We start from the raw sequence: 144,179 nt of genomic DNA on the forward strand, positions 1-144,179 counted from the left end.
CCTTGAGCCTCGGCCTCTCCCGAACCCTCTTCTGGCTACACATGATATTACCCAGTACTGCGCGTACCATCAACAAACTAGCCATACTACAAACGCCTGCTTCCGTCTTCGTCATGAAGTACAGGATCTATTTGACAATGGAATCATCCCGCACCAAGTCCTGCAAAGTGTATCGGCACTTGATCAGTGAACTTGTAGGGGATAATGTGATGTGATCGAGGGATGAACCACCTGCGGGCGGCGTTCAGTTTATTTCAGATATGGTGTATGGCACGCACTGTTTTGAGCATTTGTGAATGTTGGTTTTTGTACTGTCTGACTTCGGTGTTGGGTCAGTCTTGTTGTTTTGTACAGAGTCAGTCTTTTCTTACTGAGTCAGTAGGGTCTGTCTTGTTGTATCGAGTCAGTCCTGTTGTACAGAAGTCGGATGATTCTGGGGGTGTTACCTCGGATATCATTATTTTGCTTTGCGTCTGTCTTTTCGCTTCCTTGTGAGTCTGTTTCTGCCTTGGAGCCAGTTGTACCAACAGATTTGAATGAAACAGCAGTGGTTTTTCATGCTTTGTGCTTGCTTCTGCTTTGTGCCAATTGTGCCAGAAAGTTTGAATGAAACAGCAGTACTTTTCGCCTACTCTTCTGCACCCCAAAATCATTCCATTGACCTAAGTTTTTCAAAGTTTTTGAACACTGCGGTGAAAACGAAGAGGAAGGGATTCCTCGGGTTTTGCAAAATTTTAATCAATTGAGAGAAAGAGAGGCATGCTAAGCCCTTAATGATTGAGATCATGCTTGTTAGCGTAAGTACTGGGAAGGATCCTGGCTTGATCCAGATTGGTTCTAGACTATCTTTAGCGCGAGCGATTTGTCGCTTTCTTAAAAATTTTCAAAAACAAAATGTTTTGCACGGTCCTGCGAAGACTTGTGTGGAATCGCTCTTGAGATTGTGCAGCTTGGGATCGCTCTCAGCCTCGAGACTTGAGTCCTTGCTTTCAAACCTTGGGCCCATTCAGAACGTTCAACGATCAACTACAATGTGAGGCCTGTGTGGCCAGATTCAAGGCAGCCCTCGAACAAGAGGCAAGGAAGTCGGGTCAAGAAGATCAGATCTCATCAGAAGAAGCTTACGAAGTTAGAACAGCAGCCATTCTCCTGGATTCAGATGACTTCGGGATCTCAAAACCATTTGGCATGGACTTGTTATACTTTTACCCTTGAGAGGCTCGCTGGGCCGAAAACCCGGAAGGGCGACCCAGGCAAAAGTTAGAGCAAGAGAAAAATACAAAAAAAAGAAGAAGCAAAAAATGCAAAAAGCAAAAAAGAGAACAAAAAAGAAAGATGCAAAGAAAAGAACGAAAAAAATCAAAAAAGGAAAAAGAAATGGAAAGAATTGAAAAGAAAAGAAGAACAAAGCTCGCAAGGTCGAAAACCCGCGACGGGCGCCTTGGCAAAAGTTAGAGCCTAAAAAGGAGAGGTTAATACCCGAGTGTACCTTAACCCCGAACTACGTGAGGCTTGATTCCCATCTTTGGGATACGTAGGCAACTTCATTCTGAAGTCCAGCCGTAAAACACTTCAAACTCAATCATGTCCATGTAATGGTTCTGATAATCTTTGCCTTCTCTATATCTGAGAGTCTGGTTGCGTTCGTCGCTCTGAGGACTGACTACAATACACTACGGTGCCATTCAGACAAGGGGCAACTTTCCGTTGCCATTCAATGCACCGCGGTGTCATTCAAACAAGGGGCAACTTTCCGTTGCCATTCAATGCGCTGCGGTGCTATCCAAACAAGGGGCAACTTTCCGTTGTCATTCAGAACGCCGCGGTGCCATTTCAAACAAGGGGCAACATTCCGTTGCCATGCAGTGTCCTTCAGACAAGGGGCAATTTTCCATTGCCATGGATCTGAGGTCGCGCATCTCAAGAGTAGGTCCCATACTCGTTGAGCAGTGGTCGTTTGCAAAAATAGTTTTTGAGAATTTTTACTGAGGTTGACTAATCTTCTCGAAAAGTATTCCATTTTCAAAACCGGACCATTTCTTGGACCCAAAAAAGGAAAACTCTCAGTGCTCACTGCCTAACTTGCATGATTTTAAATCAGAAAATTGAACAAGCATGTTAATCTAACTCTCATTTTGGTCAAATTTTTTTTAGGAGAAAACTAAAACAAAAAAATGGTCAAAATGATGAACTACGGGCACAGTTGGGTCAGGCTTCCTGTCTTTTCCCCATTGCCAACATACTTGCCAGAAAGGCCACTCTACCCGCCAAAAAAAAAAGGGGGGGATGACCGAAGTTAACAACAAAGGGCTGAAAGCTCTCTCATCCTCCAAGCAGCGAGGTATCAAGCCGAGTGCGAAGCACGAATTGGAATGGATCAAGATGCCCCATTCCCTCATCCGGCGCATCGACAGATGTTATCGAAGGAAATAGCCGCGAGCTGATTATGTTGGGCGTGAGCCCGCAACTTCCTGTTCATCCATCAACCACCCAGGGGAGGGATGAAAAACGAGAGATTGAAGAATAGAGAGATGTACGATGAGAGAAAAAGTGAGAAAGGGGCTTTTTCAGAAAAAACAGAGCTTGAGGGCCGAGTGATGTGAGAACCACAAATAAGAAAGGGTGGGAAACACTACCCGGTGAAACAGGCTCCCTGTGCACATTTGAGTGTCGTGTCTTTTTGTTTTATCTCGATTCTTGTTTTGAGTCGTTTCGAGTGTTACCCGATGTGTCTAGGTTGTGTGCCTTTTATTTCCGTGTTGAGTTGTCTTGCTGTGTTCAGTCGTAGGCTCGATACCCGGTCAAAAGCTCATTTACCAATTCCAAAATAAAATCGTTTTGCGCTCAGAGCGCCGTGCCGTTCTCCACATCTGTGCAAAACGAGATTCATTCTTTCATAAAACTGCAGGGTTCAACCCAGGTTATGTCAGAACAGCAAAACCAGGACCTATTTGAAGCTATATAAGTTCCGGACTACGAAGCAAAAGAAAATAGGGAAAATTTTGAGCATCTGAGTGTGTTTCACCTTCAGAAAATTCTGCAATTACATTCCATATGTACCTCTTCAGGCCTTGCCAGTGCCCTGAAAAATGAGTGTGCCTCTGCTCCAAGCTTAAGCATGCTTCAAGTCAGAATGGCAATTAAAGCAGCAGCAGCAGATGTTACCTCTCGCCAATATGAACACGGTGTGCCCCTTTTGAGCTGAGTGTGTTGCAAAGTCCTCTAAGAGGTAAATCAGAGGCACCAGAGTACATATTTGATGCTCCTCTACTACATAGAATGTGCACTTTCATATACACTTCTGTGACATGCGTGCCGCACATCATTATGATTCATGCATAGAATATGCTTGCTTTCGATTCTGCATAGAATTTGCTTTCAATATTGCATAGAATATGCTCCTGTTTCTTGCATAGAAAATGCTCATATCTTTTGCATAGAAAATGCACTCTTCCATACTTGCATAGAAAATGCACCTCATTTGCATAGAACATGCATTCACTTGCACTATCTTGTGCACTTACACTTTGTATCTCACTAGCACTGTCTTGTACATCTTGTGGTTGTATCTCACTCGCACTATTTTGTGCATTGCATTTCAATCGCGCTGTTTAGCGTATCGCGCTGTTTAGTGCATTTCAATCGCGCTGTTTAGCGTATCGCACTGTCTAGTGCATTTCATATTCAATCGCGCTGTTTAGCGTATCGCACTGTTTAGTACATTTCAATCGCGCTGTTTAGCGTATCGCACTGTCCTGTGCATTTCAAATCACTCGCGCTTTCTTGCGCATTGCACTGTTTTGTGCACCTTACTTGCATTTTGCATGCTTTCCATCGCGCTATCTTGCGCATCTCACCTGTACTTGTTAGTGCATTGTATCGCGCTATCTTGCGCACCTTATTGGTATCGCACTGTTTTGTGCATTCACCTTGCTCGTACTGTTTTGTACACCTTTAGCATCACACTATTTTGTGCATCTGTTTAGCACTGTTTTGTGCATTCACTCTGCATCGCACTGTCTTGTGCACTCCCCGGTCTAGGAGACCTTAAATCCTCCGGTCTGCGGAGACCTTAAATCCTGCATCTTTATTCGCACTATCTTGTGCATTCCTGGTCTGGGAGACCTTAAATCCTCTAAAGGTGTAATTCCTTTGGTGTTTGTCGTGCCCGAACGACTTCCGGTGATCCGGTATAGCCACCTGCCTGTGTTTGCAGTGAGTTCCTAGGAGACCAACTGCGACGGTGGAAACTAGAGTTCGAATGGTTGATGCCTAGAACGTAAAGGTTCGGGATTTCCGTGACTAAAGTCTGGTTTAAATACCCAGAGGCGTGTCCTCGGCTTGAAATCTGTATGGAAGCCCCATAGGTTGAGATAGCGTGTATGCACCTCAATTCTGGATACTGAACCAACCTAGTCTGTCACCCCGTTGGAGAATAGGGAAAGCTGCGACCATGGTCAGGGAGAAAAGTTGTACCTGCAGTTCAACCAAAAAGAAGCGGAAGATCCCCAGTAGCATGAGGTAAGTCATTGCCAATTGCCCCTGTAAGGTACCTTTACCTCTTAGCTATTACATTGCATTTTAGCCACTACGTTACAGTGCATTGCATGAATCTCCAACTTTCAAATCGGCTTCGCGTAGCGTATAAGTCCAACTTTCAAAAACCGGCTTCGCGTAGCGTATAAGTCCAATCTTCAAAATCTTCTCGCATATCATTTTGCATCTTGCCCCCCCTGCCTGCGGGCATGCCTGCGAGCACATCCCTTTTTATCTTGTATGTTTGTCTAAGTCTTCGGCCTTGTCAAAAATGGGTCGTCTCTAGGCTTTGACATTCACTCCCGTCACTTGTGACTTCCGAGTTCTGTCAAAGAGGGGCAACTGTAGACACCCCATTTTTGACCGACCTTCAGACTCAGACATCACCAGTTGAGCACTTGGTGATATTGCATAATGTGCTCGTTCAGAAGTTTCAGAGTCTTGGCTGCGAGCCCCGCCTCCGGATTTCCGAACCCTCTTCTGTGCCTTGTCTCGGTTTGCGAACCAGACTCGGTTTTCTCTGTTTCTTTTCCTGAGGGAAGGGAGAGGTCCTGTAGACTATCTCTCAGTGCCCGTGGGCTACATTTGGTGGCCGTAGGCCATTTTTCCCATTTCGGAGCCCGGTTTCCGGTTTTCGGAGCCGTCAGGCAGTGTGCCTCGGTTCGGGACCGCCTAACCATCTCCGTTTGCTCTGATTTTTGGCATACATCTTATTTGCTCCCTGTTGAGGGACACTGGGGTCTGACAAACCCACTTCGTGGCCGAATGCCACTTTCGGTGCTTAACAGCCCATTTTCGGGACCCCGAACTGCGTGTTTTGGCCCCGGAACATTCGTTTTGCAACGGTTTTCGTTCATTTTTGGCAGGTACCTCTGTTTTATCACTAGGAAGGTCACTGAATGGTGGGAGGCCAGCAATTGTTGCAGCAACCAGTTATCTCTCCTCCGGAGCCTCCCGGCGCCCGTTTTTCCAACTTCCGGGCTAATGTTAAACACCTTAGGGTTAGTGTTGCCAACTTTCAACCACATATCTGTGATCTACACACCTGAGAGGCCACTAAAAGTTGGTGGCCGGCCATTAAGGTTACCTGACCCTTTTGACCCCTTTCTTCCGGGCTAATGTTGAACCCCTTGGACCTTTTTTCTCCAACTTTCAACCACATATCTGTGATCTACACACATGAGAGGCCCCTAAAAGTTCATGGCCGGCCAGTAATTCAAATTAACCCTTTTGAACCCCTCTTTTCGAGCTAATGTTGAACCCCTTGGACCCACTTTCTTGGAATTCTAACCACATGGTTGTGTTGTACACACATAGGAGTACCTCCCCAGTAGCTGGCCGGCCAGAAAATCTCATTGAACCTTTTGACCCCTAGCCGGCCGGCTAGGTGGTGTGGCCGGCCGGCCACCTCCAGCAAAAGTGATAGGCCGGCCGTGTTCCTCGCACTGTGCACTTTACAGCTGTGGGGCAATATCCCCCAGACAAGATATTTATCTTGGGGATATTTTGTGGGGGAATTTTGCTCTCCTTTTCCCCCACCTTTACACCCCCTTTTGAACCCTTATAACCAGCTGGTGGCCTCCTTTGTTAGAGTTAGAAAAACTCTCCTTCAAGCTTCCATACTCAACTCCATCTCCATCCTTCTCAATTCTTCAAAAAACCCTAAGTCCCTAACCATCATTCCTTCTACACCACCAAGCTCTACCACCACCATCTCATTTCCAGCAACAAGGAAGGTTTCTAAAAGGCTAAAGAAGCTGCAAATTCATCCAAGAAGCAACAAAAGTTTGAGTCTTCAAGGGTAAGTAATACTTTTACCCTTTTGACCCTTTTTCTTGATCTATTTCTAAGCCCCACTTGATTTTTGTTTCAAGCTCCGGCCCTAACTGAAAAGGGCCATCTTTTAAGCTCATCTTCACTTTTCATTAAGGGCTCAACCCTGTTTGAGCCCTCCATGACATACTTGCTTCATTGATCTTCTTATATGTCATGATTTTGCATGCTATTTTTGGCCCATGAGAAATCTGTTTTTGAGCATGTTGTAAACTGATATAAGGCTTATTTTGAGCCTCTCTTCAACATTGGAGAAGGGATCAACATTGTTTGGTGTCTCCATGTGTCACTTGTAGTTATATCCCTTATTTGGCCCCATTTTTGCATAAATTGGCAGCCCTCTTTGCTTCTGTTTTTGGACCTTGGTCCGAACTGAAAGTGGCCTTATTTTGGCCTATACTTCATGTTTAATTAACACTTTTTTTCTGTTTGATGATTATTTTGTATACTTCATGTTATAGCCATTTTTTGAGCCTTGTTTTGCATCACATTTTTAGCATATTTGTATACTGATTTTGAGGTTTCCATATACTGTAAATGTTCATATTGTTGGTCCATCTTCAGTGTTGTAGAAGGAATTTTTTCAGTTTGAGTTTTTCTTATATCACTTGCTTCATTACCCCTCTTTTGGGCCCTATTCTTGCATGCTATTTTTGCCATACCTATGCTTGCTGTTTGGGCATGTTTATAACTGTGAAAGTGCATTTTTTGGGACTGTCTAGCTTCTGTCTTTGCATTGCATGTCCATATTGTGCATGTTTAGCATAGCTATAGGCCATTTCGGGTGCCTAAATTCGCATTTCGGGACATTTCCTTGCATTTCATGTCATTTCGCCTCATTTCGGGACTGTTTTCCCCCATATTTTACTGTTGAAATTCCATTAGAATGATTGCTATCATTTCCATGTCATTTCATCATATTTTGTCATCGCCTCGGTTTGCGTGCCCGTGTGCACGCATTTCGAGGCACTCCATTTTTACCCGCCGGCATCCTATGTGAGTGTGGCTGAGGCTCACTCATGTTGGTATAAGCCCATTTGTCATTTTCATGTCATTTCATCATATTTTGTCATCGCCTCGGTTTGCGTGCCCGTGTGCACGCATTTCGAGGCACTCCATTTTTACCCGCCGGCATCCTATGTGAGTGTGGCCGAGGCTCACTCATGTTGGTATAAGCCCATTTGTCATTTCCATGTCATTTCATCACATTCCGCCATCGCCTCAGTTTGCGTGCCCGTGTGCACGCACTTCGAGGCATCTCATTTTCATGTCATTCGCATTGTTTCTGCTATCGCCTCGGTTTGCGTGCCTGTGTGCACGCATTTCGAGGCATCTCATTTTCATAACATTTTGCCATTGCCTCGGTTTGCGTGCCCGTGTGCACGCATTTCGAGACACATATCATCGCCTCGGTTTACGTGCCCGCGCGCACGCATTTTGAGACACATATCATTTTCTCGGTTTGCGTGCCCGTGTGCACGCATTTCGAGACACATATCATCGCCTCGATTTACGTGCCCGCGTGCACGCATTTCGAGACACATATTATTTCCTCGGTTTACGTGCCTGTGTGCACGTATTTCGAGGCATCTCATTTTTCACAGCATAGTGCATACTAGGTTGTATCTTAGATTGCATTCTGCCATTTTCTCGGTTTACGTGCCCGTGTGCACGTATTTCGAGGCATCTCATTTTTCACAGCATAGTGCATACTAGGTTGTATCTTAGATTGCATTCTGCCATTTTCTCGGTTTACGTGCCCGTGTGCACGCATTTCGAGGCATCTCATTTTCCATAGCATTGTGTATGTTAGGATTGCATCTTAGTTGCATTTCATGCATATCATGCATATTGCATCGTGTCCGGAATAAGAGTTAGCCCGGGCACGGGAAACGAGGTACATTTCGTACTCTGAGTGACGGAATGTGTCTCAATTCCCCAGTCACCGACACTCCGGATTATCCATGATGGAGTTAGGTTTTAGCTGTAGTTTCATGTGCATTCATCCTATATTGAGTTGTGCATTTCGACTCCTCGGCCATCATGCCTCGGTATGCGTGATTGGTGGCACGAGGTTCGAGACATGCATATATCTGTGCAAATACATTGCTATGCCCCTTTCCTGCTCTCTGTTGCAGCAAAACGCAGAATCAGCAACTTTTTGGGACTTGGCACGCATTTCAAGAACCAGTATAAACAGAGGCTAATTGGGGCATTCCGGTGGATTTCCGCGCAAGACAATCCGGACATGCATCATCCATCAGAAGCAAGGCAGTCCCTGGCTTGCATGCCAGTTTTATTTGCTTTCTTAGTTAATTCTTTAATTAATTAGGATTTTGTAATATTTTGGACTGTAATATTCTTTTATTTGGGACTGTAATATTTGGACTGTATATTTATTCGGACCCTCCGAGTGAGGGCACAACTGTAATAAGTGTGTGTGAGTGTGATGTATGTCTTCCAACCCCACGTCTTTCTCCCTTTTATTTATCCGCTTTTGATGGTTAGATTAGGGCATGTTTAAATTAGCATACAGTATGACAGCATGTTTTGCATTCATTCATCTGTATTGCATGCACCGGGCTCGGCGCACCATACTAACTGCATCGTACTTTCAATTCCAAGTTGAATACATGGTAGTTGTAGCATTTCATATACCATCTTAGAATAGCCGAGCCTGTTATAGTTGCATTTTGCATGTGTTGCATTAAGCATTTTTGTATACTTAGGATCATGCATGATTTCTAATATAATTTCTATTTTGGCTTGGAGTACTCGGTAAGTTTTTATGCTTTAGCATCCTTGCATGCGTGTGAGTGTTGCCATGAATAGCATGCTTACCATGAGGCAATATGCTTATGTGATATAACTGCCTGAATGCCTGTGGGTGAAGGTCGGGTTGTTTAAATTGGAACAAATCATTGACTGTGAGTTTTAAGCCCACTAGATAGTGGCAAAAACATATTTTTCTAAGCCCACCTGAGGGTGGCAAATCCACGTCTTAGCCTACTTGCGGGTAGCACCATCAAACCACTTTCAAATAAACAAACATGAAATATTTTGTTCCAATTCGGGCGACCCGGTCTATACTTATACGCTGTGTGCATCACATAGTAACCTAGGCTAATAACCGGATTAAGGACACACAAAGTTTTCAAAAATTGATATCATGGTTAGTAGAGGCCGGTCTATGACCGGGCGAGCGGGGGTGCTCACGAAGTGACCTTCCCCAATCGTACCCAAGTTCCCGAGCCGAGGCAACTTTGGTGATGACGGACACGTGGCCTTTCGGCACCGAGTCAGGGTTTCCTAAATTTCCCAAAATAAAATATTTAGGTGGCGACTCTGTATTTGGCAAAGCAGTCCATGTTTGGCACTTCTTTCAAAAATCTGTTTTCTCAAAATGATTTGCCGGATTTGGACTCTTTGGTTCAGACTTAGAACCGTGACTACGAAAGTCGAGTCCGAGCTGTAGCGAGGTCCCCCGCGGGCTTGTTACAGTTTCTGGTGACTCTGCTGGGGATTTAGAGAGCTTGACTCGAACTCATGATATCTGTTTTTGGCTACACTTGTGTGTTTCTTTGCATTGCATTTGCATTGGTGCGCCTAGGACACCGTGTTTGCCATCTGCTATTCCTGAACGGTTTGCCGGAGGCTTGTCTTGTCAAGGCATGACCATAAGGCTGACCGGTTGTGGGCTCTGCCAGTATGGGAACACAAACCCCGGTTTTACCGGGGCACCCTCTTTGACCATTCGACCTAGTGCATATTCGGATCCATAGTGACCATTCCAAATTAGGACAGGTTGCTTACCCGTTTATAGGTTGTTTGAAACCGCTGCGTGCGTAATGAAACCCTAGCTCCTGACACAATAGGACAGGGAAACCCTACCCCAACATAGGGGTGTTTTGGCTCTCACTTATCTGTTATGTGCTTTAGAGTGCGTCTCTACAGGAATGCATGTATCAGTATATGAGTTTGGGCATCAGGCCTGCGGGCACCAGTTTGCGAATTTGGGCATCAGGCCTGCGGGCATTACTATCAGTATTTGGGAGTCAGCTTTACCTGTGGGTATTAGACTCTGATTTGGGGCAGAATTTTGGGGCAGAATTCAGTAGAGAGCACACTCATTCAAATAGGCTCATATCTATTCAGGTGGAATAAGGCTGAGATGCTGTCTGTTTTCTCTTTTGCTAGGTAGTCTGGGAACCATAGCTTCAGAAGGCTCCGATATCCCCCGAGGTTCATCGAACTTGTGCTGATAGACTTTGTTAGGTCAGAAATTCAATTCAAGGGCGACCAGTGTTCTTTCGCTGAGGCAAGGTAAAGAAAAGCCGGTCAGGGCTCATCTGTTCATCTAATCCGTCAGTCGCCAGTCACATCACTTTTGTTCGGACTCAGCAGACCGTGATGGCACAAGGTTCGGAAGAATTTGTGGCCGTGACAGCAGCGCTAAATCGGGGAACTGCCATGCAAGTTGAGACCAGTATTGAAACGCAGCGCCCATCTGGGGCATCTGCCTTACATCCAGCTTTGGGACCCCAGCCGAACTTTGATCCAATTCCGCCAGTTGAAGATTTGCAGTGTCTGAATCCTCAAGAAGGGTTGGCTCAAGCTCAGGTGCTCAGACCCCTGGTGCAGCCTAATGAGAAAACTCAACCCTTTCATGTTGATGAGTTCAATCCGACTGCAGTGAAAATTGCAAACCTTGAGAAGCAATTCAAAAGGGCACAGGGCCTTAACTCCATTCCTGGCATTGAGGATGGGCACACCGAGGCTGCCATCCGGCTCCCAAACAGATTCAAAATGCCATATATCGACCGTTTTGACGGGTCTGGAGATCCAATGGTACATATCCGAGTTTTCTTAGATGTCCTGAAGCCGATGGGTCTGACTAAGCCACAGAAACTCTCTTTGTATGGAAGAACCCTGTCGGGTGTGGCAGCCAAATTGGAGGATACAGTGAAGCAAAACTGGGAAGAACTGGCTGAGGCCTTTGTCGATCAGTATTCCTACAATACCCAAGTTGAAATGACCATCCAAGAGCTTGAAGCAACTCGCCAAAACCCAACAGAGCCTTTTGTGGAATTCATTGCAAGGTGGAGAGCAAAGGCAGCACAAATGACAGATCGTCGCCCTTCTGAGAGGGATCAAGTGCAGATGATGGTCCGAAACCTCGAGCATGATATGTTGCAAAAGCTGATAGTCGCTCCACTATTCACTTTCAAAAGTTTGCATGAACTGGGGGTTCAAGTCGAGAATGCGTTCAACAGCGGGATCATCCCCAGGACAAGGGAACTGACAAGGAAGGTGATTTCAAGGAGCACCAACACTAGTAGTAGCACTAGTCCCAAACCCACCGAAATCAATACAGTCACCACAGCCAACCCTTTTGCCAAACCAAGCATATAAACAACCGGCCCAGTCCGAGCTCAGGGTAGAACTTTCACCCCCCTCTATATGAGCCTGACTAGCACACTAAAAGCCTTGATGGAAAAAGGGCATCTCAAACCCCTCGATCCTCAACCTCTTCCCAACCCACTCCCAGCCAGACATAACCCCGCCAAGTACTGTGTGTACCATCAGCAGCGCGGTCATGGCACCGACCGTTGCTACCGCCTTCGTCATGAGGTCCAAAATCTCATAGACAACCGGACGATAGCTCCACCTTCAGACCCTAACGACCAAACATCTCCTGCCTACCTCAATCACATCCACATACTGTTGTCCACCTTTGACCCCAGCATATACATCACCCCGGCCCATCTACCCAAGCCTGAGGTGTTTATTCCAGAAAGCATGGACTTATGCATGATGGGTGCACCTGAACCTCAACCATCTCAAACCCGTGAACCCACTACTTCTGAGTTGATGGGAATGATTAAAGATCTTCAAAGAACCGTGACGGATCTGGCCTCCGGGACATTGGCTCCATCATCGACCACACCACATACCGGGAACTTCATGTCAAAAGGCTCCCCGATGTTGGGACGAGCTGCATTTGAGGAAGGCCAATCTATTGACAAAGTGGAAGCGACTAGTAGGAGCAAGGTAGGGGCAGGCATTGGTCCCCATGAACACCTTCGGTGGGATATTGAGGCTTTGAAAGCTGAGGGACTGAACAAAGAGCAAGTCCTCGCAGTTGTTGCAAAAGCTGTGGATGACACTTTCGCTACTCAGGTTGGAGGCAGTCCGAATCAACGGGAACATCGGGGGAAGGGCTATCATACCAGAGACGATCCTACTGGCTCTAATCATCCACTCAGAAAAGATCAGCAAACCCAGTCAGCGCCTGCCAATCCCTTTGCTGGTGCGCCCAGTAAAAATCCACAAGCCTTGAAGTACCAACCCCGAGGTCGGAGGGTCTTCCATGCCCTCTATATGCCTTTGTCCAAAGCTCTCCAAATCCTTGTTGGACAAGGCCATCTCAAACCCCTTGAGCCTCGGCCTCTCCCGAACCCTCTTCTGGCTACACATGATATTACCCAGTACTGCGCGTACCATCAACAAACTGGCCATACTACAAACGCCTGCTTCCGTCTTCGTCATGAAGTACAGGATCTATTTGACAATGGAATCATCCCGCACCAAGTCCTGCAAAGTGTATCGGCACTTGATCAGTGAACTTGTAGGGGATAATGTGATGTGATCGAGGGATGAACCACCTGCGGGCGGCGTTCAGTTTATTTCAGATATGGTGTATGGCACGCACTGTTTTGAGCATTTGTGAATGTTGGTTTTTGTACTGTCTGACTTCGGTGTTGGGTCAGTCTTGTTGTTTTGTACAGAGTCAGTCTTTTCTTACTGAGTCAGTAGGGTCTGTCTTGTTGTATCGAGTCAGTCCTGTTGTACAGAAGTCGGATGATTCTGGGGGTGTTACCTCGGATATCATTATTTTGCTTTGCGTCTGTCTTTTCGCTTCCTTGTGAGTCTGTTTCTGCCTTGGAGCCAGTTGTACCAATAGATTTGAATGAAACAGCAGTGGTTTTTCATGCTTTGTGCTTGCTTCTGCTTTGTGCCAATTGTGCCATAAAGTTTGAATGAAACAGTAGTACTTTTCGCCTACTCTTCTGCACCCCAAAATCATTCCATTGACCTAAGTTTTTCAAAGTTTTTGAACACTGCGGTGAAAACGAAGAGGAAGGGATTCCTCGGGTTTTGCAAAATTTTAATCAATTGAGAGAAAGAGAGGCATGCTAAGCCCTTAATGATTGAGATCATGCTTGTTAGCGTAAGTACTGGGAAGGATCCTGGCTTGATCCAGATTGGTTCTAGACTATCTTTAGCGCGAGCGATTTGTCGCTTTCTTAAAAATTTTCAAAAACAAAATGTTTTGCACGGTCCTGCGAAGACTTGTGTGGAATCGCTCTTGAGATTGTGCAGCTTGGGATCGCTCTCAGCCTCGAGACTTGAGTCCTTGCTTTCAAACCTTGGGCCCATTCAGAACGTTCAACGATCAACTACAATGTGAGGCCTGTGTGGCCAGATTCAAGGCAGCCCTCGAACAAGAGGCAAGGAAGTCGGGTCAAGAAGATCAGATCTCATCAGAAGAAGCTTACGAAGTTAGAACAGCAGCCATTCTCCTGGATTCAGATGACTTCGGGATCTCAAAACCATTTGGCATGGACTTGTTATACTTTTACCCTTGAGAGGCTCGCTGGGCCGAAAACCCGGAAGGGCGACCCAGGCAAAAGTTAGAGCAAGAGAAAAATACAAAAAAAAGAAGAAGCAAAAAATGCAAAAAGCAAAAAAGAGAACAAAAAAGAAAGATGCAAAGAAAAGAACGAAAAAAATCAAAAAAGGAAAAAGAAATGGAAAGAATTGAAAAGAAAAGAAGAACAAAGCTCGCAAGGTCGAAAACCCGCGACGGGCGCCTTGGCAAAAGTTAGAGCCTAAAAAGGAGAGGTTAATACCCGAGTGTACCTTAACCCCGAACTACGTGAGGCTTGATTCCCATCTTTGGGATACGTAGGCAACTTCATTCTGAAGTCCAGCCGTAAAACACTTCAAACTCAATCATGTCCATGTAATGGTTCTGATAATCTTTGCCTTCTCTATATCTGAGAGTCTGGTTGCGTTCGTCGCTCTGAGGACTGACTACAATACACTACGGTGCCATTCAGACAAGGGGCAACTTTCCGTTGCCATTCAATGCACCGCGGTGTCATTCAAACAAGGGGCAACTTTCCGTTGCCATTCAATGCGCTGCGGTGCTATCCAAACAAGGGGCAACTTTCCGTTGTCATTCAGAACGCCGCGGTGCCATTTCAAACAAGGGGCAACATTCCGTTGCCATGCAGTGTCCTTCAGACAAGGGGCAATTTTCCATTGCCATGGATCTGAGGTCGCGCATCTCAAGAGTAGGTCCCATACTCGTTGAGCAGTGGTCGTTTGCAAAAATAGTTTTTGAGAATTTTTACTGAGGTTGACTAATCTTCTCGAAAAGTATTCCATTTTCAAAACCGGACCATTTCTTGGACCCAAAAAAGGAAAACTCTCAGTGCTCACTGCCTAACTTGCATGATTTTAAATCAGAAAATTGAACAAGCATGTTAATCTAACTCTCATTTTGGTCAAATTTTTTTTAGGAGAAAACTAAAACAAAAAAATGGTCAAAATGATGAACTACGGGCACAGTTGGGTCAGGCTCCCTGTCTTTTCCCCATTGCCAACATACTTGCCAGAAAGGCCACTCTACCCGCCAAAAAAAAAAGGGGGGGATGACCGAAGTTAACAACAAAGGGCTGAAAGCTCTCTCATCCTCCAAGCAGCGAGGTATCAAGCCGAGTGCGAAGCACGAATTGGAATGGATCAAGATGCCCCATTCCCTCATCCGGCGCATCGACAGATGTTACCGAAGGAAATAGCCGCGAGCTGATTATGTTGGGCGTGAGCCCGCAACTTCCTGTTCATCCATCAACCACCCAGGGGAGGGATGAAAAACGAGAGATTGAAGAATAGAGAGATGTACGATGAGAGAAAAAGTGAGAAAGGGGCTTTTTCAGAAAAAACAGAGCTTGAGGGCCGAGTGATGTGAGAACCACAAATAAGAAAGGGTGGGAAACACTACCCGGTGAAACAGGCTCCCTGTGCACATTTGAGTGTCGTGTCTTTTTGTTTTATCTCGATTCTTGTTTTGAGTCGTTTCGAGTGTTACCCGATGTGTCTAGGTTGTGTGCCTTTTATTTCCGTGTTGAGTTGTCTTGCTGTGTTCAGTCGTAGGCTCGATACCCGGTCAAAAGCTCATTTACCAATTCCAAAATAAAATCGTTTTGCGCTCAGAGCGCCGTGCCGTTCTCCACATCTGTGCAAAACGAGATTCATTCTTTCATAAAACTGCAGGGTTCAACCCAGGTTATGTCAGAACAGCAAAACCAGGACCTATTTGAAGCTATATAAGTTCCGGACTACGAAGCAAAAGAAAATAGGGAAAATTTTGAGCATCTGAGTGTGTTTCACCTTCAGAAAATTCTGCAATTACATTCCATATGTACCTCTTCAGGCCTTGCCAGTGCCCTGAAAAATGAGTGTGCCTCTGCTCCAAGCTTAAGCATGCTTCAAGTCAGAATGGCAATTAAAGCAGCAGCAGCAGATGTTACCTCTCGCCAATATGAACACGGTGTGCCCCTTTTGAGCTGAGTGTGTTGCAAAGTCCTCTAAGAGGTAAATCAGAGGCACCAGAGTACATATTTGATGCTCCTCTACTACATAGAATGTGCACTTTCATATACACTTCTGTGACATGCGTGCCGCACATCATTATGATTCATGCATAGAATATGCTTGCTTTCGATTCTGCATAGAATTTGCTTTCAATATTGCATAGAATATGCTCCTGTTTCTTGCATAGAAAATGCTCATATCTTTTGCATAGAAAATGCACTCTTCCATACTTGCATAGAAAATGCACCTCATTTGCATAGAACATGCATTCACTTGCACTATCTTGTGCACTTACACTTTGTATCTCACTAGCACTGTCTTGTACATCTTGTGGTTGTATCTCACTCGCACTATTTTGTGCATTGCATTTCAATCGCGCTGTTTAGCGTATCGCACTGTTTAGTGCATTTCAATCGCGCTGTTTAGCGTATCGCACTGTTTAGTGCATTTCAATCGCGCTGTTTAGCGTATCGCACTGTCTAGTGCATTTCAAAATCAATCGCGCTGTTTAGCGTATCGCACTGTTTAGTGCATTTCAATCGCGCTGTTTAGCGTATCGCACTGTCTAGTGCATTTCATATTCAATCGCGCTGTTTAGCGTATCGCACTGTTTAGTGCATTTCAATCGCGCTGTTTAGTGTATCGCACTGTTTAGTGCATTTCAATCGCGCTGTTTAGCGTATCGCACTGTCCTGTGCATTTCAAATCACTCGCGCTTTCTTGTGCATTGCACTGTTTTGTGCACCTTACTTGCATTTTGCATGCTTTCCATCGCGCTATCTTGCGCATCTCACCTGTACTTGTTAGTGCATTGTATCACGCTATCTTGCGCACCTTATTGGTATCGCACTGTTTTGTGCATTCACCTTGCTCGTACTGTTTTGTACACCTTTAGCATCACACTATTTTGTGCATCTGTTTAGCACTGTTTTGTGCATTCACTCTGCATCGCACTGTCTTGTGCACTCCCCGGTCTAGGAGACCTTAAATCCTACATCTTTATTCGCACTATCTTGTGCATTCCTGGTCTGGGTGACCTTAAATCCTCTAAAGGTGTAATTCCTTTGGTGTTTGTCGTGCCCGAACGACTTCCGGTGATCCGGTATAGCCACCTGCCTGTGTTTGCAGTGAGTTCCTAGGAGACCAACTGCGACGGTGGAAACTAGAGTTCGAATGGCTGATGCCTAGAACGTAAAGGTTCGGGATTTCCGTGACTAAAGTCTGGTTTAAATACCCAGAGGCGTGTCCTCGGCTTGAAATCTGTATGGAAGCCCCATAGGTTGAGATAGCGTGTATGCACCTCAATTCTGGATACTGAACCAACCTAGTCTGTCACCCCGTTGGAGAATAGGGAAAGCTGCGACCATGGTCAGGGAGAAAAGTTGTACCTGCAGTTCAACCAAAAAGAAGCGGAAGATCCCCAGTAGCATGAGGTAAGTCATTGCCAATTGCCCCTGTAAGGTACCTTTACCTCTTAGCTATTACATTGCATTTTAGCCACTACGTTACAGTGCATTGCATGAATCTCCAACTTTCAAATCGGCTTCGCGTAGCGTATAAGTCCAACTTTCAAAAACCGGCTTCGCGTAGCGTATAAGTCCAATCTTCAAAATCTTCTCGCATATCATTTTGCATCTTGCCCCCCCTGCCTGCGGGCATGCCTGCGAGCACATCCCTTTTTATCTTGTATGTTTGTCTAAGTCTTCGGCCTTGTCAAAAATGGGTCGTCTCTAGGCTTTGACATTCACTCCCGTCACTTGTGACTTCCGAATTCTGTCAAAGAGGGGCAACTGTAGACACCCCATTTTTGACCGACCTTCAGACTCAGACATCACCAGTTGAGCACTTGGTGATATTGCATAATGTGCTCGTTCAGAAGTTTCAGAGTCTTGGCTGCGAGCCCCGCCTCCGGATTTTCGAACCCTCTTCTGTGCCTTGTCTCGGTTTGCGAACCAGACTCGGTTTTCTCTGTTTCTTTTCCTGAGGGAAGGGAGAGGTCCTGTAGACTATCTCTCAGTGCCCGTGGGCTACATTTGGTGGCCGTAGGCCATTTTTCCCATTTCGGAGCCCGGTTTCCGGTTTTCGGAGCCGTCAGGCAGTGTGCCTCGGTTCGGGACCGCCTAACCATCTCTGTTTGCTCTGATTTTTGGCATACATCTTATTTGCTCCCTGTTGAGGGACACTGGGGTCTGAGAAACCCACTTCGTGGCCGAATGCCACTTTCGGTGCTTAACAGCCCATTTTCGGGACCCCGAACTGCGTGTTTTGGCCCCGGAACATTCGTTTTGCAACGGTTTTCGTTCATTTTTGGCAGGTACCTCTGTTTTATCACTAGGAAGGTCACTGAAGGGTGGGAGGCCAGCAATTGTTGCAGCAACCAGTTATCTCTCCTCCGGAGCCTCCCGGCGCCCGTTTTTCCAACTTCCGGGCTAATGTTGAACACCTTAGGGTTAGTGTTGCCAACTTTCAACCACATATCTGTGATCTACACACCTGAGAGGCCACTAAAAGTTGGTGGCCGGCCATTAAGGTTACCTGACCCTTTTGACCCCTTTCTTCCGGGCTAATGTTGAACCCCTTGGACCTTTTTTCTCCAACTTTCAACCACATATCTGTGATCTACACACATGAGAGGCCCCTAAAAGTTCATGGCCGGCCAGTAATTCAAATTGACCCTTTTGAACCCCTCTTTTCGAGCTAATGTTGAACCCCTTGGACCCACTTTTTTGGAATTCTAACCACATGGTTGTGTTGTACACACATAGGAGTACCTCCCCAGTAGCTGGCCGGCCAGAAAATCTCATTGAACCTTTTGACCCCTAGCCGGCCGGCTAGGTGGTGTGGCCGGCCGGCCACCTCCAGCAAAAGTGATAGGCCGGCCGTGTTCCTCGCACTGTGCACTTTACAGCTGTGGGGCAATATCCCTCAGACAAGATATTTATCTTGGGGATATTTTGTGGGGGAATTTTGCTCTCCTTTTCCCCCACCTTTACACCCCCTTTTGAACCCTTATAACCAGCTGGTGGCCTCCTTTGTTAGAGTTAGAAAAACTCTCCTTCAAGCTTCCATACTCAACTCCATCTCCATCCTTCTCAATTCTTCAAAAAACCCTAAGTCCCTAACCATCATTCCTTCTACACCACCAAGCTCTACCACCACCATCTCATTTCCAGCAACAAGGAAGGTTTCTCAAAGGCTAAAGAAGCTGCAAATTCATCCAAGAAGCAACAAAAGTTTGAGTCTTCAAGGGTAAGTAATACTTTTACCCTTTTGACCCTTTTTCTTGATCTATTTCTAAGCCCCACTTGCTTTTTGTTTCAAGCTCCGGCCCTAACTGAAAAGGGCCATATTTTAAGCTCATCTTCACTTTTCATTAAGGGCTCAACCCTGTTTGAGCCCTCCATGACATACTTGCTTCATTGATCTTCTTATATGTCATGATTTTGCATGCTATTTTTGGCCCATGAGAAATCTGTTTTTGAGCATGTTGTAAACTGATATAAGGCTTATTTTGAGCCCCTCTTCAACATTGGAGAAGGGCTCAACATTGTTTGGTGTCTCCATGTGTCACTTGTAGTTATATCCCTTATTTGGCCCCATTTTTGCATAAATTGGCAGCCCTCTTTGCTTCTGTTTTTGGACCTTGGTCCGAACTGAAAGTGGCCTTATTTTGGCCTATACTTCATGTTATAGCCATTTTTTGAGCCTTGTTTTGCATCACATTTTTAGCATATTTGTATACTGATTTTGAGGTTGCCATATACTGTAAATGTTCATATTTTTGGTCCATCTTCAGTGTTGTAGAAGGAATTTTTTCAGTTTGAGTTTTTCTTATATCACTTGCTTCATTACCCCTCTTTTGGCCCCTATTCTTGCATGCTATTTTTGCCATACCTATGCTTGCTGTTTGGCCATGTTTATAACTGTGAAAGTGCATTTTTTGGGACTGTCTAGCTTCTGTCTTTGCATTGCATGTCCATATTGTGCATGTTTAGCATAGCTATAGGCCATTTCGGGTGCCTAAATTCGCATTTCGGGACATTTCCTTGCATTTCATGTCATTTCGCCTCATTTCGGGACTGTTTCCCCCCATATTTTACTGCTAAAATTCCATTAGAATGATTGCTATCATTTCCATGTCATTTCATCATATTTTGTCGTCGCCTCGGTTTGCGTGCCCGTGTGCACGCATTTCGAGGCACTCCATTTTTACCCGCCGGCATCCTATGTGAGTGTGGCTGAGGCTCACTCATGTTGGTATAAGCCCATTTGTCATTTCCATGTCATTTCATCATATTTTGTCATCGCCTCGGTTTGCGTGCCCGTGTGCACGCATTTCGAGGCACTCCATTTTTACCCGCCGGCATCCTATGTGAGTGTGGCTGAGGCTCACTCATGTTGGTATAAGCCCATTTGTCATTTCCATGTCATTTCATCACATTCCGCCATCGCCTCGGTTTGCGTGCCCGTGTGCATGCACTTCGAGGCATCTCATTTTCATGTCATTCGCATTGTTTCTGCTATCGCCTCAGTTTGCGTGCCTGTGTGCATGCATTTCGAGGCATCTCATTTTCATAACATTTTGCCATTGCCTCGGTTTGCGTGCCCGTGTGCACGCATTTCGAGACACATATCATCGCCTCGGTTTACGTGCCCGCGTGCACGCATTTCGAGACACATATTATTTCCTCGATTTACGTGCCTGTGTGCACGTATTTCGAGGCATCTCATTTTTCACAGCATAGTGCATACTAGGTTGTATCTTAGATTGCATTCTGCCATTTTCTCGGTTTACGTACCCGTGTGCACGTATTTCGAGGCATCTCATTTTTCACAGCATAGTGCATACTAGGTTGTATCTTAGATTGCATTCTGCCATTTTCTCGGTTTACTTGCCCGTGTGCACGCATTTCGAGGCATCTCATTTTCCATAGCATTGTGTATGTTAGGATTGCATCTTAGTTGCATTTCATGCATATCATGCATATTGCATCGTGTCCGGAATAAGAGTTAGCCCGGGCACGGGAAACGAGGTACATTTCGTACTCTGAGTGACGGAATGTGTCTCAATTCCCCAGTCACCGACACTCCGGATTATCCATGATGGAGTTAGGTTTTAGCTGTAGTTTCATGTGCATTCATCCTATATTGAGTTGTGCATTTCAACTCCTCGGCCATCATGCCTCGGTATGCGTGATTGGTGGCACGAGGTTCGAGACATGCATATATCTGTGCAAATACATTGCTATGCCCCTTTCCTGCTCTCTGTTGCAGCAAAACGCAGAATCAGCAACTTTTTGGGACTTGGCACGCATTTCAAGAACCAGTATAAACAGAGGCTAATTGGGGCATTCCGGTGGATTTCTGCGCAAGACAATCCGGACATGCATCATCCATCAGAAGCAAGGCAGTCCCTGGCTTGCATGCCAGTTTTATTTGCTTTCTTAGTTAATTCTTTAATTAATTAGGATTTTGTAATATTTTGGACTGTAATATTCTTTTATTTGGGACTGTAATATTTGGACTGTATATTTATTCGGACCCTCCGAGTGAGGGCACAACTGTAATAAGTGTGTGTGAGTGTGATGTATGTCTTCCAACCCCACGTCTTTCTCCCTTTTATTTATCCGCTTTTGATGGTTAGATTAGGGCATGTTTAAATTAGCATACAGTATGACAGCATGTTTTGCATTCATTCATCTGTATTGCATGCACCGGGCTCGGCGCACCATACTAACTGCATCGTACTTTCAATTCCAAGTTGAATACATGGTAGTTGTAGCATTTCATATACCATCTTAGAATAGCCGAGCCTGTTATAGTTGCATTTTGCATGTGTTGCATTAAGCATTTTTGTATACTTAGGATCATGCATGATTTCTAATATAATTTCTATTTTGGCTTGGAGTACTTGGTAAGTTTTTATGCTTTAGCATCCTTGCATGCGTGTGAGTGTTGCCATGAATAGCATGCTTACCATGAGGCAATATGCTTATGTGATATAACTGCCTGAATGCCTGTGGGTGAAGGTCGGGTTGTTTAAATTGGAACAAATCATTGACTGTGAGTTTTAAGCCCACTAGATAGTGGCAAAATCATATTTTTCTAAGCCCACCTGAGGGTGGCAAATCCACGTCTTAGCCTACTTGCGGGTAGCACCATCAAACCACTTTCAAATAAACAAACATGAAATGTTTTGTTCCAATTCGGGCGACCCGGTCTATACTTATACGCTGTGTGCATCACATAGTAACCTAGGCTAATAACCGGATTAAGGACACACAAAGTTTTCAAAAATTGATATCATGGTTAGTAGAGGCCGGTCTATGACCGGGCGAGCGGGGGTGCTCACGAAGTGACCTTCCCCAATCGTACCCAAGTTCCTGAGCCGAGGCAACTTTGGTGATGACGGACACGTGGCCTTTCGGCACCGAGTCAGGGTTTCCTAAATTTCCCAAAATAAAATATTTAGGTGGCGACTCTGTATCTGGCAAAGCAGTCCATGTTTGGCACTTCTTTCAAAAATCTGTTTTCTCAAAACGATTTGCCGGATTTGGACTCTTTGGTTCAGACTTAGAACCGTGACTACGAAAGTCGAGTCCGAGCTGTAGCGAGGTCCCCCGCGGGCTTGTTACAATTACGGCAATGCAACTAATGGATTTAAGTGTATAAGGATGCTTAGACAAGAACTAGAGAGAGAGAGAGAGAGAGAGAAAATTCGATTGGAGACCTTTTAGAGAGAGAGAGGGAGAAATCAAAATGTCACAAAAAATATATTTTCCCTTTATTGATATACGCACAAATCGCTCGAGCGACCAAAACATTGCTCGAGTGTCAAACACGGAACACAACTCAAGTGACCAAACCAAGGCTCGAGTGAAAAAACCACATCTCTCAGAAACCTAACCTTGTAGGGCAGACCACTCGAGCTAGATAACCATCGCTCAAGCGAAGAACGACCCGCTCTCAAAATTTTAGACCTGTAAATAAATTGCTCAAGCGAAGGAAATACTGCTCGTGCGTCAGACACAGAATACCTCTCAAACGACCAAACCATGGCTCGAGTGAATAACACCCCACTCCTAGAAGTTCAAATTACAAACACAGATACTGGGAGGAGCCAAAGACCGCTCAAGCAAAGAAAAGACTACTCAAGCGAACCCGAAAAGAACCAGGCATAATTCCTTTTGAAAAACCAACTCCTAACTTGTTTCAAACAATCTCACAACCATAATATCAACTCTCCAAATAACAATATAAGAAAAGAATGGGTATAAACAACCACAATGAGCACTAGATTCTGAATGAAAGAGTATAAAGGGTCGAGTCTTAACTCGGGCTGCGATAATGTGCTTCAACTCAATCACAAGTGCATAAAGCTTTTCCCACAAATAATAATAATAATAATTCATTGAACTCACAAAAAAATAGTTAAGGAAATTAATATAATAAAAGTGCATTAACACCAAAATATTGAGGAATAATTGTCACACTCCCAAAATTTTTAGAAATAAAATAATATTCTACATGACAAATATATAATAACAAAAAGTGATTACAAGATTAGTTTAAAAGGTTCTCTTTCTCATTGAACTATAAGTTGAGAGTCACAAATTACATGTTAAGTTTTCGTAGTTCAAAAGCTAGAGAAAATCACAACAAATGCCCTACGGGCTTGCAATCTCTAAGGCAAGGGCTTCATTGAACAAAAAGGACTCTTAGTCCCAAAACAAAACAAAACTCCGAAGTAACATATCACATATTCATGTGTTCTTGACTCCGACAAAAGGTTGATTCCCTTCTACTTCATTGGGGTGGTTGCTGCTCACCAAGTCTTGAAATTTGTTAGATAGGAATGAGCAATTGTCTAGTAAAGAATATATTTAACCAAGTATATAACCATTTGATTTAAATTATGCATAACCCATGAACCGTACCCATAGTCCCAAAATTTCATATTCCAATGCATGTCGTTCCAATTAATTCCACGTTCTCCATTCTCACATGGATGGCCAATGGGCACCTCAACCTTCCACATTCATCGTCCTTACATGATCGGCACGTAGACACCTCAAGCATTCCCACATTTATCGTCCTCGCACGATCAGGTAAGTAGGCACCATAGTTTCCGCGTGCAGTATTACCATATCACATATAAAAAAAAAAATACCCGAAATCTAATTTTATCTTAACACATTCCCAATTCACCCATTGATTTTCATTTGTTTACCAACCAAGACCCATGAATAATGATTAGGGTTTAACAAGTAATTGGGGCTTTTCCTTCTATTCTTTCATTTTCTAAGATTCGTGATGTATACATTGTATTTCATTAAGAGATAACCATTTATTTCAAAAAATTTAAGGCAAGAACCCTCCATCACCATCAATGCCAATATACCAATCACCCATCCCACATCCCACATCACACGCTTATCGTGAAATTAACACATAATCAAACCAAAACATAGATATACAAGGTTAAAGATATTCCTACCTCACAATTGTGTGTGGAGAGATAAAGACCCAACAAATGAACTTTCAACATATTGCAATCCAATCGGTTCAAAATGTGGCTCTCAACAAGATTGACACTTTTGATGAAGAAACAAGGATGGGTTCTTGTTATAAATAGATGAAGTCTAGTTTTTTGGTATTAGGGTTTTCGGAATGGAGTAGTAAGAAGAAGAAAAGATAGAAAAAGAGAAATGAGTCAAAAAGTGAGTTTTAAAATATTTGACCCCGAACCGACCACTCGAGTGACGGTTCCATCGCTCGAGTGATAAAGAGATTTTGAACATATCGCTTAAGCGAACACTTCATCGCTCGAGCGGTAAACATAATGTCCAAAAAGTTTTGCAGTTTTACAGTGAAATTACTAGAAGCCTCATATCTCTGCTTGAGTGGCCACTTGATCGGTCGAGCAGTCTTGTCTGCAAACATGCAAGATACTAGGAGCCTCGAATCACCGCTCGAGAGACCACTAGACCACTCGAGCGGCCTCCAAAAACATAATATTACAATAATTACATTACTTTAAACATTAATCACCCTCTTTCCCTCCATTTCTCCTTATCTAAGAGTAGACTCCAACCCCTAATTCCCTTGAGATGCTGCAAATAATGATCATACCATTTTAGGAGCCCTGACTGGAAAAATTAGTATAGTGTATTTTATGAACCATAACAAAAATGAGATGAAACTGAACAAAATTTTATAATCAAATAGTTTCCAGATACCTCCTTATGACATTCCCACCCTCTTTAGACAATCCTTGTCTTGTCAAGGCTCATAAGCTTATTGTATTATTTGTTGCTTATAAGCAATTATGAGCAAAATTGAAATAATCTTGTCTACTTGGCTCGCTTGAACCCCATTTCCTTGCCTTGCAAGCGATGAGCTAGGGACATATAAGACAAGATTGAGATCCATCTATGTTTTCAACAACAACTAGTCATTGTGTTATACTTTCAATTAAAAAATATAATAAAAGTAATTCAAACATATGGTTTTGTCGTTCCGACAATTTGTGTTGTAATTTTTTTAAAAAGTTAACCAACATTAAGAAGAAATATGAAACTTTCTCATAGCGCCCAGCATGTCGCTATAGAACAAACTTTGGGTTTTGTTGTCCTTATACCAAAGGACTCTTCCAAACTCAACAATGTAATGCCAATCATATTTTAGTAACCAAAGGCTGATTGATCTTAGTGCTTCCATTAGCTTTGGTGTTTTGAATCTATGAGAGTTTGACAACATATTCAAATACATAGACAAGTAGTATCGAAAATGGGTAAAGTGCATAGGCCACCAAGCATGTCCACATAGGAAAGGTGGTGCGGAAGCTGGCAAAGGCACCCATCAAAATGCAAACAATAAGAATAATCAGCACTTCTGATGAGAAGCACCATTTCAATTCGCGAATGTAGACAAGGCCTAGGAATACCGAAAGGCAAAGAATGTTACTCATGGTTACTGATCCATAAATCTGCAGGAAAAAAAAAAAGAAAAAAGAAAAAAGAAAAGAAAAGAAAAGAAAAGAAAAGAAAAGCTCTCATTAATTAGACGCTCTTCAAAGCTAGGCGAAATTTATGGTTCACATCAATTATTCTAAAAGGAAAAGAAATTAATAAATCATACGCAGATAAAAATGTTGAGTTTCCATCAATAACTTATGAAAGAACATCCAAAGTGGAAGCATAAATCATTAAATATAAGCTATTGATGCAACTTAATATTATTGTTTCCTAAGGACAAACCAAGGTAATTTTGCAATCAACAACAAACAACTAATTTGAATAGAGTTTTTTAAGAAGAGTTTCAAGTCATCTTTTGGAAGAAAAGCACAACTCCCCTACCCTTGTACCCTTGCCCTCTCTTCCCTTTGATTTTTGTTTCCTAACACCATTGCTAGAGGTTTAGGGGTTTGGATTTCCTACCTTAGTAACTTGACCATTCCTTGGTGATTAGAGAGCTTTGGTGAGTGTTTAGTGGGTTTTAGAGAGCTGATTGAGCGTGCCCTTGGAGCATTGGCAGGCATTTTTGAAGATAGTGGAGCTTGAAGTTGCTTGGAACTTCTATCTTCCTCTTTTATCTCCATTGCTTGGGTTTTCTCCAATTTTGGTTTAGATATTCCACTTTCTTTCTATATATAAGTATGTTAGGGGTATTTTTGAATTTATTTCATGATTTAAAACTTTTAGTTAAGAAATCCATTTTCTCCATGTTTTGAAGCTCTCTTGAATGTTTGGTTTAAAGTTTCTCTAAAGAGAATATTATTGTTTTCCAAAAATATGAACCCATGTTAGGAAATGAAAAAATGTAGTTTCTGAGCAATTTGTAATTTTTGGAAATTAATGAAAAATGTTAAAGGGTAGAGAAAATGGAATAATTTTATTTTAGGATAACTTATAATTATTTGTGTATATATTTAAAAGATGACATGATTTTAGATATGTTTTGAAATTTCTATGAATTTTAAAGCTAGATTAGCTTATTAGTTTTACTTTTATGCTATTTTATGCCTTAGTTGCTTAATTTATTTTTATTAGACTAAATGATGGATTTTATTATATTAGGGGCAACATGATAATTTTGACTCACTAAGCATAAAATGGTAATGTTAGGGCTAAACGGCAAACTTATAATTTTGATACTTAGGAGCAGTTTGATAATTGTGCATAATGGTAAAATGGTAAATGGAACCTTAAAGGGTAAAATGGTATTTTTGGCCCCTTAGAGGCAAAATGGAAATTACAAAAGGGTACTTTGGTAAATTTTCCATGAGGGCATATTGGTAATCTTGACCTAACCTAAAGAGATATTTTGCTATTTTTTAAGAAGTGTAAAAAAATTGACCATGATAAATTAAATGAAAAAATGATAAATGGCCAATATGAAAAGAGTAAAAATCTACTCAATGCTGGAAGTAAAGTATCGCTTTTTCTATATTTAGTTTACGAGATTTGGGCCTTAGGCCCGTTAAGCCATGGAGTTATGTTTTGGATATGGCTCGGTATGGTGTGATTTGAGATTTGGGTCTTTGAACTTTGTAATAGGCCATATTTTAGTTTGGTACACTTGATGCAAGTTATAGCCTAAGAATCTGCGCAAGGCATTTGGAAATAAATAAGCCCCATGGAATAACGTAGAGTTGTGTGTCTTGAATGGAGACCGAATGTATACGTAGGACCATATATATTTATTGATGTTCAGAATATCAGTTGGTTACTACAGTGTTGTACCATTTTGTGCACCTTTCGATTATATGGACTTTTTCTGATTTTGTTTCTTTAATTTGATTTATGTGAGTTGGTTAACTTAAACTAGAATATGAATAGACTATGTGAAATCCTAGATTTTTGAGGTATTAAATATTTTAATGAGAGGTATTAATGTTTTATTTTGTTTAAGGTAGTTTTTTAGTGATGGGTATTTAGATGAGAACATAATATGTTTTTTTATATTTCTGAATTTAGTTTATCTCTTTTTATCTTCACATAATTATCATTATTTTATTCATCTATTTTAATTTTTATTTTTTTTCCTTCTTTACTTGGGCTCCAAGCAAAGCCCCACATGGTGGGCAATGCCACCCCATTCCTTTTGTACTTTCCTTTCCTTTTCTTTTCTTTCAATTTTTTATTCTTTCTTCTATTTTGCTTTGCTTCTTTCTTTCATTATAAATTGAGCCAAGTGAGATAGAAATCCTCAATTCTCTCTCTCTCTCTCTCACACAAATTATTTGTTACCAAACTTTGAGTGTGAATGTTTAGAGTAAGAGCTAGTAATTTTATCAAAGAAGAGAGTTGTAAATTTTGCCGAACCTTTCATACCTTATGCCTTAGAATTTTTAATATGTATTTTTGGAGGTCTATGGAGAAATATTAGATGATTTAAGTGTTGGTATCGGAGGTAATTTGTTTGAGGTAATTCGGGTGTTATACAATATGCTTCCTCTAAATCTCTTTGTAAAGAGTTTTATTTTAATTACCTTCAATTTGTATTTCTCTTGATTATTCTAGTCATTTGATAAATTCTGCGAAATCATTTTGTGTTGATACATTCTGATCATTTGATAAATTCTGTAAAGTTATTTTATATTGACAATGCTGATTTGTCTGACTAAATGATGTAAAATTACTTCATACATGGATCGAGTGGACATTGCCAATAAACTACACCAATATGTTTGGATAAGCGGTTGTGCTTGGGTAAGATAGCTGAGGCCGGTCATGTATTGAGTAGGGCCGGGTATTTGGTCCTAAGCAAGTTATCATATGTTGAGTTCATTTGTTTGTGAAATTTGGTAAATTCTCTTTTCTTTTACTATTAAATCCCTAGTTGTTGAAATTATTGTTCTCTATATATCTCAATGTTGTATTTTATAGAGTGCTTTGTGATCTTCATTTGTAATTACTTACTATCGTAAGAGTGTTTAATTCTATACAATATCTCCATACCTTTGTAAATAAGAAGTATACTTCTCTATTCTTGGTAATTAAGGAAACTTGAAAGTTGTTGACATCCAGCTTCTGGATTAAGGATTTTGGTGTTAAAACCTTATTCTAAAGATCATATATTGGAACAATAGTGAAATAATCTCTAGGAGACCCTTGAGAAGTGGACATAGGCTTGAATTGAGCCAAACCACTTTAAATCTCTTTATTTGATTTCTCTCTTCCTAAATTCTTATGCATCACTTCATTTTACTCTTTTATGTTTGGCTTTAATTTCTCTTCAATAGATGTTAGATATATATATATATATATATATTTATTTATTGGGCTAGTTGTTTATTTATAAATTTTTAGAAACCCAATTCATCCTCCACTTGGTTTGCCTTTTCGGTAACACCTTATACTTTTACCTATCCTAGGAACTCAATCTTATTCAAGGAAGGTCTTTTGAAAAGAGGAATCAAAAGACTGTTTTGCACTGACTGTGAAAAATGGCCATCCTTAGTTCAAAGTTTTTGTGCTCTTCTATCGTCTTGAGAATTAATCCATAGGCATGTCTGGAGTTCCTCTAGAAGTCAAGTAGGATCTGAGGCAAGCAATAAAGCACTTCCCATGAAAAAATAATCAAAAGGTTAGTAGGTTTATAATTTTCTTAGTTTTTCTTTATTCTAATTATTTTCCTTTTTTTGTTCCCTTGAGATTCTTGCAATTTCTTTTTAATTATTTATATATTCTTCTTCTTTTTTTCTATTGTTGTAAGCACATAAACCATATGGGATCCAACCATCCATGGTTTTGTTGCATATAGATTTCTCCGGATTTGTTAGGTGACTTTCTTTTTATCTCTACTACTTTTTTCTTTTTGATTGAATCACCATTTTTAATTCATTGACATGGAAAGAGATTTGTAGCATTATCCTTTCACCATCGGATTGAGCATATTACTATTGGTCTTTTCCTATCAATCTAAGGGGGTTGTTTTCGACATAACCAGATTTTTGGGTTGTTTTCAAAATTTTGTATACTAAACTCACTTTTTTGTACGTATTCTATTGCGTATTCTACATGCACTATTCCATTTAATCTATTGAATTTGTGTTGCTTTTGTTTGTTATAATGTTTGACATCAAGCCGTCTTTGGTTTGGCAATGCGCATTTTGGTGAGAGGGAATAGATAGTATGATTGTTTCAATGGTGTTCAACACCTTCTCATTTTGTACCTATCTCTTAAGTCGAGTTCTTTGGTGATAATGGTCTAATACATTTATTTGTGGAGTCATTCTAGGTTTTTAGACCTTAAAACCAAGTGGCGACTCTTGGTTTTGAACTTTCGATTGATGGTCATATAGTCCACGTGGGAATTCATTTACTGATCTTTGAAACATGGCTTTCTGATTATCATTTGTTCGTTCGGTCTTTTTCGATCTGGGTGCTACATATGATTTCAAGCCATTGCGATTATAGTGTGCCAATCAACGGAGAATAATTCTTTGAATTATTAATTGAACTAGAGATGTTGTTTCTACTTAATATCTTGAAAATGAACACGAAGGATTCCTTTTAAAAATGAATTTAAAAATGATGCAACTGATTTAATTATTTAACAAAACTATATAGGTCTTTCAAATCTTATCTTGAATAAAGAAATATATTTTTAAAGAACCAACATATTTAATAATGTTGTAAAAGGCATTTGGGTTAATTTTAGTAAATTAAATAAATGAATAGTAGTACTTAACACATTTTTTTGGGAAAAAAATCTTATGATGAAGTTTAAGGAGGAATTGTTTGTATATGAAGTAAAGTGTTTGTTGAGATCAAATAAAGAATTTTTGGAATTAATTACTATTAGATGGATTAGTTTTTACCCATTTGACTTCTCAAAAATAAGGGAGTTACAACTAGTATGGGAAGGAATCAACCTAGTTAGGTAAGGAAAAATTTCCTTATGAGATTGAATCCAATCCAAATAGGAATGAGTCCAAAATAAAGAATACTTGCCAAGCCATTGGTTCTTAAGAGGACTCGAAAACCCATAGACACTGTAGGGCATTCTTATATAAAAACTATATCCTCTAGGGTAAAGGTATGAGTTATTAGTTATCAAAATTATAGTATTTTCCGTTGTCATATTCCTTAGTGTGTCACTGAATTTAGCATCAGGTTATCCTCCAGTTGATGAAACAATTGGGTAGGTTCTGACGTCGATTTTGTAGGTGGAGTGCTCAATAATATTCATTGACATCATCTTGATTTGTTTCATAACCTAGGGAGAAACATGTTTTTTCCCATACAATTTGGTGTCATCTATGAGAAATAAGGACAAGATGAGTACCGAAGCTCAACACGAAGGCAATGCTAACAAAGGAAACGAGAACCAATCATAATGACTGGCTCCATGAAAGAAAAGCAATAAGGTGACCAATGGGTAGGAAGTAGTAGATAATGATGGGCGATCAGAGTCTTTCGCAAACTTACTATGAAGAGAACTTCATCAAGGTTTGGAAGGAACTTGTGTTGCACTGCCACTAAGCATTATTTGTCCTTACTAGGAAGATGGTAAATTTGGAGAAGGCACTCTCCATGTTGAAAAATAATTAACAAAAGAGGAGATATCAAAGACGCTGTAGTGGCACGGGTCAGTTTAACCTAACCCATTCTCATTTTTGGTTGGGACACGAGGTTGCCCTGAGTGACTTGGTCCTTCTCGGGGTTGTTTAGACCATTGGGGTGCCTTGGTTGGCTGTTGGGTTGAGCCCGCGACCAGTGGAGTCACACCCACAATGGGCTATGCTAGAGGTCATGCCCGCAAGTGAGCTGCCACTAGGCCGCGACCAAATATGGCCCTCAGGTAGGACGATTAGGAGAGGAGTACGTGGGCCAAGAAAGGCCGCAGTTAGGGTGGTTGCGCCCGTAAAGGAGGAGTGGCGCCCACGACCAAGCTTGCAAGCCAATCGCGCTTGCGGTGGTAAAGGTCGCGCCCGTAACCTGGTAAGTTGGCTGGTTCGCACCCGCAAGGTTTTAGACTGCAGCCACGATGGTTTGTCTATATAAGTCGTCAGTGCGCTGAAAAAGTCACTTTTTGAGATATTTTCTCTCTTTTCTCTCTCTCGTCTTCCATGGCCAAGCTTCCAAGCTCTTTGGCCACGGGTTCCATGCAGTTTTAATTGTTTCTAGACCCTAGTTCTATATGCCAAAATGTAGAGCTCGCCGAGGGTTTCATTTTAAACTGAGAAAATCGTAGTTTCGTCACCGGCTATTTTTCCGGCTTGTCTTCTCTTTGCTTCACGAGATAGGGTCTATTTCTTAAACTTGATGTGAGTTCGGTAGTGTATCTTTGGTGTATTTTGATATATAGATTTTACTGTTATTGGGTTGGTTTTGAAATTATGATTTGTGGGTTGAGGGTTTGTCCAAATTGGGGGTTGTTTGGTTATAATTTTGCTATTAAATCTGTTTTTTGTATATAAAGTGGCATGTGGGTTTATAAAAGTGGAAAAGCCCCAATTTGTGAAAAACCCTAAATGATATCATTTTTGGGAGTTGGATAGATTTTCAGAACAGGATTTGGTTGGAAAGAAAATTTGGTGAGATTTTGAAAATAATGAGTATTGTTACCCTTTTGAAAACTATTGGGTTATTAGGAAATATATATATATATATATATATATATGAGTTTTGGAATATTAGATTGTATATCAGGATTGTCATCTTTTAATTATTGCATTAGAGATAACTGTTTTGGTTGTTGGTGGAGGATATCATTGCCGAGTGTTAGAAATTGTATGTGGACTAGGCAAACTAGAATATTTATAAAATCATGCCTGCAATGGTGCACGTTATGGGTTTTAGAATGGATTTTGGATCCGAAACTGCATGTTTTGGAAAAGTTGTTTGAAAATTCTCGTATTATGTTTTAAGAATATTTATATCATTTTGAAAACAATATTTTTGATCACATATATTGTGTTTTTGGAAATGGGTAAATAAAGCAGTAAAACTGTAAGGGAGTGTTAGAGCATAATTAAGTTGGCTTGTGTGTCCTTAGTGTAAGACCGGAAACCCGCATGGTAGGTGCCGATTCCATCTGGATAATCCCCGGTAATATGGCATAATGGCTTGTATAGTGCACTATTATGAACACTAGCCCAGAAGATTTACCCATTTTATTTATTATTGTTTTGGTTTTGAGAAGGGTGCGTTCAAACTATGCAGCAATGTATTTGCTGTTATTTAGCGTTGTATTTGCATTTGGTTTAGAAATGTATTTGCTGGTCGGTATTGCGATATACCGAACTTGTTTTGGAAATGGATTTTATTCAAACAGATGTTTTGAATTTAGAAAACGTTTTGGATAAACAAGTGGTTTTGATGATTGGAATGAAAGGATTTTTGTTGAGAAATCAGATGGATTTTGAAAATGTATTGGACATATTGTATGTATGTATTGCATCATGATCATTTATGCTAGTGGAGCGTATTTAGTTTTTGTAGTATTCTCTACTGGGTTTTATGCTCACCCTACGTGGCTGAAAATGTTTTTGAGGTGTGTTGCTTGTATGGATGTGGAATGAGACATTGGAGTTGTGATCGGAGCTATGTAGGGTGGTTCCATTATTTGTAGGCCTTGGGCCATTTGTTCTATTTATTAGGTTGTGTGCCTTTCTTGTAAGGATTACACCCTTGTATATGATGTAAGCGTGCGGACAAATAATTTGTATATGATATCATTGCATATCTTTATGTAATAACATTTGTTCGATTTAGATATGAATACAGGTGCATGAAATCGGATAAACACATGTATTGTGTGACACTATTGTATCCATTTGTATGAGAGATACTATTTTATTCTATCTGATTGTCCTCTTCGATTTTGGGTTTATTCATGTGGGCCGAACTCTGTAAATTTGGGGTGTGACAGAAGCATAGGAGAAAAAGTTCCAAATATCACAAGTAGCATGCAAGCAAAGAAAACAAACATGAATACAAGGAGAATCACGACTACAACAAAATAGCGAGCAACTAACCAAATAACCTTAATAATACTTCTAGTTGAGCTTTAGAACGATCAAATGAGAATTTTAAGAATTTTTTGGAATGGAAGATGACAGAAAATGGGAAAAAGAGAAGGGAATAACAAAATTCTTCAAATTATAAAACCAGTAGTGCCTTTCATCAGGAGCATCAAGCAACTGGAATCCTCAAAGAAGTTTTCAATGTTGAAGTTCAAAACTTATGAGATGTTGGATTTATACATTCATGTTAGGCAATACAAGAATGTAATGTCTATTTGGTTTGTGAATGATTCCCTTATATGCAAGATCTTCACTTCCAGGTTGGGTGACATAGCTTTTAAATGCTTCAAAAAGCTCTTGTAATGGTTTATTAAAGATTGAAAATATGTGTTTGAGATGATTCTGATGAGTTGATCACTAACAACGGGTAACAAAGAGGGTATACCATATGTGAGTATGCATGACACATAATTAATAGACCTATAACCAGATTGAGAATTGCAACGAGCAATTGGTCTTCATTTTGTTCAGTGGAGGATTATTAGCTAAGAGTCCACTTTGATAATCTTTGGAAAAGAATATACTGGCCTCCATAAAGGAACTGATGGCAAGGATTTAGAAACATGCTAGGTTAGATGAAGAAATAAAGCTTCAAAAGCCAAAAGTGAGTTTGCTGAAGAAATCTTAGCACACAAAGAATAGTAACAATCCTAGCCAAAGAGTGAAGATAAGACAAAGTTTCAGATCTTGCCATAAGCTAATGATTTCCTAATGCCTTATCCCAACGTGATAACCTGACCATTCAAGCGTTAAAGGCCCTGAAAAAAATAAACATAATCTTTATGGTAGTAATCTACAAGATCTTCGAATAGAACAAGGCCAAACCCTATTCCCAATATTGCCCCAAGGTAAAGGATGAATTGATGGAATGCGACCAAAATTTTAATTTCACTTATCGTAAAGCTACTGCGCCCATGATGAAAATTTGTTGAGCACTTACAATGTTTTTGGAAGAGCTAATCTGAGTAGGTCATATGAAAGACTTCATCGAGCAAGCTAGGACTAAAGTCAAAGGACTAACAGAGAATCAGGTGCTCAAGGTAGGTGTAGGACCCCTCAAAGTAATCAACGTGGTCCACATCATGGTGGAACAAGTGAAAAAATAAAATACTAAAAGGTTAGGTGTGGAAAACCTTGCACCTGCAACTTGTACTAGGTCCAACTATACAGATTAAGAAGTAGGTTAAGTGTACCATAGGGGATCCGACATCAATAGAATAATGCCCTGGTGATTACTTTAGAGATAGGGATATGATGTGAAAGGGATATTTATAGGCTAGTGGATTTCTTTTGATGGTGCACATTGATCTATTTAGGAAGCTTGATCTAACAACATAAGATCTTAAGCCCATAATCACATCCATGATTGGATTTAATGGCCACCAAGTGTTGCCCTCAAGAATTGCTTCTTTACTAGTTCTAGCAAGGTCGGTGTTGTTGGATACATAATTAATGGTGGCGAGCATCCCTTCTTCGTAGATGCATTGTTAGTAGAATGTGGCTTCAACATATGAAAGCCACTTTTACTTACCCCCAGTTACCTATGTTCTTAACTAAGAAGAATTGGAGATATTTGAGGTGATTATTAAGTCACCTCCAAGAAGTATTTCCTAACTGTAGTGAACACAATAGTTCAGATTGTATTGAGATGCTTCTCAAAAGCGGTCTAAATAAACCCAAAGAACAAGGAGAAATTCTTCATACTTAGAATAGCCTTAACCAAGTAAGAAGAAAAACACATGATGAACTCGTGATTGAGAATATTTAAGTGTTCACATAGAAACCTTAAGATGGCCAGAATTAGAAATTGAGTGATTTGTCACCAAATCAACATGGATCTAGGGCATAAACTAGTGACTTAAAACAGTAGAAGGTCGATGGTGAAAGATGTCAAAGTAATAATCGAAGAAGGAAAAAGGCTACTTGAAGCAGGAGTTATTTGAGAAGTCCACTACCTAGAGGGGCATTAAGCATGTTGGTTGTGAAAAATGAAAAATTAACAGAAGAAAGCTTGTGTAGACTTCACATGCCTAAATAAAGTATGCCTTGAGAATACTTGTCGTTTGTTGAAAAAGGAAAAAAAACTAGTTAGTGGATGCAACTGTTATACATGATTAGATGAGCTTTCTTAATATCTACCCAAATTTACCATAATAAGTAATGCATGCACCAAATCAACAAATGACAATTTCCATCACTTTGAGAAGCTTCTATTGCTACAAAGTAACACTTTCAAGCTAAAGAATTCCTAAGCAATCTACTAGAGGTTGGTAAAAGGATGTTTCAGAAACAAATCAATAGAACGATGAAGGTCTACATCGATAATATTACTCTCAAGAGCAAGTAACAAAAAAATCATCTGGCTGATCTTCATGAAGTTTTACTATCTTAAAGGCAGCCAGTTTTAATTGAATGCCTCCAAGTGTGCATTTGGAGTTGGGTTAGACAAATTCTTAGTGTATCTCATGATAAAAGGTGATAACAAAGCTAATCCTAAGTAGATTAAAGCGAAATAGGACATTCAATAACCGAGAATGACAAACGACGTTCATAAGCTCATAGAGATGGTAATAACACCGAATCGGTTCATTAGCATGTCATCCGATAAGTGTCGACCATTATTTCAACTCTTGAAGAAGAGTTCGACATTTGTTTGGAGTGAAAAATATGACTGAGCCATAGTTCTGTAGAAAGAGTACTTGTCTTCTCCTCCACTTTTGTCAAAACGCTAGAGTCAGAGGGAAGACTATTTTGTTTATGTTGTTGTGTTAGAGTATGAGTAAGCACGATCTTGCTCCAAGAAAAGAATAAAGAGCAAAAGCAGGTTTACTATATCATCAACTCTCATTTGAGAAGTCAATATTCGTTAGGACTATGCAAAATACCATCAAAACTGTTAAAACCCTCTGAACCGCATCGAATCGAGCTAAACCATCCATTTTTTAAGATTTGACGGGGTGCGTTAAGTGGATTGGCGGTTTAGGGGTGGCGGGTTGGCGGGTCGGCGTTGGTGGCAATTTTAAAAGGCTAACCTGCATGTCAAACCCACACAACCCGCCCACTGTATTTAATAAAACATACATCACACACACCCAATCAATTCCCAATGATATCTAATTTTAGGACTCTGCATATCATATTCGTAGTAAAGAAAACACGTGTTGTGTCGCCTCTTCTCTTGCCTCTCTATCTTTCTCGCAAATTACGACAGATCACCACTGCTGATCGCCATCGTCACTCTCTCTCTCTCTCTCTCTCTCTCTCTCTCTCTTATTTACTGTCTCTTCATATTAGCTATTAGTGTCCATGTTTTTACATTGGGTCTTAATCATAATTTCCAATTTATTACTTGCATGGTGTTTAATTGATTTTTTTTTTACTCTTTCCATGAACTTTATTATTATTATTATTATTATTATTATTATTATTATTATTATTATTATTATTATTATTATTATTTGTTTTTATTTTTTATTTTTTTTTAGGGTTTTTGTACACAAAGGAACCATTTAGTATCTTAACAATGACAACTTTCTTCATATTTTGAAATGGCACTTCTTCATATTTTGAAATGAAACTTCTATTTTCTATCATAACTCCTCTTTTCTATAATTTTTTTTTTCTCTTAAAACTAGAGATTGAAACCTAGAGAATGAATTGAGGCTTCTTCAAGCAGAGAGATGGGAAGTTTCTAAGGGTGGTTGTCTCTTTCTGTATATGCTAAAAAAGAAGCCTATGATTTCATCTCCATCTCTAAAATTCAACTACCCTTTGGGCTGTATTGTTTGTCTATCTATATATATGTGTGTGTATATTTCTGTTTGGTTTTGAGTTGGGTTGGGTTGGGTTTGGTCTGGTTTATCGAATCCAGATCTAGAGTGATCCAACCTTTCTGCTGCATCATCCATCATCAACCCTTTTGTTGCCTTACTGGATTGTTATTATATAATTTGTTTGAATTGTTTGATTTTAGTTTGCTAGTTTATCAATGTTGAATGTTAGATGGATGAACATTTATTTTAATTTTGACTATTTTAGTTAATTTATAAATTAGGTTTTTAATCTTTGATTCAAGTTCTGTAATTTGTATCAAGTTTTTCCTAATCTGCCAACCTGCCCGAACTGCCAAGTCGAAACAGCCATTATTTGCCAACTGCTCTGTCGGTTTTTGATGAAAAATTGGTGGTTTTTAATGACAAATTTGTCAATCCACCACCCGCCACACGGTTTCTCTTTTACCCTTAAACCACACCGAATTGCACCACATAAACCCCTTATATTGGTACTGGTCAAGCTTCGAGGAAGTTGAATTACTACATCCAAAGCCATATGATAGTGTTGATAGGGCACCCACTTAATGCTCTAGACCAGTATGCCAATCACTCAATGAGAATATCATTATAGATAGCTAAGTTCGGGAAATATGACACCAAGTACCTAACTAGGACTATAATAAAAACCTAGAGATTAGTAGATTTTGTCACAAAATTTGCCAGTGAGCACCTAGAGAATCTAAAGTTAGGAAACCTCGACTCTGAAAAGGTATTAGAGTTGTGAAAGTTGCATGTTGTTGACATTTAGAAGCTCTTCATTGATAAAAGAACAACATATGTCCATATTTGAGATAATAATGTAAGAAGATTTGTGTGGAAGAATATTGTGATCATATTTGGAATACCTTAGGCAATCATTACAGACAATGATACCCAATTCTATAGTGACTTGTTTTAAAAAAAAATTGTTTAAAGAGTTGGGGATCATGAACTACTTTTATTCTCTCTCTCTCTCTCTTCCCTTCTCCCTCCCCCCCCTTCCTCCAAAAAAAAAAAAAAGGAAATGGTCAAGCCAAAACCTCCAACAAGTCAATTCTTGATAGAATCAAGAAAATGGTTAGAAAATACTTAGGAAATGTGGAAAAATGAGTTGCCCATTGTCTTATGGGCCTACAAGACTATGCCAATGTAATCAATTAGAGAAACTGCCTTCACAATGGCTTATAGGAAAGAAGCAATAATTCTACTAGATGTTGGAATGCCAAGAATCGTAATATAGGACTTTCAACTTTGGAAAAATTGAGATGATGTTGGCTAAAGACCTATATTTAGTATTGGAGCGTCATAACTAAGTGACTATTAGATTAGCAAGTAATCAACAAAATTTAGCTCAAGGTTATAATAAGAAAGTGCGAGCTTGGGAGTTCAAGCTTGGGGACTTGGTACTTGTCATGCAATGAAGGTCCAAAACATCTTAGCTTACTGCAACAAATCGAATACTATCGACCAAATGTAGATTTGGGACTCAGGCTGGTTGTTTGAAAAACGTTTCTTGAAAATGCATAGTCACCATCTAACAAGGAAAGTGTGTTAGGTCACCAAAAGGCGAATCTAATTGAAGAGACTTTAATACTTTAGTTACTAGGAAGAGGAATACTAACCCCCAAGCCAACATACTAGCTCTAAGCCCAAGTTTTGACCGTGTATACTAGCTTAAAGTGTGACTTGCAATTTTGGTATTTGAAAACAAAGAGATTTGTTTTGAGGGTTTATTAATTTTATGACTAGAGAAAGTGTTGGGAACCCTACGTCGTCCTTTCAATACTTAATTCTCTCCTTTTGTAAGTGGATCAGTTTTGGTCTGAAAAGTTGTTTAAGGAGTTAGTACGATATATTGTTTCAGAAAATATGTGGTTTGTTTGCAAGAGAAAGAGAAGGTTGTAGTAAAGAGGCAGTTACAAGTGGTTATGGAGATCATAGGCAGTTGTGTAGGAAGTGGAAGCAACTTACTCCATGATTGAAACACGTGGTATTAGAGAAGTAGTAGGGCCAGTAGCATAAAGGCTTGAAATTTGAAGTAAATAGGGGCTTTAACAAAAATTCATAACCCATGTGAAATTATGAGTAACTTAACTTAGGTAGCAGTAGCTTTTGTACTTAGGAGTATTTTGTTTGTAATTCAACCTCTGTGGCCAAGTTTTCCTTTTCGATTGTTATGCACATTGAACTTGTAATTTAATTCTTGTAATTAAGTGGCAAGTTTACTTGTTCTTCATTCGAATTTCAGTTTATTCACACTTGTTTCTTCACATTACAATCTCCAAAGAAGTCTTTAAAACTGTCAAGGCATAGGACACCAACTACAATTGTTTGATCTGTTGTTGTGTATGAAATTTTGGTTATTTTGTTAAATCTTCTTTGTCGATTTGACCCAAACCAAATTTTTTCTAATATATTTTGGCATGCCCAATGGGACCTATCTAATTTGAAGTGATGACTAGGAAGAAACAACATGAAGTTTTTGATGACCCTGAGAAAGGGGTTGAAGATGGAGAAGAGTTGGATGGTGAACTTGAAGGAGTTCAGGAAAACCTAGGTGATGGCCATTCAGTGGCCAAACAGGAAATCGACCAAGGAAATGGCCAAAATTGGCCAGTCTAGTTGTTCTCCTGCTGATTCAAGAAGGGCTCTTGTATTGCACACTCAGTAAGCAATTGGTTCTATGTCTGCATATGAGAACCAAGTGATGATAGATGACTTGCAGGCTTTATTTGAGAAGGCTAACATTAAGCCCAACCAATCAAGAAGGGTTGGGGAGGAGACTCTGGTAATTAAAACACAATTCATACCTCTTGTGGCCCCTCAACAGCATGCAACGTAAGTGAATCTATGTCATTTTATAGACCTCCCACACTACAAGAAAGATATGAGAAGGGGGACAGCAACGACAATACTTAGACCCTTAGAATAATAATAGGCAGCAAATAATGAATATCATACAAGAAATGTATGGACCAGGCTTGAGAAGGCCAGCTAGACCAATGTTTAGGAGTCTTTACCCACCATAGGTAGAAACAACCCCCATTCCAAGAAATTATAGAATTCCTGAGTTCACTTTGTTTAGAGGAGAAGAGAGACAATCAACCGTAGAATATGTAGGCTGGTTCATATTCCAATGTGGAGAACCTAGCTATGTTGACAATTTAAAGTTAAAACTCTTTTCTCATTCTCTATCTAAAGTGGCATTTACATTGCTAGAAAATTCTGTTCATACTTGGAAAGAAATAGAGAGTCAGTTTCATGCTCAGTTCTTTAGAACCGAGCCTGAGGTGACAATGGTGGATTTGTCAAAATTTAAACAAAGACAAGGAAAAAGTGCAGAACAGTACATTGGCAGGTTTAAGAAAGCAAAAAACATATGTCATGTGTACATGCCTGAAAGAGAAATCATAAGATTAGCTCAGAATGGTTTATATTTTGAACTTAGGAAAAAATTTAAATGTATGATGTTTAAAGACTTATTTGAGTTGTTTTCAAGGGCAACTAGCTATGAGGCCATTCTCAGAGAATAGCAGCAGAGAAATGCATCATCATTAGGGACTGGTTACCAAGAGGTTGAGTTTGATATGGATGTTGACATAGATGTTGCTTAAGTGATAGGTAAAAAGCCTGTGGTTTGTGAAACACTAAGGAAAGCTGACAAGCCTGTGAGCATGCCAACAACACAGCCAGCCAAAAAGATTGTGGTTGTATCACATAGGCAGTATTCTTTTGACTTATCAAAAGCAGATGCATTATTTGATGAGTTGTTAACAGACAAATTTTTAACTTTGACTCATAGCCACAACATTCCTAGAGAAAAGGATAAGGTTGGCATTGGCAAGGAGTATTGTAAGCGGCATAACTCTTTTAGGCATTCCACTAATAACTGTGTTACATTTTGAAATTGTGTACATAATTTAATTCAGGAAGGAATGCTAAAGCATGTTGAAAAAGATAAAGGGGTCATGGCAGTTGATAGTAATCCATTTCCAAATATGGTAGAGATCAACATGGTATCAACTGACTTCCAATCGATTGATCAAAAGAAGAAGGACGAGAACCCTAGAGTTCTCCTGGTGGAATTACAGAACCTCCACAAAGAGAGGATGGAGAAGATGGCAAAAGAAGCAAAAGGAAAAAGAGTTCAAGGAGAGCCTAGTGAGAGGTTCATTTGTTTCAGATGTGGTACTAAGGAAGAAAGAGCTAAGGCCATTGTGATTGATGAAATTCAAAAAATTGAAAAAAATGTTAGCCTGAGGTTCAACACCATGGGTAGTGGTGATTTGCAGATTTTCAACAATGATTGTTTGTTTTATGATAGGATAGACCCAGGGATATTTGGTCCGACAAAGAATTATGGTAAGGATAATGCTCCATTCTTGTTCCAAGGGGCTCCTGTTCATCTATGCTTTGGTGGATCAAGTAATATAAGGGCCATGCTCAGACAACAAAAGGGTCCTAAGCCCTATGGAAATCCAAAGGTACTGCCTAGGCCATATAGTGGCCAGCAACAACAATTTGGTGCACTACATAATGGCCATCAACAGACTGGAAGGCCATAGGGAGGGTAGCAACAGTTTCTGAGACCATTTGGGGGATTTCAACCGCAGCATCGTGGCCTAAGAGTGAGGCCAGATATGCAACGGGCTCAACCAAGGATGGTAAAGCCTCCAGTACCATCACATCTAGGATGGCAAAGAGTGTCTCACCCAAAGTTTCCCATGAGTGGTTGGAGATCCATGGGAGAAACAAGAACTTGGAAAATGAGGGAACAAAGAAGGTTCCATGCTATGATGTCTACAGCTGAGGAGGATAAGCCAGCCAGAAGGGAATATTTAGTAAGGACTAGAGATAGATCGGTTCCTGCTACTGGAGGAAAGAAAGTGAAGGGTTCAACTTCTAGAGCCTATCTAATAAAACCAGTTTAGATTCTGAAAAGGAAAATAAAGCCAAAAAAAGAAGATGACAGATTTGTTGGGAAGCTTTCTGAAAAGGCTTTGTTTAGGCAGAAGTTGAAAGAGTTAGAGAAAGATTTAATATCCAATGAAGATGACAACAATGAGAAAGATGTAGCAATGAAAGGGGTTCAGGACCAGGAGATGGCCATTGATATCATGAATGTTAATGAAGGAGTTAGAGAGGATAAAGTCAAGTCAGATAGTTCTGGTGGTGACTTTGAGAAGAAGCTGGCTACCATCTACTTTGGTTCTTTACCCCTATCTAAGGAGTGTAATATGATTATGGCTATTCATCATAGGTTTCAAGCCAAGCCTGACCAACCAGATGAATTGGCAGGTGATGTGGAAGACTTGGCAGAGCCTGTTGTTCAAATACCAATGACTGAAACACAAGACAAGCTACGAAGATTAATTGAGGTAGTAAGGTCTATCGATGGAGAGAAGGTTGTGTACTCATTAGGCATCTAAGGCCTTTGTCTGTTAGGGCCTACCTTGATGGAGTATTAGTAGAAAGAGTTCTGGTTGATAATGGGGCTATTGTTAACATCCTTCATTCTAGAACATTGAAAGCTATTGGGAAGTCTGTCGATGACCTGCTCCCTACTAATGTGAATATAAGTAATTTTGCTGGTCGGTCATCCGAGGCCAGAGGAGTAGTGGCCTTACAGCTTCAGGTTGGTTCCAGGTTACTGCGAACAACTTTCTTTGTAATAGACTCTACCTCTAACTACAATGTGCTCCTAGGTAGGGATTGGATACATCTTAATGGGTGTGTACCCTCTTCTCTGCACCAGGCACTGATCTTTTTAACCAGTGGTGGTCAAGATAAAAAAAGGAGGAATGAAAGTCTACTGGACAGATGCAAATCTTTTTGTTGATGATATTAACAACATAGAAGTTGTGCTGTATGATGAGGATTTGGGTCTAGTTATGATTAATGAGGAAGAGGTTAAGTCCCAGGCGAAAGGTTTTATAAATGAAGAGTTTGAGGCCTTCATTGATGAAGGTCTTAAGCAGATAGGCCAGGAATTGGCCAAGCCCCTGATACAGAAGTAGAAAAGGCCTGTGATAGAGGAGGTTGCTAAAGATCAAGAGTAATACAAGTACAAGTGATAGAAGAATGCAAGCTGGATGAGATAGCTAATTGTGGGAGCCAGAAAATAATATATATATCTGCTTATTGGGGTTAACCCAAACAAGGCCTACAATGGGTCCAGCCCAAACAAACATCACACCCCCACCCATTTATATAAAGAGAGGCATCCCAAAAGGAAAGGCACGTGCTCTCTCCCTACACTATACACTAACACTCTTGATTTCCATAGCTTTATTCTTTCAATCAAAGGACTAACTTTAGCATTGGAGTGTCTCCGGCCGGCAACCTCGATTTGGGTGGCGCCGATCATGCTCATCTTTGCAGATACACAGGGACAAAGTTCATCTCTTCATTGGATCTCTACTACATCCATGTGAGAGGATATTTCATGGTCTCACAATTGGCGTCGTCTGTAGGAAACGTCTACAATAATTCAACGAAGGAGATGACAATCACCACACTCAAGATGCTCAAATCTTCATTACACGTTACTAGGAACAAGACTCACGGTTGATCATATCCTTTTCCTCTTTGTTTAAATTTATTTTTGGATTCTATCTTGCTGTCTATATGCATATACATATACACAAATATATACGTATATATATGTATATATTTATGCTTATAGATTTGGTCCACTATATATTGATGCTCATAGGTTCGGTCCAAACATTTGTTTAATATCTATCTCGACATTCTGAGAAGAGTAGTCGGCACATATTATGTGGATCTGCTTTTACATTTTCATTCTCTCTTTGAAAATGGGTTTCACACTTTTCTTTGTCAGAACATCTTTTCGGCCTTACAAAGAGGGAAACCCGGCCTTACAAAGAGGGTAACTCGGCCTTACAAAGAGGGTAACCCGGCCAAACCCACTTTGGGACTTTATTTATTAAATTATTGTCTCACAAAAGTTGATTTTTGGAATATACATACATATGTATGTGCTAACAATTAATATGAATTAAAGAATTGTGTTGTGGTTCAATAAGCCGAATGGCCGACTCGCCCCAACTTCAAGTCGCCAACTTCAATTCGGCAATTTCAGTCATGCAGGACCAATTCACGGATCCTTTCCGGACTTCTACATAGCAAAATGGGTGCATCTGAAAATCTATGCCTATGAACAAGCTTTGTACATAGTTTCCTCAGCTTCTCAGATCCTTCGTCACTAACACGGATCGATCGATAAACAATCAATTGCCAAGCTTTGTTACCCAAGCAACTCACACAGCAAGAACAATCGGAGACAACGAGGATTATCGGCTTCAAGAGCTTGGCAAACAGCTTAGACGACTATGAAGCCAATACTATATCTGTAATAACCAATAGTGCATGGTCAAAACAATTGAGCTTGAATTTGCCATCTTCGACTTCAACGTCATCTTCGGCTTCAGTTTCGGTTCTTACTATTTGTCCAAAACATACCTCAAGATTCAGCTATCACAACTATGCCTATTCGACAACCACCAATGCACCTACATCCATAAGGCCCAACAGCGACTCTGCAATTCGATATATCATATTATCAACTGGGCTTCGGAATATTATTCGACTTTGGCATTGCTTATCAACTTTGAATTATACACTATTTGGCAAAATATCATACCACATTTCTATCCTCTGCAATTCGGCGTGTCATATTATCAACTTGGCTTCGGAAATATTATTTTGCTTCGGCATTGCTTATCAACTTTGAATTATACACTATTCGGCAAAATATCATACCACATTGCTATCCTCTACAATTTGGCGTGTCATATTATCAACTTGGCTTCGGAAATATTATTTGGCATCGGTATTTCTTGTCAACTTTGAATTATATAGTATTTGGCATAATATCATACCAATCCTCTACAATTCGGCATATCATTCGGCCTATTATCAACTGCATATTATCTTGGCTTCGGCAACATTATTCGGCTTTGGCAACTTATTCGGCTAACATTGCTTACTCGGCAAGACTACTTGGCCACGCATACATCAACACGTCACATCATTGGACATTCTCAGAACAACAACTACAATTGTTAATTTATCTACCTCTTCGGCAAAAATCTCATAATTTCTCGAAAGTACAACAATATTGCTCGGCGATACTATCTCAGCATAGAACTAGCATCTCAGCTCACCGAAGTCAACTTCTGAATATACCAGAGGATTCGTGCCAACTCAAAGAGTCCAAACCCACCAACCCGTGCAACCAAGAAGTAATCGAAGTTCGCTAGTCATTGCGGAACATACCAAAATTTTAGCAAACCAAAATTTTCAACATTATCGAAATCAAGTTTTGACCATACCAATGAGAAGTACTTATTGAGACGAGTACAACGCAACAAACCGCGTCAAAATCGGAGCTCAAACAAAGCCGTACAGGCCAGCCAAAGTTTGCCCAGAAATTCACCCATTTTATCGGAGAAAACGACCAGAGTTTGCATGGAAAACAAAAGAAATTATTCGGTGCATCGTGGCTAAGCTACATCCTATAATAGCTGAACAATCACATTCAAATATAAACTTTGTCAAATACAAGCATACGGCTTTGTCTTGGCACATTGGTTCAATACTCTTTCTTTCTTCCAAAGGCAAGGGTTCAAGTCTTATTGGCATTGTCTTCTTATATTTAATATTTTTTTTGCCAAAGCCACCAAGCCAAGCTGAGAACTTATCCAGCGCTTCGTGGAGCTCAATTCTTCGCCAATTTGAGCCGTTTGATCTATTTTTTGGCTGCACTTACGGTCTCTAGGGTCTGATTCTAATGATCCGATATTCGTTTCTAGCTATTTTATGCATTTTGGGCCCATCCGTACGGACAAAATTTTCAAATTCAACTCCAAAAAAAAAAAAAATTTAAATTTTATTCAAAGACTTGAGCGTAATGGCTCTCACTTCACATATCACCAAGCACCCTACTTTGTCTCGGCTCCATTTCAATATCGCCACGGCACCGAACAGGGGCACGGAATCCGTTTCAAATTTTTTATCAGCCTACTCGGCAATTTTGGCCCAAGTCAATTTTATTCCTTCCGAATAACAAATCTTATTCACAAGCAATGGAGCAAATATACGTTGGATAAGAAACTCAACTTCAATAAATTGGCAACCATTGCCAACCAAGTTCTTAGCAAATTCAACTCCGAAGGGATGCCGACACACACTAACCTTCGATAAATTGGCAACCATTGCCAACCAAGTTCTTAGCAAATCCAACTCCGAAGGGATGCCGACGCACCGCGAAGCTAAGAAAAATCGTCGACCAAAAGATCGGCACAATCACCGTCCCAAGTGTAGCTGACCAACTTTTCGGCAAAATCACATTATATATGAAACGAACACTAATGTTTTGATACTAGTTACTCGGCAATGCATCAACTTTACTCGCAACATTAGCCACAGGTTTTTGGGGATTCACAGTTGGTCATTAAACAAGTCTTGGGTGAGTTCAAGTGTGTAAGTGGTGCTCCAAAGGAGTATCTAACTGGGGTTAAACGATTAATCAGTTTCTTTGACCATGTCACATTCACACATAGATATAGGTCGGAAAATAAAGAGGCCAATGAGATGGCTCAAGCAGCTTCTAGTTTAAAAATTCCTAAGGGAGCTCAAGAAAGGGTGGTTCGAATTAAAAGAAAAAACTTTTGAACACTTAGGAATAGGTGTAGAAATTTCTTGCCTATTTTCACTTTGGATATGACAAAGGAAGATTAGAGGTTTCCTTTAATAAAGTACCTGTCGAATCCTAGTGAAGGGAGTGATAGGCAAATATGATATCAAGCCCTAAATTATGTTATCATGGGGGATGATTTATTTAGGAAGGCTCATGATGGTTTGACTTTGACTTTGCTTTGTATTGGTAAGCTAGACCAAATGAAAGTTATGGCTGAAGCACATGAGGGAATTTATGGAGCCCATCAGGCTGGTGATAAGATGAGATAGTTGATTAACAGATATGGTTATTTTTGGCCATCTGTCAGAAAAGATTGCATAATCTATGCAAAAGGATGTCAAAGTTGCCAGAAACATGGCAATATTCAAAGGGTACCAACTACAAACCTTTTATTCCATTGTGAAACCTTGGCTTTTTAGAGGATGGGCAATAGATTTAATTGGGCAAATTTTTCCAGCTTCTTCAAAAGCACATTCTTACCCATCGGTGGCTACTGATTACTTTATCAAATAGGTAGAAGCAATACCTTTAAAAGTGATGACACGGACTCAAGTCATTGAGTTCTTAAAAAAGAATGTGATCCATGGGTTTGGTTTACCCCAATCCATTACTGTAGATCAAGGCATAGTGTTCAATGGGAATGAGATTAAAGGGTTTGCCATAGAATATGGCATTTAGATATTGAATTCCTCATCCTATTATGCCCAAGCAAATGGGCAAGCTGAGGCAACAAACAAGATTTTCAAGAACACTTTAGCAAGGATGATTGAGAATAATCCTAGGGATTGGCGTAATCTTTTGTCAGAATTGTTGTGGGCTTATAGAAATTCCAAGAGAGATAGCCTAGGTACAACCCCATATGAGTTAGTATATGGGCATGATGCTGTGTTGGCCTTGGCAGTGACAATTAGATCTGGTCGATGGGCTAGACATTTAGATATCCCTATGGATGAATATATTGAAGCTATGCTGATTGAATTGCAAGACTTAGATGAAAAAAGGATTATGGCCTTTAATCACTTGACATCTTAAGGGAAAAAAAGTTTAGAGAAGTTGTAACAAGAAAGTGAAAAGTCAAGTGTTTTATGAGGGAGAGTTGGTATGGAAAACCATTTTACCAATTGGCTTAAAAAGCCCAGAACATGGCAAATGGTCCCCAAATTGGAAAGGTCCGTTCAAAATACACAAGCTTCTTAGAGGGGCAACTTATCATTTTGCCTCTTTAGAAGGTGAGCCACATAGAAGGGTCATTAATGGCAAGTACCTGAAGAAATATTATCCAACTATGTGTAAATGCATGAATAAGTCATAAAAGCATGAAAATGAACATATGTGACAAACCAAGAAAAGTTAGAGTAAATATGATAGATCTTTCATTAAAGATTGTGTCAAAAGTACAATCAAGACAATTACATTCAGTCCAATCCTTTTGAAAGTACATTGAAAGCCTACTCCAGGATTGAAGGGCAGTTTGGTGCCTAATTTTATTTTGCCTAAGTCTGGCTTGAGCTTGTTTGATGGCATGTGGGCCACCTTTTGCTTGAGCAAGAAGGTTTGGAATTTGTTGAGAAAGGTTGGCTTGTTCTTGTTTAGAAGCAACTTTCTGAGCTCTCACATGTGCCGGTTATGCCTCCAGTTGAGCCTCTTCTGCTGAGAGGATGGCAAGTTGAGTAATGATGGCCTGTGATTTGGTAGAGGCCTCATTCAGAGCATCAACTGCTTTTCTCACTTGATCCACTTGGGTTTCAATGGTTTTTGGCTCAGCATGGAATTGGTTAATAGCCATTAGTTGTTATGGAAATTCTGAGAGGAAGGTTTGGAAAGCTTGCACTTGATCTGGGTCGAAGAGTTGAGGCATCAGAGGTACAATGGCTTCCAAACAGTTAGTTAAAGTGGTGGTTTGCAAAAAAGCCAAATCATCCAAGGGTTGGCCGAGTATTTTGAAGAATTTGTCTATCAATTCTTGCTCCTCATTAGACAGTTGCTTCAATCTTTCCTCAACAGTCAAGTTGGCAACAGTTTGTTAAACAACAAAGATACCCAAAAGTAAATCTTGGAAAGGAGCAGCTATGGGCTGTTGCAATAGAAAGTTTAGGTCAGTAATTGGTCTCAGTTGTGAAAAACTTGAGATTGCGTTACCTCTATCGAAGGCATGGTATAAGTTCCAGTGTTGGGCAAGATAAAGGTGGCTGATACTTCTGAGATGGTGTGGTTTGTACCCCATGTCAGTAATGACTTGGTTGTGAGTGGATATGCCAGTCTGCCAGACTAAGCAAAAGTATGATAAGGCAAAGGAGATAAAGAATAAAGTAAACACTTGTATAGAGAATGTTACCTATGAAGGAAGTACTTGAACTTCAGAAATGGTTGTGGCAAGGGCACTGGTGATAGATTCTCTAGCAGGGCTAGAAATTGCAGGACGTTTGAACCCCTATGTCCATGGTGATTGGTTTTGGGAAAAATTGAGGTACGTTGACCCATGGGAATTTCAATTTGGACTGATAATGGGACATCTACTGCTGGAGGTGGATGGAATAAATGTACCCCCTCCATCGATGGATGTATAGAGGCAGAGGGAAACTGAGTAGGTGTCCTGAAAGGTTGTGAAATTTCTGCATGAGGAGTCCTCATATCACTTGAAGATGACTCATTTTCCAGGACCTCAGTGTCGGCTCTGTCAACCTCATTCTCTTGATTATAGAGTGGAAAGTGGTCATATTGATGGACGACGTCATTTTGCACATGGACAGGTAAACTTCTATCGACAGGGGGTGTATGGCTCTCAGTTAAGTCAACTGGTGTTTCTTTGGCATGCCCAGGGGCTTCTGATTCTTCTGAGGAAGAGGCCACACCAGGAAAATTGATAACTTCATTGGTTCCATGGCATACCCCTCTAAGAGGGAAGGCCATTAAATCCCTTAAGGCTATCCCTTGAGAAATATTAGTCAAAAGCTGAGCCAATTCAGGGGCCAAGTTTGTTAAGCCTGATCTCTCTAGGTCAGTTTGTTCTTCCTGATTAGAGTGAGGGTTTTGATACTCTAAGTTTGTTTGAGGAGAGGGCAGGTTGGTCTAATTCTCTGGCAAAAAAGGAGGCAAAATGGTTTGGTTTTTAGGGTTTTCAGGCAACTCTTCATGAGAGGAAGATACAATTGGAGAGAAACGTTTTCTCTTCTTGTATGTCTGAAAAGAAGAAAAATGAATAGAATGTCAGTACATGAAACATGATGTATGGTGATTTAGCAAGGTTTGAGTGAAATCTATATCATTATAAGTGGGAAAGAAGAACTGCTTGAAGGAGAAGATATTAGTGCAGCAGGTGTTGTGGTTTGAGATGGAGCTGGTTGTTCTTGTTTTCTTTTTGACCTCCTCTTAAGAATTACACCACTCTCCAATTGAGATTGAGAAGAAAAAATCTCTTGAATTTCTTCCTATCTTTTCTTAGTTCTTCGTTCAATTTCAACACCTTGATTGTAAGGTGTGAGCCCTTCACAGCTAGTTGCATTCAAAGGATTGCCTTTGAGCTTTTTTGGTGGGTTCATTAGAGCCTTGCCTTTATTTTTAGGGTCTAGAACAGCCTGGGCATGCATCTCTATAGCCAAAGGAGTGGCCTTGATAGGAGACTTGGTTGCATGAAGGAAATATGGAAAATCAGTACCATCACACACCCAAGGAAAGCAATTTTAATAACAGGTATAAGGAAAAATGGGGTACAAGTGTTTACCAATGCTCATTTCTATTCCTTTCCTGTTGTCAGGGTGCACATTCCAGAGACAGACTTGAAGTTCTTTGTCAAAGATCAGTGCATTAATAAGAAGCCACAATTTTTTGAATCTTGTGGTAAGATAAGGTGTGGTGTTGCAGTAGTAAAAACTAAATTGATCAAATAACTTCTGATTCTTAGCTAAGAGAGTCTCCACATCTAAATGATCTTTCAATTGAAGTATAGCCCCAACTTATTCATGAATTGTGGGATGGAAGTAAGGGCAAGGAACAGCCTGATACAAACCTATTTGACTGGCCTATTGGCAAGGGTTGTAGCTCTCAAAGCTGCAGTTTGAGAGTCTACTAGTGGAGATAGACCCTTCCACCAGAATGTATCTAGGAGTAAGGATTTGAGCCCAAAAGCTTTTTTGTTTCTGTCTCCAGTTGTCATCCAAGGTATGGGGCTCAACGTTAATATAGGTGAGCCTGGATGAGGTAAAATGAAAGTGTTGGAAGGGAATAAAAAGCTAGGGATCCCTGTCGATAGGTAGTTCGAAGAGAGTGGTAAACACCATGGTGAAAGAATTAGAGGTAGCGGGTTTGAAGGAAAGAAAAAATTCTGCATAACTTTCACGTGGAGAGAGATATGGAATCTTGGTGGTAGGCCTCATTTCAGGAAAATAGGCATAAAGTCAGGCTTGGAAAAGCCAGAAAGGGCCACCACAATTATGATCAATTTCCTTATCAACCAAAGAAAAAAGACCTCTATACAAGGTGTCTAGAAGAAAAGGAACAAGGGCCAGTTCTGTGCCTTCTTGGATACAAGTGGCAAGGGTTAGGTATTCTTTGGTAATTTTAAAGCCAGGAACACATAAAAAGTGTTGAGAGAGCCATAATAAGTAAAAGGTTGTTCTCTCTTCATCTATGGGTTCAAAACCAACCTGTTGATATTTTACTTGGAATTTTCCATAGCTATGGTCAGTATCGAGTTTAATAGGTGTCTTGGGAGTTAAAAGTGCACTGATATGTTGATCAGAAGTAAGAAGGCTAGTTAAGTGAACGACATCAAGAATGGTGGGAGCAATCATACCACACCTCGGATGAAGGCGTTACATGGCAAAAACTAAAAGCAGGCAGCAGCACTGATGGCCCATTTGTCCATATCTAGGGCAAAGGTTGATAGTCGGATGGCATCGTAAATACCTAAAGCCCTCTAGAGATCAATGTCGTACACCATCATCCGCTGGACCCATAGCCTCCAGTTAGGGTTAGGTTTTTGCCATGAGCACAGAGGGTTAGGACTTGAGTCCCAATGGTACGAAGCCAGCTTTGCCTTATGGAAAAGCATCACTTCAGTGTCTGCAATAGGGTAATAATGAGTAAGTTTGTCAGGAATTGTTACAATGAAAGTAGGACCAAATTCCCCCTCTACAGAGCTATTGCTGCATGGAATAATACAGCTATTGAAGATGTGTTGAAGGAGTAACTGCTGGCACTCAGTTGGGAAACGTTACACATGCAAAGGTTCAGTTTGTTTTTCCTCTTTAGCTTGAGCTCGTTTGGGCGCCATGGAAATAGTGTGAATAGAGGGTTTCAAAGTAGAAAGGCTGAAGAGTCGAAGAGTAGAGCAAGGTAGAGGGAATGAGAGGAGTGATGGTTTGACTTCTGGCATTCAAGTAGCTTATGGTGGACCCTCCTGGGCCTATTACTAGTAGTTGGGCCTATTTAATTATAGATTGGGCCTATTACTAACAGTTGGGTCTATTTAAATCGTCCTCTAGGGTTCATTTTACTAGGATCTGGGTTTTATCGCGGAATTTGGGCCTTGATATGTGGGTTTGTGGTTATGGGCCTATATTCATTATTACTGTGTCCAAGTAAATAAGTGTCAAGACTTAAAGTTTTTTTTTATGATATTCGTTCAAGACAAAAACATCATTTTGTCTTGAATGAGGGGGGCATTGTCAACATTGGAATTTATTTTTTTCTGGAGGATAAGCATAACAAAAGATAGAGAGCTGATCTAGTCGATGCTAGGGGTGAAAACCATGAGTTTATAGTCGGATGTGGGTCCCAGAATGTAGAATAGGTGCCAGAAGTGAAACAATTAAAGAAGCAGAGGTGGCAGAAGTAGTTTTCTCTGTCGATTGATTTGATAGTGCAATAGAATGTGGCCAAACATGGCCCAGGAGTCAATCCATGAAGTTAGGCATATAAGTGATGCAGGGCACGTGGTTTGTTTGCAAGAGAAAGAGAAGTCTGCAGTAAAGAGGCAATTACAAGCGGTTATGGAGATCATGGGCAGTTGTGCAAGAAGTGAAAGCAACTTACTCCATGATAGAAACACGTGGCAACAGAGAAGTAGCAGGACCAGCAGCATAAAGGCTTGAAATTCGAAGTAAAGAGGGGCTTCAACAAAAATTCACAACCCATGTGAAATTAGGAGTAACTTAACGTAGGTAGCTGTAGTTTTTGTACTTAGGAGTATTTTGTTTGTAATTCAGCCTCTGTGGCCCAGTTTTCCCCTGTCAATTGTTATGCACATTGAACTTGTAATTTAATTCTTGCAGTTAAGTGGCAAGTTTACTTGTTCTTCATTTGAATTTTAATTTATTCACACTTGTTTCTTCACATTACAACCTCCAAAGAAGTCCTTGAAACTATCAAGGCATAGAACACAAACCACAATTGTTTGATCTGTTGTTGTGTATGAAATTTTGGTTATTTTGTCGAATCTTCTTTGTCGATTTGACCCAAACCAGATTTTTGGTAACATATTTGGTTACAAAAAATAAAAAATAAAAATAAAAATATTATAAGGGACATACTTCTAAATAAGCCCAAGGGGGTCCTAGGTTGGCTTATGTGGCAAGACCTCTAATGGAGGTGCCATGTGGTGTGATGTAAAGTTGCCAAGATAAGGGTAGAGTTCAAACCTTGATCAACATATGATACAAAAGTTACATAATTCTAATATGAGAATGAACCAACCTAGTCGGGTAAGGAAATTTTGCCTTGTGAGGTTGAAACCAATCCAACTAGGTTGGAAACCTGTCATGGAGAAGATAAAGCTCAGGCTTGCTGGTTGGAAGAGGAGATTTCTCTCATTTGTAGGAAGGTTAACACTAATTAAAGCAGTGTTATCTAGTCTACCGGTGTACTACCTCTATCTGTTCAAGATACCAGAAGGGATAGCAAAAGAAATTGAAAAATTATAGGCCTCATTCTTATGGGGTGGAGTTGAACTAAAGAGGAAAGTTCATTTAGTGAAATGGGATGAGGTAACAAAAAGTATTAAGCAAGGGGGATTGCGTGTTAGAAGAATGAAAGACATGAATGTTTGTTTATTAATGAAGAGGTGGTGGAGGTATGCCAATGAGGAACAAGCTCTGCGGAAGAAGGTGATATGTTGCAAATACAAAGTTCAAGGTGGAAATTGGCGTCCAGATTTTCAAACAGGAGTCAGATTCTCTAAGATTTGGGGAGATATATTGGTGGCAGCAAATCAAAAGGTCAGCCTACTGCAATTTTATGTAAATAACATTCAGATTAGAGTGGGTAATGGTTATAGAGTGTGCTTCTAGCATGATTGCTGGAATGGTGGAGTTAGCCTCAAAGAATTATTCCCTAGATTGTTCAGGTTGTCAAATGATAAGGATGGGTCTCTCAGGGATTATGCTGACAAAAGAGGCAACTCTGAAAATTGGGTGATCAGTTTTAGAATGGCTTTATTTCAATGGGAACAAGAAGAGCTCCTCACTCTTAATCTTTCTATCAGACCTGGTCCTATTTTGAATCTGCTTGAAAAAGATAGAGTAGTCTGGTTAGTAACCAAATCAGGTCAATCCTTTGTCTCAACCCTATACAATCACACTGATTTAGAGCATGGTGAAGTTAAGAGTTCTAGCAGATTGGTGTGGATCAAGTACCTCCCACCTAAAGTTCAATTTTTTGAATGGCTTGCATGGAAGCATAAGGTAAAAACATCAGTGTTCTTGCCCAGAATTGGAGTGCTAGATGATAGTGCTGTCACAGTATGTATTTTCTGCAAAGCTGAACAAGAAACAGTTGAGCATGCGCTTATCTGGTGTCCTATGATCTGGAGAGTTTGGACTGGTCTCCTGCAATGGTAGGGAGCTCATTGGGTGGTGCCTCAAACTGTTGACGGGTTACTACAGTGGTGGGCTGGGAACAAGTTCATGAAAGCTGAAAAAAGAATTTGGAATGCTATCCCGTTGGTGGCTCTCTGGTCCATTTGGAAGCACTGGAATGATTGTCTCTTCCAAGAGATCCAACCAAACATGGAAGAACTACTTGAAGTTATCATTGCTAGGCTTGCAATTTGGTTAAAATCCACATCCAGGGATTTCATTTTTCAGTCACTGATTTTATGTATAACCTGGTGCAAATTAGATTTTGTTTGGGTAGGAGAGTGTAAGGTTGTATTGCCTCTGAGGTTTAAGGGGTTTTGAGTTGGAATCTTTCTAACACTTCTTGGGGCTTTGGAAATGCACATGATTAGTTCTACTATGTGTGCCTACCTAGTTGGGATGCATAGCCTGGACAATGATGCAATTTCTTTCCAAGCTTTTGTAATTTTTGTGTTTTAATCAAATTTGTTTTTGCTTGCTGCTCATAAAAAAACTAGGAAGGAATCCAAGATAGGGGATACTTGTTAGGAAAGTGTATTCCTAAGAATATTAGAAAACCTATAGAGTCTGCATGACACTCTTATACAAAGGCTACACCCTCAAGGTTGAGTTATGACTTATTATTAGCTATCAGCATTAGAGCATTCTCGAGTTCTCGTGTTCCTTAGAGTGTTGTTCACTTTAGCATCAAAGTGCTCTCCGGTTGACAAAACGACTACTAACCTCAGTTGTGCAAGTAGAGAGCTTGACCGTATTCATCCACATCATCCCGATTCATTTGCTAATCTTGAGAGAACTATTTGTCATTCATTAGTATCTTTTCCCTACACAATTAGTATTGCATTCACTAAATTTACTTTCTAGGAAGAACGGGAATTACAATGCTCACGCTTATGACTCAACAGATTATGAGGACATATTTAAGGAAATACAGTTGTTGTTAAAGAAACTAACAAAGCATGTTTTCTTTTAATGACTCATATTTTTCCTTTCAATGTTTTCTTTTAGTGGTCTAAAATTAACTAACAAAAATAAAGGGAGAGAATCAAACCTGAGAAAATGTTAAAGATGCAGTCTTCTGTCTCTTATGTCTGACAAAAATTAGAGCCGAAACAGCCTCACTACAGCTAGCAAAAGGCAGAACCACAAAAGAGACAAAGAATTTTGGAACTTTTGTGGCGGTAGAGAAGTTGTTGACAGCATCCACCAGTGGATTAGCAAATACACAGACCACAGTAGTTCCCAGAAGCAGCATCACTACTGCTTTGAAGGCATTCCACTTGGGATCTTTCATGCTTCTCTCATCGTCACTGTTGCTTTCATCCCCCAGTAAGTCATGTTCTTTTCTTGTTTGCTGGATATATGTGTATGACAAATATCATTTTTCAGAAATATAACATATTTCAGTGCTAACTGTTATAATCACCTAATGAGGCATAACATAAAACACCATACCTGATAAAACTCAGATAGAAACCTCAATTGCGGTGAATCGGGACATTCATCACTTTTGTGCTTGGCAGAACGCTTAGCCTTATAAATCCAGTCTGAGATTCCATTGACAAACTCTTCCTTATCAATGAGAGAGTCATCGGTTTTATCAAATTCTTTTAGAATGGATGCTACTGCTTCATCGATATCATAACTATCCAAATCTGTGTCATCAAATCGGATTCCCAATATTAGTGTTCTTAGCTCTTCTGCTGAGAGGTTTCCATCATTATTCACATCAAGTACTTTAAATAACCTGTCATTACACACATCAAGGGGACCATTAAAAATAATACTTGATTTAGAAGTAAATTCAATTCATTTAATTTCATGCTTTTTTGTAATAAACTATTAGTTCCAGTATTAAATAATTTTGTGCAATGGCCGGATAAAAAAATTTATTTTGTTCAATGCTCTATTTCCTGGCATTTGGATTAGGAATTTATGTTTCATGTGGATAATTAGTCTAACAGAGTTATCAATAAAATAATTCAGATGAGTGAGAAAGGATTAGGTGACAAACTTTTCTAAAACTTCTGTGTCTGGTCTACCATCAATTGTGAGGATTCTTCCCAATGTACGCGTCTTAAAATCAGTTAGAATCACAGACATTACATGTTTATACTTGGCGAAAGCAAGTCTTCGCTTTTGAACTTTAGGTTGAAAGACCTGCAACAATACTCGAGGAATGATATTACATACTCCACTTGCTAAGTGGCAATGAGCCTTAATTACTAAAGGAAAGACATATATGAGCTTTGAAAATGAAATTGAAAGTCAAGTAGATCGATTACCTGATAGAGACAATATGAAATTAGAAAACAAATTGAGAGAACAAGCGCAGTCAAGACGGGTAATTGACTTTCAGAAGTTTTGTTGAAGACCTTTGGTAGTTGGACTACTACAAAGGGTATAACAGACACAACCATTATCCTTGCAGCGTAGCTTGTCCAGATATCAGTACTGACACCAGACGCTGCAAAATTAACAGAAGTGTAGTCTTATTATGTTGTTCAATACATCATAGATGACAAAACAGATTAAATCTGATGTAGCTGTAGTCACTGTCTGTAACTTATATATGTTACTTTTTAACATTTTCTTGTTACTGGAATGAAGTCATATGTCCTTAAGTTGAAGCCCTCCTCCTTTGCTAGAATACCTAGCCATGACAACAATTTACTACAAATATAGGTACAACCAAGAAAACATTAAGGGTCTGTTTAGATGGATGGATTTGAAATGCGTGGATTTGCTATTATTTGTTTAAGGAGAATAACTCAAGTTTAGATCAGATAATTTACCTATCAATTTAAAGATTGAACTTGTATAAGTTTTGTATAGTGTAAAAATCGAAGTTTGACTTAAGAGCATGTGTAATGATGCTTGCATTACACTCTAATGACTCCGTAATAGAAAGAAGAAACTCACTTAGACATAAGGAATGATAGAAAGATCAACTAAATGCCAATGCCAGTGTCCCAAGAGAGCATAATTGTACATGAAATATTGTAATTCTAAAAGTTATGGATGCTCTTCAATATAGCTTATAGTTACTTAATAAGTGAAACGGAGCTATATACCAGTTAAGCTAAACCCTTTGGTATCTTCTCCATCTTTTGCAACTGTATCCTCCAGATCGCACTTGCCAACTACAATACAAGAACCCCATAGTAATGTTAGAAGCATTACGATTGATCCAGCTAGCAACCCCATCCCAACTGAAACCTGATCTTGAGCAGTTTCCTTGCTTCCTGATAACCCGGATGCTGCAGAAACCAATGACCACATTAACCAATAATTTAGAAAAATAGCTAGAAACGCACTGAACCTCTTTCATAACCTTGATTTTTTTTATCTAATATATGTGAACAATGCTTCTTCTTGACGATTTTTACTTGGGAGCGGATATTTATGGTAAAAACGATGGAAAGAACAAAATCAAAGCACTAGTAGTTGTAGAAGTAAAAGGAACTTATTTTCATTCTTGCCGCTTTTTGGAAGCAAATTTAACAAAGTAAATAAAATGCTGACAGTAATTGCTGTTCCATGGCTGCCACTGTACTGATATCAATTTTCACTAAATAATTGAAAATTGAAAAGAAAATGGCGAGAGTGAGAGAGAGAGAGAGAGGTGAAGCATACCAAGGATGATAATAGCATCAGGAAGCGAGGAGAGGATAGGCAAGACAAGGCCGCCAATAATACCAGGGCCAAGAATTTCTAACAGAATCTCACAGCCTTCAGACAATAGTTTAGCTGCCCAGAACATTAAGTAACCATAGGCAAGAATAAGGAATGTATTTCCGAGAGCTGTGGTGCTGCATGGTAAGAATCCATATGTCTTCTCACAGTCATCAGACCAAACCAAATTCTCAAATATGAGATATATCTGTTCTCTTGCATTTCCCACTCTGTCTGTTTCTGAACCACACAAAAAATAGTTAGTAACAATTCTGTGGCTGGCTAGTATGAATACCAAGGGGACAATGGCCGCAAAAAATAATCTAGTTAGTATGATTTTCATGTTGTATCATAACATATAATTTGTAATGTGGTTGAATAATATATATAGGTCTGTGCGTGGTCTTCTTAATTTGTTCGCTTATTTCTTAGCCTCAAAGGTTCATCCATGTCTGAGGATACAAACTCGCATATTATTTTAATAGTTGGTGGAGGATTAATAGGACAAAGAGCCGGTAAATAAAAAATAAATAAAAGATGCAGAGTGGTCCATGGGAAAGAATGAAAGCAATGTGAACACAATTTTAGTTGGATATAAAATACTCAAAACCCTAGGTGTGTGACTAATCACAATCCTCTAAATAATTCAATTTAATGGAATAAAATAGCCGGACAAACTCACAATCTTGGGTAGTTTCACCTGCCTTGCCAACTATGAAATGGTCAAATCTCAAAATTGTACTATGTTTTAGATTCCCAATATAATCCGGAGCACATAGCCAATTATCATGATTTGATTAATATTACTAAGGGTAAGGCTGGTCTACAAGTTTCAGACTAGGCTATGCTGTTAGACTTTCGTGGACCAATCACGAAACCTAGATCGATAATTTAAACCGTTCAATATGTAAGGTTCATCGAGTATTTCATCCCTATAAAAAAACTCATGTTGATTGTATATATATTACTATTTGATCGTATCACATTTCCATTAACAATTTTTTTTCAAAGTCATATTGAACGTTGACAGAAATGTGATCTGATCAAGTGATTATTAATATCCAATCAAAGTGATTTTTTTTAGCGGATGAAATATTCAACGAGATCTACATATTAACGGTTCGTATTATCGATGTGAGCTTCGGGATAGACTCACTGGACCCAACAGTACGGTCTAGTCTGATTACAGACTGGACACAAGCCACACCCTAATCATTACATTAATTCTGTTGTCCTATACGAATTAAATAGAGTTTTCATAATAATAACGTGACTTATAATTTTAAAAATATTACAATCACATATACAATTTCTATATAATAATTTTGTTTATGCACTATTTACTTGACTAAGCCACCAACTTCGTAACCATCACATAAGAAATAATTGTTGCAATCAACAGTGATTTAGACTCCTTCAAATTTCAACCCCCACCACCCCACACACACGTGGCGGGTGGTGATTGGAGGAGAAGAAAGAAAAAGAAATAGTGACCAATTAAAAAAGAAAGGGGGTCAAAAGGGGGTGAGAAAAAGGGTCCCAATCTTTATTGTTTTTGCAATTTTGTGCCTATAAATGGGACGATACGTCTCCATCTTGTGTTTCAATGACGGGTAAGGCGGTCAACCTATTCCTAATCAATGACAGGTAAGGCTTTGCCTTCTTTGTGTGTAATTACTCAGTTTGTTATTTGGTGTGAGGTGAACAATTGGAATAAACATCTGAAGGTGGGTATCATTGTTCATATTGCCAATCATATTCAAGAATTGTTTTTGTTTTGGTGTGAGGTGAACAATTGGAATAAACATCTGAAGGTGGGTATCATTGTTCATATTGCCAATCATATTCAAGAATTGTTTTTGTTTTGGTTGTTTTGGTGGTATCATTGTTCATATTGCCAATCATATTCAAGAATTGTTTTTGTTTTGGTTGTTTTGGTGGGCTGATATGTGGGGTTTCTTGTATTTTAATTTTTTTAGTTAAGTTCTTCTTAATTCTTTGTTTAAAAATTGTGAGGCTTAGGGGTTGGTTGTATGGATGCGAGTAGTAGTAGTAGGGGTATTTTTATACTTCCGAATCTCTCTCGATGCATGTCATCTTCCTGTACTTTTAATTTCATGCTGTTAAATGAAATTTTTCTTTGCCGATCAAAAAAAAAAATAAAAAAAAAATAATATTCAAGAATTGTTTGGTTCATAAATTTGTAGCTCATGAGCATATCTAGTAGGGGTTGGAGCGGATCGATTGTGGCCACAGAGCTTCTAATCTACCATCCGTCTATCAGATTAGCGGATTGGAGAAAATCAATCCGCATCTGTTCGTCAATCCGGCGGATGTGGATTGAGGGGATTGGCGGATTAGCGGATGGATGCGAATTGGTTTGGCGGTTTACAATTTTATAAATTTTTAATATAATTCAACTTGTGCACTTCCTAAAAAAAAAAAAAAGTATTACAGTCAATGACTTAAAAAAGTATTACAAGCCTCATCCAAAGAAAGAAAGTTTGAAATTTTAGAATATTACAATCACTGCATGCCTCATCCACATATTACAAACACAACATGTTTCATCCACATAAAATATTATAATTTATGCCTCATCCACATATTACAAACACAACATGTTTCATCCACATAAAATATTATAATTTGTGATTCTTAAAATATAAAAACAATTCAAACCACTAAAACCATGAACAGAGCAATAGTAGAGATTGTATGCCTCTGTATTGTTACATCTATATCTATTTTTCAAAACAAAAATCATTATTTTTGGAGTTAGAATTGAAAACAAAAAAAAAAATATAGATAAATAATACATTTATTTTTTTTTAATTCAAAAAATATATTCAAGTTGGAGGCTCTTTTTTCAACCGAATATATTCAACATAATATTTAAACTTTTTTTCAATTGAAAACACAAATAGAATATCTAAGCAAATTGAAAACACAAAGTCTTATAAATTACTAGAGATGCTCGAGATTTGGCGGTTCGGTTGTAGCCAAAGAAACCTCAAATCCGCCATCCGTCTGCCAGATTGGGGGATTGAAAAAAATCAATCCGCAACCGTCTGTTTGTCATTACCTATCCGTCCAAAATGCGACGGATCGATTCGGTTTAGTCAATTTAGACGGATCGATACATCCGCTACTCACCCCTAATATCTAGTCTTTATTTAGAATACTTGGTTATCCGAGTGATCCAAAATTTTGACGTCTATTCAAGGATTGAATGTTTTGTGCTATGACCTTCCTAGATAGACCTTAAACTGACATGGCTGTTTTGACTTGTAAAACATAATTGTGAAGTGGATAGAATTTAATAAAGCTTTCCAGCTTGCATATATGTTACTTTGTCCTTCTCGTGGTCAGACTTGAAACTTTGTTTTTGTAGTTAATCAACCGACTTCGCTCAGTTATCACCTTCCCTGCATCTTAATACTTCAATTCTCAAATTTTACAATTTCCCAATGCAGAAATGGACCCATCTAGCTTTGCCATACCTATCCGTATATATGCCTCTGCTGAAAATAACTTGATTACCACGCCCAAATCACTTTTTTTTTTTACTAACCAAAATTTTTTAAAAAATTAAATAAAAAAAAAAAGAAAAAAAAAAAGGGAAACAAGAAACAAAATACAAACAACTGAAATTGCTGGGTTCAATCCTGTAAAGGTTAAATTGGTTCATTTGGAATGTAGGCTGACTTTTAGCTTTTTGGCTTCTTGGCTTTTTAGCTGTTTTAGCCTGTAGCTAAAAAGCCTCATTTAGGATAGGTTTTTTTGACTTTTTTGATTTTTGTGAGAGAAAAAATGAAATGATTATGATTTGGATGTGACATTTTGTCTTATTGGGCTAAAAAACCTATTTTGTTTTTTTATGACATTTTAACCAAAAAAATAAATAAATCTCATTTTAGCTTATACCAAACAAAGGCTTAATTTTCATGACCGAGCTTTACCATGATCACAAGTTTTAATGACTTTTTTCCATAATTTTTACAATAAAAAAAGGTTTAAGCCAAAGAAAACATGGAAACTTGGAAATATAGGGCTCTTCTGATGTGCTTCCTTGTTCCTTATTCAAGGGTTGTTTTGTTGAGACAGTTATCATCTCTAAATCCTAAACTATGTTGACATTATAAGAATTTTCACACTAAGGAAGTTTCGAACCTTAGATAACCTAGAAAGTAGGGACTAACTCAAGTTCTAAATTATAGATCATGAAATTAACGAAAATTTAACAAAATGCTAAAGGTTTTGTACAGCCTCTTCAGTTAGTTATAATTATTTTTCTCCAATGTATCAGGTTAACAAAATACTTCAGGAAAAGAAAAACAAAAGAAAAGGAGGGAGGATTGGACAGGGAGGTTATTTGGTTAACAAGAATAAAGCATACCGTTGGCGATTTTACCCCGATCAGTAAGAGAGCTGAATAGCACAAGGGCTAGACCACCAACTATACCAGAGAAAAGAATTCCTAGCCGCTTCTTATTTCCACCAGACAAAGAAAGCTTGGCAACCAAGAACATCAGGTGGACAAGGACAAGGATCAAAAATATCTTCCCTGCGGCTGCGCTGCTGCCATCACTTGGTAAAAATCCATACCTTTTCTCAGAGTTAGAGGTTTCAGCTGAAACCAAACTCTTGAGAAACAAAAATATTGATTCCTGGATGTTTCGCAATCCATTCATTGCCATACCAGATACAGTGGAGAGCTAGGCCTAGGAGTTTGAGAAAGGAGGAGGAGAATGGCTAGAAGAGAGGATGCAAGTCTCTTCTGGAGGAGTATTAAAGAATACAAGCTTGGCTTTATTTGGGTAAGTTTATATAGTGAGGTTATAGGTAGGGAAGAACATAACAAAGACTTTAATATGAAATAGGGAGACCAAGAGTTACCGAAAGTATTTTATTACATATAGCTAGGAGTGTAAATTTGGCACATGAGCCTGCGGCCCAATCAAAGCCCACTTGCGCTAGGAGTGTAAATTTGGCACATGAACTTGCAGCCCAATCGAAGCCCGCTTGCGGCCCGGGTGAGCCCAACCTCATCCGAGATCCTAGGCTTGGGCCATGTGTTTTGGAGTCCAGCTCGTGGCCTAGCCCAAAAAATTTCCCTTCAACCTAGCTTAACACAACCCGGCCTAGCCCAATCCCTAACGATTCCCTCATCCAACGATCAAAATTTTGAAAAATTTCAAATGATGAAAAATTTGACCATTATTCACACAATGGCCAAAATTTATTTATTTTTTAAATATAATTTAACCCCTCCTTCCCAAGTCTTATAAATCCACCCATCTTCCTGTCTATTTCTCGCAAACAAATCTCTTTTAAACTCTCATTCTCTCTCAACTCTCAACTCTCTCAATTAATTTTGAAGTCTTATTCCTAAGGCAATTGTAATTGTGCAAGAAATTTTTTTTATCAGAGACGGCTAATTTTTGTATAGCATTCACCAGCCGGTAACATTAATTATTTAAATTAATAATTATAAGTTACTCATTTTTTTTTACATTAATTATGTATTAACATATATTACTTTTTATTGTTTACTCATTATTTTAATTAATTGTTAGTTGATATATACTATTTTACTTACATTATTATGGATCCTAATATTCTTAATGTTTATGTCGATATTGATGTATATACACAATATGAATCTGTTGATTCTCTTTCTACTGTACCTAATATCCCTCTTCCAGTAGTAGGACAATCATTATCTAAAGGCACAACTAGTACTGTTTGGAAGCATTTTGAAAAAGCATTTGTAAATAATCATGTTAGTACAACTATAATTAAAACAAAATGTAAATCTTATGCACATTTACTTAGTGCTGCATCTGAATGGGGTATTAGTCATTTAAAAAGGCATATTAAAAAATATTTACAAAGTCAATAATCTAAAATTAAAATTCAAATGCAATTAGGGGGTTCATCAATTAGTAATTTGCAAACATTTTTATATGATTCTATACGTGCGCAAAATTTTGTAAATAACTATATTATTAAAAAAGAACAACCTTTTACTATTAATGAATGTCTTGATTTTTTAGAAATGACTCACGAAGGTTTGCACCACAATATCAAGGTTTTTCAAGAAATACTATTAGACAACAGAATTTTAAACAAATTTGAGGATATTAAAAGTGAATTATTTGGCATTTTTTAAAATTTGAATGGAAGAATTTGTTTAACATATGATCTATGATCAAATAATGGTTTAAAATATCAATGTAACCCTGCACATTTTATTGACAATGATTGAAAATTAAATAAAAGAATTATTTCATTTAGATTGGTAGAACTTCCATACACTAGTTATTCACATGTAATAACAAATAAGAAATGTATTATATGAGCGAACTTTGCGAAATAAAATATTTACCATTAGTTTAGATAATACAACATATTACAATCATACTGTAGCGTATTTGAAATCAACTTTACAATTACATGTTAATGGTGATTTATTTTAGAATATAGAAAAATTTGCCAATGATAAAGTATGTCATTTAAAACATTGATTTTAGATGTAGACAGCAGGTAGAATTCAACGTATAATATGTTAAAGAGAACTTGTAAATAAAGAAAAACAATAGATTTATTTTTTGCAACAACATTAATAGGAGAAGTATTGACTTCCATATAACTTAATTGACACTAATTAACTTTATATAAAGATTTTCCAAAAGTTTTTGATACTGCAACAAAATTATTTTCTTATATATTCGTACTTTACCATTTGTTTTACATATGTTAGCATAAATAATGAAAGCTTTCACAAAATATATGGGTAATAAATATTATATAACCATTATAACTGTAATGAAAGAAATATTTGACAAATATTTTGATCGGCTGCCTCATCTTTTAGGTTTACGAATCGTAATTGATGCTAGGTGTAAAAAAAATTAGTTTACAAGAATTTTTAGACCATTTTTTTTTTTTTTGAACAATGCAAAAAGTTATTTGAAAAATATAAGGAAGTTGTATCTGCAAATACACCTACACACACTATACCAGTCTCATCTCGAGGTAGAAGATTAAGTGTTTTTTCAATAATAAAATGTAGAATAATATATCAACACACAAGCGTAAGTAGTTCTAAATTACAACGTTATTTGGATAGCCCACCCCGTGGATCATTGTAATGATTTTGAGATTTTGGATTGGTAGAAACAAAATGAACCCATGTGGCATATGATTTCACAGATGGTCCGTGATAAACTAACTGTTCTTATTTGTACAGTTGCTTTTAAAATAGCTTTCAGTACAGGTAGATGAATGTCAAGTGATTGCCGCAACATACTTTCACTTCAAATAGTTGATGCACTTATGATATTTAGAGATCATATGCATGCGTTTATAAGAAGACAAAATTATACTGATATATTCAAAGCGATTTGGATGATATATTCTTAGGCAACGCGAATGAATTGTCCACTTCTTCTGATGATTTATCAACAATTTTTTCTTTCACTATTTCATTTTATAATGTTTTTATTAGATTATTGAGGTGGAGTATAATGCAAATGATTGATAGGCTAGCAAGTGCCAATCTAGTTGGGATGCATTTGACCTATAGTGATGCAATTTTTCTACCATCATCAATAATCTATATCTATTTTATTTAATATATAAATTTTTGTAATATTTTATTTCATTTTGAAACAAAAATTGTTCATTAAATGTTATCTATTTAATTTAATGATTGTAATATTTCATTTCATTTCATCTATATATATAATTATTCATTTCATTTCATTTTATTTTTTTTGAAAAAAGATTATGTACGTAGCTTCTAAACTAAATAAAAAAAAAAGACATAATATCATACTTTTTGAGTCATAACTACAAAACATAACATAATAACCAAATATTTCATTAACCATAACTAAAATAATATCATAACTTAAAAAGAAAATTAATCATAACTAAAATACAAAATGACATAACTTATATCTAGTCATAACTATATAAAAAAGAAGAAGTCATAATTAAACACCACACGAGCCATGACCAAATAACTCTCATGAATCATAATAACTAAAATAATATTATAATAAAAGAAGAAAATTATACAACTTCATACTATTTTAGTCATAACCAAAAAAATATAAGTCATACATAATTAAATACCATTACATAAAACATAACTAAACATCTCATTAATCTTAACTACAATACTATATATATAATATATCCATCATTTTTTTTTTTGCGAAAAAGAAAAGAGGCCTTTGGCTCGACCTGCAACCCTATTTTGAGTAGACTTAGGCTTAGACTTGGGTCTAGGCCTAACTTTTCAGTTCGTGTGCCGGCTCGATCAGGTCAAAATTTTGACAGAAACCCACGAAACCCGATAGTGGGCCGGCCCATCTCGGGCCAAGGTGGGCCTTGGGGGGAGGGGGGAGAATTACACCCCTACAAATAGCAAAGCTGAAAGAAATATTAATAATAAATCTAGGCTTAAACATATGAGATTGGATATGGTTAGGGGTTGGACTTGTTCATATTTAATGGTTTAAATTATTATGTGCATAGAGATGAGCCTTGGCATACTACTTTCAGTATTGGAAATAACACCCACAGCCACAGCCACAGCCACACCCATTATATGGCATCTAAAAATATAGTTTTATATTTATATTTTAGTCGCTTTTAAAGGTGGAGCGGCATAAAACAAAAATATTATATATTGATCTTGCCCCTTAATTTCTTAACACATAATCATATGCTAATTCATGTAACGGAATGCATATAAGCAAGCAAGTCCTTGCAATATGGAGACATTCCATAACAAGGATAGTCAAAGCCATAATAATAATACAAGGCATGCCATACCGTCAGAATAGAAAAACAAGGATAGTCAAAGCCATGATATAGTGCTTGTGCTATGTCATTTTTATTGCCTATTAGGGCGTACGAGATAATTTTAGTATTATTATTTTTATTTATTTTAAATGGATGCAGGAAAAAGTCAGTCGGAGTATTATTTGGCTCAGCTTCCTCAAAAAACTAAGGACTTTTGATGTTTGGAAGGTGCACATTTTGAATATTGCCTGGTGAATATTTTCTCTTTTTTTTATTTAAGTTTTAATTACAATTTTTTTGTCTTCTACAAAAAAAAAAACAAAAAAACAAAAAAACAAAACAAAACAAAAAAAATAAAAAAATAAATTAATAGAATAATATATATAAACAATATTTGTTTTGCCACGAATACTACTACTAACATGCTCAGTTGTAGCTTTTAAAAGTGTCAATGAAAAGAACATATAAGTGGCATTTTGTAATAGTGATAGTAGCTTTGCAAAGTGTCACTAAAATAAATTTCAATGTCACTTATATCCATTTAATGGCAAAAATGAATTGAATTTAGTGGCACTTATGAAGTTATTATAAATATCAATTGTAAGATAACAAGCGTCATTAAAAATTCATATAGTGGCATGTTTTAGATTGCAAGTCTTCTTTTGTGAGAACCCGAATATACAAATAAAATAAATAATTAGATAATAATAATTTTACAAATCTCAAATATTTTGGTGGTAAATCCTAAAGTGCAAACTAAATATTTGGAAGGTCTTTTAATTAATTTTAAAACATAAAATAAATTTATGGTGAAAGTTTTTAATTTAGAGGCAAGGTTTATTATAAATAAATATAAAAAAAAAAATAGAGAAGAGGGTATGACTTGAACTCTAGACCACAAAATTAATGAATAAGGCTCTTACCATTTGAGTTGCATATAACTTATATATATATATATATATATATATATTGTATATTTATCTATTTATTTGACCTACACATGCTTTAGGTGTACCCAACCACTAGTATAAAATAAAAACAAAACAAAACCCTAACTCTTGTTATAATTGTTTTCCACAACACTAGCAGCCCTAGCAACCCTGGGTTATGAAGGAAAGAGAGGGATGATTCAATCATCAAGAATATTGTTGAAGCCAAGAAGGAGAGCTTTGTGTATATTGTGTCTTGTGGCCTCTTAGGTTTTCTTCTCTTCTTTCTTTGTTCTTTATCATTATTCTATTGTTATATAATTTATTGATGGAGAGGTTGTAGGTGTATGTATTTTGTGTCTATATATATATTGTTATGAAATATGAGGAGTTAAATTCATGTATAAAGAATGGGTATTATTCTTAGTTCAAAAATTCTGCGCATAATCACGAACTTTAAAAATTAAGAAACCATATCAAATAAATGAATTTTGAATTGAAATTTTTACAATAGATCAATTACATATTGAATTGCATATCTGAATGTTTTTATAATTTTTGGGAGTCAAAATCCATGCAAATTGATGCGTTCAAATGTGTCTAGAAAACTGGTTTAATCAGTAAATTCGGGAGTGTCATTCTCTTTGGGTATAAATCTGAAAATTATAAAATTAGTGTCATTAGAACCGGTTACGAGTCTAGTTTCGTATGTTTTTGACCTTGAGTTCATTGCTCATGTATACTAAGAGAACCATTAATTTCTTTAAAGTGCTGCAAAAAAACAACCTGTTTAGATATAATTAATTTTAGATAATTATTTTGATAAGCAAGTCAAGTGAAACCATTTGGGTTTGAAACTTAGAATATATTAGTTGATATCTGGAGGGTTTTGAAATTTTGCGAATGGTGTAGAGTGGGTTTTTAATTTTCAGATTTAGTGAACAGTTCGGGAAAACCTATCAAAAATTCTATTTTATCTTAAAGTCACATTTAATTAAGTTTCGATCGGAACCCATGTTTTGGGTGATTTTATACCTTGATGAACATGAACTTAGGTATTATTTAAGAGTAATGATGAGTTGGGTTGAGCCGTGTTAATGTGCATTACTTTGGGGTTACGTAGTTTATTATTCCTTTTAGTATGCTTGAATTAGTAGTGACGTGTAGTTTTAATACTTTGTTCAGGACACTAGTTGGACTTTCATACTTTATTCAAGGATTATTTTATTTCATTTTTAGGTGAGTAGTTTCATGCTACATATTTTTGTAAATGTTCCCCTACCCTAAACTGTTGGAAAATTAAATTGTTGTTTCATGACTAAACTGTTTTGATAAATTATTATATTATCAATGGAATCAAATTATTTTTGAAACGTGTGTGAACTTGGCATACTGCAAACTATTTGTTTTGGTCTCATGTTTATAATGATGAACTACCATGTTTTGCAAAACTGATGTGTATTGATTATTGGGACCACATGTGTATTTAGTCTAGGGAAATTATTCCACTGTATGTGGTGACTCTGGCCACTAGGGAACAGATCCGGGTTGGGCCGTGATAACTCTAGTGCTCAACGATTGTAAGGAAAAGACCTAGGTTAAGCTAGGTGACCTTTAATTGGATCGTCTTTGAGAAAAGGCCCAGGTTGCCACCCTGAGGATGACTCTTAGTTCGGTATTGGATCCAACGGGGCTTATAGCCTTGAAAACTGTGTGGCATATTACTTGTTATTTTCTTGGTACCCAGAAAATTATTGGTGTTCATGTTATAATCTGTTTTAAGTGAAAAATGTCATTTATCATGTTCTTGAGAGACATGAGTATTTTAACTATTGAACTATGAAACCTTCTTTTTGAAACAGATTGTCTTTATCAAATTGTATGCCAATCTAGTTTCTGTGATATATATCTTATTTTGGAATTGAACCCCGTTTTCAAAACTGTATTTACTATCCATGTTGCTACTCAGTGAGCTATCAGCTGACTTAGTTGTTTATCATTTTCAGGTGTTCTAAGGACTTAAAGAGAACTCATGGCATAGCAGAGACTCGATTGCATGGACCTCTAGGGCATTCATTTATTTTAGTGCGTTATGTCAAGTTTTTGCATATTTATTTATTTTTATTTTTATTTTTATTGGGGTTCATTTAGGATTATTTTGATATGTGGGCTGTTTATATTGCATAAGTTTGAATGGGTTTGATTACAATTGATTTTACCGTTTAAAATTGTGGCATTGTACTAGATTGAGTTTTGGTTATTTATTATTAGACTATTGTTTAGTTGTTCAATGTGATTATGGATTCGTGTTTAGGTTTACGTGTGCCTTGGGCTAAGTCCTTGTGGGCCACGGCCGGTCATGCCCGGATTTGGAGTGTGACACTTTAATGGCACTTGATAGCATCACTGTGATGACCCGAACCCGCCCCTATGAATTAAGGTCATAACCGGCCAGCAATCATGAGATTACCTACTGCCTTAAACCTGGTCAAACATGTTTTCAATTGAATAACGGGCCAAAACGGAAGCAGACTTAAAAATTTTGTCCAACGAGCTATGCTTACATGGTAAAACAAACATTTCATAATAACTCACATGTATAAACAAAGTTCACATTTCATGTGCCCAGGACCTTTCAAACATATAGTCAGCCTAACAAAAGCCTATGTACATGGTGATCCATGATATTCATCAGAATAACAAAAGGGACATCAAAAGTAGAAGAAACAACGTAAAGTCTCATGCGTGAGATGTTCGGGTTGACTCCACAAAAACTTGACTCCCCTCATGTCTTTCACTAGGGCTGGGTTTGGACATCTCTTTGCTCACCTACACACACATAAATGAGAGTGAGCGATAGCCCAGTGAATAATATCAAAATAAAGGGGTACATAACTGAAATTTATTGCAGTCATATCATACAGCCTTAGGCCCATTCATGATTTGATCTAATATATCAAACGGCCTCAGGCCCATTTCGTTCTTATCAAACGGCCTTTGGCCATTCATTCTTATCAAACGGCCTTTGGCCCATTCATTCATATCAAACAGCCTTTGGCCCAATCATTCATGTCAAATGGCCTTCGGCCCAATCATCTGTGTCAAACGGCCTTTGGCCCAATTATTTATATCAAACGGCCTCTGGCCCAATCATTCATGTCAAACAGGCTCTGGCCCGATCATTCATGTCAAACGGCCTTTGGCCCAATCATTTATATCAAACAGCCTCTGGCCCAATCATTCATGTCAAACGGCCTTTGGCCCAATCATTTATATCAAACAGCCTCTGGCCCAATCATTCATGTCAAACGGCCTTTGGCCCAATCATTTATATCAAACACCCTATGGCCCAATCATTCATGTCAAACGGCCTTTGGCCCAATCATTTATATCAAACGGCCTCTGGCCCAATCATTCATTTCCATACTCATATCCGTGTGTGTATCATACTCATGATTGTAATCATATCCGTATTCAATTAGTCTTTTGTAAAAGACTGTCATTCAAACTATTCATCCATAATTCAGATTACAAACCCATAAGGCTCACATAGAAGTAACGTTGTGAAAATAACATACTTGAACATATCTTTATTAAGACATTACTCACAATGATCTGCCGAATGATTTGCTCTTGTGCTTGACCCTACACATTACATAAACATAATGGGTCACAAGTGGTTCAATCCATTCTTAATTCATATATCCTTTTTAGGTTTCTTCCTTATCTTTTTAGCTTATTTATAATGTTCAATGCATGCCTAAGAGTGCTTAGAAATGAAAGAGAACGGGAAAAAAAAAATCATAAAACACTTTTTTAAAGTTTCTGAAACAGGGCTCTCCGCTCGAGCGCAACTTTGGCCGCTCGAGTGGACCCCTCTGGTTTGCAAAAGTACTGGTTGCCTCATTTTTGCGCTCTAGCGGGATTTTAGATGCTCGAGCTGAAAGTCAAAACATGAGTCTGGGCGCTCGAGTGTAACTCCTCATGCTCGAGCGGGCATCAATGTCTGCAAAACTTCTGGGAGCTAACATTTCAGGCTCGAGCGGCGGATTCCCCGCTCGAGCGAACATGCTAAATTCTAGAATTTCCAGAATTGCATTTGAAGCTCAAACTTAGTATTCCAAGGCCCAAAGTTCGTGTTTTTGGCACAAAAACATGGAAGGTCAATGCATGGCATGAGAATATGAATTATTTGAGACCAATTGACCAAAACCATGATCTAATTCTCAAATCATTTAACATTTTTCTTGGTATGGTTAAAGCTCATGCATTTAAACTTCATACAAACTCCCTATCTTCATGAATCATTTATGCATGTCAATTATTGACTCCAATCCCTCTTCAAATAGCACAAATGATGCTCAAAATTATGGAGTTCATTAAAATTATGCATGCATGTAGGATTTGGTGTCATATTCTTCATGTTTCAATAATCAACTTCTAATTACAACATAAATCCTTAGAATTGAGTTTCACATCATGATAATTCTCACATGCATGTAGTGAAGGACTCTCAAATTAACATGAACTACATGTTTCATGCTCAAATATGCAATTTCATGGCAATTTCTTACGTGCATGTGTACGTTGACTTCAAATTCATCAACTTCAACTTAATTCTTGTTCTTGGTCACATAACTAGCTAGAATTCATGCAAGGATGAACTTAAACTCATGAAACTGAGTTCATTTACTCACCTAAGAGTCCAAATCTTCCATATTCTAGCTAGCTCTTTGAATTATCCTCCTCAATTTCAAGCTCTTAGTTCATATCCCCAATTCTGTGCTCCCTCTCTCTCTACAATCGGCTCACTCTCTCTCTAGAGTGTTTATTTTAGATTTTTGAGCTCCAAGGAAGGTGAATATAAGTGTAATTAGGCCCTTATATAGGCTTGCCTAATCAAATTTGATTAGGCCTAAGTAATGGTGCTTAATTCAATCAGTTTAAACTAATTAATTCGTTCCAAATCAGTTTTCAATTAAATTTCACCATAGGCTCTAAAAATTACGCTAATTACAATGGTGTAGTCAATTTCGGTTTCTATGGTCGATAAGGCCTTCAATTTTCAGTTCACAACAGCAAGTTGAACAGATATTCCTACGGTGAACAGATATATGGTCAAAATCACACATATAATCATGCAATTAACACCCAAATTCAAATTAATCATATAATCACGATTTATTAACTTAACATAAGACAAGGTCGTCACAGTCACGAATAGTGTCTATCATGATATTAAAGTGTCACTGAAAGTGTGTAGCCTTGATGATGTAATGGCACTTAAAAGTGTCACTAAAGTGCCACTAACTCTTTTTTTAAAGGCGCTTGATAGTGTCATAAATAGTATCTATCATGACATCAAAATGTCATTGAAAGTTTTTAGCCATGATGGTGTAGTGGCACTTGCAAGTATCTATTGTGGCACTAGTATCTATTATGGCACGGGTATAAATGGCACTTGTTCAAAACGCCACAAAACTAAAAAATGTCACTAAAAGAGTAGTTCAGTGGCACTTTCAAGTGTCACTAAACTAAGAAAATGTTGTAGTGGTCGCTATATTAGGCAGTCTATCAATTATTTTGGACCCTTCATTTTTTTGGACCCCCACTTATAAATTTTAAAACTCTTACAATTTCTTTTCTCCCTCCAAATAATACCAAAATTATCCTTGTGAAAACATTTCACCCATTCAATTGAATGCACACCCCCACACCCTAAAAAACCTCTCTCCAAAAAACCCTAACAAAACCCATGAAGGTGATTACTACTTCATCTCTACATACTTATTCATGATCTTACAGTGAGAAAATAAATGTAAGGTTTTCAATTTTCAATCCTTATAATATATCAGTAAAAATTGAGTTGGGGTTTTTGTTCTTGAGAGAGAAGAAGAAGAGCCATGTGTGATTACTATCAATTACCCTAACAAGACTAGCTTGGGTTGTGATCTCAACCGCCTCATCATTTTCTTCGGTTTAACCATTATCAGAGTTGGTTACATGTTCCCGAACAAATAAAAAATGTTTGGTTACTTGTTCTCGAACAAATAAACAATATTCAGGCCTGTATTTCTGAATTTTGATCATATGTTCGGGAGTTTAGTCCCAAAAAATCGATAAATAGTTTTTATTATTTTTGTCATTTTTTTAAGAAACTTACCTTTACAAGATCAATCTCATCTTTGCTAAGAACACCATCAAAGTTATGAACCTCCTCTGAGTTTTTATTATTGTACTCCTCTCGTCTCATAAAGTTATGATTGCCAGAAAAACTTCCACTCATTATCATTGCTGGAGAAGTATAAGTAATCAAATGGTTATCACTGTTATCACTGGAATATTTCCACCAAAGGGTTTTCAAAGTTTTGAGGATGGGTAGGTTTTGAAGGTGGGATTTGGGAAAAATGGATGTGCGGTGATGGAGGTGGGTGCTGCCATAAACCCTAATTCATGATGTAATGGGTGTATGACTTAATTGTGAGATGGGGTGTCCTAAAATTTTTAATGTCCTTTTTAGTAATTTTATTTGAGGTTATTATTGTAATAAATAAATAACTAAAAAATGGGGGGTCCAAAATAATTAACGGGGTGCCAATACTCTTATTAAATTGCCTACTTAGTCCTGAACTATCGATTGAATCTATTAAGTATAAATCAAACTCTATTTAGTCCATAAACTATTTATTTTTGGTGTTTGTTTGGAGGGATTGGATTTCATGTTCATTGAATCATGGAGCCCATTGTTTGATTGAAAATTGGTAGACCGAATCTGTTTGGGCTATCAATCCAATATATATTGGACTATTGTATCCTATAGGGGTATGAGATAGAATTGGTGGATAACTATCCTATGGGATTAAATGGTAAAATGACATATTTGTCGTCCAAGTAATTGATTTAAGCAAAATTTATCTATAAATCCCATTTTGAGAAATGATTATCCAATTAGTCCCAATGATTTTTGTATAGACCAATTAGTCCCATTAATTTTGAAAAAATATATTTAATATATTATTTGGAAAATAGATTTCTGATTATACCCTTATTCATATTATGTTTTCTTCTCTTTTTTTCTTTTGTGCTAGAAAGGTAAGGTACATGAGAATTAAATTTGGGATGAATTTTTATATGAGAATCTCTTTTATTTGAAAAGCATTTCAAAAGGAGTACAAAAATGACTTGAAATATGAGGTATGTAGAGTGGCTTGTTATGTTCAGAACCCTTAGGCAGTAGTTCTTTGTCGGTGAAGGTCAAAGTCGGGGAAGCTCCACCCGGGAAAACCAACCCTACCAATTGCTCAAGCGTTGTATCAATCGAAAGCTTAGCCCTGTCCATAGCAGAAAGAACGGCTTGTCTATGTACCCTCGAGGCCATAAGCAGTCCCCAGATGGAGATGTCTGCTTGGACTTTCTTTAGCTGTTTCAGCACAGCTTCCTCCTCTAGTAGCTTTTCTTTCTGTCTCTCTGCTTTTCTGTCCTTCCCTGATACCTCTAGCTGATCCAAATGTGGGGGCTTGAAATACCGCCCACTTCGGGTCATATGGTCAACCTCCTCGGTGTACCACGTGTCATCCGGTTGATTCTGCCCCCAGTCCTTATCGGTGTGGGCAAGATGTAAATCATCGTCTTCCCACCACATCCCCTCGACAACAGACAGACAATTGTCCGGTTCCACTACAATTGCTCCCGTGTTCTCAACAAATTCTGCCCCCTCAGGTGCTTTGGCTTTTCTAGCCCTGTTATCATTATCAATCCTCTCTTGCTCAAACCGCTTCAGCGCGGCTTCTTGCTCCGTGTCGACTATGCACAAACTGCCTGGATCCCGAGTAAAATTCTTTGCACTGGTGCTCTTCGGCGATTCCCCCTAATTCTTGGCCGTTCCGGCCATTGCAGATGTTCCAGTCTCTGACTGACCCTGTTCTGATTGAGGCACCTCAACAAGATCTGGCTCGTCACTAAGTCACCCCGTATTATCTGTCAACCTATTCAGGTTAAACCAATCGATGCTCACATCTCCCGGGTCCTGCTCGTTAAAGAATTGTATATTGGCAATATCCTCCTCCAGTTCTGCCAAATCATCGAGCCCTTGACTAGGCCTATCCTCCTGCACCATGTTGATCTCTGCCCCAGTTGGTAGCTCTACTCTCGGCTTAGCCTGGTTTGTTGGCACAATATAACCACGCGGGTTGTATGCTTCCTCAGTAAAGCTCCCAGATCTCTCAGATTCTGAACCAACATTCCCATTCTCCTCCAAAGTTTCCCCAGCTTTGTCTTCGACAGTCACCACCACTGGCTTGGGCTGGGTTAGAACATTCCAAAAGGACATGGAATTCTTCAAATATTTCAAAAGGAGTACAAAAACTCCTCAATAAGTTTTGGACAAATGTAAAATTTCAAACTGTAACACTCTAATATAACACAAGCGCAATACTCTAATGTAACACTAAAAAAAATAAATAAATAAATAAAAATTCCTTAGTGTAATTTTCTCAAACATAACATTCCAATATGACACTTCAAAAAAACTCCTTAGTGTAACACTCTAGTATAATATACAAAAAAATTTCTTAGTGTATTTTTCCAAAACTTAACACTCTAATATAATATTCTAAAAAAACTTCTTTGTGTAATACTCTGATGTAACACACAAAAAAAACTCAGGAGTGTAACACTCTAATGTAACACCAAAAAAAAAAAAAAAAATCTTGGTGTATTTTTCCTAAACGTAACACTCCTATATAATACTCCAAAAAAACTTCTTAGTGTAACACTTTAATGTAATACACAAAAAAACTCCTTAGTGTAATTTTCTCAAATGTGTAATTTTACATTTAGAGAAATTTACTTTTATCTCCAAAAAATTAAACCCAAACATGTAAGTGACTATCATTTTGTGTAATTTTCACTTTAATAGGACCTTTAGGTTTATAAGAAAAAAAGAAATGACTAAACAATTCACAAAATCACATGTTAGGATTTGTTGGTGGTTCACCCTTGATTTAATTATGTATTATATTTAAATGGTAAATTTTTATTGACATTTTATTTAATTTCATTATTTAATTATTATTTTTTTAAAATAAATTTATTAAAATTTTATTTCAAAAAATAACTCAAATTTTTATTGATATTTTATTTATTTAATTTTAAAAAATATTTTTTAATTTTTTTTAACATACAATAAAATAAAATTTTATTTAATCTAGCCAAAAAGAATTAAAATATGAAAGATGGGTTTAATATTGCTATTATTTAGTAAATAATTGAAAAAAAATAAAATAGTCTTTTGAGCATATATCATTTTTCATAATATCCCAATTAAACATTAGATTTAATAGGATTGTCATTTCCAGAAATTTAATCCCACGAGAAAACAAACATGGGATATACATCATTTACAACCAAATAGTCCAGGGACTCTGTATCCTAAGATTAATAGTCCCATTGATTACAATCTCTTTTTATCCAGTTCGTCCAGAAAAACATAACCTAAATCTATTAAGTCCCTAAACTATTTAATTTAAAACATATTTAGTCCTTGAAAATATTATAAAAATAAAATATATGTCCATATTATAAATTAGTAAAATACTCCATTTACTAAGATATCATAAGATTAATAGTCCGATGGATTACAATATCTCTTTATTCAGTTCGTCCAAACAAACATAACCTAAATCTATTAAGTCCCTAAAGTATTTAATTTAAGATATATTTAGTCCCTGAAAAGATTATAAAATTAAAATATATGTCCATAGATATTATAAATTAGTAAAATATCCCATTTACTAAGATATTATTCCAAAAAAATCTTAAATTTCTATTTTGTCTTCAAAAAGTATTTTGTTTCATTGTGTTTATAGTATCAGAGTTTAGTTTCTCACTACTGCCAATAAAATTATATAAGTATTAGATATATTAAAGAACTTGAATTAGAAATTTTAAATAATAGCACTTCGCAACAAATAACAATATAGCAAACTAATACATTAATTAATATATAAACATAATTTAATAACAAAGAGATGATGGAGACAAGAGATTGGGTGAAGAAGGTAAAGTAGTTAGATTTAGCATAATGGCAAGGATCTCCCACTTTCACTCTTAAGGTAGATAATGGAGAATGGAGATTAGTTCTCACAAAGAGATCTCTCCAAAATCTTCTTCTCTAAAGCTATGGGTGACTGCTCTATATATAGGCAACTCAAGATATAGGCTGGAATATTCTCTCTAGATACTTTGTCCGAGGAGGTGACCTCGCCGAGGATAAGAAAAACCTAGAAGAGAAGATCAATCTCTCGATGAACCCTTCTTCTTAGCCACGCCTAATCAATGATCGCTAATCATCCCAAAGGGGTTAGGTGTAGTCCCAGAGGACACTCTGCCGCAAAAGGGTCAAGGGTAGTTCAAGAGAACGCCCTGCCGCAAATATCGCCGAATCTCAAGGACCCTCTAGGTCGTGCCACCTTGACCCGGGTATAGGCTAATTTAACCGAACAGTGAATTTGTCTTCACTCATCATCCTCGAGATTGGGTCCTTTGTTTGAACTCCATCACACACATAATTTTGGTGCGTAGATCCCGAAAAGCTCCGAACCTACAAGTGTTCTAGGACTCAATAACGAAGCAGCTTTTAGATTGTGATCAAATCTGTTCGAAGCCAAATGCTTCAAATCTCTAGGTTCGTGGATCTGAACCATTTCAAGTCTAAGCTTAAATAAGTCTCTAGGTTCGTGCTTACAAACCCTTTTGAGACCAAGCAAATACCTTAGAGAATGGATCTCCTCCGAGGGTTTCATCTCTTCTGAAAGCAATGATTAACCTCCTCCGATGCCTGTATGATCTGGGTATCCTCAGATGGGCTTGTTGGGCGCTTTTTAGAGATATATGCTTGATGGGTCCTTCTCGACCCAATTTGTTGACTTTCTTGTGGGTCTACTAAACAGAATTTACTCGGTCCTGCTTGGAGATAATTTCTCCAAGCTTGCCAATTTTTGGGCTTTTTGATTGAACTCCAATTGGGCCCAATTAATTTAATAGGCTCAAGTTAACCCCTCTTACAAATATGACTTTCTTTTACTTTCAAAGCACACTAGTACATACAAATTTAACTGAATAATGGCGAGTGATATACTAAATAAGCAAACCGCAAACAACCCTAATAAGTCTTAAATATTCTTAAATCCATTTCATTTAATAAGAAACATAAAATATTAATTCCAAGCCTCTAAAAATACAAATTAGGTTGGCTGAAGGGGGCACCAAACTGGTGCCATCAGAACTATATAGATATAGTAATGCTAAATTACACATGCACTCTTTATAATTATGGAATCACACTATAATTTATTTTATACTTAAACAACTACAGAACTAACCCTGTTGTACACCAAGAATAGTCACTGTGAGGAAAACGTGAATTCGACTGACCCCTAACATTGGGCTGCCTAAGATAAACATGCACACCACCCTTCTCAGCTTGTCGTCCAATTCTGCTGCCTCTTTCATAAGAATTGTAGCTATCCTGTTTTCTTTTTCCGTCTCCATATCCATCTAAACCTGATAAGGAAAGCAAAAGACAAAAACAAGTCAATACCAGATATAACTTAGACACCCATAAAGCAAAATGGAACCATAATATCCTAATGCATGCATACATGTTACAGGTAAAATTTATGAGCTTCACATGTCCCATGGCATATTGGTCTGTGTCGCAAATTGCATTGAATCATGTATCATAATTTTGTTCAACTTTTTCCTTATTTGTGAATTTTTTGAAAATAGGTGGAAGAAGTATAGAAACAAAAATGTACATAACACCAAAATGAATATAAAGCAATTGATATTCAACTTCATGAAAAGTACTATGGGTCAAGAGTGCAAAGGAATGAATCATTAATTAGTAGTAGTACCTACAAATGAATATTAGAGAAAAATGAAATCAATTTAACAGAGCGTCATGTCATTGCACTGTTCAACCTTCATTACACAAAATAGACTCTTACAAATAAATCTGGCATAATGATATTTCACATTCAAGCAAAGCACCTGGAATTGACAAGGACGAACACTAGGTAATTCACATTAAAACTTAATTGATCCATGAGCATGACTAATACTAACTAGTGAGTAGTAACTACCCAGTAATTATTCACCCAAAAACTACCCAGTAATTATATAATTAACAAACCAAAAATTCCAACTTCCAACCAATACCTGCTAGTATGCCAAAGGGAAGCAATCAAGCAATATGCAGGCTATACTTTTATAGAAAAACGTGTGAGTCTACAACATGTAAGTTTCCATGTGCCCTGAATTCAAATTGTTCATAGAGCTTAAGTACAAAGCTCAACCTGACATCATATGTTCTAACTTGTCATGTAGGATGGCACTACATTATATTTATAAAAGATGAGCACACGGGCATAAATCATTCGGATTTTCAAGGGAAGTTAGTTAGCTTGTTAAGACATTTTAATATGAGGCAGTATCAGTGGCAAGATATCTCTCTCTCTCTCTCTCTCTCTCTCTCAAAATAGAAGTATAGGACTAGCCTAAGGCAGCGCGACCGCGCAGATGTAACACCATGGTAAAACCTCCGTCTTTAGCCTCCAAGCCAAAAGACCATAGAGTCTCATAGTGTATGATGAAGACTACAATGTGCCTAGACCCAACCTTTAAATCAAAAGCTACAATTGGAAAATACCAACAATGCCATAGTAATTATAATTTGAATAACATATTTCAAAAATTACAAATTAGTCTTTTTGTTGAACTTATAGCACGCTCGCTCACATGATGGTGACCACAAACATGAAAAGGAAAGTAGTTAAATACAACAAAAAGGCTACAATAATCACTTATATTTTTCCTCAAATTTTGTTCTACATTTGATACAAACTTCTACAAATTTGGATTCTTGTTTCTATTTAAAATTTTCCGGTAAACCAAACAAATTGATGAAAAGTAATAGTTGTTTTCTTTTCCTTTGTTGCTTGTACATGAACTCAGGTCCTGTTTGGCACATTGGAATAAAATAAGTTAGAATGGAGTGTAAGTTGTAACATGGAACGAAATGAAATTGACAACCCCATTCTCTTGATTGGTTGCCAACATGAAATTATGATTCCGACTCTAATAATTGGTTATGCTAATTAATAGTGCTATGATGGAATGTCATAAGATATGTTCCTGACTGTATTTTATAAGTTTTGTCACATTTTTTTATATTTTATTTTCCAATAATACCCATAAATTAACTACTACACAGACTGCCAAAATAATTACAAATTCAATCCATATTCATCATTCACCAAATTAATCAAATCATCCAAAATTTTAGATGTAAAATTACAATCGCATCACATTTATACTCACCGCCAGTATATACTCAAATTCATCATAATTGAAGTTCCCCAGATTCGTTCCAAGAAAAGAGATAACAAAATCAAAATGCATTAACAAAAAGAAAAATTTGAAAAAAAAAAAAAAATTGAAAACCCTAACCTTGTGAGGTGATCGGAGAAATTGAAAGAGAATAATAGTAGAGGCCGTGGTGGGTGCTTAAGAGGAGGTTGGATGAGAGCGAGGTGGTTTTGATCGCTTAATGGACAAGATTTTGGAGGATTGGAGTCGGTGGCGACGGAGGGAGAGGATAGAGAAGATAACAGGGGAGAGAGACGGAACACAGCCAACCCTTTCTCCTTTTTTTTTTTTTTTTTTTTTTTTTTCAATTACAATTAGGGCAAATTAGACTTCACTCTGCAAACTTGAATTAAAAATAAAAATAAAAAAATTGTAACTCATCCATTTTAATGGTTCTTTTAATTTAAAATAAATATACCCACTTATGTTATCTTATTCTATATAAATTTTTTATAAGAATTTTTTATTTATATATTATTATTTTTATCATTTTATTTATTGTCCGTATGATATCCTCACTAAAAATTTGGACACTTGACTCTTTTGTTTATTATTATTTGAGTGACAGTATATGAACAAAAAAATTTGTATAATAAATTAATATAGAATGACATGACATATTTGTGTTCATTCATTTCAAATAAAAAATTAATTTTAAAAATCATTAAAGGAGTTTACAATTTTTAAAATGTTATTATTACATTATTGTCACATCCTGAAAATAACCCCAATGTGTACAATATATCAAGTCACAATCATTAATTAAATGACAATAATCCTTCTATCTTTTACATGGTTAATAAATGAGTTTATACAAAAGTTTCACATGTGAATTATACATTCATTGGTAAGAGAACACATGAATCTATAGCATGTGAAGCATATAGCCACAAAATAAATAAAATGCTCTTATGGGCTACAACTTCCAAGGCTTAAGCCTGGTTACACAAAAATGGCCTCTCGGACCCATAGAAAAATAGCCCTTGGCTTACAAAAATTTACAACAAAAATAAGAGCAATCTACTCTTCACCAAGACATATTCGCGCCCTCAGTTTGGCGGGATCACCACATCTTTACCTGCACTAAAGTCCCACAGGGGTGAGCATAAAGCCCAGTAGAGAATTCCTTAACAAAGTATATACATTTATGTAAGGTATCCAACATTAAATGCAAATGCTAATGCCACGCAATGCCATTTCAAAACTAGTCACATGCCATACTTTTCTTGAAAATCTCCATGTTTTCAATAACGCGTTTTTTTTTTTTTTTTTTTGCAATCTCATCAATTTCCAAACATTCGATTTTAACCTTAAGGGGCAGTAAATATAACTCTGGTAATCCTTAGGTTGGTGTCTGCAAGTAGGCTCAACAAGCACTACCAATAACCCACTTTACCAGTTGATAATCGGACGGGAAGTGGTACCTCTTCCACGCGTGTTTTCGGTCTTTCATCCCAGACACTCAGGCTAACTTATCAAATTCATCTACACCTCCTAACTGGACTTACCAACGTATTTACCCCGTGACATTCAATATTTCTCATTCGCAATATTCTTTTCTCAATGTAACGTTCTCAACTCAATTTAAGATGTACTGATATCAATTGAAAGGATGTATAATGCAAATGATGCTCAAAATTTCATAACTTCCTTCCATTTTTAAGTATTCCGTCAATGCTACAATGACAACTACATAACCCATTTTTCCTTCTTTTAATAGAAATCAACGAAGCAGCACTAGTTCAATTAAGTGCAACAACATATGACAACTTTCACATTTTGTACCATCCTCAATACCTTAGCCATTTCAAGGCCTTATGCATTATCCTTGAACATTAAAGATTTCTATGTTCATAGTTCCTTAGACTCAACAAATAAGTCAACTCAGTCACCATGTATGTATAAACATTTGTTAACAATTTCAAATATAGTCCCCAATTCATATACTTCCATCATTTTCATCATTTCAAGTTTGTAATAAAATTTTGGACAAACAATCTACAATCTTAACAATTCTCATGCGGGAAGAAACTCCTCATCAATATACTTATATACACACATTTGCAACAAAACAAGGAAAACTCTCCACCTCCTTTACTTATCATGACATACACTATGAGTTTCATGTATAAGTACATATATATAAATATTTTCCACCCAAAAACCCTCATCTTTCTTTATTCAAGAAAAGTTCCCCAAAATTCTAGGTTTTCACAAAAACCCTAACATTTTCCATCTCTTTTGTAAAACCTCATTGTACATCTCAATCTCAACCCATGTTGCCCAATATTTCAAGAAAAATCCTTAGAAGAATAGAAGATAGAGTTTACTCTACAAATCATCAATTTCATGAACCATAAACCCATTTTTTGTGAAATAACAATGAAAAGCCCACAAAATCAATTAGTTACCTACATAAACATATCTATAACTCAAAAGAAACCCTACCTCAATGGTTGATGATGAAGTGATGAAACCCTAAAGCCAAAATGGTTGATTCTTCAACTCCCACCACACCACGAGGAGCCCTAACTTAGATCTTCAAGATCGGTGAGAAAGGATGATGATCTAGACCCAACGGATAGCAAGAATCAAGAACTTTTAATGTTTTGGTGAGGGTCTCTAGAGAGAAATAGGAGAGAAATGAGGTTTAGAGTGATAATAAAAAGCCCCAAATGTATTACAAATTCGCCCAAAAGAGTAAAAGAAAACAAGGGTTCAGCTGCCGAGATTGCCGCACGTGCGGCGCCCTTCCCTGCACTTGTAGAATGCCACTCTCGCACGTGCGGCCTTCACCCCAACATGTGCAGTGCTCCTTACCTGCGCCTCACTCCGCTCATGCATATTAGATAGAATGCAACCCCAAACCTCCCCCGCATTCCGCACGTGCGGCCTGTGGCCCCCGCACGTGCAGCTAACCCAAACTGTCTAAAAAAATTCCTAGCTCAAGTCTCGGCTATCCGAACCTAACCTCACACTCCCCGGAACAAGTGAAATTCAACACCGAACACAAGAACAAGGACTTTATTTAGAGAACCATTTCCGGGCCTTTCAAACTCAACGAAAGAAAAAGGAGAACGAAGCGAAGAAAAGAAAACACAATAGACCTGGTCGTCATAACCTCCCCACCATAAGAAATTTCATCCCCGAAATTTGAACAAACTCACCAAACAAAGGTGCTCTAGCAACTATGATCATTTAAACAATATTACCAAGCTGCAATATCAATGTTCAACCAACGTTTACCATTTTCTTCCTCGTCATTCCATCAAAACAAAATCACTTAAACTAGAAATAAAATGAAACATCTATAACAAAATATCATCCCTCCATAATTTCATGCTCAAATTAACAATACATATAACAATATTGGATCAACGATTTAACATTCTTTCCCTTCAACACTAGGGAACACTACAATTAAAACAAAATAGCTAAGCATGCTCAAATAAATCCGGGTACTTGGAGCGGACCTCCACCTCTCGTTCCTAAGTTGCCTCCTCAACGCCATGGTGTCTCCATAACACCTTCACTAACGGTATGGTTTTGCCTCATAGCACTTTCTCTCGGGTATCTAAGATTTGAGCCGGTTGCTTTTTATAGGAGGCATCCTCCTTTACCTCAAAATTAACCCAATCTAGTACATGAGAAGGGTCGGGTTCGTACTTCCTAAGCATTGATACGTGAAACACATTGTGAACCCCCGAAAGTTATGGCGGTAAGGATAATCGGTATGCCATTTCCTCGATCCTCTCTAGTATCTCGAAAGGCCCAATGAACCTTAGAGACAACTTTCCACTCTTGCCAAACCTCATCAAACCCCGCTGAGGTGAGATCTTAAGAAAAACATGGTCACCTATTTTGAAAGATAAGGGTCGTCTTCACTTATCGGCATAACTTTTCTGTTGGCTTTGGGCCGTAGCTAGCCTCTTCCGAATAAGAGCAACTTTATCAGTTGTCTCCCTAACAATCTCCGAACCTAACAACGGTGCATCCCCTACCTCGGCCTAACAAACTGGTGATCTACAAGGTCGGCCATACAAGGCCTCAAACGGTGCCATCTCGATGCTAGCTTGATAACTATTGTTGTAGGCGAACTGAATCAACGGTAAATGCCTCTCCCAAGACCCCTTGAAATCTAGGACACAAGCTCTAAGCATGTCCTCTAAAATATGAATGGTGCATTCCGACTGTCCATCGATTTGAGAGTGGTAAGCGGTGCTAAAGGTCAACTTGGTTCCCAACGCCTCTTGAAGGCTTTGCCACAACCGGGCGGTAAAACGAGGGTCCCTATCCGACACAATGGTTATTAGAACCCCATGAAGTCGAACTATCTCTCTAACATACAACTCTGCCAAGTGGTCAACTGAGTCGCTAGTACGCATTGGAATGAAATGTGTGGACTTAGTCAACCTATTAACAATTATCCAAATGGCATCATTACCCCGCTGTGTTCTAGGAAGCCTAACTACGAAGTCCATAGTAACGTGCTCCCACTTCCACTCGGCTATGGTGAAGGTTGTAATAAACCTGCTGGTCTTTGATGTTCGGCCTTCACTTGTTGACAAGTAAGGCACTTGGACACAAAGGATGTGACATCTCTCTTCATACCCCTCCACCAAAACTGACGGCTAAGATCACGATACATTTTGGTGCCTCCCGGATGTACCGCAAAGCGTGAGTGATGGAACTCCTAAAGCACTTCCTCCCTACAAGATTCAAGCATAAACAAGTGATCTAGGTAACGTACACTCTGATCCGAGTGAATGTTCAAACCCTTTTCTTCCTTCTCGTTGGAGATTCTATCACGAATTAGCTCTACTTCACGGTTCCCTTGTTGTGCCTCTACAACTTTGCTAATCAAGACCAGTTGAGCACTCAAGGTAAACAATGTTGCACCCTCTTCGGACTCACCCAATTGCAATTCAAATTTGCCGGCTTCACCCAACATAACGCACTCCTGTATGGCACACTCGCCAAACTACTCACGGTTTTTCAACTTAAGGTGTCGGCCACTACATTGGCCTTCCCCGGATGATAGTGTAACTCAAAATCATAGTCCTCCAAAAATTGCATCCACCTCCATTGATGCAAATTCAAATCTTTTTGGGAACACAAATACTTAAAGCTGTTATGATCGGAGAAAACCTCAAACTTTTCACCATATAAGTAATGCCTCCAAATTTTCAAGGCAAACACTATCACGACTAACTCTGTGTCGTGGGTGGGGTAATTTTTCTCATGAGTTTTTAATTGTCGTGAACCGTAAGCTACAATCCCTTGCATCAAAACACAACCAAGCCCATCCCGAGACGCATCACGAAAGACAGTGCAACCCAAACCTCTCTCCGGAATGATCAACACCGGTGCCGTAGTCAATCTAGTTTTAAGCTCTTGGAAAAACTTTTCACAAGCTTCACTCTATACCAACTTAACCCCCTTTCTAGTCAACCTCGTCAAAGGCGCGGCTAGTCTAGAGAAATCCCTCACAAAACGTCGGTAATACCCTGCCAATCTCAAGAAACTTCGGATCTCAAAAATATTTTTGGGTTGCTCCCAATCTTGCACAAAGTCTATCTTCAAAGAATCTACAGTTACTCTCTCACTTGATACTACATGGCCCAAAAATTTCACCTCGATGAGCCAAAACTCACACTTCTCAAATTTGGCATACAATTGATGCTTCCTAAGCAAATCAAGCACTACTCTCAAGTGGGCCTCGTGTTCATCCTCCGATGTTGAATAAATTAAGATGTCGTCTACAAAGACGACCACAAAATGGTCCAAGTACTCCGTAAAATTTGGTTCACCAAATCCATAAAAGAAGCCGGTGCATTAGTCAACCCAAATGGCATTACAAGGAACTCATAATGGCCACAATGCATATGAAAGGCCATTTTCTGGATATCCTCCTCCCGAACTCTCAACTGATGATACCTCGACCTCAAGTCTATTTTGGAGAAGCAACAAGACCCTCTAAGTTGATCAAACAAGTATCTATTCTTGGTAAAGAGTATTTGTTCTTAACAGTAACCCGGTTCAACTTGCAGTAATCGATACACAATCGCAACGACCTATCATTCTTCTTTGCAAAGAGAGTCGGCGCTCCCCAAGGTGACGTACTAGGGCGAATGAAGCCCTTGTCTAGAAGCTCTTGGAGTTGAATCTTCAACTCATGCAACTCCGCGGGTGCAAACCTATACGGCACCATGGAAATTGGTGCCGTTCTAGGCACTAAGTCGATAGTGAACTAATCTCCCGGTGGGGTAGCAAACTAGTAAGATCTTTGGGAAGCACGTCCGGGTATTCACAAACTATCCTTGGCAACTCAACTCGAGTCCCGTCACTCTCACTATCCAAGAGAGTAGCAAGAAGGCCACTAAGCTCATTCCTACTACGAGGATCAAATACTGACGATAAGACCCGGTTGACCCTGTCCCCCAGAAAGTAAAAACAATCACCACTCGAGGTGTATACTGTAACCTCTGACGAAAACAATCAATCACTGCCTTATACGAAGACAACGAATCCATGCCTAGAATGACATCAAAACTCGACATGTCTAGCAACACGAAAGCAAACAGGAGTCTACGCCCGGCGACCTCTATCTCACAACCACGACATCCCCGATCAAAGTCAACTGTACCCCCAACCGGTGACTCAACTCTGAGTGGAGATGCTAACCGTACCACTTCTAACCCCAATGCAGATGCGAATGCAGCAGATATGAATGAATGGGAAGCACCGTATCTATCAACACACTGGCCAAGGAATTACACAATAAAAACACCTCTCACAACTGAGGATCCTGCAACTACTTTGGTGCGGTAACAGCATACACGTGCCCTTGTGGCATCTGATCAACCTGCTCGTCTCTTGGAGCACAGGCCTACTATACTGACTGTGCCAAAGCGGCTCCCTGATGAACTCGTGAAGTCTAAGCTGAGTGAGCCTACTGGTGGCTTTAAGTCTGCTTGGACCCTGATGCGCCAGATGCGCCACCCAACTACAGGCAAGCTCTCTTCATATGCCCTGATTGACCGCACTGATGGTAGGTAGGCCCTTGCCCTCTACTCTAAGACTAACTCTAACATCGGTTAGGTGGTAGTGGTGGCAGCATCTGCTGTCCTTCTCTTTTCTATGGACATGCGAAGGCCTTGTGGCCCGGTTGGCCACACTTGAAGCAAGAAAACCCGCTCGGTGTACTATTTCCTGGGCCTGCACTAGGCAAGGGGAAAGTGGATCTAGACTGTTGCGGCTGGGACTGGGTTGAAAATGTGTTTATGCTCTTCTTGTTGAACCTAAAGTCTCCTTGTGACCCTTGGCCCCTAGACCTCGAATTTCGAAGTCTCTCTTCCGCGGCCTCCACGGTAATCTTCACATGTGCGGCCGCCTCCACAAGACGACCGTAATTCCGGATCATGTTCCCGGCAACTTTGAACAAGATCTTGGTTCTCAACTTCTTCTTGAACTCAATGCAATGGCGCTCTTCCGTCGCTACCAACTCCGGTACAAACTGGGACAAACTAGAGAAGGCCGCTTCAAACTCGGCCATGGACATGTTAAGTTGCTTAAGGTCTTGGAACTCTTTCCTCAATCTCTCCCTAGCAGTGGGAGGTAGGTACTTGTCTTGGAAGGCCACCACAAATGCCTTCCATGACGGTTCAATTCGGCCCTTGGCATACTTCCACCATTGGCCCGCATCCCCCTTAAGATAGTAACTTGTAAGAGTCACTCTAAGCTCACTGTCCTCAATGTGAAGCATCTCGAAAGTCTTCACGGTTTGTTCAAGCCATTTATCCGCTTTCTTTGGCTCGGGGCCACCATGGAATTCATCCGGTTTGGCCTGAAAAAACTCCCTCATGAGGAAGCTCACCCTTGTCTCCACAGCATTCTCCCTAGCTTGGTTCTCTGCCCTCAAAATCTTCACGGACTCGCTCAATGCCCCCGCCATTTCTCGGGCTAAGACCCTAATTGCTGCTTGACCCGCTTGCCCTGGTACCTCCGCTTGCCCCACTTGCTCGGCCATGTTAGCTTGGCCTAGGCCCTCTCCTTGCACAAGTACTTCATGAAATAGTACGCCATGCACACCCCGGTGATCCCTACCCACCTCTACCACCACGAGTTTGAACTCTTCCTAATGTCCTAATTAAGGAACAAGATAGATAATTTAGCACATAATTCCAAATGTGCTCGCAACTTGCCTCACACGTTAAACTATAGCAATCATATATTTTCTACCACACAAACAATTCAATTCACTCCACATAAGCACTTAGTCACATAAACACATATGAATTATCCTTTAGTGATGAGATTCGTCCCATGAAAAACCAAGAATTCTTAGTAGAATGAGTATTGATCAAGTACCCTTCTAATATGACCTCAAGGAATCTAATAGGCGCAAATAACATCCCAAAAGTCCAATCCCATACACACATAGTCACATAAGTATGCTATCACATAATCACAAATAAACAAAACATTTCCTAATAATGCGAAATGAACCCATCGTGGTAAAACAACCACTTCCCGCGAGCCCCAAGTATTCAAACTTGGTAGCTTTGATACCAAGTTGTCATGCCCCAAAAATAACCCCAATGTGTACAATAAATCAAGTCACATTCATTAATTAAATGACAATAATCCTTCTATCTTTACATGGTTAATAAACGAGTTTATACAAAAGTTTCACATGCGAATTATACATTCATTGGTAAGAGAACACATGAATTTATAGCATGTGAAGCATATAGGCGCAAAATAAATAAAATGCCCTTACGGGCTACAATTTCCAAGGCTTAAGCCTGGTTACACAAAAGTGGCCTCTTAGACCCAGACAAAAATAGCCCTTGGCTTACAAAAATTCACAACAAAAATAAGAGCAATCTACTCTTCACCAAGACATATCCGCGCCCTCAATTTGGTAGGATCACCACATCTTTACCTGCACCAAAGTCCCATAGGGGTGAGCATAAAGCCTAGTAGAGAATTCCTTAACAAAGTATATACATTTATGTAAGGTATCCAACATTAAATGCAAATGCTAATGCCATGCAATGCCATTTCAAAACTAGTCACATGCCATACTTTTCTTGAAAATCTCCATGTTTTCAATAACACATTTTTTTTTATTGCAATCTCATCAACTTTCAAACATCCGATTTTAACCTTAAGGGGCGGTAAATACGACTCTGGTAATCCCTAGGTTGGTGTCTGCAAGTAGGCTCAACAAGCACTACCAATAACCTACTTTATAGGTTTCTAACCGGAAGGGAAGTGGTACCTTCTCTGCACGTGTTTTCGGTCTTTCATCCCGGACACTCAGGCCAACTTATCAAATTCACCTACACCTCCTAACCGGACTTACCAACGTATTTGCCCCATGACATTCAATAGTTCTCATTCGCAATATTCTTTTCTCAATGTAACGTTCTCAACTCAATTTAAGATGTACTGATATCAATTGAAAGGATGTATAATGCAAATGATGCTCAAAATTTCATAACTTCCTTCCATTTTTAAGTATTCCGTCAATGCTACAATGACAACTACATAACCCATTTGTCCTTCTTTTAATAGAAATCAACAAAGCACCACCAGTTCAATTAAGTGCAACAACATATGACAATTTTCACATTTTGTACCATCCTCAATACCTTAGCCATTTCAAGGCCTTATGCATTATCCTTAAACATTAAAGATTTCTATGTTCATAGTTCCTTAGACTCAACAAATAAGTCAACTCAGTCACCATGTATGTATAAACGTTTGTTAACAATTTCAAATATAGTCCCCAATTCATATACTTCCATCATTTTCATCATTTCAAGTTTGTAATAAAATTTTGGACAAAGAATCTACAATCTTAACAATTCTCATGCGGGAAGAAACTCCTCATCAATATACTTATATACACACATTTGCAATAAAACAAGGAAAACTCTCCATCTCCTTTACTTATCATGACATACGCTATGAATTTCATGTATAAGTACATATATATAAATATTTTCCACCCAAAAACCCTCATCTTTCTTTATTCAAGAAAAGTTCCCCAAAATTCTAGGTTTTCACAAAAATCCTAACATTTTCCATCTCTTTTGTGAAACCTCATTGTACATCTCAATCTCAACCCATGTTGCCCAATATTTCAAGAAAAATCCTTAGAAGAATAGAAGATGGAGTTTACTCTACAATTTATCAATTTCATGAACCATAAACCCATTTTTTTTTAAATAACAATGAAGAGCCCACAAAATCAATTAGTTACCTACATAAACATATATATAACTCAAAAAAAAACCCTACCTCAATGTTTGATGATGAAGTGATGAAACCCTAAAGCCAAAAAGGTTGATTCTTCAACTCCCACCGCACCAAGAGGAGCCCTAACTTGGATCTTCAAGATTGGTGAGAAAGGATGATGATCTAGACCTAATGGATAACAAGAATCAAGAACTTTTAATGTTTTGTGAGGGTCTCTAGAGAGAAGAAGGAGAGAAATGAGGTTTAGAGTGAGAATAAAAAGCCCCAAATGTGTTACAAATTCAACCAAAGGAGTAAAAAAAAAATAGGGGTTCGGCTGCCCAGATTGCCGCATGTGCGGCGCCCGTCCCTGCACGTGCGGTGCGCCCCTCCCGTGCGTGTGGCCTTTACCCTCGCACGTGCGGTGCTTCTCACCCGCTCCTTACTCCGCTCGTGCATATTAGACAGAATGCAACCCCAAACCTCCCCTGCATTCCGCACGTGCGGCCCTCTCCCGCACGTGCGGCCTGTGGCCCCCGCACGTGTGGCTAAGCCAAACAGCCTAGAAAAATTCCCAACTCAAGTCTCGACACTTCGGACCTGACCTCGCACTTCCCAGAACACGTGAAATTCGCACACCGAACACAACAAGAACAAGGACTTTATTTAGAGAACCGTTTCCGGGCCTTTCAAACCCAACGAAAGAAAAAGGAGAACGAGGCAAAGAAAAGAAAACACAATAGACTCGGTAGTCACAATTATTTTTATAAATTTTTTTGTATGTATTTTTTGTTTACAAATCATTTTTTTTTTATTTTCACATTTATGACAAAAAGTATTATGATGTGTTTGCAGTATGAATTTAGGCAGAGATTTGGAAAAGAAAAGATAAAAAGTGTGTAAAATGTAGTGAAACATAGCTATATTTCATTCGCGTTTCATATATATTTTCTTTTTCCATTTTTCTTTCCAAATCCATACTCTAACCACAACCTTACAAAAGCCTTGTTTGAGAAGTTGGCTATTTTATTTGGTTTTTTGACTATTTTAACCTGATTAAAAAAATTGTGTTTAAAAAGTTAGTTGGCTTTTTTTTTAGTTGATTTGATGGTTGTGAGGGAAAAAGTGAAATGATTATGGGTTGGATGTGATATTTTTTCTTATTGATTATTTTAGCCTATTTTGCCTTTTAGTAAACTATTTTAGCTCAATACTCTCCCCAAACAAGGCTAAACTAAAAGAGAATTAGGGCTCAATTTCACTTCTCAACTTGAGAAGATTATAGGATCTGTGAGGCTCACCACGAGTCTCGTTTTGATTCCTTTAAATGGTTCATTTTGTAAAATTCTCATGTATATAATTCATAAAAAAACTAAATCAATTCGATAATCGTAATTTTTTTATTTTATGATATTTATTTTTCTAATGATTTATTTTAGAAAATATACAAGTCATAACCTTTCTAACATTATTCCCTATACGAGCACGAAATAATCTTCTCGTATAATCCTGTTGATCAAGTTTGCGCTCCTCCAAACGTCGTCGCTTTACTTCCTAAAAACACAAACGTGAGCTAGCCGGCGGGTGTGTGCCGGATACCTCTTCGATGCCTAAGTCAGCAAAATAGACAAATAGACAAAAAGCTCTATGTATTCGAGAATCAAAGTTGTGTTACCTCTCCAAAGGTGATGCTATGAGCTTTTATAGGTTCCATGTGGCAAAATCCTAGTAGGACTCTTTATTCCTCCATGTAGAGTCCTCCTAGGAGGCACACTCCTGAAAGATAATGCTTATCCTTCAACACCTCCCTCACTGCTTTAACCAAGTGAAATGGTTTTATCTCGGTAGTATGAAAAAATGACTGAGATAACATGACCATGTTAAACTGGCAGAAACGACCGAGCTCTAACTAGCTCGGCTCTTATTTTTACAGCTTGGATCTCGGTTTCACCTGTTGAGACCGCGCTATCCATAGCGTGCTTGGGCCGGGCTATTCAATAGCAAGGTCCTGAGTAAAAACCCAAAATACCTTGGCTCATAATGGTACAACTGAGCTAACTGCTACCATTTTGACCGTGGTGACCGAGCTAACTTCAAGGTTTTTTTTGGACCGGGCTAACCATAATGTTCTTCTTGGACCAGGCTAACTACAAGGCCCTTTTACTCAGCCCTTCTTACTGTGGCCCACAGAACGGCCCATTACCCAGCTCGGCCCAATTTACATATAAATTACTCTCTTAATTGCCCCTTAATTCCATATGCGCAGCATGATACATCGGGCTACCAATCTGTCCGGTCAAAACGTCTCTTCAGTCGCTGTAGCTAAATCAATTTCTATTCCATAGACACGTGGCAGACTCCTATTGGCCCAGCATAGCAATCGCGCCGTCTTCGTACCTCGCGAATTTTGAACAGTCCCGCCCAAAACCTAGGTTTATACAAAACTAAACCCTTCATTTTGAATCACTTACATCTACTATTCATCTTCTTCTCTTTGAGCCTCCATTTTCTCCAAACTCAGTACCTGCAAAACTCGTGTTGTTGCTACTACTGCTTCCATCTCCAGTTCCTTCATCTTCATACTTGTAAGTAACTTAATCTTCTTTCCTTTTTGTTGATTTCGTATTTGTTTTGTACAACATAGCATGCGTATTTGTATGTTTTTGCAAAACACATATTCCTATTTTTGCTTTAGCGTTGTGTTGCCAGGAAAAAACCTTGTAACATAACCACTGTATACATGAACAATCTGAACAATTTTCCCTTTGATCCAAAATCTCACTCCAACTGAACTAGGATATTGTTTGTATTAGGCGCAATCTTAGCCAAACTAAACAACCGAACTAACAGTCGTAGTTATAATAGGTCTAAGTACCTTTTGCTACACTTTAGCCGAGCTAGCGAACTGCCTTAGGTCTGCATAATACCGCGCTAGAAAGCCACAATCACCGACTGAGCTAAAACTGGACTAAACCAGCTTCCTTAGTCAAAACCTAACTAGGATGCCGCCCCAAAAGCTCCGACCGGCTGCGAACTTCACATTTACTTAACCTGACTAAAGTCCTTCATTTAAACCGAGCTAAGAATGAATAGTAACCCATGAAGCCGAGCTAAGACAGTATTTATTTTTCCTTTTTTGTTTTTAGCACGGTCCATCGATCTGTGCTTAACACTTTTTCCTTTGCACTTTGCAGACTCCGACTAGGTTGCCCAAGCACTCTTTTGACCGTTCAACCGAGCTACTCAGCGTCATTTCACGACCGAGATAACACTCAGCTAATTTATATACAATTCTAAGACTTCATGGAAAAATATAGGTTCTTAGTAAACTCACCAGGGGCTATGGCCGAGTTCCGAAGGACTACCATATCCCTGATAACGTCCATCTAACCTTAGCCGACCTAGACATCACACCCTGGGGTAACCCGGGCTTCGTTCGTTTCACCCTTCTCTCCATTGTAGAAACCGGACTGCGGTTCCCTGTACAGCCCCTCCTCTATGAGTTTCTCAGACAAACAAACCTCTACCCCACCCAGCTTTCCACCAATTCATACCGCATAATAAATGCTGTCGCCGAGCTAAACTGCCGGCTTGGCATTAACCTCGGTTTAGCCGAGATATTCCATCAGTACTCTTTAGGCCAAAACGAGGACGGTGGGGTTTATTATTTAAGAATAAGGCGCCCTCGTGAGAAAATAATAAAGAATACCCCAGACAAAGATGTTAATGACGATGATTTCTTCTGGGTTTCCGGGAATTTTGAAGACCAAGAAGCCCAGATCCTGGGTGACAGAATAAATTGGAACAAGGGTGTAGCCAGTAAGATTACCTCGGCTCATTTTCATGTCTTTCTTTACTTCAGTTTTCTCATTCTTGACTGGACTAACCGTTTTTTTTTTTTTTTTGTGCAGATTTCAACTTTCTCAAGTCCCAGTACAGCTACCCTAACTTAGTTGCACTTCGCGCCGCACTACGATATCCCAATAGAAGTTGGGCTGAGTTTCTTAATTTTGAACCGACATACAGATACAACAGCAGGAGGAAGACTAGGGTAACAGACTTCCTCTTGGAGCCCTCTCCTGAAATGGATCCAAACTTGCCTCAAATCTACCTGATCCCACTGACTGTCGAACAAGAAATGGCTAAGAAGAGAGTCGTAAGAGCCCTGATCATCGAGACAAACCAGCCCGAGGTACCTCCAGTCGGCCAATCGCAAGAGGCCGTGGTAGCTCTACTAACCACACAGCCTTGTTCATCGCGACCAAACAAGCGTGCCCGGACTTCCACGACCGAGCCACGCCTTGTTGATGAAGAAGACACCGTGCTTGAGCAAACCATGCTGCCAAGCCCACAACCGAAGCGATCGGACCGAGCTGGCTCCTTTAAGTGGGCACCAAAGATCACTTTCCAGAATCGTGCTATTAAAGGTTCTGACTCAATGGTCGCAGAAAAAGACCGGTTGTTGGCGTTCAATCTTGTCAAGAACGTTTGCCTTCCAGCCGACATGGAGCACCACAACCATCTCACCGAGCTGAAGGCCATTCGCTCGGCATCCAAATCGATGGTGCTGGTAAGTTGTCCCTTTACTTGTCTTTCCAATTTGCACATCTTTCTGCTCGGTTTTACTAAAAAGTTTTCTTACCATCCTTTTGCAGGCTATGCAGAAAAATCACATTGCTCACAAGCGAGTGTTGGAACTGCGAAAAACCACATGGCAGGCCATGTCTGAGGCTAATGCAAAATCGGCTGAGCTAGACGAGGCCAAGAAGAAAATGACCGAGCTACAGACTGAGGTAGCCCGCCTTACCGGTCATGTCGATTTAGCCAAAGCAGACAAGCAGAAAGTTGCGGCCGTGCTGAAAGATAAATATCTGCGTGAGCTGGCCAAGCTTGAGAAAAGGAAGGATGATGAAATCGCTTGGTTGGTGAAGAGCATGGAAGATGTCGAAAACCAAGGTTACAAAGAGGGGGAGGACACCTATATCCAGCAATGCGAGGCCACCAAAGACATATTCTTCAAATGTGGATGGAAGGCAACGGTAACGCAGCTCGGTCTCAGCCAAGAGACCAAGGTCTTCCTCAATCCTCCTCCACATTTTATACTGAGCTACATGGCAGAGTATGCCCAAGCCATTCAACAAAAATTCCTACAAGCTAAGGATGATGAAGAAGAAGCGGAGCCTAACAATGCCCCGGTCGTTAATGATCCTGTTGTTCAGTTAGCTCGGCTGGAGCCACCAGTGGAAGACTTGGTTGAAAGTGTCACTGAGCTACCAGCTGAAACCAGGCTTCGAGTTGAACTGGACACAGATCTTGACGACCTCTTTGTCTGATCGTTGTATTTTTCTTCTTTTTCCTTTTGGAAAGAAATTGTAACTGGGCTGAGGCCCCACCTTTTGTACTTGATTTGATTTTTTAATGAAATCTTCTTTTGTCTCAATTTTTTGTTTGGTTTACTTCCATTTGTTATCTGAATGCCACATAATATTTTCCAGCCGTGATACTTATCTCGGTCTTAACCTTGATATCACTGATCATACCTGCCAACCTCTTCAGCCCAGGTCTTTACCTCGGCTAAAGATCACAATAAGTTGTATTCCAGCCAACCACTCTTCAGCCTTGATCCTTATCTCGGTTGAAGAGTACTAAGTGTTGGTTTTTCCAGCCAACCACTCTTCAGCGTTTGATTCTTATCTAAGCTGAAGAGTACTAAGTGTTGGTTTTTCCAGCCAACCACTCTTCAGCCTTGATCCTTATCTCGGCTGAAGAGCAGTAAGTGTTGGTTTTTTCAGCCAACCACTCTTTAACCTCGATCCTTATCTCGGCTGAAGAGCAGTAAATGTTGGTTTTTCCAGCCAACCACTCTTTAGCCTTGATCCTTGTCTTGGCTAAGGAGAGCAATAAATGTTGGTTTTTCCAGCCAACTTCTTTAGCCCAGATCCTAATCTTAGCTGAAGAGAGCTCGAAGTTGGTTTTTCCAGCCAACTTAGAGCGAAGTGTTTGGTTATTCTTGCCAAACGTCCTGCAGCCTGGATCCTTATCTCGGCTTTAGGAGATGTGTTGATTTTTCTAGCCAACCTCTTTAGCCCAGATCCTAATCCTAGCTGAAGAGAGCTCAAAGTTGGTTATTCCGGCCAACTATGAGCGAAGTGTTTGGTTATTCCTGCCAAACGTCCTGCAGCCTCGATCCTTATCTTGGCTTAGGAGAAGTGTTCGTTTTTCCGGCCAACCACTTCAGCCTCGATCCTAATCTTAGCTGAAGAGAGTGCAAAGTTGGTTATTCTGGCCAACCATGCTTTCAATGCCCCTAACTAAAACAATCTTTTTACAGAGGAAACAACTATGCTGAAAAGAAGCTACTTGTTTTATTGAAAAAGGAAAAATTACAAATACTTGAAAAAAGCTAAAAATAAAATAGTTTGAGATTGGCAGTGTTCCATGGCCTGGGAATGGCTTTGCTGTCTTCGTCTTCTAGGTGGTATGCCCATTTTCCTGCTAATCCAACCACTTTGTAAGGTCCTTCCCAATTAGGCTCTAACTTGCCATCTCCGGGTACCAAGGTGTTTTCCATTACTTTGCGCAGTACCCAATCTCCAATCTTGAATTGCCTTGGATGCACTATCTTGTTATACTTTCTAGATAATTCTTGCTGGTATGAGGCGATGTGAACTAGTGCTCTTTCTCTTCTTTCTTCTGCAAGGTTGAGCTCTAATGCTATGGCTTCTCTATTTAAGTCTGGATCAAAATTTTCACTTCTAATTGTGGGGAGGCCAACTTCCAGTGGGATTACTGCTTCCATGCCATAGGCCAAGGAAAAAGGTGTTTTTCTAGTGGATCGCTGAGGTGTGGTACGGTAAGCCCATAACACATGAGGGAGTTCCTCCGTCCACTTGCCTTTTTCTTTCTCTAACCTTTTCTTCAATCCATCCAAGACGACTTTGTTTGATGCTTCCGCTTGGCCATTTGCTTGGGGGTATGCCGGTGTAGAATTGTAGAATTCTATCTTGTACTCTTCACAAAAGCCTATAAAAATTTTACCATCGAACTGAGTGCCGTTGTCAGGTATTAGTGCTTTTGGTATGCCGAACCAAGTGATGATATTCTGCCAGACGAATTTCTTCATATCTTTCTCCTTTATTGATGCTAGTGCTTCTGCCTCCACCCACTTTGTGAAGTAGTCTGTTGCTGCAAGGAAGAACTTTCTGTTGCCGAGTGCCGTTGGAAGTGGTCCTACTATGTCCAACCCCCACATTGCGAAGGGCCATGGCCTAGTTAATGGTAGAAGCTCCCTGGCTGGTTGATGTATTTGGTGTGCAAACTTCTGGCATTTCTCGCACTTCTTGACATACTTCTCTGAATCTGCTTGCATGTAAGGCCACCAATATCCCTGTGAAATGGTTCTGTAGGCCAATAATCTTCCCCTTGGTAGCTTCCGCATACGCCTTCGTGTATCTCGAACAAGAATGCTTTGACTTTGCTGGGATGAACACATTTTAGGTAAGGTCCTGTGAAGAATTTCTTGTACAAGGCCATAGATGGGGAGAGCCAAAATCGATGTGATTTTGCTCTTATTTTGTTGGCCTCTTTCTTCTCTTCAGGTAAGACGCCGTCTTTTAAGAACATTATAATGGGATCCATCCATGAGGGGCCTAATTCGGCGCAACATACCTCAACTACTTCAGGTTCTTCAATGATTGGTCTTGGTAGGTAGTCAATCAGTAACGGATAAGGGATGGATGTATCTACCATTGAAGCAAAGATTGCTAGTTCGTTTGCTCTGTTGTTTTCTTCCCTGCCGCTCTGTTTTATCCACACTACTTCAAACTTCATGATCTCTTTTCTGACTAACTCTTGGTACTTAGCCATCCTGTCATCCTTTGCCTCATTGTCCTCTGAAATTTGGTTTACCACCAGCTATGAGTCACTGTAAACCATTAGCTCGGTGGCCTTCATATAGAGTGCTGATTTTAGGCCTGCCAAAAGTGCTTCATACTCTGCTTCGTTGTTTGATGCTGGGAAGCCAAGGTTGACTGCTTGTTCCACTATTAGGCCATCTGGTGAGATGAGGACTATGCCAAGTCCTGCACCGTGCCTGTTGGACGCTCCATCCACAAAGAGCTTCCACATCTCTCCAACGAACAGCTTCCAGCAGGTGGAGGGATCGGATAATGCCTTGGGGTCATGAGTGTTGCTGGTGTTCTCTCCAAAGTCCATGCTTGCTGTTTGCCCCTCATTATCTGATTGTACCAAGCTCTTACTTGTTGATGAGTCTGTGCCTGGTATAGCATGGTTTGCCTCTTCTTGCTTGTCTTTACTCCGATATGTTTTGGGATGTGGCTGGGCATCCTGATTCAGGGGTTGCGCGCTTCCTACGGCGCTTTCCATCCCCATTTTGGTTGCACTAGTCAAGTCAACAGGGCAGATATGATGGCTTCCTAGTGTGAACTCTGCCACAAAGTTTGTCAATGCTTGGGCTTTTATTGCGGTTCTGGGTTGAAACTTGATGTCGAACTATCCTAACTCCACTACCCACTTCAAGATTCGCCCAGAAAAGTCCGCCCTCTCAAACAAGGCTTTTAAGGGGAAAGTCGTTAAGATGATTATAGTGTGGGCGTGGAAGTAATGCGACAGCTTTTTTGAGGCCATCATTAAAGCTAAGGCCAATTTTTCTAATGGTAAGTACCTAGTTTCTGCATCCAGCAAGGTTTTGCTAACATAAAAGATGGGCAAGTGTTGGATTCCTTCCGCTCTAACCAACACTGCGCTGATTGCGTGCTGTGGAACTGCTAGGTGCCAAAAGAGCTCTTCTCCACGTACTGGGGTTACTAACAATGGTGGAGAAGACATGTATTCTTTCAAGTTCTCTAGGGCGCGGTCGCATTCTTCGTCCCACTCAAACTTTGCCTTTAATGCTTTGAAGAATAGTCAATATCTGTCTGACGACCGACTAATGAACCGGTTGAGCGCAGCTGCCATGCCAGTGAGATGCTGCACTTCGTTTACTGAGTTGGGCCCCTCTAGATCCTGGATTGCTTTGATCTGAGAGGGGTCTGCCTCGATACCTCGGTTGGTCAACAGGAAACCTAGGAATTTACCTGATCTTACGCCGAACGCACACTTGGATGCATTAAGGTGCAACTTGTTCTTTTTTAGGATCTGGAACATTGCATCTAGGTCCGTTAGATGGCCCTTCTCATTCTTGCTCTTGACCACCATGTCGTCGATGTAAGCCTCCATTGTTCTGCCTAACAATGGTTCAAACATCTTGGTGACCATCCGTTGGAATGTTGCCCCTGCGTTCTTTAGGCCAAAGGGCATGACCTTGTAACAATACAGCCCTCTAGGAGTTGTAAAATATGTGACCTCCTGGTCTGGCTCATACATGGAGATCTGATGGTAACCTCTATACGCATCAAGAAAGCTAAGCCTATTGTGCCCTGCTGTTAGATCTACCAGTTGGTCTATTCGTGGAAGGGAAAAGCTATTCTTTAGGCATGCCTTGTTGACTGTTTTATAATCTACGCAGACATGCCATTTTCCATTCTTCTTTGGCACCACTACAGTATTGGAGATCCACTTGGGATAGCGTACTTCTCTGATAGCTCCTGCCTCCAACAGATTTCCCACTTCTTCCGCCACTATCTCAGCGTGGTGGAGTGCTGATCTACGAATGCGCTGTATAATTGGTCTGGCAGTTGGGTGGACGTTCAATTGGTGACAGATGAAGCTTGGGTCAATGCCAGGCATGTCATATGGCGTCCAGGCGAACACTTCGATGTTAGAGGTTAAGAATTCCATGACCTCTATCCTCTCAATGCCGGATAAAGACGAGCCAAGCAAAAAGAACTTTTCTGGGTCTTTTTCATCCATCCTTACCTGTACCAAGTCTTCTACCGCTTTTTGTTCGGCTGCCTTGCCAACATCTGCAAACAGAGGCGGCTGCCATTTACAGTGACGAAGCATTGTTTGGACATGATCTGGTCTACAAAGACCTCTTCAATTGCCCCGGTTTCGTTGAGAAACTGCAATACTTGATGGTAGGTTGATGCTACCGATCGCATGGCATGCAGCCATGTCCTGCCCAATATTATGTTGTAAGTGGAAGGGACTTTCAATACCCAGAATTCTACTTGTTTCGTCATGCTTCCTGCTCTGACTGGGAGGATTATCTTGTCTACTGGCCACTCTGGCATTGAGTTGAATCCGATTAGGGGAGATGTTGCAGGTGCCAAGTCTTTGTCCTCCAGTTTCAGTTGTTTGAAGGTTTCGTAATATATTATCTCACAAGAGCTCCCTTGGTTAATCAAAATCCGCTTGATGTCGTAATCCCTAACGTGGAGAGTGACAACTAGTGCATCATTGTGAGGGCAATATATCCTTGCCAAGTCTCTGTCTGAAAAAGATATGACGTTCGTGGCCTCTGTTCTCCCCTTTTTAATGGTAGGTTGTGCACTTAATACCTTTCTTAACTGCTCTGCCTTCTTGATCATTCCCCTGAGTTCACATACCCGCTCAGATTTGAATACCCCATGAATTATGTTAATCACGCCTTGAGGTGGGGCGTCGATCAGCATTCCGTCTAGGTTGTTGTGGTTCTGGGGGGCTGGCTGTGTCCCTCATTCTATGTACTGGTCTAGGTGTCCAGCTGCCACTAACTCCTCCAAATGTTGTCTCAACGGCGTGCAATTCTCTGTGCGGTGCCCCTTTTCATTATGGAAGGTGCACCGGGATCCTTCGTCATAGTCTTTTTGTGCTTCTCCCAACTTAGCTGGCCATCGAAAAAAAGGTTCATCGCGTATCTCACTGAGAATTCAGTAGATTGGTTTTTTGAACACCATGGTAATGGCAGTGCGAACTCTTAGCGACCTTTTGTCTGGATCTTCTTTGTTGGACCGCCTGCCTCGCCCATTCCTACTTGGTTGTTCTACCGTGTTGACTTTTGCCGAAGTCCTTTTTTCTGGTGTTGCTGTTGTCCCAGATTTCGCTTTAGTGCGGTTGCCATCTTCCTCCACCCGAATATGCTAGTGCACTCTCTCCATTAAGGCTTCCATCGTGAGGGGTGGAGTCATGGCAATTGAGTCCCTCAATTTGTTGCCGACTGGTAGGCTCGTTTGTATTGTTCGATGGCGAGATTTGTGGGGTAATCTCCTATCTGGTTGAAGTCTCCCAATAACGAGTGTTGTAGGATCTCAACGTCTCCTTTTCGCCCATGTTGATGGGGAGTAGCTGATCGATCTCTACTAGTGTTTTGGTGTTCGTTCTGAACCTTGTTACGAACGCCTCTGCCAATTGCGCCCAGGAGGTGATGCTACCTTCTGGTAGTCTTGCGAACCAGGTTAAGCCTAGGTCGCCAAGGCTGGATGGGAATAGGATGCACATCAAAGCCTCGTTTCACCGGTATACTGCCATAACTTGGTGAAAGTGGCTTAGGTGCATGTAGGGGTCTGTCTTCCCCTCATACGTGGTGAATTTAGGCTGGAGGAAGCCTGAAGGTAGGGGCGCATTCTCAGTTGCCTGAACAAACGGCGAGGTCTGCAGCCTTGCTAATGCTTTGTCTGTTGGTTCGTCAGCAGGGCGCAGTATTGGCATTCCTACCTCGACGCTTCCATGCGTCCGAGGAGCCAACCGCTGAAGGGCTGAAACTATGCGTGGGTCGCGTGCCCTGGTTTCCTCCTTCCATCGTGCCCTTTCTTCAAGCACAGTTCGTAAGTCGGACGATCTAGGGAACTCCGTTTTCCTGGATGATGTTTGGTGCGTACGTGAGGGCCGATAGGTGCTTCATTCAGTATAAGACCTCAATGTTCTCGTCCTCTCACACCTGGAGTCACGAGTCCTGGAAGTCCTTGATTAAGTGTTGCCTATTCTTAGGCTCTTATTCTCTGCCTGTGATGGTGTGGTATGCCTACTACGATCTTCCGAGTAGTGAGGGGGCGTGCTGCTTTTCCACCATTCTCCTGTCGCCACCCCTTTTCCTTTTACCTGGTGCTTCATGGACTCCATGTCTGCTGCCATCCTTCGAATCAACTCGTCCTGCTCCTTCATGCGATCTTCGAGACCTTGAGGGTCGTTCCTCCGCCTCTGTCTGTCAGGACTCTGAGAGCGATGGGGGCTATCTGTCGCTGGGGCTCTAAATCCGCCATGGAAGGGATAGAAGGCAAACCATCGCACCTCCCACCCCCCTTAGGGGTTTGTCCGTCGATAGCGGATTGTGGCAAATCTTCGTTGTGCACCATTGCTTTCAATTAGCGAGGAAAACTTGATCAAGAGGTTTTGTTCATTCTGGATTTCCCACAGACGGTGCCAATTGTATGACCTATTGATCAAGTTTGCGCTCCTCCAAACGTCGTCGCTTTACTCCCTGAAAACACAAACGTGAGCTAGCCGACGGGTGTGTGCCGGATACCTCTCCGATACCTAAGTCAGCAAAATAGACAAATAGACAAAAAGCTCTGTGTATTCGAGAATCAAAGTTGTGTTACCTCTCTATAGGTGATGCTATGAGCTTTTATAGGTTCCGCGTGGCACAATCCTAGTAGCACTCTTTATTCCTCCATGTAGAGTCCTCCTAGGAGTCACACTCTTGAAAGATAATGCTTATCATTCAACACCCCCTTCACTGCTTAAACCAAGTGAGATGGTTTTATCTCGGTAGTATGACAAAACGATTGAGATAACATGACCATGTTAAATTGGTAGAAACGACCGAGGTTTAGCTAGCTCGGCTCTTCTTTTTACAGCTTGGATCTCAGTTTCACCTGTTAAGACCGTGCTATCCATAGCGTGCTTGGACCGAGCTATTCAATAACAAGGTCCTGAGTAAAAACCCAAAATACCTTGGCTCATAATGGTACGACTGAGCTAACTGCTACCATTCTGACCGTGGTGACCGAGCTAACTTCAAGGCTTTTTTTGGACTGGGCCAACCATAAGGTTCTTCTTGGACCGGGCTAACTACAAGGCCCTTTTACTCAGCCCTTCTTACTGTGGCCCACAGAACGGCCCATTACCCAGCTCAGCCCAATTTACATATAAATTACCCTCTCATTCCCAAACTATTAGATAATTGAAAAATACTTTGGAACTCTAATTCTTGAGTTCTAAAGCCGGTTCTAATGAGTTAGCAGTGGGCCCCACCCAATGTGATGTGATGTTTTAGTCTTAGTTTCTCTCTCTCTCTCTCTCTCTCTCTCTCTCCTTGCCATGTTATTAGTGCTCCATTAGAATACCAAAATTAGTGCTCTGATTATTAAAGACCAAAAAAAATCAAATCATGCACAATTTTTAAATTTAAATAAATAAAAATCTAAATAAGAAGCAAAAATCTATTTATTCTTTTCAAATAATGATGGTAATCAACAAATAGAACAAATAATAATTGATTCAAAGTACAAATGATTTATAAATTGTGTTTTGGCATGTATCAAAAAAGACAAAAAGTCAAAAAGTTACTCAAAAAGTTAAAAAGTTATCACTATTTACCAAAAAAAATATTAAAAAATTAATTTTACACACAAAAATACAACTCATCAATCACAATAATACAACAAATCAACTCACCAAGTCAAATCTGTGCTGCGGTTCAAAAGGAAAATTGCACAGTTGGGGTGCAATTTTAACACACTGCTATTCGGCTTGTGGGGGCTCATCACGAGTCCCGTTTTGATAATCTGAACCGTTCAATGTGTAGAACTTGTCGAGTACTATATGTTTGTAAAATATCACATTGATCGGATATCAATAACTATATGATCAAATCAGTTTTGTATAAAAAAATGATGGTGTTATAGTTAACGGTTGAAAAAAAATCTGATTAGATAGTTATCGATATCTGATCAATGTGATTTTTTACAAACATGTAGTACTCGACGAGTGCTACACATTGAACGGTTCAGATTATCAAAATGGGACCCGTGATGGGCCCCACCAGCTGAAAAGCACCGTTTAGTGAAATGCTTGAAAAGTATACAATTATTTCTTACCATCTATTCAACCTACGCATGAAAGATACAACCCAAAAAACAAATCTTCTCCTACACACTAATTCATACAAATTTTTAATATACGTTTTTTCATAAAAAATCAAAAAGTTAACCCAAACAACCATATTTTTTTCCTCAACTTTTTAGTCCAAAAAAATAAAAAATACATTTATTTAGGACACTCCAAACGACCAAGAATTTTAATGTTTGAAGAAGCTACAGTGACTACATTTATATTTGAAAAGTGGAATAAAGAATTAGTCAGTGGTGGTTAATTTTTCTAACAGAAGTTTCTTATTTTAATCAGCTCAAGAAAAGTAATCACAGATGCTGCCCAGCTCCTTCCTCACATCACGTTGACCTCGTTCTCCTTCTCATCTTTTCCATATTGCAATTGTTCTTGCTCCATTTGATATTTCAAACCCCTCAACGGACTTGATCTGCTTTTTGATTTTTTGCAACAAGGTATGAAAACTCTAGTTTTTATTTTATCACTTTACATTTGTCATTGTGTGAGATCTTGCCTGTATGATTTCAAAGTGTTTTTTTTTTTTTTCCTGGTCTGTGCTATGCTTGAAGTTTATAAGCATTTTAAGAGCTTAATTTTGGTGATTTTGAAGAATTTAACCACGTCTATCATTATTCTTTGCTTATTTTTTCTTTTCTTTTAGATTTTTCCCGCAAATCATCTTGGTTTCTCTCTGACTTGAAAGGTAAAGTATTAAATACACTACAAAAAATTTGCTTTTTTGCGACGGTAAAATACCGTCGCCAATACCAAAGAAGCCGTCTCAAATGCCTTTTTGCGACGGTAAATAGCCTTTAGCGACGGTAATAGGGGGGTCGCAAAAGAAGGGGTAGCTAAAGGTCTTTAGCAACGGTAAACGCCGTCGCAAAAACATTGGCGACGGCAAAGATGCCTTTTAGCGATGGCAAAATGCTGTCGCAGTTAATGTGTAAAAATCTGAAGTTTTTGAGACGGCACTAAAATACCGTCGCTAATATGGTTATTTGCGACGGGAAAATACCGTCGCAAAAGGATTTATTTGAGACGGTAAAAAATACCATCGCTAAAACTGGTTATTTGCGACGGGTTTAATACCGTTGTTAATACTACTATTTGCGACAGAAAAGTGTGCCGTCTCTAAAAATATTATTTGCGACGGTGAAAATACCGTCGCTAAAGGCCTTTTGTTCATATTGCCAATATCATTGGCGACGGCTATGCTACCGTTGCAAAAACCTGTTTCTAACAAAAAATGCAATTTTAAAATTATTAAAAATATGCAAATTACCTGTATTAAATAAAAATAACTAAAAAAAATCGATAACTATATAATAATATAAAAATTCCTGTATATAAATAAAATTTCATCCTTAATTAAAGTACTCTTCCATTCATAACAACACATCATCAAAATTATCCAACCACATAATTTTGCAAAATACATACATAATGTTGTTCACAAATCTAAATAATGTAAATCAAAAATAAAAGTTTTCTTCATAAACAAAAGTCCGTCGCAATCTTCACACGGCTGCATTCCACAAGAAGCAAACTGCTACTCAGGAAATATCTGAAAATAAAAAATAAAAATAATTAGTGACAATATAATTATGTATTAATATTTTAATTACAAAAAAAACATAAAAAATTATTTATTATATAATTACAAAGATAGTTAAGTAAATAATTTTGGCTAGATAGAAATCCGACCCTAACTCCCAAACCAGAAACCCGATTCGAGTCTCATCTTCTCCCACAACTCTCTCGTGCCTAGGCGATCATGTGTGCCAAGTTTCGTGCTAAACCGACCCCTTTTGGTGATTTTGGAGCGTCAACACCTCGAATTCAAGTTTCTTAAGGAACTAGTTTGCCTAGACCGAAATACGGCTCTAACTCCCAAACCGGGAAACCGATTAGAGTCCCGTCTTCTCCCACAAGTCTCTCGTGCCTAGGCGGTCATGTGTGCCAAGTTCCGTGCCAATCCGACCCCGTTTGGTGATTTTGGAACGTTAACACTTCGAATTCAAGTTTCTTAAGAAATTAGTTTGCCTAGAGTAAAATCCGTCTCTAATTCCTAATCCGGGAACCCGATTGGAGTCCCGTCTTCACCCACAAGTCTCTCGTGCCTAGGCGGTCGTGTGTGCCAAGTTTCGTGCCAATCCGACCCCATTTGGTGATTTTGGAGTGTCAACACCTCGAATTTAAGTTTCTTAAGGAACTAATTTGCCTAAACCGAAATATGGCTCTAACTCCCAAACCGGAAAACCGATTGGAGTCCCGTCTTCTCCCACAAGTCTCTCGTGCCTAGGCGGTCGTGTGTGCCAAGTTTCGTGCTAATCCGACCCCATTTGGTAATTTTGGGGTGTCAACACCTCGAATTTAAGTTTCTTAAAGAACTAGTTTGCCTAAACCGAAATATGGCTGTAACTCCCAAACCGGGAAACCGATTGGAGTCCTGTCTTCTCCCACAAGTCTCTCGTGCCTAGGCGGTCGTGTGTGCCAAGTTTCGTGCCAATCCGACCCCATTTGGTGATTTTGGGGTGTCAACACCTCGAATTTAGGTTTCTTAAAGAACTAGTTTGCCTAAACCGAAATATGGCTCTAATTCCCAAACCGGGAACCCGATTCGAGTCCCGTCTTCTCCCACAAGTCTCTCGTGCCTAGGCGGTCGTGTGTGCCAAGTTTCGTGCCAATCCGACCCCATTTGGTGATTTTGGGGTGTCAACACCTCGAATTTAAGTTTCTTAAGGAACTAGTTTGCCTAAACCGAAATATGGCTGTAACTTCCAAATCGGGAAACCGATTGGAGTCCCGTCTTCTCCCACAAGTCTCTCGTGCCTAGGCGGTCGTGTGTGCCAAGTTTCGTGCTAAACCGACCCCTTTTGGTGATTTTGAGGCGTTAACATCTCGAATTCAAGTTTCTTAAAGAACTAGTTTGCCTAGAGTAAAATTCGTCTCTAACTCCTAATTCGGGAACCCGATTGGAGTCCCGTCTTCTCCCACAAGTCTCTCGTGCCTAGGCGGTCGTGTGTGCCAAGTTTCGTGCCAATCCGACCCCAATTGGTGATTTTGGGGAGTCAACACCTCGAATTTAAGTTTCTTAAGGAACTAGTTTGCCTAAACCGAAATACGGCTCTAACTCCCAAACCGGGAACCTGATTGGAGTTCCGTCTTCTCCCACAAGTCTCTCGTGCCTAAGCAGTCGTGTGTGCCAAGTTCCGTGCTAAACCGACCCCTTTTGGTGATTTTGGGACGTTAACACTTCGAATTCAAGTTTCTTAAAGAACTAGTTTTCCTAGAGTAAAATCCGTCTCTAACTCCTAATCCAGGAACCCAATTGGAGTCCCGTCTTCTCCCACAAGTCTCTTGTGCCTAGGCGGTCGTGTGTGCCAAGTTTCGTGTCAATCCGACCCCGTTGGGTGATTTTGGGACGTCAACACCTCGAATTTAAGTTTCTTAAGGAACTAGTTTGCCTAAACCGAAATACGGCTCTAACTCCCAAACCGAGAACCCAATTGGAGTTCCGTCTTCTCCCACAAGTCTCTCGTGCCTAGGTGGTCTTGTGTGCCAAGTTTCATGCTAAACCGACCCCTTTTGGTGATTTTGAGGCGTTAACACCTCGAATTCAAATTTCTTAAAGAACTAGTTTGCCTAGAGTGAAATTCGTCTCTAACTCCTAATTCGGGAACCCGATTGGAGTCTCGTCTTCTCCTACAAGTCTCTTGTGCCTAGGCGGTCATGTGTGCCAAGTTTCGTGCCAATCCGATCCCGTTGGGTGATTTTGGGACGTCAACACATAAAATAGCATAAAGATATTTTAGGATTTTAGTACGTACCATCATTGTTAGTTTCATTGGTTATTGATGTCCTCCTGTATGATTGTATCACAACAGACACTTAACTAAAAACTAATATGATAATTTCTTGAATAATATTAGGGATCATGAAAAAAATATCATGAAATGTTTCATGAAGATTTTTTGTCCTTTGATTAATGTGTGAGGTTTTATTATATGTGTAATCTAACAGTAGAAAATCTTTCATGATCATTTTCATGAATATATTTTACCATGCCTGTTATGTATACAATAGAACAATCTAATCCAAATAAAAGAAGAATACATATTGGCAGGTTCACAGAAATTAAGAACCGCATATATGACAATCCAATATCATAATACTAAAATAATCAGCTTTAAAACAGAGAGTTCAAATTATTAGCAGGGTACAATCCATTCAAGTGATTCTACAATTAACTAATAGAGGAAACCAGAAGGCCAATTTAGACAACTCTCAAATTTGACACAAAGGCTTAAAACTAGAATTGTAATGAGCATATTATGCTACGAAAGAAATAAAAAATGTGATTACTGATGCACTGACCTTCTCCCTTCTTTGTAATAGCAAGTTTTCTACTCCGAGAACCTCCAACAGCCCCCCCTCCCTTCAAAGCTCCTACACTCTAGCAACATGCTTCCAGACACCACCTAGTGTAAACTCCAGTAGCACCATCACCACTTCTACCCACTGATCTCCATATACGAACTCCAAGATACAAAAATTATTCATCCTTTGTAAATGGCAAGTTTTCATATCCAAGAACCTTCCCACCCCGCTTTTTTTTGAAAGCTTCTGCACTCCAGCAACCTTCTTACCCCTCTCAAACTCTCCAAAACCCCTCTACCCTGATGCCCCTTCAATGCCTCTTACATCTTCTTGTCTAGCCAACCAACTTCATACCACTGTATGTAGAGGATAATATCACAGGCTTTTGGTCCAAAACTCCCAATGATAATTGAGGATAATAAAATTACAAGCCAAAAAAAAAAAAAAGAAGGAAAGGACAGTACTTAGTAGTAGTCCCTGTCAATTAAGGGTGCTGAAAGGGATAGACTGGGTACAACAACTACGGCATTATTTGCACAGAGTGGCAGCCCTGAATCTCAAACCTAAATTATCACACTTGAGTCTTGACAGCCTGAACTCTATAACCATTGCAGAAGAAATGAGCACTACTGAAATTTCAAGCCTTAATACAATTTTTAGTACTACACCTGTTTTTAAAATTCAAATATGAGATAGCAATTGATGACTAATCTAAAATTACAAAATATCAAGAAAACAAAAAATAGTTCAAGAAAAACAGTACTAAATTTTTTAAAAAATAAATAAATAAAATAGCCCCAACACTGGGGATTGGTCAGTCGGTCCCCAACCATAAAATCACTAACCTAAACTAGCACTAGGCCAATATCAACCAGTATATTACAAGAAGATTGAAAAGTACACCTCACAGTGCCTAAAGCTCAAATGCACAAATTGATAATTGGTCTTAGTTTTTTCCTCAAACTAGAGTGAAGTCGATCGGTGAGGAGTCGATCTTGCGAGGTTGATCGGTGAGGAGTTGATCTTGCGAGGTCGATCTGTGCAGACGAAAATGAGAGAGTGAGAGAGAGACTGATGAGATGAAGTGAGAGAGAGACTGATGAGATGAGAGAGAGAGAGAAGCTTACCTATGAGATCGATCGGTGCAATGAGAGAGTGAGGTCGATCGGTGAGGAGTCGATCTTGCGAGTTTGATCGGTGTGGAGTCGATCTGTGCAGATGAAAATGAGAGTGAGAAAGAGACTGATGAGATGAGATGAAATGAAATGAGAGGAATGAGAGAGCTGTGTGCATATTAGGGTTTTTTTTGGGGATTTTTGGTTGAGGGGGGAAAAACGAGCGGGAATGGAAAATGGGGAAGGGATTAGGGATTTTTGACATTGGGGATTTTGGGTTTGGGGTAGGAGAACCCGAATGGGAATTTGGGGATTGGAAATTTTTTTAGAATTTTTTTTTTATTTTTATTATAAATGAATATTTAAATAATAAAATGATTTTTTTTTTTTTTTTGGCAACGGAAGAATTGTTAAAAAAATTATTTTTTATTAAAATAATTTTTTTTTATAGTTGATGAATTTTATTTTTTTTTTACATTTAGTAAGGTTGAAAATTTATTTGTTTCATATTTATTTTAATGAATAATTTTTTTTTTTTTTTATTTGGTAGAAGTAGAGATAATATTTTCCATTAAAATAAAGTTAATTTTTTGTGGTCAATGAAAATAATTTTTTTGTGATTCATTTTTTTTTTTTTATACTAAAAATCAAGAACTAATTTTTTGTGGTAGAGGATAGAAATGGCAGTAGTGGTGAAAGTGGTGGATAAGAGGTGGTAGTGATGGTGAATGAGATAAGTGGTGAAGTTGTGGTAATGGTAGAGGAGATAGAATAGCGGTGGTAGATGAGAGGTAATGGTAGTAGTAGTGGTGGTAGTGGAGTGGTAGCGATGATGGTAGTAATGATAGTTGTAGTAGTGGAATGGCATTTGCAGTAGTGGTGAATATGGTAGAGAAGATGGGTGGTGAGAGAGAGATAAGTGAGAGACAGATAGAGAAGAGAGATAAAGAGAGAGAGAGAGAGAGAAACAGACAGAGACAAAGTGATGAGCGAGAGAGAGACAAAATGGTCGCTAAAAGTGCATTTTCTTATAGTTGATCGATAAATCGAAAGGGAGCTCAGTAAATAGAGAAGACGGGAGTGAGAGAGTGAGCAACGCAAACAGAGAAAAAGATAGAGAGTAAGAGACAGAAAAAGAGATAGAGAGAGAAGAGAGATGAGTGAGAGATAGACAAAAAGAGAGAGAAATAAAGCGAAAAGAGATGAGCGAGAGAGAGACACAGAAAAAGAGAGAGACATAGAGAGAAGAGAGACAGATAGACAAACAGACAGAGAGAGAAGAGTGATGAGTGAGAGAGAGAAAGAAAAGAGAGAAAGGAAGATGAAAAAATGGATGAAAAGATATAGACAAAGAGAGAAAGAGCGAAAAGAGATAAATGAGAAAGAGACAGAGAGAGATGAGCGAGAGAGATAAAGAGAAGAGAGATGAGTGAGAGAGGCAGAGAGAGAAGACAGATGAGAGAGATAGAGAGAAGAGATATGAGCGAGAGACAACGAGAGAAAGAGAGAAAGAGAGAGACAGAGACAGACAGACAGACAAACAGAGAAGAGTGATGAGTTAGAGAGAGAGAGAGAGACAAAGAGAGAAAAAGATAGAGAGTGAGAGACAGAAAAAGAGACAGAGAGAGAAAAGAGATGAACGAGAGAGATAGAGAGAAGAGAGATGAACGAAAGAGACAGAGAGAGAAAAGAGATGAGAGAAAAGATAGATAAATCGAGGAGAAGCTCGATAAATAGAGAATATGAGACGGATAAAGTGAGCAAGACGAATATAATGAGGGAGAAATACACAAATAGACAAGCATACAGAGAGAGAGATGAGTGATGAGTGAGAGAGAGTGAGAGAGAGAGAGAGAGAATGAGAGATAGAAAAAGAGAGAGAAACAAGAGATGAGCGAAAGATAGACAAAAAGAGAGAAATAGAACGAAAAGAGATGAGCGAGAGAGAGACACAGAAAAAGAAAGATGGGCGAGAGAGATAGAGAGAGATATAAATAAGAGAGAGAGAGAAAAAAAAATAAATGAGAGAGATAGAGAGAAGAAAGATGAGCGAGAGAGATAAAGAGAGAAGACATAAGAGATAGAGAGAAGAAAGATATGCGAGAGACACAGAGAGAAAATGAGAGAGATACACAGACAGATAGAGAAAGAAGAGTGATGAGTGAAAGAGATAAAGAGAACAGAGAGAGATAAATACAGAGAGACAGGAAGATGAAAAAATGAATGAAAAGAGATGTTATATTAAAAGAGTAAGACGACATCGTTTTTTTTATTTTTTTTGTGACAGAAAAATACCATTGAATTTATTCAAACTATTTTGTGACTGTATATATATGAAGCTGTCTCAAAACCACAATCACTATGTTAGGTTAGAGTTTTCCAAAAACTCTTTTGAGAAAATTATACTTTCTTATTTTCCGTCTTATATTATTTTTACTGAATTTTTTTAATATTTAATTTTTTTAATTTTTAGACACACCTAACATAAATACACCTAAAAAGTAAAAAAATCTTTTAAAAATTCACTAAATACCAAAAATACAAAAGAAATACAATAATTCAATACATTTTTTTTTTATATTTGTATGTATTTATTAATTTTTAAAAATATTTTTTCATATTTTTTTTTTAGATACATTTAAGTAAAGTGTATCTAAAAAAAATATTTAAAAATTTAAAAATATTCACTTAAAAAAAAAAACCACAAAAGTGACTTTTTGCGACGGCAAAAAATACCGTCTCAAAAAAATCAAAGTATTTGCGACGGTAAAAAATACCGTCTCAAAAAACAGAGTATTTACGACGGTAGAAAAATACCGTCTCAAAAAAGAAGAGTACTTGCGACGGCAGAAAATACCGTCGCAAATACTCTCCTTTTTTGCGACGGTATTTTTCTACCGTCGCAAATACTCTGTTTTTTGAGACGGCATTTTTTACCGTCGCAAATACTCTGTTTTTTGAGACGGTATTTTTTACCGTCGCAAAAAGTCACTTTTTGCGACGGCAAGTGTACCGTCGCAAATAGTTCCGTCTTTTAAGCCCCATTTTCTTGTAGTGATACATATATCATTTCTTTTTTCAAGGATATATATCTTTGGTGTGGTAGTATATGCATATTTACTCTTATGCCTTTTTTTTTTCTTTATCTTATGTTTTCTCTCCTCCTTTATCTATGCTTATCAGAATCTCAATCCGAATCTTATAACCTTACAATTTCACGATTCATTTGGATACAATGGATCTGGATCGTGTAAAAAAATGTTTACAAGTAAGATCTTTCAATCCTATTAGTTGGATCTCATAGAATCATGGAATCTTGATTCAGATCCAATCCCATCAATTCAATTTAATCCTTATAAGGAATTTTATGAGGCAATTTATTGTATATATATATTTTATACATTCAATCCTGATAGTTGGATCTCATGCGATCGTGAAATCCCAATCTGGATCTATCCTATTGATCTAATTTTTAATCCTTGTTTTGTATTATATGAGCTAATTTACTGTAAATTTATATTTGTATACTTTTGACCTTGATAGTTGAATATCATAGGATTGTGAAATCCCGATCTAAATCCAATCCACCAATCTAATTTTTAATTATTGTTTTGTAATAGAGAGCTAATTTATTATAAATTTTACATTTGTTACTCAAATACCAAATTTATGTAGTCCAAATGAATTAAAAAAAAGCCAACTATTGAATGAAATAGATTAAATAAACAAATTAGGGAAACACATTTAACTATTGAAGTAATATAAGAAAACTAACTAATCAAAAATAAAATAAAATTGTAGTCTTAGATGGGGTTTGGAGGGAACAAAATATACGTAGTTTTATCTTAAATTTTGAAGAGCCTATTTTCTTGACCTAAGAGGCACGGGTATGAATACGAATATGGATAGAGAATACGATACAGATATGAAATACGACAAAACTTATAAACGTAGGATACAATTACGGTTAGGATACATTTGTCAAAAAAAAAAAAAAAATTCAATTATTGATAGTGAGTTACACAAGCTCAAGCATGTTAAAAACTATACTGTAATTTTATAATGTAAAATGCTAATATTTAAGAATTAATTTAAGTTATTAGCTAATTTATTTCTTCAATTTCAATAGGTTTTACAGATATTTTAATTCAATAGGAAGTTCAATATGTATATATAGCAATAATAGAACAATCCACAAGAATTTGTCCACGTGTTTTTCCCTTTTACACTAGTCAAAAATGTTATAACTTTACTTATTTATTTATTTTCTATTATTATATTATTCACTTGTTAATGTTTACTTAGTATGTAGTTTATATGGGACTTGCATTGGTCCATTTAGGAAGTTGGATAAAAGTTCATTTTTGACTTTTAATTTATTTTGAGTCATATCACTTTTCATATTTTTTGTATACAAAAAGATAAAAAAGTTTAAAAAAAAGTCAAAAAGTTAACTTTTAACCAACTTCTCAAAACACTCAACAATAAGGATATGCCAATTTGATAAATTCTATTACTTTTAGCTCACTATATTCTTCTTATCAAAGAATTAAGCAAAGTATTGAAAAAAATATTATTTTATTTATCCTCACAATTAAAGTATATTATAATATTATATAAGAAATGTTACAATTCTAATTCTGTAAAATAAATAATACAAGACTTGGAGTATTTGATGCTTAAAAAATAAATATCCAATACATCAAAATTAATTAATTAAGAAGTAACTAATACTTTTAATAAGTATCTGTTATGGATTCAAGAATATCAATATCTAATATGAATTTTAAAAGTATCTGTGCTTCATGTTTGATGACTCATACACATGCCACTGGGGACATCATATAAGTAAAGTTGTGCTTTTTATTATTATTATTATTATTTGTGTTATATTTGCTTTGTGTCTTTTAGATTTCGTTCTCCTTACATTGCATTCCCTTTATCTTAGCATTGATTTCTTTTTCTTTTTAGAAAAATGCTTGGGAGCACTAATTAGTGCTTCCACTAATTAGGTGGCAGTGGGTCCCGCCATTAATGATGTGATATTTTGGTCTTGGAATTATATTTATTTTTTTTTTACTTTTTTAATGCATTAGTGCTATTAATGGTGATATTTTTAGTGGGATGAATCATTGTTGTTCTTTTTAATGTGAAAATGGAAAAGACGAAGAGTCTCTAATAAACCTTTGAAAAAATAATAAGCTTCGTTTGGTAAGTCTCTTAAATTATAGTTCCATCTATTGATTTAAGTGTGGAGTTTGTTTTGAGCTTTCAAATCATAATTCTATACCAATTTCTCAAAACTCAATTCTAAACATAATCATTACTTTTCAAAACTAATAACCAAACACACAATTCAAAACTTTTTTCAAAACTCAATTCAAATCAATATTTTAATTTTTTTTAAATATTTTAAATATTTAAATATTTTAAAAATATTTTAATTTTGTTAAGATTTTAAATATTTTAATATTTAAATATGTTACGATTTTTTAAATTTTTTGAATATTTTTAAATATTACTATTTTAATTTTTTAAATTTTAAAATATTTTATAAAAATAAATTCAAACTCTATTTTATAAAAATATTTTTAAATATTTTAATTTTTTTGTTATGTATTTGGTTACGATTTAAGTATAGAGTTGTGAAAGTAATATAGAGTTTCGAGTTATGTGTTTGGTTATGAGTTTTAAAAATAATTTCTTAATTGAGTTTTGTTTTATATGTTTGGTTACGATTTGAGTGTAGAGTTGTTTTTAAATTTAAAATATTAAAAATTTAAATTATTTAAATTTTTTGAATATTTAAATTATTTAAATTTTTACGATTTAAATTTTTTGAATATTTATTTTAATTTTTTACTTATTAAATTTTTTAGATTATTTAAATTATTTAAATATTTATAATTTAAAATTTTTGAATATTTATTTTGAAAAAAAATTATTTCCTTTGTAGTATTTTCAATTAAAAAATTGATTAATGTTATTTTTTGTTAATAATAAATTGTTTTAATTGAATTTTAAAAAGAGTTTAGTTATGAGTATTGATCAGAACTTTCAATAGTGTGAAAATACTGTGTTTTGTTATGAGTTATAACAATTTCAATTAAGTTTTGAAAACTCTTTCCAAAACTCAAAACCAAACAAATTTTCTTACTTCACATGTCAAATCAAACTTTCAATTCAAAACTCAATTCAACACTCTATTTAAAAATCATTGCAAAACAAATTTTCTACACTCAAATCATAATTTCAAAACACACAAACTCAAAATACAACTCATATTTTCAAATCATAATTAGAAAGTCTTACCAAACGGAGCCATTGTTTTTTTTGGTGATTTTAATGCAATATTAAAGTCAGTGTCAATTCTCAACTGAGGTGGATTAAAGTGGGTTTAGATTCTTTGTAATGAAATCTTTATACCACAAAAAAATGACCAAAAACCATTAAGGTTTGAATGATAAATTGACTAGTTAAGTAAGGCTCATGAATGAAAGAGGTGTTAGGAAAGGTGTAAAACCTTATATCACACATTGATTATAGAGGAGAGCATTGATGGGTATTTAAATCTCATTTTTTGCATAAGGGTGTAAGCCCTTTGGGACATCCAAATTTTTCGAAGGAAGGGAGTTATAGATGCTTCAAGAATGGACTTGGGCCAAGGCTATGATCCAAGTTGGTTATGTAAAAGTTGCCACACGTACGCATGCGCCGCGCTGTCGGACAGACCGAACTAGGCCAGGTCTAGGTCTGGGGGACTTGGGCATAGGCTTGGGCTTGGTCTTGGGAAATGGATTGAGTGTGAGGCTTGGCCCACCTATCTTAATCTTTTTGGGTCAAACCAAATGTGTGGGCTGCAAGAATATATACACAAAACCTAAGTGTATAATAGAGCTGGTAACTCCTCCATTCATGATGGATTTAATCCATCATCTTTGTAGATTAATGCAAAATTAATTTCTGCATTTGTGAGGGGCCTTAATGGCTGGAGCCTCTTCCTCTCTCCCTCTATGTGTATAAAATGAGGCCCTCTCCTTTAGCTTTTTACACCAAAAAATTTGTTGCTCTTCCTGTCAAAAGTTTCCGTCAGTTTTATATTATATTCTTCCTGTGAGAGATTGCGGCAAAGTTTTGTTCGCCGAAGCTCTGCAGTTGGTGCATTGCATAGTTGGTCCAACCGTCCTATCTTGGAAAACTGACGTCGAACAACCTCTAGCACCCAACCGGTGAGGCGGCGAATCTGTTTTAAGGACACTGTCTAGTGCAGGCTTTGGTTTACTTCCTTTATTTTATTACGAATTTCTTTAAATTCCACCATGTTCTTATTTATGAAATTCCAATTGTTTGTTCCATATGAATCTATTTGTTTTATGTTATCACACAATTTGTACAACAAGCTTAAAATAGATCAGTTAATTTTTCCGTGAAATTGAATTAATAGATTCATATATATAAATTCAAAAGATCATATAGGTTTGCTTACTAGTAGCTCACGGTTTATAGGTTAATTGTTCCATTGACTTGCTATGTTTAATTAGGAATTCAAGGAATTAAATTAGTGTATCATAACATTTTTTTTTTTAAATATGTAAGGCACACTGTGTCAGGTATGTTAAATCCATTACATTCCAAACACACATTGTGCCATTCCTTTAAGTGAATATAGTTTCATGGTGTATGATTTTAGTATGATAGTATAATTTTGTGTTGCTTATCATAATGATTGCAGGTCTTTTGTTTATGATTAATCATGAGTTTGGTACCAGTTTTTTTTTTTTTTTTCATTGGAAGGTGCATGCTTAGAATTACAATATTAAATAAACAATAGAACAGATTTGCATGCTAACTGTGCCCACTGTTTAATTTTTTTTTTATTTTATTTTCAATCTAATTCGCATACTCATAGATTTTCAATCTGATGCTATTGTTTTTGCCTATAGAACAGTTCACTGTTTTTTTTCCGTGGAAATTCAATGATTGTAAATTATGCAACATGTTACTTATTTTCAAGCTTTTGGTTTTCTTACATGATTTAATCTCTAGAATATATATTTTTTTCCATGTTAATTGCTGGAATTATTACATGGTTATTGTTTTGTAATAATTTTACATAACTCTTGCCTATTAAATTTAATTTAAGGTTTTGGAGTTGTCAAAATTGTGTAAATAAAACTGTAAATTTATTTTATTGGTGTTATAATGTCATATATAATTATCTCATAATTTGAATTTAATGTGAAGTTATAAGGTATATGTAACTCTTGCTAATTAAAATTTTGAATTAAAATTTTTTAGTATTGTAACTTGTCTAAATTTATTTGCATGCTAATTGTTTTATAATTTCTAGAATTATTTATATACATGTTAATTAAAATAATTATGTACATATTTAATGTGTCATAAGTTCATATATAACTCTTGCCAATTAAAATAATCATGTACATGTTTGATGTGTAATAAGTTCATATATAACTCTTGCCAATTAAACGTTTTAATTTTAATTATGAAGTTATAAATTTTATTTTGTAACTCATCTAGCACTACAAAAAATTTGACTTTTTGCGACGGTAAATTGCCGTCGCAAATACTCAAAACACTGTCTCAAAAACTTTTTGTGACGGCAACTAACTTTTAGCGATAACAAATGAGGGGTCACAACAAAGGGTGTTGCTAAAAGTTTTTTGCGACGGCAAAGTGCCGGTGCCTTTTTTTTGCGACGGTAAGTTGCCTTTTTTGCGACAGAATTATGCCATCAGCAATAATATGTAAAAATCTGAGATTTTTTGAGATGGCACTATGTTGCCGTTGCTAAAAGTGGCATTTGCGACGACAAAAAATGCCGTCGCTAAAAGTGTTATTTTTTGAAATATTTGATTTGTTGATACATCAAATGTGGAGACACCGTCATTCCATAGTTCTTTCAACCTCTCAATCAACAGTTGCATATACACATCAATCTTGTCACTAGGTCCTTTTGGGCCGTCAATAAACATAGATAAAATTAAAAATGGTTGCTTCATGCACATCCATAGTGGCAAGTTGTATGGAATGAGTACAACAGGCCAAGTGCTATGAACTATGTTCAACATCCTGAATGGGTTAAAACCATCAGATGCTAAGCCAAGACTTACACTTCGGCAATTATTACTAAAGTTAATATTCCGATGGTCAAATCTTTCCATGCAAGGGAGCCTGCAAGATGCCAAAAGACACCGTCATCAGTTCGTTCCTCTGCATGCCATCTCATTAACTTAGCCGTCTTGGATGACATAAACAACCTCTGCAACCTTGGCTTTAAAGGAAAATACCTCATTTGTTTTACAACTATTCGTTTTCCACCGTTGTTAGGACCATTTGAACCACCATCACCATTTGATTTCCATCTTGAAATGTTGCATATGACACATTTATCGAGATTGGTGTCCTCGTTTCGAAACAGCATGCAATTGTTGGGACATGCATCCCACATCTCATACGTGAAGCCCAAATCTATTGTGACCTTTTGAGCTTTATAATATGAGTCTGGGAGTTTCACACCCAACGGGAACGCCTCATTCAATAACTTAAGTAACATGTCAATAGACTTGTTTGTCCACTGATTAAGCACCTTCAGATGTAGAAGTCGAACAATGAATGACAAAGATGTGAACTTTTGACAATCCAGCTACAATTCACTTTGTGCATCTTGTAGAAGTTTGAAATACTTTATAGTCTCTGCATTTGGACTGAGCTGGGGTTTAGATGCATGGGGATCAGGACCCTGTGGTTCACTACCATTCAAAATCAGATGCTCCCGTACACCCTCTCGTATAAGATGGTATCGATTCTCACATTTTCTACACGGACAACTAATCATCGAACCTTCAACCCTATTGGTGTAGGCAAACACAAGAAATTTTTTCAATCCCATTAATGTATTCTCTCGACATCTTATTTTGCAAATCAATCCAACTCTTATCCATCATCTGTACTTCCCTCAAATGCACACTTCACTTCTTTTGTAATCTTCTCAACAATATATATAAATATATTTAAATGCCAGTCATTTTCCACATACATATGTGTTTCCCACCATTAATTTGCTTTAGGCAAACTTACTGGGAGATATACATCTCACATGAAAAACAAATATGCCCTAGAAAAAAATATAATTACAACAAATGTAAGGGTCATAATGTTATAGGATTATGAGGGAGGCAGATAGAGAATGAATGGAAAAATTAGTCATAATTAGTCATATAGTCAATCTTTCACCGCAGCTATAATAAAAATCCTCACCGTACAAAGTTGGCAAAATTAATGATCTCAGATCACCTACTAGGCTAACACATTTTATTCTTGTAGCCCAATAAAGAACAAGTCAGATTGTCCACTTTTTTTTTTTTTTAATAGTTTTAAAATCTTTGTCAAACTATCAAGAATTTCTTCTACCAATATCTATTCATAATTCATAAAACTATATTCTTTCTTTCAACCAAAGTAGACCCCCCAAAAAATTAACATATACCCCATTAATTTTTTGTTACCCTTATGTATCATAGAAAAAATAAAACAAGTGACATATAAGACTTGTTTGGTGTAACTTATAATTTATTTATTTATTTAAAAGATTTGTTATAAATATTTGATTCAATTTTTGTTTATAACTTATCAAACAAAAATTACATAAATTAAACAAACTAATTATTAAGAAACTAAGGAAGATATATTTTTAATTCTTTCTTTTGATCATCAATTTCAACTGGTAAAAACCACACAAAATAGGCCCATAGAATTGCTCAAAAGAAAGGTATATTTTTAATTTTTTCTTTTGATCATCAAGTTCAACTGATAAAAACTGCACAAAATAGGCCCATGGAATTACTTAAAAGAAAAACATTACAAACAAGAGAAGACTAGAATGAGATTAAAGGAAAAATCAAGTCAACCATAACTAATACTTAAAAAATAAAGGGGTCATTACGTTATGTACAAATGTGTGATGTGCAAAAACCAACTTCTTCTTTGTACCTACTCTTTTCCCAACAAGAAACAACCCATCATACAAACCCCCACCACCACCAACACCTTTTACTCTTCCCTTGTTTCCCTCTCCTAATTCAAATTCCTCGCCTTAACACAATTTGAAATGGTGGGATGGAGTGGCCCCCCACGTCTCCCATCGAATAATGTGTCTACCCTATTCAACCAACCAAACCCCAACAATACCAAGCTACTATCACCAAACACCTCCTAACAAATCTTCTTGATATGTACACAATTACTAAACTCCAAAGCAAAGTATATGCCACAAGGATGGAAACACATCCCCCCAAACAAATTGTTGCCTATGAGAAGGTATCTGGTGTTACTGAAATATCACGAACCCACATGATACTCTTTCAAGAATATGATTTAATCAATCCCAAATTGTATAAATTCCTTCTCATGGACCATCCAAACAAAGACATGTTTTTGTAACTATGTAATAAGGGAAAACCGACATAAATCATCATGTACCACGAACACAATCAGTGTGTTAACATGTCACTAGTTATCAGCATACAGGGGAAGAAAATTTTATATATATGTATATATCAGTGTGTGTGTGTGTGAGGGAGAGAGAGAGAGAGAGCATACTGGCTGAGCTCGCATGAGAGAGAGAGAGAGAGAGATCGTAATACACCGTCGCTGCACCACCGCTAGCCGTCGTCGCTCGTCGAGAGAGAGATCGTCGATGAACACTCGCCATCGTTGCTATGATCGTCGGTGAACTCAAACACCGCTAGCCGTCGCCATCGTCGCTCATCGAGAGAGAGAGATAGAGATCGTCGTCACTTTGGGAACTCGAACTTGTCTCTGTGATTGTGATACACGAACTCGATTTAGGGATTTTGGGGGTTTTGAGGGAGAATGGTGTTAGGAATTTTGGGAGTTTTGAGGGAGAAAGGTGTTAGGGATTTTGGGATTTTAGGGAATTTGATCAAGCGCCATTTTGGCTGAAGAGGGAGAGATGAAAATTTTCAGTACTATTTGTGACGGCATGGAAAAACCGTCACAAATGATCAAATCCATTTATTAAAACGACACCGTTTTAATAAGGGTTTTTTTTTGTGATAGAGAATTCTCGTCACAAATGTCCACTATTTGTGACGGTAAATTTCACCCGTCTCAAAAAAAATATTTTTGCAATGGTACACAGTGTCATCGCGAATACTTCCATATTTAAGAGACTTTTTGTTGTGTGCTTATTAGTGATGGGGAAACTGCTGTCGCAGAAAACATTTATTTGAGACGGCTTCATATGCTGTCGCAAAAGACCACTTTTTACGACGGTATATATGACGTCGCAAAAAGTTTCATTTTTTATACCCACTTTTCTTGTAGTGTAGCATTTTAATTCATTAGTTAATTTTATTATTAAATAATTTGCTAGATGGTTTCAAGTTTCTTTATTGTGTTTGGCTTGTATTTTCTTGTGGTTTTCTGCTAACTTGCTTTACAGGAATACCTACACGAAAGGGATTGGAAAAATAAATACAAAACCAAATGAATAGTATTTGGGATGTCAATAACATTTGTGATGAATAGGAATTTCCAAGCGTGGAAACGGTTTTGGACTATATAAAATCTTTATGGATTGGTTACTCTCTTTATAATTAAAATATTTTTTTGCTTGGGTTAAGTTCGTTTTTACCAATTGTGTAAAAGTAATTTTTATTTGCTTATATTGTTAGAAGCATTTTATTTGCTTAATCATTGTTGTAGCAATTTTTTTACATTGCTTGTAAGTTTGGAACTTGGTTTGGTTTTCTGTAATAGAAACCAAAAGTCTTTAGCCTTGGCTAAAGAGTAGTTCTTATTTGTTCATAAATGACAACTAAGACCGATTTGGTTTCAAACCTTTGGGGTTTGTGAAAGTCTTTGGGTTTAATCATTTTATTCCCAAAGTGTTGGAAAACCAAGTCTGGAGAAAGTCTTTGGTTATAATCAAATTATGTCCAAAGTGTTTTTGGTTTATAATTTGAATGTTTCTAAAGTGTTTTGGTTTTGAAAAAAGAAACCAAATTTTAGCGTCAGCTAAAATATTTATGATTTTTATTTAGAAATATCAGTTAACTTTTATGAGTGATGTAATTTTGGTAGCAAATTTTATTTGCTTGGGAATTGATTGGTTTAAACTTAGTTTATCCCTTGAACAACTTAATTCTAAATTTGTTTCTCTTGGACTAGGAGTCAACATACTCTTGAAAGTTTTTTCTAAGGTTAACTGGGTCTTAAGTGGGACCGGTGTGACCCCTTCAATCTTCCTGGAAACTTTCCCAACCATGTTTGATTCTAGGGTAAGTGGTGAGATCAATTTTGAATTAAATTTCAGACTTTGGGATTTTCTAGAGTTAAGTTTAGTTTCTGGAAAAACAGAATAGTGAAATTCTGTTGTGATTTTTCAGAAATGGCTTCAAGAGGTGACAACAGAAATATTGTTCCACTTGCCAACCTTAAAGCCTTGCGAGATTTTTAAAGAAAGATCTAGAGAGATCAAGTGTGATTAAAGAAAAACATAAGATTGCATGATAATATCTCTAAATTAATCAAAGGCAATTAGTATGTTATCCTTGTATCAATTATAACATATATGATTGTTATGTGACTTTACTTGAAAGCAAAGATGCGGCAACCCCTTAGGATGGGTGAATATAATTTTGAATTTTTAAAATTTCAAATATATTCTTAAATTGGTGGCTCCTAGTGAGTACAAGATCACTGATCACAAAGATGGAAAACTGGTGGTTCCGAAGAGGTGTCAGACCACTGGCTACACAGTTAACAGATTGTGGTTCCTAGTAGTGAACAGATTACTGATCACATGTCAAGACATGATGATTTCTAGTAATGAAAGAGTCTATTGATCCTATGTCAGGACATTTTGATTCCTAGCAGTAAAGTGACTATTGATCACATGTTAAAACATTGTGATTCCTAGTAGTAAAAAGTTTACTGACCACATGCTAAGAAATTAGTAATTCCTAGTGATAAGACTACTGGCCATGTTATGAAGTTCTGAATAATAGACTATTGAACACTAAATTTGTGTTTCCTAATAGTAAGACTATTGGCTTCAGAGTGATAGGGTGGACCAAATATGTTTGGGTGCGTAATTCGATTGATGACATTATGGGTATGTATTTACTGTAATATGATTTTGAAAGTTTCATAATCATTGTGACACAAGGAATTATTTAAAGACCTTGTATGAAATTTTAGAAAAGGCCAAAAGCCTTTGTATAAATTCTACAAATGTGGGAGTGTCATGCAAAATGTGATAATACCTAAACCCAAGAGGGTTAGGATAAGCCTAAAAATTCGTTGACTTTGCACTCAACGGTTATGCACAATATAGCAGTGCATATTGATTTCTTGTGTTTAAGTCTCCTATTCTAGATATACACAAGAATACTATCATGGAATCCATAAATGCATCTTTCTTTGAAAATGTATTTCCTTGTCATATCCAAGAAGGGGTTTCAAGAGGTTGAAGGTGACAATGATCACATAGATGATTGAGTAGAAGATCAAGCTGAGGAAGTAGATTGGCCAAGAAGGAGTAAAAAGGTTAGGACTAGAAAGTTCTTTGGTTCGAACTTCTTGACTTATATGTTAGAGGAAGAACCTTGAAGTTTCCATAAAGTTGTGACTTCATTTGAAAGTCCTTTGTGGAAAGAAGCAATTAAGAGTGAGATTGACTCCATATTACAAAACTATACTTGGGAGTTGATTGATCAACCCCAGGCAGTAAGGCCTTAGGAAGCAAGTGGATCTTTAGAGGAAAGATGAAAGCAGATGGATCAGCTGATAAGTATAAAACTAGGCTAGTTATCAAAGAATACAGGCAACGAGAAGGCCTGGATTACTTTGATACGTATTCACCTGTGACAAGGATTACATCCATTCGCATGGTGATTGCGATTGCAACTTTACATGGTTTGGAGATGCATTAGACGGATGTAAAGACAACTTTCTTAAATGGAGATTTGAATGAAGAAATTTACATGAAGCAACCTGAGGGGTTTTCTGCTCCAGGACAAAATAAGAAAGTCTGTAAATTTGTCAAATCATTATATGGTTTGAAGCAAGCTCCTAAGCAATGGCATGAGAAGTTTGATAATGCCATGTTGTCAAATGGATTTAGAATCAATGAGTGTGACAAGTGTGTATATGTTAAAGACACTGACAGAGGTTATGTCATTTTGTGTCTATACATAGATGATATACTCATTATTGGTAGTAATGATGAAATGATTAGGACTACCAAGAGATTGTTAAACTCCAAGTTTGACATGAAAGACATGGGTCTTGCAGATGCCATTCTAGGTATTAAGATTACCAGAACATCTGATGGTATTCTACTTTCTCAATCTCACTATGTTGAGAAAATACTTGGAAAATTTGGTTAATCAAATACAAGTATGTCTAAGACACCGGTAGACGTGAGCCTACACTTGACCAAGAATAATGGTGAGAGTGTCTCTCAGCTAGAATATTCTCGGGTCATTGGAAGTTTGATGTATCTGATGAGTTGTATAAGATCGGATATAGCCTACTCGGTTAGCAGGCTTAGTAGATACACGAGTAATCCTAATGCTACTCATTGGAGAGGCATTATGCGAGTGTTAGGTTATTTACGCTACATCCGGGGTTATGAGCTACATTATACCTGATGCCCAGTGGTACTAGACGGGTATAGTGACGCTAATTGGATATCTGATATAAAAGACTCCAAATCCACTAGTGGTTATGTGTTTACCCTCGGAGGAGTAGCTGTGTCTTGGAAATCTTCCAAGCAAACATGTATATCGAGATCAACGATAGAATCTGAGTTTATTGCTTTGGATAAAACAACTGAACAAGCTGAATGGCTTTGCTAGTTCATTGACGATATTCCACGTTGGTTGAAACCTGTGCCAGCCATCTGTATTCATTGTGACAGCCAATCTTCTATTGGACGGGCATAGAGTAATATATATAATGGAAAGTCTAGACATATTCGTCATAGACATAATTCCATATGACAACTACTCTCAAACGAAGTTATCACTTTGGACTATGTACAGTTTCAGGACAACATTGTGGATCCACTAACCAAAGGGTTAAATCGAGTGTTAGTAGAGAAGTTATCAGAATGAATGGGGTTAAGGCCTTTAGTGTAAAGTGTTACCGGAATGGAAACCCAACCTAGTTGACTGGAGATCCCAAGATCTAGGTACAATGGGCCAACCTAATTGCGTGTAATGGTGGTATGTCACTGAGGAGGTTAAACCTCCAGCCATTCCTTTTATCAGTGATACCTGCAAGTGTAGAGGTTAAGCTGAACTTTTAATGACGCTAGTGTGTTAAGCTGTTGAGCTGAGTATAGCAGGATGCTCAAGTAAAGTCACCTATTTGAGTGTGAAGTGGGGCCGCTTCTATAAGAATTGACAGGGCCTAATTCTTTAAACCACTCACTGAACCAGGCTAGTGTTTCAGGGCCTAATCATACATAATAGTGAGAACAAGACGATGATTGGAATAATTCCTGTGTGAGGTCTGTTGTCTTGGTTTACATAAACAGCAGAACAGTTCAAGACTTATTGTTCACTGGACAGCCAATAAATCCGATAGACTTCACTAAGAGGGGATCAAAGCCAAAAGTTACCTTTTCCCATGCCGGGGTTATTCCGTTACACTCTCTCCAAGTCTTTGTTGTTAAGAGTTGTCTGTTTGTTGTTATTTAGTCAATTTTTATTCATGTGGGGGATTGTTGAAAAAATAATGATTTTTTGGTGACTTTAATGCAATATTAAAGTGGGTGCCAATCCTCAATTGAGGTGGAGTAAAGTGGGTTTAGATTCTGTGTAATGAAATCTTTACACTACAAAAAGAATGACCAAAAACCATTAAGGTTTGAATGAGAAATTAACTCATTAAGTTGGCCTCATGAAAGAGGTGATGGAAAAGGTGTAAAACCTTGCATCCCACATTGATTGTAGAAAAGAGCATTGATGGGTATTTAAATCTCATTTTTTGCATAAGGTTGTAAGCTGTTTGGGACATTCAATTTTCTGAAGGAAGGGAGTTATGAATGCTTCAAAGATGGACTTGGGCCAAGGCTATGGTCCAAGTTGGTTATGAAAAAATTGCCATACACGCGCGTTCGCCCCACGGCCTACCAGACCAGACTGGACAGAGCCGGGCTAGGTCCGTGAGTAGTGGGACTTGAGGCTTAGGCTTGGGCTTGAGGCTTGCTAGAATGGATTGAGTGTGAGGGTTGGGCTTGGCCCACCTATCTTAACCTTTTTGGGCCGAGCCAGATGTGTGGGCTGCAGGAATATATACACAAAACCTAGGTGTATAATAGAGCTGGTAAGTCCTCTATTCATGATGGATTTAATCCATTAGTTTTGCAGATTAATGCATAATTAATATTTGCATTTGTGAGGGGCCTTAATGGCTAGAGTCTCTTCCTCTCTCCCTCCATGTGTATAAAAGGAGCCCCTCTCCTTTAGCTTTTTACACCAGAAAATTTGTTGCTCTTTTTGTCAAAAGTTTCCTATAGTTTTGTATTATATTCTTCCTGTGACAAAGTGCTGCAAAGTTCTATTCGCCAAAGCTATTTAGTCGGTGCATTGCATAGCTGGTCCAATCGTCGTATCTTGGGAAACAGACATCGAACAACCTCTAGCACCCAGCTGGTGAGGTGGCGAATCTGTTTTAAGGATACTGTCTAGTGCATGTTTCGGTTTGCTTCCTTTTACTAGTTTTATTTTATTATGAATTTTTGTAAATTTCACCATGTTCTTATTTATGAAATTCCAATTGTTTGTTTCATATGAATCTATTTGTTTTATGTTATCACACAATTTGTACAACAAGCCTATATATATCCTTTAAATATGGAAGATTAAAGGAGTATATTATATTGGGTGATTATTGAGTATTTTCGGAGCATGGCCACATGGTACTCCATGATATTATAATTGGTGAAGAAAGTGAGATATTATGATTTTGTGTTTAGTAATTGAGAAACATGAAAGAGTATAGTGAATGATGGTTGGTGAAAGAATATTGACATGTGATACTCTGAAAGTACCTAAAATTTTTCTGTATTTCCTGAGCATTTTATAAATCAAGTGGTATTTCATGTACCATAGATAATGTGCATTTATTAGTTACTTTCTCCATTGTTGCTTTCTATCAGGATTATCTCTTGCATTACAGCCCTTCAATCATTTTCTACGGCTATTGAACGGTTAGCTAATTTTTATATCTCTTGCTAAAGATGAAAATTTTTATTTGCCATCTTGAGTAACTGAATGAACGGGCCATATACAATGATGTTTCCTCTTTCGTTTGTTTGACTATTTTCTTTTTTCAATTATTTTTTGTACAAGAAAAAAAACTCAAAGTTAGATTATAAACCTCTGTACAAACTTGTAGTGTAGATACATTCCTCAAGTACAAGCTCATAGTCCTTGAGTAGAAGCTCATATATATTTTTTTTAAATTATTTTTTAGTAACAATTTTTTTTTTTTTTTTTCATGAATTACAATTCTATCATTATTTACATGTATAAGTCATATATTCAAAATACATATAGTTTTTAGAAATTATTGTGCCTCCTTAAACAAAAATTACAAATGATTGGTAGTTGAAAATTTTTATAATTCCAAATTTAAACTCTATTACATCACACAATACTTTTTTTTTTCTTTTTTTCTTTTATGAGGTACATTACTGATGTAGTTAAATTTTGTCCCTTATTAAACTACATTCCTCAAAGAGAGTTTTTTGGTATTGTGTTGTTCTTATTAAAATACACATCCTAATTTCATACCATAGTAAGTGGACCATAATTGAATTCTCTTTTAAGGTGCAAAATATATTTTATGACGGTGATGCAAGATAGTATCTTTATACATTAATCTTATTCAGACAAATAGGTAATCTCATAATTTGTTTATATTTAATTGAGTCAGTAAGACAAGTAAACACGTTGGATTCTTCTTCTTGGGAAAGAAAGGGTAAACTACCAATAGGTCTTAGTAGTTGTACTTAATTCTCACCAAGTCCTATTGAAAATAAATCTGGTAAATCCGCTCAAGCGCCAAGACACAAGAATAAAGTAAATCCGCTCGAGCGCGAAAACCAATCCGCTTGAGCGTAGATTTCCCCCTCCCAGAACTTACACCCAAAGGTACTACCTGCTCGAGCGCCAAAGTACCCGCTCGAGCGCTATCGCTCGAGCGTAAAGAAACTCGCTCGAGCGTAAAAATCACACCTGCAGAAGTTTTGCAGGGACACGAAAAACTGGGAGCGTGCAATCTCTGCTCAAGCGCAAGAAGACCTGCTCGAGCGGACCTCCTAAAATCTGGGCCACAAAGATTTGAAACCAAAGCCAAACAAACCTGTAACAACTCTGCCCAATACATCCTAAAACTCAATGAAGTGGAATTAAAGGATGACAACAAGGTGTACCACTACCAACATCACGGAACCGAGTCCGGAATACAACAAAACAGTAAAGGGACAACCGGGATCGCTATAACCTCCCCCCCTTAAAGAATTTCGTCCCCGAAATTAAACACAAGTTTTTCAAAAACAGGTTTTCTCCATTTTCAACAATATTATAACATAATATTAAACAACCCGACCCATTACCGGTCAACCCCATCTCTTTTCATGAGGCAAAACACATTATTTAAAACAACTTGCATTATCAACATGCATTCCTTTGAAATTTACCAATTTCAACTCATTTTTCACAATTCAATCATACATGTAACATTAATATTATGCTTGCATTTCCACAATACATTAACATACGCAATGTTAAAACAAACTTCCATTAGCCAAAACATTCACAATGCTTTACAACTTAAGACACATATAATGCTCTTAAAGTTCAACAAAATTATAGAATTTCATTACAAAATTACACATCAATAAACATGTCCGGATACTTCTCACGGACTCCCAACTCACGTTCCCAAGTGGCTTCCTCCACTCCGTGATGTTTCCACAAAACCTTTACCAATGGAATGGTCTTGCCTCGCAAGACTTGATCCCGCCTATCCAAGACCCGCACCGGTCTCTCCTCATACGAGGCATCCTCATTTACCTCCAAGTCGGTCCAATCTAACACATGGGATGGATCCGGCTCATACTTCCGAAGCATACTAACATGAAAGACGTCAGGAACCCTGGACAACTGTGGTGGCAAAGCCAAACGATAAGCAACTTCCCCAATCCTCTCGAGGATCTCAAAGGGACCAATTAACCGAGGGGATAACTTCCCACTCTTCCCGAACCTCATCAAACCTCGCCTAGGTGATATTTTCAAGAAGACATGATCACTTACCTCAAACGCCAAAGGCCTCCTCCTACGGTCGGCATAACTCTTTTGGTGACTCTGGGCTGTAACAAGCCTCCTACGGATAAGCTCAACTTTCTCCGTCGTCTCCCTAACCAACTCCAGACCCAACAAAGGTGCATCACCCACTTCGGCCCAACACACTGGAGACCTACACGGTCGGCCATACAAGGCCTCAAACGGTGCCATACCGATGCTAGACTGAAAACTGTTGTTGTAGGCAAACTCCACTAAGGGCAAGTGCCTCTCCCACGTCCCACTAAAGTCAAGGACACAACCTTGAAGCATATCCTCAAGGATCTGAATAGTACGCTCGGACTGCCCGTCAGTCTGAGGGTGATAAGCCGTACTAAAGGTCAATCTAGTGCCCAAGGCACGCTGCAAGCTCTGCCACAACCTAGCAGTAAAATGAAGATCTCTATCTGAGACGATCGTCACTGGGACCCCGTGCAATCTCACTAGGTCCCGAATATACAAGTCGGAGAGATGATCCACCGAATCTCTCACGCGCATAGGAATGAAGTGCGCTGACTTAGTCAACCGGCCTACAACCACCCAAATGGCATCACTACCCCGCTGAGTCCTCGGAAGACCTACAACGAAGTCCATAGTGACATGCTCCCACTTCCACTCGGCAATAGGCAAGGGTTGTAACAAACCCGCTGGCCTCTGATGCTCGGCCTTCACTTGCTGGCAAGTAAGGCACTTTGATACGAAAACAGCCACATTTTTCTTCATACCCCGCTACCAAAACTGGCCACCCAAATCCCGATACATCTTAGTGCCTCCCGGATGCACCGCAAGACGTGAATGATGGAACTCTCGAAGTACTTCCTCTCGGCAAGACTCCGGCACAAACAAACGGTCTCGGTATCTCACACTCAGGTCGGGATACACCGTCAAACCCTTCTCAGCCTTCCCATTTGAGATCCTCTCTCGAAAGGACTCTACCTCAAGGTCACCTCTCTGTGCCTCTAACACTCAAGTCACAAGTGTAGGCTGCGCAACAACAGAAAACAAGGCCGCAATCTCAACAGATTCGCCCAGATGCAAATCAAACTCGCCAAGTACACCCAACATCCCCCATTCCCGGATGGCTATACAAGCTACATCACTAATGGATTTCCTACTAAGGGCATCGGCCACAACATTGGCCTTTCTCGGGTGATAGTGCAACTCAAAATCATAGTCCTCAATGAACTCCATCCATCTCCTCTGCCTCAAATTCAAGTCCCTCTGTGTAAACAGGTACTTCAAACTCTTGTGGTCCGAGAACACCTCGAACCTCTCGCCATAAAGGTAGTGCCTCCAAATCTTCAAGGCAAAGATCACTACTGCTAACTCTAGGTCGTGTGTGGGGTAATTCTTTTCGTGTATTTTCAACTGGCATGAGCCGTAAGCTACCACTTTCCCCTCATGCATCAACACACAACCCAAACCCTCTCGTGAGGCATCACAGTAAACCGCATAACCCAACCCCCTCTCCGGAATAATCAAGACCAGAGCGGTGGTCAATCTAACCTTCAACTCTTGGAACGAATTTTCACAAGTCTCACTCCACACAAACTTGACCCCTTTTCGCGTCAACCTAGTCAACGACGAAGCTAGCTTGGGGAAATCTTTCACAAACCGACGGTAATACCCAGCTAATCCCAGAAAACTGCGGATCTCAAACATACTCTTAGGCTGTGCCCAATCTTGCACTGCCTCAACCTTGGATGCATCAACAGACACCCCTTCCCTGGATACCACATGGCCTATGAATTTAACCTCTCCTAGCCAGAACTCACACTTCCCAAACTTGGCATACAGCCTATGGGCCCTAAGCAACTCAAGCACCACTCTCAAGTGTTCTTCATCAAGTCCATAAAGACTGCCGATGCATTGGTGAGCCCAAACGGCATCACCAGAAACTCATAATGGCCATACCACGTACGGAATGCCGTCTTAGGAATATCCTCCTCCCTGACCCTCAATTGGTGGTAACCCGATCTCAAGTCTATCTTAGAGAAACAGCGGGAACCCTTCAACTGGTCAAACAGATCATCTATACGGGGCATAGTGTAATGACCCCAATATGCGTATAGAAAGTCATCCTTATTTAATTAGGGGTTAATGTGTTTTAATTCAACTATATCTATCGGAATTGAAAAATTATCTGCTGAGTTATGGCGACCTTTATTGTATCAGCTTGAAATTTTTTTTTTACCCTCCGCTCGAGCATGGGCTCATTTTTGACATTCTTAATAGTGTATTTGGAATGTTCTTACCTTATTTTGGGGTATTGTTTGAGGTGGTGGTATGATGGTAAAGTAAGATTGGACCAACGAATTTAATTCGAACAGTTAACCTACGATCAGCCGTCATTCATTTGTCCTTTTCTTTTTCCACACTTGGAATTTGAATGTGAGGTTAGAACCATTGGAAAGCTTATTTCCGGGGCTTTGATTTGGACCCAAGAACGACCTAGAACGGAGTTCCGATGAGAAAGTTATACCCGTTTGAAGTTTTCACATCTGTGCTGGAAGCAGAGCCGCACGTGCGGGGAATAGCGCCGCACGTGCGGTCGGTGCGGGACAGCAGCTCTAAAAACGGGATTTTTGGGCCATTTCTTGCAATTTCTTTTGCTCTCTTCTTCTCCCCTCTTCCATGTCCGAAACCCTATCCCTAAATCCTTGAATTCCTTTACTTTGCTCATGATCCACCATGGTTTTTGGCATCAAGGATGGAGAACAAGGGAGGATCGATGTTTTTACCCGATTAGAACTTGGATTTGTGAAGGCTTCTTCTCAAGCTCACTTCTTTGCTTGATTATTGAGGTAAGGGTTTGAATACTCTTCAATACTTATATCCATAGATAGATTTGTGACATTTTATTATCTAAATACAAAATTTCCATATTTAGAGCATGTGGTGTATAGTATGAGATTTGGGATTTTATGGTTTGAAGATGTTGGGAGTTAATTAATGGGTTAAAATGGTGAATTATGAGTCCTAAGTGTATAATCAATGGAAAGGTTGGAATAAAAAGTGTTGGGTTAATAAGTTTGATTATTTCTTGAAATCTCCATATTTTCTTGAAACCCTAGGTTGATTAAAGATGATAACCAAAGATTTAACCCAAATTGAAAGTAGAATAATGAAATTGAGGTATTGAATTATGTATATACAAGTTTAATTGGAATTTGGTGATACTTAGAAATTATGTTTAAAAATTGTGAATGAATTTTGTTATGAGCAATGTAAATCATGTTATAATGAGAAAGAAATTGGAGGAAATAATTTATTAATGATATAGATGACATAAACTCGGTTATGGAATGTTGAAATGGAATTTAAGAATTCCTCTTGAATCATGTTAAATTATATTTAATGATGTTGAGTTGAATCATGTTGCTTATATTGAATTGTAGTGATTATGTGAGATGGTATTGACTATGTTGACTTTGATTTTTGTGACCTAAAATGTGGAGTTTTCCAAAATGGGTTAATCCCAAATTATTTTGCTAAATACTTGTGGGCTTGCTTAGTTATTAAAATCAAGAGAATGATTTATTTTTGGAAAAATGTGGAAGATGTCCATACAATTCCTTCCTATCTTGAAATCGAGGTGATTGATTATAAATTCCATATTGTGTTTGCAAGAATGGTAATCTTCTATTTCTATATATAGATATATTGAGATGGAGGAAATTGTGGTATAATGGATGGATAATAGTAGGCTTGTGAAGAATAACGAAGGAAGGAAAAAGAACTAATGACTAAGTTATATATGTGTACAGGGCACACTTCAGGAGGGCCAAGCACTCCGTTGTAGCACTGTGAGTAGTAGTACTTCGATGTATCTCTAACCGTTAATGATTATTGTCATTGATGTTATGATCTGCGTCATAAGAATTATGTTGACATGTATGTTATGTATGCTACGTAAATATTGTGAAATTATGGAAACGTCAAAGGTGTATGCTATATGAGGAACATTGTGAAATTATGGAAACATCAAAAAGGATTTTTGAAATATGCATCTCGCATTTGTGAAGTATGGATCACCAACTTGTGAAATATGAAGTTATGTGACCAAGGGCCATTTGTGAATTATGAATCTATGTGGCCAAGGGCCATTTGTGAATTATGAATCTATGTGGCCAAGGGCCATTTGTGAAATATGAAGTTATGTGACCAAGGGCCATTTGTGAAGATCAAACCTATGTGGCCAAGGGCCGACTTGTGACTTATGAAGCTATGAGGCCAAGGGCCAAACTTGTGAACTTGTGAATCCAAAGGGCCGAAGGCCGATGTGATAAGTTGTGACTCTATGAAACCCAAAGGCTATTGTGAATGTGAGAACCTCTCAGGCCAAGGGCCGAACTGTGAAAATGTGAAACCGATAAAGTCATCTGTAATCTAATGAAAATATGCTTACTTTTCGTTACTAATTATCAGGAATGTCCTGTCAACTTTACGTTAATTATGTTAACTCATGGGAATGATGTAACGGTTACCATTAGGACTCTGTTAATTACAAGGCAAGGCAACTATGTTAACATATAAGAATGATTAAACAAAGGTGTATGCTATTGATTAATAGAGTACGTAAAGTAAGTCATTTACCCAAAAGAACTTATGTTCATTCTTGAATGATGGATTCTGAGTAAATATAAGAGTAGCTATGTGCATCCATATGAATTGAAGTTATTTTGCTATGATACTTATAAATTGGAAGTTATTCAGAATCTACGTTATAAGCGCAAAGTTTAGAATCATTGTGTGACCCTCATGAGAATGTGAATTAGTCTCTCATTGTTAAGCGTACGATAATGACATGATACAACAAGAAATGCTCTAGTTATGATATGTTCCGTTCGAATTAATGAATGATGTTCAAGTATGTTTTAGGCATGTTTCCAGTATGTTGCAAGTTCAAGTATATTCAGGTATGTTTCAAGTGTATGTTACAAGTTTATGTTGTTACAAGCTTATGTATGTTACAAGTTTATGTATGTTACAAGTTTAAGTCTGTTACAAGTTCAAGGATGTTACAAGTTCTTTGTTACAAGGGCTTTATGCCACATGTTTCAAGGGCCTTAGTGCCATATGTTATAAGGGCTTCATGCCACATGTTTCAAGGGCTTATAGCCACCATGTTCATGTTGCAAGATTGAACCTAAGGCCATTATGTACTTAGCTCAGAATCAGACTAACTATGTGAACTCTACATCTTTATATGCATTGCCCTGTGTTATGTTTCAAATTAAGCATTGTTTTATTTATGTATTACTATTCACTGAGTCCGACTCACTCTCTGTTATGTCTGTTTCTGTAGGTCACCAATCAGATGGTCAGTCCTAGCCATGACGCCTCCTTCTTTTGTCAACCTTCGTGTGTCCAGGCACTATACACAGTCATTGATTTTGTTAAGCTGATAAGATGTTGGCTTGCTTTTTAAATGTCTATCTAAGAGTGATGTATATAGCTCTCATGTTTTTGTATATGCCCAATAATAGGGCTGGGTCTGTATATATGTATGTATATAACCGATGTTCAGGTGTATGTTTTAGATTTTATTTGTTTGTTAAAAGTTTGTGATCCTGGCATGATAGTAGTAGCTCGATGGAGTTTGTTTCCAGTGTCAAATTTTTATATTTAGTGCTTCCGTTCAGGCCCCATATATATAGATATAAAACAGGTTAAGTGTCCGTTTCTGAAGTGGTCATGCCCAAACTTCTAGGGGCGGGTTTGGGGCGTGACACATAGGGTACTTATTCTTGACCGTAGCCCGATTCAACTTCTGGTAGTCTATACACAATCTCAAGGCACCATCTTTCTTTTAAGCAAAAAGGTCCGGTGCTCCCCACGGCCAAACACTAGGGCGAACAAAACCCTTATCTAGCAATTTCTGGAGCTGGATTTTCAACTCGCTCAACTCGGCTGGGGAAAAACGATAAAGTGCCATAGAAATCGGCGCTGTGCTGGGCACTAAATCAATAGAGAACTCTATCTCTCGGTGAGGTGGCAAACTAACGAGATCCTTGGGAAAAACATCCGAATACTCACAAACCACCCTCGGCAAAACAATCTGGGTCTCGTCACACTCACCACTCATAAAGCTAGCAAGTAGACCACTAAGCTTATTCCGCCCTCGCGGATCATACATCGGTGGTAACACACTACCAACCCGATCCCCCAAGAAATGGAAACACTCCCCGCTCAAGGTACAAACCGTGACCCTCTGGCGGTAGCAATCAATAATAGCTCGGTATGACGATAGCCAGTCCATACCCAAAATAACATCAAAACCCCTCATAGGCATGACCACAAATGGAAAAGGAAGCCTATGGTCGGCGACCTCTATATCACAACCCCTAACACCTTGTTTCAAGATCAACTCACCACCAATAGGCGATACCACACATATAGGAGATGCTAACTGTGCTAACTCCAATTCCAAAACAGATGCAAATGCAGCAGATACAAAAGAATGAGATGCACCCGTATCAATCAATACATTAGCAACCGAGTTGGAAAACAAGAAGGTACCTCTCACAACAGATGGAGCCGGTACTAGATCCTGCGTGGTTACAGCATACACGCGCCCTGTAGGCCCCTGATCCACCTGCTCACCTCTAGGAGCGAAAGACTGCTGCACTGACTGGGATGATGAAGCTCCCGGATTGGCCCTCGAGGCCTGCACAGACTGAGTTGGTTGATAACTCTGCGTCTGCCTAGAACTAGACGCTCCTGAAGTAGCACTCAACTGTGGGCAATACCTCTTCAGGTGCCCAGGCTGACCACACTGATAGCAAGATAAAGGCTGGCCCCTGCCCTGACTATGGCCTTGAGGTCTAGCTGAAGAAGAAGCAGCTCGCTGACCCCCTCCCTTCTGCGGGCAAACCGAAGACTTGTGACCCAGCTGGCCACACGCAAAACAAGTCAAGCCTCCCTGACTACCTCTCCTAGAGCCCGTACTCGGCACTGGAAAGGTCGATCTAGCCACACCACCCTGAGACTGTTGAGGGTTAGAACCCCTCTGTCTCCTGCTGTCACCCTGACCATCTTGGCTCCTCTTGGAGCCTCTCTGCCCCTCATCCTCCTCCTGCATCATAATCTCCATATGAGCAGCAGCATCCACCAAACGTCTGTACTCTCGAATGAAAGACCCACCAACCCTCAACTTGAGGCCTCGCCTCAACTTCCGCTCAAACTCAAAGCAATGGCGTTCCTCGGACGCCACTAGTTCAGGTGCAAACCTGGACAGACTAGTAAAAGTAGCCTCAAACTCGGCCACTGACAAGCCCTGCTGTCTAAGCTAGCAAAACTGCTCTCTCAGCTTCTCCCTAGCAGCTGCAGATAAAAACTTCTCCTGGAAAGCATTCACAAACGCCTCCCATGCACCACCAACACTGCCCTTCTCGTACTTCCACCATTGACCCGCATCTCCCTTCAGCTGGAAGGATGCCAGGGTCACCTTCAAAGCCCCGTCCTCGATGCCCAGCATCTCGAACGTTTTCTCCATCTGTTCCAACCACTCGTCAGCCTTAAGTGGCTCCTTTGGATCCCCAACAAACTCGTCCGGATTAGACCGGAAGAATTCCCTCTTCAAGAAAGAAGGCCCTGCCTTAGCAACCTGATTCTCAGCCCTAAGAATACCCAAAGCTCCCGCTATCTCTCGGGCCAAGGCACCATAGCCTGCTGACTCGCTGGCTCGGCCATGTTGGCCTGACCAACTCCCTCCTACACTGTCGGAACGTCATCCGGTAAAGGTACTTCCTGTCTACCATGCCTGCCACGCCTACCACGCCCTCGTCTTGACATCCTAGTAAAGGTAACCAAGACTATTAGCACATTCACAAATGTGTCGAAGCTATAACACTCGCGTCCTAATGCATGGACAACTGTAATTCACTCCACGTAAGCACATAAACACATAAGCACTTACGAATTTCATTTCCGGATAATGATAGTCCCGAGGCGTTACTAGAGTTCCGGTTAGAAACAGCATTGATCAAGTGCCTTTCCAACAAGACTCACAGAAACCCAAGGGTCCAATCAACATCCTAGAAACTAAATCCCATACCCACATAGTCACATAAGCATGTTATCAGTTAAGCACATGGTATATGACACTACATCTAAGTCTCTATTAAGCGAGACAAACCCATTGTGATCCTAATCACTTCCCACGTACCCAAAGTATTCGAACCCGGTACGCTCTAATACCAAGTTGTAACGCCCTCAAAATAATAGATAAAGCCCATCTCATTAGACATGCATTGATATAAAATAAGCTAACCATTTCTATTTATCAGAGTAATTCTACAATTGTATTACATGTTAACAACAAAAGCAAATGCCCTAAGGGCTTACAGCTTTCCAAGTTAACACTTGGTTACAAAAAGAAGAGTACTAACTCAATATATATTAAATCCTTGGCTTGAATTTACATGTAATACATCAAAATGAATAAAAGAAGAGTCTTCAACTCTCATCAACATTCAAGCTATGTCCTTGGAGGTGGCATATTACCTGTACCTGAAAATAATGTCCCATAAAGGGTGAGCCAATGCCCAGTAGAGATATGCTAAACACAGTATGAGCAATGACTAAGACATTAGCAATTGATAAATGTTCAGTTTCCATAAACCAGTCCATAACTCAGTTTCATTTCGTTTCAGTTTCCATTTCTTATCAATTTCACAATTCACATCAACGGCTCAGAACCTGGCCAATCCTTTATATGAGACAATGACTCATATTAAACATTTCCCATTTTTTCAATAGATAAACATATTAGTTATATCAACATCTCAACAGATAAGCATACAAGCTGTATCCACATTCAATAGATATGCATATTAGCTATATCAACACTTCCAGTGACAAGCATATGAGCTGTATCAACACTTCCAATGACAAGCATATGAGCTGTATCAACACATTATCCTAGCTCTCCCCCACCCGCATGACAATGTTGGGTTAATGTTGAGATATTTCTGACATTAATATAACCCGATAGAACACAATGCATATTTGATTGTGTTCTTATCAAGTTTGTTCTCTCCTTAATTAGAAAAAAAAAAAAAACAGTACTATATTCCTTAGTTTGGCAGACAGAAATTAAGATAGAAAGATAAACTGACCATTTTGTTAGTATTATCTATCCCATGATTTTAATTTAGAATTTGGGTTTCTATTTTAGTAAATTAAATTTAATTTGATGTATTACCATTCATGTGTATAACTAGTAACACAACTTCTAGTAATAAGAAATACTCCAATATAGTTAGGTTCTGAGTAACCTCTACAACCAAACCATTCAACAAATGGAACAAAATATCTGAAAATTTCAGTAAGATCAATCTTAACTTTGCAACACCACTATGGGTTTTTAATAGGCTCACTTTTAACCTAAATCGTTTGTGTGATAATATAGATATATGCGTGTGTTTATGTAAAGAAGATATTTGCTCATTGCATGGTGTATAAGGTGGTAGCGGTGTAGAACTAGGCTGCAACAGTAGGGTCTTATGTTCTATACACTCCCTAAATGCACAGTGCCCACTCAGATGCATCCAGAACCTACAACACTAAAGTATAATTCTTTAGGCATATGAATAGAATTTTTTAAAAATAAAAATAAAAATAAAAATATAGTAAGTAAAAAAACAATTTTGCACTAAACCTAGAAGGCATTTGAACTCCGTTCTTCGCTTGAAATTAATTCGTCATTTGCTCGATGTGTGTAGTGAGTTCTGCCCTCAGCTCCCTTTTGAGCTTCTCACACATTTGTTGTGTGTTTTGGACAATCATTGAGGCCTGCTCCGGCATTAACTTCTCCCAAACTTGTTGAGTGATCTCAACCATCATTAAGGCTTGGGATGCAAGTGATGGGCCCATACTATGTCCATACACCGCACTCTGAGGCGTATCCTCCCCATATGTTTGAAAATACCCAAGTCGTGTCACCGGAGGGACTAGGGCTTGTCAAAGAGTAGCCAATTATACTCGTCCTACATTTTAAAAACACAAGTACACAATGACGCAAAAAAAAAAAAAAAGATGGTGAAAAAATTAAAAAAGAAGAAAAACACAATACTTGATGTTGTATCTACGAGAAGTGTGTCTGCCCCATCGTAAGAGGTGGGCTACGAAGCTCCCAATTGCAAGAGTTTTGAGTCGATATCTGCTGTAACATTAGTTCCACATTTATAATATTAGCTAAACGTTTAAAGTGATATTTAAATTTTTAGAAATTAATTTTCACTAATAAACCACTACGGCTGAATTATTGCTCCAATAATCCTGTGAGTTACAATTACCACATGTGAGGGGAATTTGGTGCCGTTACGCACTATCTATCCAAGTTGGCCATTCAAGGATGCATCTTAATCCCCTACCGGCTGGAATGTACTGTCAAATTGGATGTCCATCCTAGCACCAATATTCCACTCCTTGATGCCCCTAACATAGCCTTGACTAGTTGTAGTCAAGGTAGAGTTAAAAGTTGCTAGGCCTGAGAGAAGCAATGATAATGAACAAGTTAGACATAAATAAAGTATGGCATGATTTAATATAGCAATTAATGTAAAATCATTAAAGTTGTACATACCTGAGGTGGGATGTGATGATGATGGTAGTGATGTGGTTGCAGGTGATGATGAAGGTGCCAATGATGGTGGCTGTGATCGAGGCTTCTAGGATGATGGCTGTGAGGTAGAGGTGTGAGTGTAATCTGAACGAGAAAAATGAATGCAGCTTCCCTTTGACATAGTAATCTGTAAGAAATAAATTTGATAAATTCAAGATATGGACATAATTTGTTAGCTGAGAGTAACAGCTCATCAATTGAATTGGTAATACATGATATGGACATAAACAGAAAACATGTTACATGTCATTAATTTAAGTAATAATTCAATCCCATCACACTAAGACAAGATATACTTGCAATCATGACTGTATTACATTTCAATAATGATAGTCAAGCATATATTGTAGTACACTGTCCCTATGTGAGGGTTTGTGTCTCTCCCACTAGCATAACTCACAGTATTTTCCTTTAAAGTCATACATCACAATATTGTGTGGCTCAACGATCATCCTAGCCTTTACACAAAAAACAAAACTCATTGATTATTTAGTTTTAAAACTTATTTGCCAAGTTTTGTGGACCATCTGACAATCTATTGATTTCTTCTGAAAATATGATATTATTTGTTGTCCACAAAGACTCATTCAAAACAAACATGTAAATTCATGATAAAATTATACGTTGGTTGGAATCTATAGATTTAAAGACAAACATGTTCCTTGATCTAGGTGTAGAAAGTTTTGAAATGTTCATGTCAAATCTGATGATCATCAACATGAGACATTTTGCTCTTAACTATTTCAAGGTGTTTGTTTTGTAGCTTGAAAGATATGTATAGGGTAAAAAACAATCGACTTCCTTGAGGTTAAGCCAAAAAATGATATGCCTCTGAAGTTTGATTTGACACTAAACCCCATGGTGTCAATACCTAAATGAAAAATGAATAACTTATAACAAAAAAATTTCAAGTTACAAAAATAACTATTTTATTTCCCTCCATTATCCTCTTTTCTTTTTCTTCTTTCTCATCCCACCACTATTACCCATAACCACCACCTAAAATCACCACTACCATCCACCACCACCACCATATATATATATAGAAAGAGATAGAGGTGAACATGGTGAGGTTTATATTGTTTTGATATATACTCAC

The 144,179-nt window shown here is 38.5% G+C and overlaps 1 protein-coding gene and 1 long non-coding RNA gene across 2 annotated transcripts; both read right to left on the reverse strand.

The window, feature by feature from the left end:
* Positions 1-25,713: 25,713 nt before the first annotated feature.
* LOC114270538 (sodium/calcium exchanger NCL) lies at positions 25,714-59,764 on the reverse strand. The gene is made up of 7 exons (XM_028212074.2): positions 59,095-59,764; positions 58,533-58,718; positions 57,744-57,925; positions 57,473-57,618; positions 56,914-57,205; positions 56,510-56,812; positions 25,714-26,020 (listed from the first exon to the last, which is right to left on the reverse strand). The coding sequence occupies exons 1-7, from the start codon at positions 59,474-59,476 to the stop codon at positions 25,772-25,774; spliced, it is 1,740 nt and encodes a 579-aa protein (XP_028067875.2). The 5' UTR covers positions 59,477-59,764; the 3' UTR covers positions 25,714-25,771.
* Positions 59,765-80,130: 20,366 nt separating this feature from the next.
* LOC114270539 (uncharacterized) lies at positions 80,131-82,631 on the reverse strand. Its single transcript, XR_003631971.2, has 2 exons — positions 82,392-82,631; positions 80,131-80,444 (listed from the first exon to the last, which is right to left on the reverse strand). It is a non-coding gene; the product is annotated as an uncharacterized LOC114270539 (long non-coding RNA).
* Positions 82,632-144,179: the final 61,548 nt, after the last annotated feature.

The sequence above is a fragment of the Camellia sinensis genome, chromosome 7, assembly GCF_055761805.1.
Source record: "Camellia sinensis isolate YWXY chromosome 7, ASM5576180v1, whole genome shotgun sequence".
Classification (NCBI taxonomy): domain Eukaryota; kingdom Viridiplantae; phylum Streptophyta; class Magnoliopsida; order Ericales; family Theaceae; genus Camellia; species Camellia sinensis.

Bases quoted from the DNA above. Each gene is read 5' to 3' on its own strand.
- LOC114270538 (XM_028212074.2), bottom strand. From the start codon at position 59,476: ATGAAAATCATACTAACTAGATTATTTTTTGCGGCCATTGTCCCCTTG. The intron at 58,719-59,094 runs GTATGCTTCACC...TGGTTTCTGCAG, and splicing joins TGATGCTATTATCATCCTTG to CATCCGGGTTATCAGGAAGC. The intron at 57,206-57,472 runs GTTTGTCACCTA...GTGTAATGACAG, and splicing joins GACACAGAAGTTTTAGAAAA to GTTATTTAAAGTACTTGATG.